The sequence below is a fragment of the Rhinoderma darwinii genome, chromosome 2 (genome assembly GCF_050947455.1).
Source record: "Rhinoderma darwinii isolate aRhiDar2 chromosome 2, aRhiDar2.hap1, whole genome shotgun sequence".
Taxonomy (NCBI): domain Eukaryota; kingdom Metazoa; phylum Chordata; class Amphibia; order Anura; family Rhinodermatidae; genus Rhinoderma; species Rhinoderma darwinii.
The window spans coordinates 120,992,317-121,136,495 of record NC_134688.1 but is presented as its reverse complement, the minus strand read 5'-3'; the positions used below and the strand labels follow the sequence as shown (position 1 = coordinate 121,136,495).

At 43.7% G+C, this 144,179-nt stretch overlaps 2 protein-coding genes across 3 annotated transcripts in view; both read left to right on the top strand.

The window, feature by feature from the left end:
• Nucleotides 1-33,289: 33,289 nt before the first annotated feature.
• Nucleotides 33,290-90,432, top strand: ITM2B (integral membrane protein 2B). 2 transcript variants are annotated; one of them, XM_075852246.1, is made up of 7 exons: nucleotides 33,303-33,587; nucleotides 70,434-70,562; nucleotides 71,157-71,198; nucleotides 80,330-80,530; nucleotides 84,687-84,797; nucleotides 85,619-85,769; nucleotides 88,755-90,432. In XM_075852246.1, exons 1-7 carry the CDS (start codon nucleotides 33,495-33,497, stop codon nucleotides 88,841-88,843), a joined length of 816 nt encoding a protein of 271 aa, XP_075708361.1. In that variant the 5' UTR covers nucleotides 33,303-33,494; the 3' UTR covers nucleotides 88,844-90,432. The 2 variants fall into 2 exon arrangements, with proteins under 2 accessions (XP_075708360.1, XP_075708361.1); XM_075852245.1 differs by lacking the exon at nucleotides 71,157-71,198 and having other exon boundaries at nucleotides 33,290-33,587.
• A 31,325-nt stretch (nucleotides 90,433-121,757) lies between these two features.
• Nucleotides 121,758-144,179, top strand: part of RB1 (RB transcriptional corepressor 1) — a 292,199-nt gene continuing 269,777 nt past the window's right edge. Inside the window, exon 1 of the mRNA XM_075852244.1 lies at nucleotides 121,758-122,224. Coding sequence (XP_075708359.1) covers nucleotides 122,157-122,224 — 68 coding nt within the window. The 5' untranslated portion in view covers nucleotides 121,758-122,156. The remainder of the gene's footprint in view (nucleotides 122,225-144,179) is intronic.

Genomic DNA, 144,179 nt, shown 5'->3' with positions numbered 1-144,179 from the left:
CACACAGCCTCCCTGTATATGATGCCACACAGCCACCATGAATATGATGCCACACAGCCTCCATGTATATGATGCCACACATCCTCTCTGTATATGATACCACACAGCCTCCCTGTATATGATGCCACAAAGCCTCCATGTATATGCCACACAGCCTCCATGTATATGAAGCCACACAGCCTCCCTGTATATGATGCCACACAGCCTCCCTGTATATGATGCCACACATCCTCCCTGTATATGATTCCACACAGCCTGCATGTATATGCCACACAGCCTCCATGTATATGCCACACAGCCTCCCTGTATATGAAGCCACACAGCCTCCCTGTATATGATGCCACACAGCCTCCCTGTATATGATGTCACACAGCCTGCATATATATGATGCCACACAGCCTCCATGTATATGAAGCCTCCCCACGTACTGAACAAAAAGATACATTGCGGAACAGGGGAAGTAGGGACTCCTAGAATCATATATGTCTACGTTGCCTACAGCATCATGTGCATTAGTGCTGCCGCTACTAACAACCCCATCTCCGTATTACTACATGACATCGTTACTTACCGCCTTCCAGTTCGGATCTCCTCGTCTCGCTGGTCTCCTCGCCTCGCTGGTCTCCTCGCCTCGCTGCTCGCTGTACAACCTCCTACCACTGTGCAGTCGCTCAGAAAATGGCGGCACACAGTGTAGGACGTTTGAATACATTCAAACCCCTCCCTCTCCTGGCACTAGCCAGAAGAAGGGAGGGGGGATTGTGTGAGGACAATAGAGAGAGAGTGTCCTCCCCAACTTTGCAGCATAAATCAATGAGGTTGCTTTACCACATTGACCATGCTGCAATTTTGGGAACTGCTCTCTCTAGTGGCCATCACATGGAAATTTTATAAATTAGAATCAAATTTATAATATTTCTTGACTTGTGAAAAAATGTAAAAAATTAAAACAATGGGTATTCACTTAAATAATAATTGTTTAACTGAAAAAAAAAAAAAATAATCCAGCTAATTGGTTTAAGGGAATAGCTGGATGGCTGATGAGTATACTTCAAACTGTGTCCTAAATTATTTTGTTTTGCATACTTGGCTATATAGGCTTTCATTTGTTAATATGGCTAATGAACTGAAGAATAAGATTGTGTAAAAAGACTGTTTTGTTGTGTTTCTTTTATGTACCGTATCTATAAGGTTTAAAGAGGCTCTGTCACCACATTATAAGTGCCCTATCTCCTACTATAATGTAGGTGACAGCAGTGCTTTTTATTTAAAAAAACAATCTGTATTCACCACTTTATTAGCGATTTTAGATTTATGCTAATGAGTTGCTTAATGCCCAAGTGGGCGTATTTTAACTTTAGACCAAGTGGGCGTTGTACAGAGGAGTGTATGATGCTGACCAATCAGCATCATGCACTCCTCTTCATTCATTTAGGCAGTGTATAGGGATCATTTTAGATTGCTATGTGCTGTCTTATACTAATACATTAACAATACTGAAGTGTTTAGACAGTGAATAGACATTCCACGGGATGTCTACCCAGGAGAAACAACGCAGACGCACTTCTGGACTTTGTTTGTATTGCGGCATCGGAGGCCATATTGTGCGTCTGTGTCCCCAGAGGCCACAGAGACCCCATTGCCTAGGATTGTTTTTAGAGACAACCCTAGGTGGAACGGTACCTAATAGAGCATTCTGTTCCAAGCTGACTATTCCTGTGACCCTAGTATCCGGCATGAGGACGCATCAAGTTTCTGCCTATCTTGACTCTGGTTCTGCGGCAAACTTCATTCAAAAGGACCAAGTGGATCATCTTCAGTTGCCCACACTTCCCCTGGAGACATCTTTGGCTGTTGCCTTATGTAATGGACTGCCTCTGCCTGATCCCATTGTTTCTAAAACCAAGCCGTTGAAGCTCCAGGTGTAATGGCAGGGGGTAGGGAGACGGACAAGTGAGCCCTAATCTACCCGCCACTCTGTCCCTGCCTACTTGCAACGACCTGCCCTAGGCGACGGGGTACAACTGGGCGGCGGTCCCTGCGCTCAGTAAGTGCACGACAAACACGACAAACATACAAAGGAACACAAGCAAGGAAAAGGGGCCGTTGCCCACGGCAACACCGTGAGCAACCAGAGTGGTGAACGAGCTGAGTCAAGCCAGGAGTGTGCGAGGTACAAAACGAAAAGCAGAAGAGTAGTCGGTAAGCCAGGGTCTGTATGGAGCTGGATCAAAAATAGCAGGAGCTGTAGCTGGGCCAGGAATCCACAAGGAAAGAATCACAAGCACCGAGGGACAGGAAGTGCAGGCTTAAATAGACCGAGGGCGGGAGCTAGCTGAGTCTGGCCAGGTTACGATAGGCTCTCCCACTCCTAAGCCTGCCAGCCTGAATGGTGGAAGCAGGAGTCAGTCTCAGGGATGTATTCTCAGGTGCTGACTGATTAGTTCTGGAAGCTGTGCCTGGCAGATCCTTTACAGTACCCCCCCTTTTATGAGGGTCCACCGGACCCTTTCTAAATGGACCTGGCTTACTGGGGAAACGCAGGTGGAACCTCCTGACCAATACCCCAGCGTGAACATCCAGGGCGGGTACCCAAGTTCTCTCCTCGGGCCCGTATCCTCTCCAATGGACCAGGTACTGGAGGGAGCCTTGGACCATCTTGCTGTCCACAATCCTGGCCACCTCGAATTCCACCCCCTCCGGGGTGAGGATGGGAACAGGAGGTCTCCTCGAGGAAGCCAAGGACGGGGAGCAGCGTTTGAGGAGGGAGGCATGAAACACGTCGTGTATCCGAAAAGACGGGGGTAACTCCAGCCGGAAGGAGACAGCATTGAGGACCTCAATTACCCTATACGGCCCAATAAACCGGGGAGCAAACTTCTTGGACGGAACCTTGAGAAGCAAGTTCCTAGACGACAACCACACCAGATCCCCGACCATAAACAGGGGGTTAGCAGAACGTTTTTTATCAGCCTGAGTTTTTTGTACGCTCTGGGACACCTCTAGGTTTTTCTGAACCTGGGCCCAGACTGTGCACAGTTCCCGATGAACGACCTCTACCTCGGGATTGTTGGAACTACCAGGTGAAACGGAGGAGAACCGTGGATTAAACCCAAAATTACAAAAAAAAGGAGAGACCCCTGACGAGTTACTGACCCGGTTATTAAGGGAAAATTCGGCGAGGGGAATGAAAGAGACCCAATCAAATTGACAGTCAGAGACAAAACACCTTAAGTATTGTTCTAGAGATTGATTAGTCCTCTCCGTTTGGCCATTGGTTTCAGGATGGAAGGCAGAGGAGAAGGACAGATCAATCCCCAACTTCATACAGAAGGCTCTCCAAAACAATGAAACAAATTGTACCCCTCTGTCCGAAACAATATTGACCGGGACCCCATGGAGACGCAGGATGTGTTTGACAAACAAGGTAGCCAACGTTTTGGCGTTGGGTAGTTTCTTGAGGGGCACAAAGTGGCACATCTTACTGAAGCGGTCCACCACAACCCACACCACCGACTTGCCTTGGGATGGAGGCAAATCGATGATAAAATCCATGGAGATATGTGTCCAAGGTCTCTGGGGAATGGGCAACGAACACAGTAAGCCCGCTGGTCGGGACCTGGGAGTCTTGGACCTAGCACAAACCTCACAAGCGGCGACGTAGGCCTTAACGTCTTTAGGCAACCCAGGCCACCAATAATTTCTGGTAATGAGGTGTTTGGTACCCAGGATGCCTGGATGACCAGATAGTGCGGAGTCATGATTTTCCCTAAGTACCCTTAGCCGGAATTGCAGGGAAACAAACAGCTTGTTCTCAGGAAGGTTCCCGGGAGCTGCACCTTGATCAGCAGCAATATCAGAGACTAAATCAGAATCGATCGAGGAAATGATTATACCTGGAGGCAAAATACAAGCAGGATCTTCCTCCGAAGGAGTGCTGGCCATGAAGCTACGCGACAGTGCATCAGCCTTAATATTTTTAGACCCAGCCCTATAGGTAACCAAAAAATTTAATCTGGTAAAAAATAACGCCCATCGAGCTTGTCTCGGGTTTAGCCTCCGGGCAGATTCAAGGAAAACCAGATTCTTGTGGTCGGTAAGGACCGTTACCTGGTGCCTAGCCCCCTCCAGGAAGTGGCGCCACTCTTCAAATGCCCATTTAATGGCTAAGAGTTCGCGGTTGCCAATATCATAGTTACTTTCAGTTGGCGAAAACTTCCTGGAGAAGTAGGCACAGGGGCGGAGATGGGTGAGGGACCTGGTACCCTGGGACAAGACAGCCCCCACTCCCACCTCAGATGCGTCAACTTCCACGATAAATGGCTCCATTTGGTTGGGCTGAACCAGCACCGGGGCCGACACAAAGCACTTCTTAAGGACCTCAAAAGCCTGGACAGCCTCAAGAGGCCAGTGGAGGAGATCAGCACCTTTGCGAGTGAGGTCCGTAAGGGGCTTAGCGATGACCGAGAAGTTAGCAATAAATCTCCTGTAATAATTAGCGAACCCCAAAAAACACTGTAACGCCTTCAGGGAGGCAGGTTGGACCCATTCCACCACAGCCTGAACCTTGGCGGGGTCCATGCGGAATTCATGAGGAGTGAGGATTTGACCCAAAAATGGAATCTCCTGTACCCCAAACACACATTTTTCGGTTTTGGCAAACAGTTTATTTTCCCGAAGGACCTGGAGCACCTTCCTGACATGCTCAATGTGGGAGGACCAGTCCTTGGAAAACACCAGTATGTCATCAAGGTACACTACCAGAAAAATCCCCAGGTAATTTCTCAAAATCTCATTTATGAAATTCTGGAAGACCGCAGGGGCATTACACAACCCAAAGGGCATGACGAGGTATTCGAAATGGCCTTCGGGCGTGTTAAACGCAGTCTTCCACTCATCCCCCTCTTTGATGCGAATAAGGTTATACGCCCCCCGTAGATCCAATTTAGAAAACCATTGGGCCCCCTGAACCTGATTAAAGAGATCAGGAATCAAAGAAAGGGGATACTGGTTCCTTACCGTGACCTTATTCAGGCTACGGTAGTCAATGCATGGCCTAAGACCACCATCCTTCTTCCCCACGAAGAAGAAGCCAGCACCTACCGGAGAAGAAGAGGGACGAATGTAACCCTTGGCCAGGGATTCCTGGATATACACTCTCATAGCTTCACGTTCGGGACAAGAAAGATGAAATATCCTACCCTTAGGAAGCTTAGCTCCTGGTACCAATTCGATAGCGCAATCGTATTCTCTATGAGGAGGTAACACTTCGGAGGCCTCCCTAGAGAAAACATCAGCGAAGTCCTGAACAAACTCGGGTAGCGTATTCGCCTCCTTAGGGGGAGAAATAGAATTAACAGAAAAACATGACGTACAACATTCATTACCCCATTTGGTTAGCTCCCCAGTATTCCAGTCAAACGTAGGATTATGCAACTGCAACCAGGGAAGACCTAGAACCAAATCGTACGATAATCCCTGCATCAACAGTACAGAGCATTGCTCCAAATGCATGGAGCCAACAAGGAGTTCAAAAACAGGGGTATGCTGTGTAAAATAACCATTAGCAAGAGGAGTGGAGTCGATACCCACTACCGGGACAGGTTTAGGCAAATCAATCAGAGGCATAGCAAGGGACATAGCAAATTCCACAGACATGATATTAGTAGAGGACCCTGAATCCACGAAGGCACTGCCGGTAGCAGATCTACCACCAAAAGAGACCTGAAAGGGAAGCAAGATCTTAGTACGTTTCATATTTACGGGAAATACCTGTGCGCCCAAGTGACCTCCCCGATGATCACTTAGACGCGGAAGTTCTCTGGCAGCAATCTTACGCTTAGGACAGTTGTTCACTTGATGCTTGTCGTCCCCACAGTAGAAGCAGAGACCATTCTTCCTGCTGAATTCTCTACGTTGTTGGGGGGACACGGAGGCCCCGAGTTGCATAGGTATCTCTGAATCTTTCGGGGAGGAACGAAGCAACGGAGCTTCGGGAGGCATCATGGGGGAGTCGGAGGAGAAAACACATAAACGTTCACTTTGTCGTTCCCTGAGACGTCGGTCAAGTCGTACCGCTAAAGCCATAACCTGATCTAGGGAGTCAGAAGAGGGATAGCTAACTAGCAGGTCCTTCAGAGCATTCGACAGACCCAACCTAAACAGGCACCTTAAGGCAGGGTCATTCCACCGAGAAGCTACGCACCACTTCCGAAAGTCAGAGCAATACTCCTCAACAGGTCTCTTACCCTGACTTAAGGTCACCAGCTGACTCTCGGCAAAGGCAGTCCTGTCAGTCTCGTCATAAATAAGTCCGAGAGCAGAAAAGAAACAATCAACGGAGGAAAGTTCAGGGGTGTCAGGAGCCAAGGAGAAGGCCCACTCTTGGGGCCCTTCCTGGAGTCGGGACATAATTATACCCACCCGCTGGCTCTCAGAACCTGAGGAATGAGGCTTTAAACGAAGGTAAAGCCTACAACTCTCCCGAAAGGAGAGAAAAGCCCTCCGGTCCCCTGAGAACCGGTCGGGCAACTTGAGGTGGGGTTCAAGAGGTGCGGTGAGGGGAACTACCAGGGTAGCATCAGGCTGGTTGACCCTCTGAGCCAGGGCCTGGACCTGTAGGGAGAGATCCTGCATTTGCTGAGCCAGGGTCTCACGGGGATCCATAGTGGTGTCAGGGACCAGGGGTAGACTAGGTATGGGCTTGTGATTATGTAATGGCAGGGGTAGGGAGACGGACAAGTGAGCCCTAATCTACCCGCCACTCTGTCCCTGCCTACTTGCAACGACCCGCCCTAGGCGACGGGGTACAACTGGGCGGCGGTCCCTGCGCTCAGTAAGTACACGACAAACACGACAAACATACAAAGGAACACAAGCAAGGAAAAGGGGCCGTTGCCCACGGCAACACCGTGAGCAACCAGAGTGGTGAACGAGCCGAGTCAAGCCAGGAGTGTGCGAGGTACAAAACGAAAAGCAGAAGAGTAGTCGGTAAGCTAGGGTCTGTATGGAGCTGGATCAAAAATAGCAGGAGCTGTAGCTGGGCCAGGAATCCACAAGGAAAGAATCACAATCACCGAGGGACAGGAAGTGCAGGCTTAAATAGACCGAGGGCGGGAGCTAGCTGAGTCTGGCCAGGTTACGATAGGCTCTCCCACTCCTAAGCCTGCCAGCCTGAATGGTGGAAGCAGGAGTCAGTCTCAGGGATGTATTCTCAGGTGCTGACTGATTAGTTCTGGGAGTTAACCCCGAAGCTGTGCCTGGCAGATCCTTTACACCAGGTTGGAGTCCTTCATTTTGAACTGATTTCTTTCCTTGTTTTGCCCAAGGCCATCAATCCTGTTCTGCTGGGCCTGCCTTGGCTTCGACTACATGCCCCATTCCTGGACTGGAATTCTGGAGAGGTTCTCCAATGGGGCTCCAAGTACCTTGGTCGTTGTCTGTTGCAGATCCATCCTGTCAGGCCTCCTCAGTCATTGGCGGGACTGCCCCCCCAGTTTGCAGATGTTTTCAGCAAAAGGGAGGCTGAGACACTGCCTCCACATCGGACTTATGACTGCCCCATTGAACTGGTTCCTAATGCCTCTCTCCCCCGTGGCCAAGTATATCATCTCTCCTTGCCAGAGTCTATATCCCTGTCGGACTATATCAAGGAAAATCTGGAGAGGGGCTTCATACGAAAGTCTTCCTCCGCGGCCGGGGCTGGATTCTTCTTCGTTAAAAAGATTGACGGATCCTTTCGACCCTGCATTGACTACCGTGGTCTCAACCAGATCACGGTCAAGAACAAATACCTGTTGCCACTTATATCCGATCTGTTTGATCGCATTGCGAGGAGCCAACATTTTTTCTAAGCTAGACCTGCGGGGGGCTTATAATCTAGTCCGTATTCGCCGGGGTGATGAATGGAAGACGGCATTTAACACCCGGGACGGGCACTACGAATACCTAGTGATGCACTTTGGACTGTGTAACGCTCCCGCAGTGTTTCAGGAGTTCGTTAATGATATCTTCCGAGATCTCCTCTATGTCTGTGTTGTTGTTTATCTCGATGATATTTTGATTTTCTCCCCAAATCCGACGACTCATCGGAGGCATGTCCGTCAGATTCTACTACGATTAAGGGAGAATCATTTATACGCCAAGCTGGAGAAGTGCTTCTTTGAGAAGAGTTCTCTGCCCTTCCTGGGCTACATCATCTCGGATCAAGGTCTCAAGATTGATCCTGAGAAAGTGAAAGCTGTCCTGGAGTGGCCACGTCCTCAAGGCTTAAGGGCCATATAGCGGTTCCTGGGATTCGCCAATTTCTACCGGCAGTTTATTCCAAACTTCTCATCTCTGACGGCTCCCATCTCTACCCATACCAAGAAGGGTGTAAACGCCAAGGTGTGGACTCCAGAGGCAGAGTCCGCATTTATTAGCCTCAAGAGAGCCTTCACTTCAGCTTCGATCCTCCATCATCCTGACGTATCTCTGGAGTTCTCACTGGAAGTGGACGCTTCCTCTGTTGGTGCTGGTGCACTTCTGTTCCAGAGGAGCTCCAAAGGAAAGGAAGTAGTATGTGGCTACTATTCTAGATTTTTTTCTTCTACTGAGCGCAATTACTCTATTGGAGATCGGGAGCTACTGGCCATCAAATTGGCTCTGGAGTAGTGGAGACATCTGCTGGAGGGGGCAGCTCCCCCCATCCTGATCTTCACGGACCACAAGAACCTTACCTACCTTCAGTCTGCTCAATGACTGAATCCCCGTCAAGCCAGGTGGTCGCTGTTCTTCACCCGTTTCCAATTTGTGGTCCACTTCCGTCCCGCGGACAAGAATGTGATGGCCGATGCCCTGTCCAGATCGTATTGTCACTGCTAATCCTCTGCAGGTTAGAGACATCCCTCCAGGATGTTCGGTTGGCAGACAGAAGAAGAATTCTCCAGCCAGTTCTAAATTGGCTGGGCATGCTGGTGTCGGTAAAACTCGAGACCTGATTGCTCATCACTTATGGTGGCCCACGCTACCTAAAGATGTTCTGGACTTTGTCTCTTCTTGCACAGTGTGTGCTTCTAACAAGGTTACTCACTCCAAGCCTGCCGGCCTGCTTCAACCTCTGCCTGTACCCAATGCCCCCTGGCAGCACATTGTGATGGACTTTGTCACAGACCTTCCCCCCTCAGCAGGATGCAACACTGTCTGGGTGATGGTGGACCGGTTCTCTAAGATGGCACATTTTATCCCGCTGTCCGGCCTGCCTTCTGCTCCTCGACTGGCGAGTCTCTTCGTTCAACACATCTTTCGCTTGCATGGCTTGCCTCTTCACATTGTGTCCGACCAGGGGGTTCAGTTTACTTCAAAGTTCTGGAGAGCCCTCTGTAAACTCCTGGATGTGAGATTGGAATTTTCTTCAGCTTATCACCCCCAGTCCAATGGGCAAGTTGAAAGGATCAACCAGATCATGGAGAATTATCTCCGCCACTTCATCTCTTCACAGCACGATAACTGGGTTCAGCTTCTTCCATGGGCCGAGTACTCATACAACAACCACACAAGTGAGTCCACCACTTCCACTCCATTTCACATTGTGTACAGTCAACATTCTAGAGTCCCTCTTCCAGTGTCGACCAAATTTCAAGTACCCGCTGCTGACTCTGCATATGGGGACTTTCTGAAAATCTGGCAACAGACCCGGTCCTCTATTTTGCTGGCAGTCGATCGCATGAAGCAAAAAGCAGATACAAGGAGAAGAGAGCCGCCTCAGTATCTTCCGGGCACCAAAGTCTGGATATCCTCTCTGAACATTCGTTTGATGGTGCCTTCATACAAGCTTGCTCCCAGGTTCATTGGCCCTTTCGAAATTCTGAAACAAATAAACCCTGTCTCATATAAGCTGCGGCTGCCTCCTGCCCTCAGAATCCCCAACTCCTTTCATGTGCCCCTCCTGAAGCCTGTTGTCCTGACCCGCTACAGCAAGACTTCTAGTTTCACAGTTGCTCCCAGCAGTTCTTCTGATGTGTTCGAAGTGAGGGAGATCCTGGACTGAAAAAGGGTAGGAGGAAGGACTTTCTATTTGGTGGACTGGAGAGGGTTTGGTCCTGAGGAGAGGTCCTGGGAGCCAGAAGAGAACCTCAGTGCCCCTGCTCTTATAAAGAAATTCCTCTCTCACTCTGGCCTCAAGAAGAGGGGGCGTAAGAGGGGGATACTGTAGCGTCCATGGCCACGGGCGTCGGGTTTACTCACCTCCCCACTCCCGCAGCCATGGATCGGTGAGCGCTGGTCCCCATCTCCTTCCTAGGAGACGCCAGCGCTCACTTCCGCTCCGGTCTTCTGTGTCCAGAGCCTGGGAGGTGACAGGGCAAAATGTTATTAGTTATTCTAGGTATCATATGGGGGTCCAAGGTGTGTCAACTAAGGTATGGTATCCCTGGGAAATGGGGTCGGGGTTATGATTCCCTAAAGACTTAGTACATTTGTACTATCTATGTAAATACCCTAGGGAAAAGGAAATGTTCTTCATGGTCTTCGGCCAAATGGATCACAGCCCATAATGATTATGGATATTCCATAATGTCTGCCATTAATCCCTCTTTAAAAGAAAAGTTAATTATTATGAAAAAACTTACCTCTCCCTGTACAAGTTTCTCCAACTGTAACTAGTTATTTTTGACCTTTCCGAAATCCTAATAATAGGATAAGGGACTATATGCTATAGGAGCTGATGTTTCAGGTACTGACGCTATAGGGCATTTCCTTATTGATGTTAAGGAAAAGGATGCAACTGAAAGTCCTTTAGCCCCGAAGATAGACCTACCCTCTATAGTCTATCTGGCCAACTTTACTTATGAAGATAAATTGGCATTAGAAACAGGTTAAAGTGATAAAAATGAATTGTTAGCCTGGATAGGATACACTGCAATCCAAAATAATAGAACTAACTGTATCGCTTGTGCAAAAGCTAGGCCACATCTGACTACTATACCTTTCAGGCTATCAGATAAGGAGAACCCACAAGGTCTGCAATGCGTGTTATCTTTATATAATGCATCATATAATCCAGGTGATAAATTAGGCAGGACACTCTCTCCCTCCCTTGGTAGTTTCTTACTTAGGCAACTACACCTGCTTTCTGAGGAATAGGCAAGGTAAGAAAGTAGGGAACCTCACTGAAGAGTTTTGTGAAACCACCATAGATATTGGTACCGATAATGGTAATTACTCCTCTAATTGGTGTACCAACCAGACAAGGGCAAGGACTGATCTCTGATGGCTATGTGGAGACAGGAAGGCCAAGTGGCAGGGAATCTGTACTCTGGTTCAGCTTCTGATGCCATTCCACTTTTTTTCAGCCCCTGAGTTTTAGAGAATGAGAAAAAGCCCTGAAGACTATCTGAATCGCTATAAGCGGTCTATCCCTGGATGTTCCTTTGACCATAGAATATACATAGATGAAGTAGGAGTACCCCGAGGGGGGCCAAATGAGTTTAAGGCCCGAAATCAGATTGCATCAGGCTTCGAGTCTGTACTTTTCTGGTGGTCTACAATAAATGAGAATGTCGACTGGATTAATTATATTTATTACAATCAACATAGAGTTGTTAATTATACCAGAGATGCAATAAAGGGCATCGCAGATCAGTTGGGGCCTACATCTTTAATGACATGGCAAATTAGAATGGCCCTGGATATGTTACTAGCAGAAAGAGGGGGTGTCTGCAAAATGTTTGTATCTTCTGTTGTACTTTTACTCCCAATAATCCGGGTCCTGATGGTAGTATTACCAAGGCATTGGAAGATCTCAATTCCCTGTCCGAATAGCTTGCGGAAAACTCTGGAATAAATTACATCTTCACTAATTGGCTTGAAGGATGGTTTGGAAAATGGAGTAACCACATATCCAGTCTATTGATTTCCGTAGCAACAGTGGAAGCCATACTTGTAACTCGTGGGTGTTGCTGCATTTCTTGCATAAGAGGACTACTTCAGAGACTCATTGACACTTCAATTACTAAAACAATGTACCACGAGATTCAAAATGACGACTTAAAGGGAATGTGTTGCCAGCAAAACATGTATTTTTTTTTTTAGTTAAACATTTAGTGTGTAGGTGATTAAACATTGTTCACATTTTTTTCACGAGTCACGAAATATTATAAATTAGATTCTAATTTATAATATTTCCCAGTGCTGGTCACTAGATGGAGCTATTCACAAAATTGCAGCATTGCATGTGGTAAAGCAACCACATTGCTTTTTGCTGCAAAATTGGGAAAAAAGCACTCGCTCTAGTGAGCTCTGAGAATCCCCCCCTCCTTTATCCTGGCTAGTGCCGGGAGAAACGAGGGGTTTGAACGGTCTAACCTCCTACACTGTGTGTCGCCATTTTTTGAGCTAACACACATTGTATTAGGTTTACATACAGTAGTAAACACACACAAACACGAACATACATAGAAATCTCTTACCTGCTCCTGCCGCCGCGGCTCACTCCGGCCCGTCCGCTCCGTCTGCTGCCGCTGGTCCAAGTGCACAAGTCCGGAAGCCGCGACCGGAAGTAGTAATCTTACTGTCCGGCCGCGACTTCCGGCCCACAGGAAAATGGCGCCGGACGGCGCGCATTTCAAATTAGACTGTGTGGGAGCGGCGCATGCGCCGTTCCCACACAGACGGCGTACACAGAAGTGGATGGGACGGGCCCCGTTCGCAGTCCCTATGGGACTGTGGCTGCCGTATTCCATGTCTGTATGTGTCGTTAATCGACACATACAGAAATGGAAAAAAAAATGGCAGCCCCCATAGGGAAGAAAAAGTGAAAAAATAGAAAAAAGTAACACACAAACACACAAATAAATAAAAACGTTTTTAATAAAACACTAACATAAAACTGACATGAAAAAAAAAAACATTTTGGTGACACTGTTCCTTTAATACGAAGGCTTGGGAACACTTAATGACAAAATTCTGATGTATGAAAAAATTGGTGAAAACTTAAAAAAGAAAATCTGTTTTGGATGTGTCACAGAACATTCCCTGATACATTTACAACTGGGGGGAATGTTAGTAAAGTTTTAAATGTATGATTACTTTATCTAATGAAAACTAAAACCGTGTATCTGTAAAGCCTTGACTAACAAAATGTTGAATATGTTTTATTGTTAAGATAACTGATATGAGGGAGCAGCTAAATTCCTAAAAAGGGAGATTAGAATTTCCAGACAGAGGTTTAACTTCTTTTTCTTTTTTTTTTTTATAAATTCTTTTATTTTCGTTTTTAAAGCACAAAGAAAAACACACAGTATACTCAGTACAAACCAAGTCGGGATTGACATCGGCCACAGGCCAGTAACTTGCATAACAAAAGTGCATAAAATTACAATGGAAGGCAGTATACCGCTCAGAACAATAATGTAAGAAATGCAGATATGCACCCTGAACCCGCAGCGATGCATAATACTCCGTAGTCGAGCAGGGAAACAGTAAAGAGAAAGGAAGCAAAGCGGGGACAGTAAGGAGAGAAAGAGAGGGAGAGGAACTAACCTGACACAATTAGGCCTAGGTAAGGAGTCAAGAGGCCATGATGGCCTTGTATTCCACAGAGGATTGAAAACGGATCCATTCACGCCATGTTCTGAGGAAGGAGGCATGGGACACTTTCATAGATGCCGTGAGGTCCTCCATTCTCATAATCTCCTGGATCTTGCCACACCACATGCCCGCCGACGGGGGACAAGATTGTCTCCACAGCGCGGGAACACACTCTCTAGCCGCATTCACCAAGTGGGGAACAACTGAGCGCCTGTACGTAGACAGAGGCATCTCACACAGATGGAGCAGGAAAAGGCCCGGTGACCTCGGGAGGGGGAAATCCGTGAATTTCGAGGAAATGCGCCACACCTCAGACCAGAAATCAGTCAAGAGTGGGCAGTCCCAAAAAATATGGTCACCACATCTCCAGCACAATAGCGAAACCTCCGGAATCATTGCATGCTATCTGGAAGGCACCCTATACCAACGAGACAGAATCTTGAACTCTGCCTCCTGATATCTACTGGCCATTGAGGATTTATGCGTCATGGTAAACAGTCGCTCCTTTTGTTCGGGAGTGAATGTTAGACCCAAATCCCTTTCCCAACTAAGCAGGTAAGATGGGGTATGCAGATTGGAGGGCGAGATCAGCAGAGCATAAAGTTTGGACAACGAATGGCGCACCGTGCCCGTGCCTGTGCATAAAAGTTCAAATGGGGAGCCACCGCCGGATTAGCTAAGGACGCCAGGTAATGTTGTAGCTGGGTGACCTGCCATGCAGAAAAAGGGACAGGATCCGACAGAGACTGTAACTGCGCGCCAGACATCCACCTCTCCTCCTGCAAAAAGTGTACAGCACGTCCCTTACCTGCCCTCAACCAAAGCAGGAAAGGACCTCTTTCCCGCCCTGGTGGAAATGCAGGGTTACCCAAAATCAGGAACAGTGGGGAGGGAGACGGGGAGATCTCTGACCGAGGGAAGAGCCGTGCCGCAACTGCCAGGGTGGGCCCTATCGTCGGGTTTGTCCGCGCTGCCAAGGGAGTATGTCTACCCATCCATTGTAAGGTCTGTAGAGGGACTGACAGAAAAGCCTGTTCCATGGACACCTACTCCTTAATCTCGCTGTGTCTAAACCAGTCTAGAATTAGTGTCAAGTGGGAGGCATGGTGGTAGGAAACAAAGTCCGGAAGACCAACACCCCCCTCACACTTCGCACGAAAAAGCATGGAACGGGCAATACGCGCAGGTTTCCCCGCCCAGATAAACTTGTGTAGAAAAGGCAGCAGAGATTGACAGAACGGGCGTGGGACATGTATCGGGAGGGCCTGAAAGAGATACAGAATCCGCGGTAAAATATTCATTTTAAATATGGCGCACCTACCAAACCAGGTAAAGGTACCCGACGTCCAAGAGTCCAAGTCGCTCTTTACACATTGAAGAAGCAGAGGGAAATTCACCGCGTAAAGGCGAGACAGATCACTGGGAAGCCGGACCCCCAAATATTTAAGCGAGTCCCTCGCCCATTTAAAGGGAAAGGACTCAGACAGGTCAGCGACCAGGGTCTGTGGCAACGAGATGTTAAGTGCCTCAGACTTCTGGTATTTGATCTAGAAGTTGGAAAATTTTGAGTATCTACTCAACTCCACCATCAGGTTGGGCAAGGAAATCCTGGGAGCCGTGAGAAAAAAGAGAAGGTCATCCGCGTAGGCAGCGACCTTATGGGCCCTACCACCCAGGACTACGCCTGCAATGTCTGGATTGGAGCGAATATGGCACAAGAAGGGCTCCAAACATAGAATGAAAATCAATGGGGATAAGGGACAGCCTTGCCCCGTGCCATTAGTGATTGCAAAATGAGGGTGAGTAGTGCCCGTTGACATTAACCTGAGCTGATGGGGAGGAGTAGAGACCCGAGATCCAATTCATCATGTGAGCCCCAAAGCCCACATGCCGCAAGGTTGCCCGCATAAAATCCGAGTTGACCCTGTCGAAGGCCTTCTCTGCATCCGTCGACAGAAAACAAGTGGGAAGGGCCGAAACAGCCGCTTGGTACATCAAGTTGATCGCTCGTGTGGTAGAGGTTTAACTTCTAATAAGTTTAATTAGTTGTGAATTGTGATATATGAAGCAAAATGTAACAAGAACTAGTCCAGACATGTTATTCTCAGCAAATGTATAAAAACTCATTCAGGATAGAGGTAGACTTTTGCCATAACGTCTCCTTATCGATAAGGATAAAAGACGCACATTTCTATTCAGATGACACCTTGAATCTCCTTGATAAGAACATAAATTCTTCTATCAGAGGACCAGGTGGCGGCCTTACAGACTTCAAGTTCCGAAAGCCTGATGCCGCACCGCCCAGGAGGCCCGAACTGCCCTAGTAGAGTGAGCAGTGACACAGAATGGAGGTTCCCTACCCATAGCAGAGTAGGCCTTTTTAATGGCCAAACGGATCCAGTTAGCAATGGTGGCTTCTGAAGCTGGGCCTCCCTTACAAGGACCTTTAAGAAGAACAAAAATGGAGTCCGTCTTCCTGAAGGACTCTGTTGCTGCAATGTAGACCCGAAGGGCTGGAACAACACCCAGACAGTGTAAAGCACGTTCCCTTGGATGAGAAGGATTTGGACAAAACGAGGGATGGACAATGTCTTCATTAAGATGGAAGGTAGAAACCGACTTGGACAAGAAGGATGGCACCGGACGTAGCACCACATTGTCCTTATGAAAAAAACGTAAGAGAAGATTTGCAGAACAAGGCTGCCAGCTAAAGAAACACTACGAATAGAGCTGATCGCCATGAGAAAAACCACCTTCCAGGATAAGACCCTGAGAGAAACTTTATGCAAGGGCTAATTGGTGCAACTTGTAGAGCGTCAAGGACCAGATTTAGATCCCAAAGTTCCAGAGGAGACCAGTAAGGAGGAGCACAGTGTGCGACTCCCTGCAAGAAAGTCTTAATTGGAGCGCGGAAGGCCAATGTACACTGGAAAAGAATAGATAGGGCTGAGACTTGCCCCTTTAGGGTAGCCAACCTAAGTCCCTGATCCAAACTCACCTGGAGGAAAGCCAGAATATGCAGGATGGAAAAATAGAGTGGATGGGACTGATAGGATTCACGCAACATAAAATAAGCCAAGCAGGTACAATAGTATATCCTTTGGGATTGAGTCTTCCGGGCCTTAATCGTGATCTGAATGACCGAATCAGAGAAACTTCTGAACTTCAGAACCACGGTCCCAACAGCCAGGCCATCAAAGGCATCCGAGATAAAGCAGGGTGGAAGATCGGACCTTGGGAAAGGAGGTCGTGCCGCTGAGGAAGCAGCCACGGGGCGTCTGCCATCAGGAACATGATATCCGCATACCAAGCTCTGCGAGGCCTATCTGGCGCCACCAGAAAGGTTGGAATTCCTGCATGCTTGACTTTCTTCAGCACTCGAGGCAGGAGTGGAAGAGGTGCAAAAAGATAAATGAGTCTGTAGGACCAGGGTAAAACTAGAGCGTCGGGCCTGGGATCAGTGATTCTGGTGACGTAGTCCAGACACTTGTGGTTGAGGTCAGAGGAGAAGAGATCTACATCCGGGAAGCCCCACCGAAGGCAAATGCGGTGAAATATCTCTGGATGAAGAAACCATTTTCCGGGGTACAGACGTTCCCGCTCAGGTAATCCGCTTCCCAGTTGTCTACTCCTGGGATGCGTACTGCTGAGATTGCTGGGACGTTTTGTTCCACCCAGCAAAGGATCTTGGAGTCCTCCTTCCATACGGTCCTGCTTCTTGTGCCTCAGCTCCAAGATGTTCATCTGGAGCTGAGCTTCTGGGCCGGATGTCTTGCCAGTGGAGAGTTGTGAAGGTCTTTCCCTGAGAAATGTTGGGGTAAGTACATCCACCACAGCAGTTTTTCTTGACTGAAGGGGGGCAAACAGAAAATCAGGTCCAAGGAGTCTGGAGACTTGTCCCAACATGATAGGATTGCTAGCTGTGGAGATCAGGAGTGAAACTGAGCAAGTGGGACTGCCTCGAAGGTTGAGACTATCGTCCCCAGGACTTTTATGCAGAAGCGGATGGAACAAGGAGCATTCCTGTGGAATACTGTCACTCCCTGTCTGAAAGTTGTGATCTTGTCCTTGAGTAAGAATATCCTGGCTGCCTGTGTATCCAGGACCATCCCTAGAAACTCCATTCTCTGAGGAGTGAGAGAGGACTTGGTGCTGTTGATCAGCCATCCGAATCTGCGAAGACAATCCTGTGTAATGATAAGACTGTCCAAGTTGTCCTGTTTGGAAGGTGCCTTCACCAGAAGGCCGTCAAAGTATGGAATAACCACTATCCCCCTGGATCTGAGGAGAGCCATGGGCTCTGCCATGACCTTGGTGAAGACCCTTGGAGCCCGAAGGGGAGAGCCACAAACTGGAAATGCTCAGAACCCACGGCGAAGTGCAGGAAATGCTGATGTACTCGAGCAATGAGAAAGTGAAGATAGGTATCCTTGATGTGTATTGAAGACAGGAACTCAACCCCCTCCAAGGAAGCCACCACCGATTGTAGGGACTCCATGCGAAACCTCCAGATCTTCACATGTTGGTTGAGACGTTTTAGATCCAAAATGGGTCGAAGGGATCCGTCCTTCTTTGCAAGGTGAAAAGGTTTGAATAAAACCCCTTGAACAGTTCTGGAGTTGGTACTGGAAAAATGACTCCTTGTTGGAAGAGGCTTTGAATGGCTCAAGAAACAGCTTGGGTCCAGGAGGGACACCAAGGGGGTGTTGATAGGAAAAACGGCCCAAGAGGGCGAGAAGAAAACTCTATTTTGTAGCCTGTCGACACAACCTCCCACACCCTGGCATCTTTGATGTTTTCGAGCTAGGTCTCCTAGAAGGAGAGCAGCCATCCCCACACCTGAGGGAACAGCTCGGGTGAAGGCAAACCTTCAGGCTGTGGAAGCCCGCTGGGCCGGAACAGGTCTGGCGGATCTATTGCGAGGCTGCCAGGAGTTTCTAGACCAGAATGAGAACCTCTGCGTCCGGAAGGGGGGAACTGGGCGGCGCCATTGATGACGTTGTGGCAGTAAAGTGCTCCTTCCTCCTGTAGCCTCAGAAATTAGTTGGACTAGGTCAGGGCCGTAAAGGAGATCCTGGGCAAACGTAATGACGAAAACCTTCATCCTAGTGGGACTGTCAGTATCCCAGTTCCTAGTCCAAATGGGCCTGCGGACAGCCATCGCATTAGCTAAGGCCTTAGCCGACCGTTGGGCCGCTTGGACAGAGATCTCACAGACATATTTATACATCTGTAAAGGCTGTGCAGCTAGCAGGGAGGCATCCACTTGAGAGTCCACTGAATGAATTGCTTTCTGTAGTTGAGTAGCTAGTTCAATACTAGACAAGCTAACTTACTACGTGGCAAAACAGGGTCTGATGGAAGCCGCAGCCGTGCTGAAAGTGGCTTTTGACATAGACTCCACTTTGGCATCAACTGGATCCATTGAGGCAGAAGCATCTGCAACCAGTAAGGTGGTATTTTCATAAAGCCGGGCCATGGGAGCATCTACCTTGTGATGAACTGACCATTTGGCAATACACTCATGGAATGGAAACATGTAGTCCACACTCTTGGACGCATGCACAGGGTGGACAGGGTGTTTCCATGCATCAGAAAACAGCTTGCCAAATCTTTCTGATCTGGAAAGACCAGGGGGGCCGCCTGTGGCGATGCAATAATAACTCATCCTGAGGGGATTCGGCAGGATCATTCACAATCTTAAGGATCTCTCACAGCACCTGAATGAGACCCTTCCCTGCAGGAGGAGTGGATTCGTTTCTGTTACACTCAAACTTCGAATTGCAGAGACCTTCCCTGAAGAAGCTGGTTCAGACATATGTCTTGAATAAAAGGAATGAAGGACACCTGCAGCATTTTTGTCCATAGAGGTATCAGAGGAGGAATGATACCTCCTTGATTTCCTGGCCTGCTTGCAGGATGCACTAGGAGAACTAGAACGAGTGCGTTCACCCAGGCGTTTGATAATCTTCCCTGACTCTCTCAGGCCACGGCGGATGCTTTGCAACGACTTCCTCAGCAGATAGAATCTCAAGAGTCTGGCCCCTCTCAGGCCTCAAAGGCCATTCAAGCCCCCAGGCATTCTTCCCTTGATCGCGAGGGAAGTCGCCCATTGGTGTGTAACATGCTCACCAGCCCCAGGTGCTAGGGAATCCTGCAGTGATTTACGCGTGGAACACTGAAGACAGACTGGGTCAGCCTGCCCACATGGAAATTTTGTACACGCAAAGTGCATTACAATGGCAAGGGGGTTTTGGATCCTAGGAGCTTTGCTCTTTGAAGACATATTGTGAGACCTTAACAAAAAACTATAGACAGCGGCTATCCTACTAGACCCAATAGGTGCTGTGTTCCCCGTGAAGCAAAAACGTTCCCTGCGCTGTATGACTTCTGCACACCAGCTCAGTGTACTGTGGCAATTACTACCGTGATAGAGTGAAGATAGCGTCTGAGGAAAACCAAAACCCCTCCCCGGCCACGCTGCGATGGTTGGACAGGGCGGGCACGTGCCTCTGGGGAGGATAGCGGGCGGGAGTGCGAGGAGGCGTGGCCAGCGTGCGGCCCAGCAGATAATTGAAGCAGGGGTCTAAATTAATGGCGCCGCCGGCGGAACACTGCGGCGTGTGGAAATACTGTTAGATAATACCGGTACTGTGTCCCCTGCAACTGCCGGAACATACAGTAAGTGCTAAAAAGAAAACCCTTAGGAAAGACACAACACCTAGGAACCCTTCCATTTACTTTAATGCCATTAGGCCCACTGACATTGTCTGAAGCTCCTGCAGCATTGCTCCTTCCAGCATGTCACCCCCTCGGAAAACGCACAAACGTTGTTTGGCTTTTCGGCATCCTCGACCGCCGGTGCGGTAATAATAGGGGACTGGGTGACCAACGCGGGGAACATCCACCTCAGTAGTGGGCATCCACTGAGGCATCTACTGAAACAGTGGGAATCCATTACGCCCAGTGAAAAAAAACGAGGTACTCGCATCCTGCACCTGAAAAAGAAATAAAAATAAAAATCTAGCAGGACATGTCTACCTCCTACGGACACTAGGCTAAAACTGGGTAGTAACAAAATAGAGTGATTTAAATAGCTCACCCAGACCAACATCAAGGAATTGCGGAGACTGCCGGACATCAAATTGTATTGAAACATATTAAAAGTCAGAAGCGGGGGTTCCCAAGTCTTGCACATTTCGAACACTAAAACGCTCTTAGGCCTCATGCACACGGCCGTGCCCGTAATCACAGTCCGCGATTGCGGTCACGGCCGGCTGCCGTGTGCCGCAGCCCGCATTTTCGGTCTGTTCTCTCATACAAAGTATATTGTATGTCTTGAATGTTTTCGCTAGTGTATTAGAAATTACAAGGGCATAGAGCATTGTATACCCCCAAATCAGACCGACTAGTAAGGCCTCATTCACACGACAGGTTTTCCTGGCCGGGTGCCGGCCGTTCATAAATCGGCCGGCACCCGGCTGCATTAGGAATAATAGACCCCTAATGGGGCTATTCACACGACCGATTTTTTGACGGCCGGGAAAACCGGCCGTCAAAAAATAGCACATGCTCTATTTTCGGCCGGGTACCCGGCCGCCCGGCTCCCATAGAAGTCTATGGGGCCGGCTAATACACGGCCATCACCGGAATGTGTCCCGAGTGATGGCCGGGTTTTCCGTGGCTTGCGCTCTATCTCCTCCTCCTCACAGCGCAGAGTGCATGTGAGGAGGAGGAGTTGATGCCATTCGGACGAATGGCTGTGCGCTGTACACTGTGTGGCAGGGCCGGGGTGTACAGCAGGTGGAGGGAGCGCTGCGCTGGCTCCCTTCCCCTGCTTGTTTTAAAAGCGCCCTGGCCCGGCGACACCTTCCATGGCGCCGCTAGCAGCTGCTACTGCTGCGGCTGCTACTACTGTAGCGACGCCACTATAGCAGAGCAGGGAGGTATCTCCCCGCTCAGCTATGTGCTAGCCCCACTTTAGCTCCTTGAAGGAGCGGAATCCCTGTGTTTTCGGGGATTCCGCTCCTGGACAGAGCGCTTGATGTCTCTGTCCATATCTGGGCAGTGACATCAGGGGAAACTCCTGAAGCGGAATCCCCGAACACATGGGGATTCCCCTTCAGGAGTTTCCGCTGATGTCACTGTCCAGATCTGCCCGGCCCGGAACGGATGCAAAACTTTATGCAAACCGGCCGGGCAAAATGGCCGATTTTACCGGCCGATACTCGGGCTCGGGCGGGACCCGGTCGTGTCAATCCCGCCTAATAGGATTTCCCTTTACATATGGAACCAGTGGCGTAGCTGTAGGGGTCGCAGCAGTCGCAATTACGACCGGGCCCCGAAGCCAGGGGGGCACACGGCCCCCCGCACCACATCAATAAAAAGTTACTATAGTAACTCGGGCCGTGGGCCCCTGTTACTATAGTAACTGACTGTACTTACCTTCCTGGTTCCGGATCGCAGCGGAGGTCCTGACGTCACAGCGCTGTGCGCAGCGCATGACGTCACAACGCTATGCGCCGCGCACAACATCGAGAGGACAGAACTTCCACCGCGGCTGAAGAGGAAGGTAAGATTAGTATCCCTGACTGCTAAAGCTGATTGGCGGGGTCCTACTCCCGGGACCCGCCAATCAGCTGTTTTGAACGGGCCGCAGCACTCGTATGAGAGCTGCTTCCCCTTCATTCCGGTCACACTGTGAATCGGTGTCGGCGATTCACAGTGTGAGCGAGTAGTGAAATGAAGGGGAAGCAGCTCTCGTACGAGTGCTGCGGCCCCTTCAAAACAGCTGATTGGCGGGTCCCGGGAGACGGACCCCGACACATCAGCTATTGATGGCCGGATAGGCCATCAATGTTTAGGAACTGGACAACCCCTTTAAGCCTACGATGTAGCAGGCTTAGAGGGCCCACGAGACAGGATCACAGATTGTGTGATCCTGTCTGCTGGGCCCTGTACTTTATTATTTATTTATTATTATTACACATTTACTTCCATGCCCAATACACCACTCCCCTCAAGGTTAGTGGGAGTGGCTATCATTATTTAAACACACCTGGGCACTTCCCTTCAACAGCATTCTCTGACCTGGTCGCGTCCTGTTTGGAACGGGTTTTTTTACCCACCTCCTAATCTGTGAATATGGCCTTTTCTGTGGTTTTAATTACATTCTATGTCCCATTTTTTTGCATATCTTAGATTTTGGAACGAAAAGTTCTAGGTAGGGACTCGCAAGTGTGGGGATCCGTGACGTGGATTGCGAGCTTGCGTTTTTTTGGCCAAAACGACAACTAATACCCCATGTTTTTTCATGGTTACTTACATTGTACATACCTTTTTTTCAGGACGCGCCCGGGTCTTATGATGCTGGGATAGCCTGGTGTGCAGATGTTTGGCATTGCATGCAGGGCAGCCCGCTCTCTTACAGTATGGGCGTTCTAAATAGGCTGCTATTCGGCGATATATGCTGTGCCTCACTATCCAAACACTATGCCTCCATGTATTACACACTACACTCACGTTTTTGTTTCACTCACAGCCCTGATTTCTACACACTACACTAAGTCATGTCCCCTATACCTCACATGTTCACTATACACAGTACTTTATTATTTATTATTATTACACATTTACTTCCATGCCCAATACACCACTCCCCTCAAGGTTAGTGGGAGTCGCTATCATTATTTAAACACACCTGGGAACTTCCCTTCAACAGCATTCTCTGACCTGGTCGCGTCCTGTTTGGAACGTTTTTTTTTACCCACCTCCTAATCTGTGAATATGGCCTTTTCTGTGGTTTTAATTACATTCTATGTCCCATTTTTTTGCATACCCTGTATCTAAGCCAATCACATGGTAGGCTTAGATACATGGCCCATGTGTGATCCTGTCTGATGGGCCCTGTATTTAAGCCTACCACACGGTATGTTTAGATACAGGGCCCCAGCACACAGTAATCTTATACTGTATAAGATTACTGTCTGCTGGACCCTGTATCTAAGGCTATCTTGTGGCAGGCTTAGATACAGGGTCCCACAGACAGTATCACACATGCGCCCTGTATCTAAGCCTAACACATGTGTTACTAATCGTTTTTTTTGTATGTTTTCTTACAGGTTCGGTCGTTGGACTACGTCGGATACCAGGACTACTTTGATGACGGCTTTTTTTTATTATCAATAAAATGGTTAATGAGGATTGTTTTTTTTTTTATTTCAATAAAATATTTTTTCTGTGTCTTTGTGGTTTTTTTGAAACTATATTACTACCGCCTTAGTAATGGCCGCAGGCTGATTGACAGCATCCATTGCTAAGGCGGGGTTTAGTGTTAGCCGGTGCAGAGGCCAACACTAACTCCCTTTATTACCCCGGTACCCACAGCCACCAGCGGTGCTGGGAAGAGCCGGGTACCATCCAGTACTTGACCATCTGTAGTGATGGTCGGCCACTGGGGTGGCCGCAGGCTGGTATTATCAGGCAGGGACAGGCCAGAAACAGTGGCCCTTCCCACCCTGGTGATGCTAGGCTGCTGCTGCTTTATTGTATCTGGCTGGTTATGAAAAATGGGGGGGACCCCACGTCATTTTAAAAAAATTAAAAAAATAATAATTGGAAAGAACGATGTGGGGTCCCGCCCAATTTTCATAAACAGCCAGATACAACACAGCAGCAGCAGGCAGCATTACCAGGGTGGTAGGTGCCACTGTTTTTGGCCTTCCCAGCCTAATACTACCAGCCTGCGGGCGCCCCGGTGCCTGGCCGTCACTACAGATGGTCGGGTATTGGTTCGTACCCGGCTCTTCCCAGTACCCCTTGTGGCGGTGGGTACCGGGGTAATAATGGGGGTTAGTGTTAGCCTCTGCACCGGCTAACATTAAGCCCCGCCTTAGTAATGGAGGTTGTCAATCAGCCAGTGGCCATTACTAAGGCGGTGATAATATAGTTTAAAAAAATACAAGCACATAGAAAAAATATTTTATTGAAATAAAAAAACACAACCCCCATTAACCATTTTATTGAGAATAAAAAAACGCTGACATTGAAGTCCTCGTATACGAAGTAGTCCAACAACTGAACCTGTAAAAAAACACAAACACACAAAAATAATTAGTAACACATAAAGAAGCAAAACAATTATTATTCTTACCTTTCCTGGGTCCAGCGCTGGAGCCGCAATGTCAGCGAGCTGAGTCCCGTATCTAATCCGATGATGTGTGATACTGTCTGCTGGGCCCTATATCTAATCCAATGATGTGTGATACTGTCTGCTGATTCACTGTATCTAATCCTATCATGTGTGATACTGTCTTCTGAGCCACTGTATCTAATCCTATCATGTGTGATACTGTCTGCTGAGCCACTGTATCTAATCCTATCATGTGTGTGATACTGTCTGCTGAGCCACTGTATCCAATCCTATCATGTGTGATACTATCTGCTGGGCCCTATAGCTAATCCAATCATGTGTGATACTGTCTGCTGAGCCACTGTATCTAATCCTATCATGTGTGATACTGTCTGCTGAGCCACTGTATCTAATCCTATCATGTCTGATACTGTCTGCTGAGCCACTGTATCTAATCCTATCATGTGTGATACTGTCTGCTGAGCCACTGTATCTAATCCTATCCATATTTGATTGGGTCGTAGTGCTATAGATATGCTATGCTATCTCATATACACACATAATTTTTTTTTGGGTGGACGCATATGTATTGGGGCTATTTGCCCTGCCATTTTAAGTCCTTAGTGACGCCCCTGGCTGCTAGCGCTGCATTGTTTGGTCACTTAGGAGACCCAGCAATGCAGCTGAAAGCTGCGGACCGTCGGCCATGAGAAGTATGCGGGGGGGGGGGGATAAGAACTTCTGCATCGGGGCCCATGAGCCTTTAGCTACGCCCCTGTATGGAACATATCTATCTATCTATCTATCTATATATATATATATATATAGGTATATATATATATATATATATATATATATATATATATATATACACTACCGTTCAAAAGTTTAGGGTCACTTAGAAATTTCCTTATTTTTGCCAGAAAAGCACAGTTTTTTTCAATGAAGATAACATTCAATTAATCAGAAATACACTCTATACATTGTTCGTGTGCTAAATGACTATTCTAGCTGCAAACGTCTGGTTTTTAATGCAATATCTACATAGGTGTATAGAGGCCCATTTCCAGCAACCATCACTCCAGTGTTCTAATGGTACATTGTGTTTGCTAATTGTGTTAGACGGCTAATGGATGATTAGAACACACTTGAAAACCCTTGTGCAATTATGTTAGCACCGCTGTAAACAGTTTTGCTGTTTAGAGGAGCTATAAAACTGACCTTCCTTTGAGCTTGTGTAGAATCTGGAGCATTACATTTTTGGGTTCGATTAAACTCTGAAAATGGCTAGAAAAAGAGAGCTTTCATGTGAAACTCGACAGGCTATTCTTGTTTTTAGAAATGAAGGCTATTCCACGCGAGAAATTGCCAAGAAACTGAAGATTTCCCACAACGGTGTATACTACTCCCTTCAGAGGACAGCACACACAGGCTCTAACCAGAGTAGAAAGAGAAGTGGGAGGCCCCGCTGCACAACTGAGCAACAAGAAAAGTACATTAGAGTCTTTAGTTTGAGAAATAGACGCCTCACAGGTCCTCAACTGGCAGCTTCATTAAATAGTACCCGCAAAACGCCAGTGTCATCGTCTACAGTGAAGAGGCGACTCCGGGATGCTGGCCTTCAGGGCAGAGTGGCAAAGAAAAAGCCATATCTGAGACTGGCTAATAAAAGGAAAAGATTAATATGGGCAAAAGCACACAGACATTGGACAATGGAAGATTGGAAAAAAGTGTTATGGACAGACGAATCGAAGTTTGAGGTGTTTGGATCACACAGAAGTACATTTGTGAGACGCAGAACAACTGAAAAGATGCTGGAAGAGTGCCTGACGTCATCTGTCAAGCATGGTGGAGGTAATGTGATGGTCTGGGGTTGCTTTGGTGCTGGTAAAGTGGGAGATTTGTACAAGGTAAAAGGGATTTTGAATAAGGAAGGCTATCACACCATTTTGCAACACCATGCCATACCCTGTGGACAACACATGATTGGAGCCAATTTAATCCTACAACAGGACAATGACCCAAAGCACACCTCCAAATTATGCAAGAACTATTTAGGGAAGAAGCAGGCAGCTGGTATTCTATCTGTAATGGAGTGGCCAGCGCAGTCACCAGATCTCAACCCCATAGAGCTGTTGTGGGAGCAGCTTGACCATATGGTACGCAAGAAGTGCCCATCAAGCCAATCCAACTTTTGGGAGGGGCTTCTAGAAGCATGGGGTGAAATTTCTCCCGATTACCTCAGCAAATTAACAACTAGAATGCCAAAGGTCTGCAATGCTGTAATTGCTGCAAATGGAGCATTCTTTGACAAAAGCAAAGTTTGAAGGAGAAAATTATTATTTCAAATAAAAATCATTATTTCTAACCTTGTCAATGTCTTGACTATATTTTCTAGTCATTTTGCAACTCATTTGATAAATATAAGTGTGAGTTTTCATGGAAAACACAAAATTGTCTGGGTGACCCCAAACTTTTGAACGGTAGTGTATATATATGTATATATATATATATATATATATATGTAGGTATATATTTTCCATATGTAAAGGGAAATCCTATTACTTGTCGGTCTGATTTGGGGGTATACAATGATATATATACTCATCACAGGATAACACAGTTTGGCATAAAGCTGACTACAGTAAAACCCACCAGCTACTGGATTAGCATAAGCCTTGTATCTTCTGTGAATATGCTATGGATACAGTTATACTAATGTAATGAGACAGATAGCCAGTTTTAGAAATATTGCACTTCATTGTCAGTAATCATTCTCAAAAAAACCATCTGCAGGCAGTTGTAGTAAATGGCAAATAACCAGCTGCAGCAATGACAGACAGATATAGGAATTACTCAGGCATAACTGAAGACTAGATGTTGGCAAGTTTCCAGGCTTTAGGCGCTGCACATAATGCACAGTAACAACAGATTTTACTAAGTATTCATTTCAGACATACACCAGATTTCACTGAGAAATAGATAGAGGCATATTATAACACATGCAAAACGGGTGGAAGGGGCTTGGGTTGTGTCCCATTCAGGCTCTGTTTACATAATGTTTGGATTTGTTTGACCTATACAGACATATGCAACTAGTCTATCTACAGTTGTACACATCTCCCAAAGACCACCATATGTCCTGTTCTGCGGTGTCTGTCAAAAGGGTATGCCAACCTATACTAGCAGGGCGGATGTCAAAAAGATTTTGGCATCAGTTGGGCCCAAAGGGGTCTATGGACATATTCAGGTATGCGCTGGGACATAAAGACTGAATGCAGTGTGAACATAGCCTAAAGCTTTGGGTGTTTGATCTATGAGATTTATCTGATCACATATTTCAAGTTTGAGGGTATGTTCACACGCAGAGTCAAAAACGTCTCAAAATACAGAGCTGTTTTTTAGGGTATGTGCACACGTAGTGACCAAAAACGTCTGAAAATACGGAGCTGTTTTCAAGGGAAAACAGGCCCTGATTTTCAGACGTTTTTTGAGCAACTCGCGTTTTTTACGTCCGTTTTTGGAGCTGTTTTCATTGGAGTCTATGAGAAAACGGCTCCAAAAACGTCCAAAGAAGTGTCCTGCACTTCTTTTGCCGAGGCTGTATTTTTACGCGTCGTCGTTTGACAGCTGTCAAACGACGACGCGTAAATGACAGGTCGTCTGCACAGTACGTCGGCAAAGCCCTTTCAAATGAATGGGCAGATGTTTGCCGACGTATTGCAGCCGTATTTTCAGACGTAAAACGAGGCATAATACGCCTCGTTTACGTCTGAAAATAGGTCGTGTGAACCCAGCCTAAGGGAAAACAGCCCATGATTTTCAGACGTTTTTTGAGCAACTCGCGTATTTCGCGACGTATTTCGCAGCGTTTTTTACGTCCGTTTTTGGAGCTGTTTTCAATAGAGTCTATGAGAAAACGGCTCCAAAAACGTCCCAAGAAGTGTCCTGCACTTCTTTTGACGAGCCGTCATTTTACACGCCGTATTTTGACAGCGACGCGTAAAATGACAGCTCGTTTGCACAGAACATCATAAGACCCATTGCAAGCAATGGGCAGATGTTTGCCGACGTATTGGAGCCGTCTTTTCAGGCGTAAATCGTGGCGTAAAACGCCTCCATTACGTCTGAAAAGAGGTTGTGTGAACATACCCTAAGGGTAAAGTCACATATAGCGACCGTGCTGCTGCCATAAACATCAATAGCATGAGATTTTACTGAAAACTGGTTTGATTTTGCTGTACAAAAAGTGCAAGACAAACACAAGTTTTGCAAAAAAAACTACAGCGATTCACGGTAAAAACGTATGATGCTGCAGTTTTCAGTCCGAGCACAGCTGCTACGTGTATATCAGTGTTTACTACAAGCATCTTACGCTTCTAAAAACGCCAGAAAATAAGCCATGTGAATATGCTTTAAGATACACATTTACATCAGTACAACTGTCTTAGGGCTCATTCAGATGAGCGTGTATCACGTCCGTGTGATAGCCGTTAAAAGAACGGCCACCATACGGACTCATGTATTTCAATGGGGCCGTTCACACGGCCGTTGTTTCAACGGAGCGTGTAAAGGGTCGGTGAAAAAATAGGACATGTCCTATTCTACTGCGTGACACACATCCCTCCATAGACTCTAGTCTATGGGGGATTCGTGACAACGCGTCCCGCACGGGTGCACCTCGGACGTGAAAAACTTCAGTTTTTAACGTCCGAGGTTGCCGATGCTCGTCTGAATGTAGCCTTACTATTAGTACCGGTTACGAATGCAAATTCAATCATGCTATCAATGCAATTCTATAGGAGCATTTACATGTAACCACCTGCCAAACAGTCATCATACTTTTCCTGTATAGACGATCAATTTTTAACGATGGCAAACGCTATTAACGTTTTGTGCATTTAAACTGGGCAATTATTGTTTTGATGCCATGGATTGGCTTAAATTCGAATACTTGTTATGTGTAAACATGCATGTTAGGCAGTACCTGTACTTGGTAGACCAGGAGGCCATTGTCATTGCAACTGCCAGCACCCCGGCGATCGAATTGCATGAGTGACGATCAGCTACAAACCACTTAGATGCCGCGGTTGCTTTTGACCGCGGCATGTCAGGGGTCAATGTTGGGGATTGGTGCTAGATATGTTCGCCGCCGCTAGAGTAGGGTCGTCAGCTGTGACATACAGCTAAACACCCACGGCCGATGGCATGGGCTTAGCTTTTGAGCCTGTGCCATCTTTTTGCCATAAGTCTACAACATTTTGCAGGAAGAACTAACTTTCCATGACATACTTACGACAAATGCCAGGAAGGGGTTAAGAACTACACTATTGCCTAATATTGGTATCCCTGACATATTGGATAGAAACATAGGGAAAAAATGAAATGCTTTGGCTTAAGTTATGCCCATCAAACGTATCCACAGGCACTCAGTAATGTAACGAGGCTAAAATAGTGTCCTTTTATATTTGTCCTGGCTGGAATACGTTGGATACTTTTTTTTTCAAGTGTATGGAATAGCACAGTCTACAGTGTCATTTCATACAGAGAAACCCCGCAAAAAAAACCTGAACACTCCTCTTGTGGTATACTTTTATTTTTTTTACGAATTTCACTTCAACGTAGTTCAGTTTAAGACTGGTGTATGGTGAATAGGTGATAAATATTGATTATGGGAAAACCCCTTTAACTTTAACCCACAACACCTTTTTCTCAGAACAGTATGAATTAGGCTATTTTCACATTAGCGTCATGTCTTCCGTTCATAATGGAGCCATGACAGCTATACTAAATCCAATTTCAAATCGATGGCAATAAATCTGGAGGGACCACGTAAACTTTCAAGCACCAATACACGTGGTGCATCCTATATTATCAAGCATTATCGTTGCATTGAGAATGGGGGACCTAGCCGCCTCTCACGTACCTGTCCCGGAACATCCGCAGCCACCACTGCCTTGTATACTCCTCAGGCTAAATTAACCCCTTCCCCATGCTTGCATTCTGGGCCCTAATGACCAAGCCATTTTTTTAGTTTTTCCATCGTCACATTCGAAGAGCTATAACTATTTTATTGTTCTGCCGATGTAGTTGTATGAGGGCTTGTTTTTTGCAGGACGACTTGTAGTTTTTATTGGTACCATTTGAGAGTATATGCGACTTTTTGATCACTTTTTATCACACAAGTCAGGATTAACAGAAAACTGCAATTTTTCCATTGTTTATTATTTTATTTTTTACAGCGTTCACCGTGCGGGTTAAATAATATAACAGCTTTATAGTCGGGGTCGATACGGACGCGGTGATACCAAATATGTGTACATTTTTTGCTTTATTGTGTTTTTTTTAATAGTAAAGCATTTTGTAAGGGGAAAAAGTGGGTTTTTCATTTTTTTTTCACAGTTTATTTTTATTAACTTTATTCAACTTTTTTTTTTTACTTGTCCTACTAGGGGACTTTCATATGCGATCATGCGATCGCTTTTATAATACACTGCAATACTTTTGTATTGCAGTGCATTACTGCCTGTCAGTTTAAGGGTATGTGCACACACACTAATTACGTCCGTAATTGACGGACGTATTTCGGCCGCAAGTACCGGACCGAACACAGTGCAGGGAGCCGGGCTCCTAGCATCATAGTTATGTACGACGCTAGGAGTCCCTGCCTCGCTGCAGCACAACTGTCCCGTACTGTAATCATGTTTTCATGATGCTAGGAGCCCGGCTCCCTGCACTGTGTTCGGTCCGGTACTTGCGGCCGAAATACGTCCGTCAATTACGGACGTAATTAGTGTGTGCGCACATACACTAAAACGGACAGGCATCTGCTAGGTCATGCCTCTGGCATAGCCTAGCAGGTATTCATTATAGGCAGACCTGGGGGCCTTTATTAGGTCCCCGGCTGCCATCGTAGACACAGACACGGCTTTTGAAAGGCTGGGAGGAAAAAACAAAAATAAAAAAACAAAAAATGGCTGCAGTGGCAAGGGGTTAAAGAAAAAACCAAAAGACTTATGGAAAGTCAACATTTCTTCTAAGCTTTGACCCATTACTGTGTGTGACAGGTCCCTATCAATGTGCTGATTGCAGGGGTCCCGCGGCCAGGATCCCTGTGATCAGCTGTTATTTCAGGGCAAAACCGCCGGCGAGTGCTCCTTATGCCGCAGGGGAAATTAAACATTATATGGCGTCCATTTAAATCAATATGCAGGACAAGCCTAGTCCTCCAGAAGAAGAGCTGCTCTTTACCACTGGGGACCCCTCTATATTAAATTCATATGCCTAGAGGTTCTCTAAAGCCAACGAATTAACCCCTTAGCGAAATGTGCCATACATTTGCGGCACTGACGCTATGTAGTTAGTGCCAAGCAATGTAAATGTACGGTGTGGGCACAGGAGCTGTGCCTACAACATCCGCATCCTTCACTCTGCCTCAAGAGCCGGGATCGAAGATGACTCAGATTCCGGCCGTTTAACTCCTCGGATGCCACGGTTAATAGTGATTGTTGCATCTAAGTGGTTAGACAAAGGGCGTGGGGTGCTGAAGAATGGCAGCATGGCAGCCGAGGGCCGCTATCTGCCGGGAGCAGATGGCTGCGGTCACAGTAAAGCGGCCGTGCTGAAGTACTGCAGCTCTGCTATTATTCAAGTATATAGCAGCAAAGTTGAAGTACTATCTTAGGGAGATGATATAAAAAAATTCTATTGGAAACAAAAAAAACATTTACCACTTACAAAATGCTTTATTATCCGCAACTGTAACGACCCGTATCGTAAAATATATGCGTTATTTATTGTTGAAAAAATCCACCCTCCCCCCGAAAGAAAGGAATAAAAGTTAAAGGGGTTATCCGGGCACAGGGCGGTTTTTCATACTGATCCACAGGATGAGTTATCAGTATATGATGGGTGGGCTCCGACACCCGGACCCCGCATCGATCAGCTGTTTCGGAAGCCTCGGAGCACCGGATGTCAGTGCCGGGAGTAGATGGCACCGGTCACAGTAAAGCGGCCATGCTGCAGCTTTGCTATTATTCAAGTAAATAGGAGCAGAGTTGAAGTACTGGGTGTTGGACGCCTCCCGATCATATCCTGATGACCTAGTATGAAGAACAGCCCTATGTACCCCAAAATGGTATCAGTAAAAACTACAGCTTGTCCCGCAAAAAAAGAAAGCCCTCATAAATAAAGCTCCATCAATGGAAAAATAAAAAGGTTATAGCGCTCAGACCACGTGACGCAAAAGCTGATGATTGATTTTTTTTTAGCGTTTTTACTGTGCAAAAGTTGTAAAACATGAAAAGAAAACATAAATTTGTTATCACTATAACGGTATTGACCTGCATAATAAAGTTATCACGTGGCACGGTAAATACCGTAAAAACAAAACCCAAAAACAATTGTGGAATTGCTTTTTTTTTTTTTCAATTCAACATAATGTACTCCTTTATTTTGTGGGGGTAGTTTAACGTGCTTTCCATTTTCGGATATTGAACTACATATAAGAATGATACAGGGCAGGGTGAGGGCAGAGTGGTGGGTGAGGGCACAGTGTGGGTGAGGGCAGAGTGGTGGGTGAGGGCACAGTGTGGGGCAGGCACAGGTCTGCGAGCCGTGTACGTTATTATTGTTATGCTGCGTCACGCCTGGGCCCAGCCTCTCCCGCCGCTGCCTCCTCCTCCCTCACCTCCTCTCCGCGGAGACTCTCAGCGCTTATAACAAAGAGAAAGCGCCGGCCACCTCTCACATACCCGTCCCGGAACACCCGCAGCCGCCACTGCGGCCCTCAGAAAACATGGTGAAATTAGCCTTTAATTCGTCGCTGGCCCAGAAAGACGCTAAGAAGGAGGATGAGAACAGCGAGGTGCTGATTATACCGGAGAGCAAGGTGAGAGCAGCCTGAGCCCCGTGCCCTGACATGTACACAGGACGTGATTGGGGATGTGTAGTCTCGTCCTGCAGTATGATGGCCGGTTTTACCGGTGATCTATGAGGACAGGTAATGGTGGCAGCTCGCCGGCCATTATGGGGCCCGTGGTCCTCCGGCTTCTGTACGCAGGTGCAAGTTGCTGGAGATTTACGTGCTGTGCATTGGCACACCTGGACTTTACATGGATGACCAGCACCGTTCACTGTGACCATTGTATAAGACCACCTCACCCCCCCCTCGCTGGGTGTCCTCAGCACCTGAGCGCCACGTTTCATAGCCCCCCGGGGGTTGCTGCGCCACCTGCGTGCTCAGGTTACAGGATCGGGAAGTCGTCCCCTACAGTCGCCAGCTATAAGCCTCTTCCTGTCATACTGCTATATGTATAGGGTTGTCTTGTGGCAGCCAAGATTTAGCGAGAGAGAGAGAGAGTGTGGAATAAAATGGAGGCAGCTGCTTGTGACCATCAGACAGCAGTAGTGAGATAAGCTCTATAAAATGGCTGACAGGAGCAGCGCTGCACGTATGTTTCACTTGTCTTCATGCCTTATGTCTATTACCTGTATAACTCCACAAGCTGCTCTCGTCGGTGGTTGTCATTTCTCCTGTCAGTGTTTGCCCCAAGTTCAGCTCCTTTGACCGTGACTTTCTAGTTTGTACAGTGGACATATACTGTGGCATGTGTCAATATGGCTGCCTGTATGTATTGGCACTTTATGTCAACCTGTGCAATGTGCACCTCAGAATGTCACAGACTAGAAGTCGCATGCTATGAATAAATGAAGCCGTTGTGACCGGTCTAGTATGATGCACACGTTACATATGGCTTTCAGATTAACCCCTTTTTAACAACTCAAGAGAAATGTCTCCGCTTTCATGTGTCCCGGACTCTGAGGTAGATCTGTTCTAAGTGCCCAAATGGAGGTCCAGCGCCACCGATACCAACATAAATGTATTTTCTGTCAGTCGTACTCCGTGTTATAAAAAAAATTGTATACGTAAAATTGAAGGTGTTAAGAAAATACAACGCATTTAGGCACGTGTCTAAAAAAAAAAAAAAAATGATCTTTTGCGGACCCTTGCACCTGTGAGGTGTCACTAATTTTCTGTAGATTTGGTGCATGTATCAGGTGTTTGTTTTTTTTTCCCACGCTCACTGAAGCCTAAATGGAAATGTGACTTTTCTTGGGTACAGATAGTCCCAGCTGGTGAAGGATGGCCTATTGGATTTATTTTTTTTTTTTGTGCTCCAAAATGTGTGTTTTCTAGATTTGTAACACTACAAAAAGTTTGTGACCGTTATACACAAGACCCCTGGTGGTCTTCAGTAGAATGCACCAGATTTCCCAAATGGCATGCACCCACTGGAAGATATGGAGCACACGATGCTAAAAATGTCACAAAAACATAACTTTGCCCACCTGATGCCACATTGGGGCAAAGTTACCAATCCTGTCATCGCATGTGCTGCATTTATCAACATGGCACACACTGATTAAGGGCAGAGCACAGCTACTGAGTGAGGCCAGATAATAAGGCCTTATTCACACAAGCGTGTCCGTTTTGCGCGTGTAAAAAAACGCAGCGTTTTTCCTGCGTTGCAGTTCCGTGTGGCATACGTGTACGGTGCGTATCTGCGTCTTTTTTACGCGCGTACGTCACGCGTTTTGTACGTCGGCAAAAAAACTGAAGGAGGTGTTTTATTTTTTCCTCATCATTTCTTTAGCAACTGGTGCATGAAAAATATGGACGGCACACGGATGACAAGGCAATGGGTGCGTGATGCACAAGAATAGGACATGCAAAGTGAATTTTCTAAGAATGCCGTGGACCATTCAAACATCTGATCGGGCAGAGAGTGGGATCCCCAACCTATGTAGCGGATAGGCCATCAATTTTAAAATTCTGGATAACCCCTTTAAAGGAAATGTATACTGTGCATAGCTGTTAATCAGCGGCGGGGGTAAACGGCAGATCACGAATATCGAGGACACCTGAGCGCGCGCACATCATTGAGCAGACGCTTGGTTTGTGCTGCAGGAGATGACCAGGGAATCTATGAAATGGACACACCGCTATATAATCCAGGTCTTTGTCACTGCTTTTATTTTGTCATCAGGGCTGCATAAACCTGCTGACAGATTCTCTTTTAAATTATTAGATTATCTCCTATACACATGTCCATTGTATTTGTTGCAGGAATTCAATGGGGAGGTAAAAATCCTCAACAGATGTTGTGATTTTTGCGGCGGAAAAGCTGTGATTTCGCTGCAAAAAACGCAGCTCAAGAATAAAACCCAGAACCTCATACTTACCCAGAATTGTGTGCTTTTTCATCCAGGCCGGCCTCCTGGGATGATGTTTCATCCCCTGTGACCGTGTAGCAAATCACAGGCTGCAGCGGTCACATGGTATGAAACGTCATCCCAGGGGCCGTGCTGCAGGACGGAGGGACGTCCATGAAACGTCTTTTTTTTTTTTGTTTTTTTTTTATGTACAGTTTTTCGCAGTGTACACTCCGGAAAACTGCACCATAATTTGGTGGGTTTTTTTCAGGCCGGAATTGCCTGCGGCGCCGAGGGCGGATACGCTTTGTGCTTTTACGTAGCGTATCCGCCCTGTGTGAACAGCCGTACAGGACACGTGATTTACTTTCAAGCGCAGCAGAATGAAGTCCAAATCCTATGAGATTCTCTTCTTCTCTGGGAGATACCAACTGTGAGTGGGGAGGAGCGGAGTCTATACACTGTATAGTATACAGCATCTGAATGGCGAGTGGAGCCTTGTGTTAAGATCAGGCCGGGAATTGGGGTGAGGGAATCCATTTGCATGTTTCACAGTTTTGACGATTTGCTGATCGATAGAATACATTAGGAAAATTGATTCCCCTATTTTTCTCATAAATTCACCAAGACAAATCTCGAACCTAGTGAATAAATTCCCCAATGCCGTGTAATGGATAATTACAAATCGGGTGAAAAATTCCTCCCCTCCAGCAAGGAGCTTGAACTTAAGTTTATATAGAATATTGTTAATTATCCGCTATGTAAAGATTTTTCTGTCTACTCTACAGCCCAGCTAGAGGTGGAGACTGGTGCTATTAAATGGTTAATCTGCTAGAGCAGGACACACCTGCTTGTAAGGCTGTGTTCACACTGCATTTTTTTATTGCATTTTTAACATGCATTCTTTTGGTAGATGAACTTCCTTTGAGAGACCTACCAAAACAAAAAATACAATGAATGCACAGTGTGAACCCAGCCTATGGATTTGCAGGCACGTGAAGGAGATTTAACAAATGTTAACACTTTTTTTTTTTTATGTAGAAGGTGATGTCCACAAATAAAATCCAGATCCGTTGGGCATGTGGGGTGCCCTTAGGCCAAATGCTCGCGTTGCGTATTATGTGCGGACATGCCGCGTGTATTTTGGTGCGACAAATCCGCAGTGTAATACATTACCAGCAATGTAAATGAGATTTCAAGGAATACACGCTGGCGATTTTTATTTTTGGGACGTAAATTGACCTGCAGTGCATATTTTAAAATCTGCAGCATCTCACTTTATGTTGCGTTTTCCCTTGCGAATTGTAGCGGACTAGCTTTCTAAGAAAAACGCACCAAAATCAGCAGCATAAAACCACACCAATTTCTGCATCAAAATGTAAAAATAACGCATTAAAAAATGCACTATTGGGTGGGGATTTTCCATGCGTAATTGCCTGTGTTTACCTGCAGTTTTGATGTAGATTTTCTGCACCAAATTCCACAACGTGTCCATGTAGCCCTTAAAGGGGTTGTGTGGGGGCCAAAAAGTATTTTTAGTGCACTCACTGCAGTAGGTGAGAACACGCGCTAATTTTCTTATGAACTTGTGCGTGAATTTACATACGGCACACGGATGTGCTGTCCGTGATTTTCACGCACCCATTGACTTCAATGGGTGTGCGATGCGCAAAAAAATGCACAAGAATAGGACATGCAGTGAGTTTCACGCAACGGAAACATGCTGCGTGAAAAACACCATGTCTGAATAGCCCCATTGAATTGCATAGGTCTGTGTGACGGCCATTGTTTTAACGGCCTTCTCACGAACGTATTCAACGTTCATGTGAATAAGGCCTTAATTAATCTGAGTCTTTCCCACATACACACGGAATCAGCAGCAGTCGGGCCCCATGCACACGACCATAGCGGTTATCTGTAATTACGGATAAAATCTGGACCCAATCATATCTATATGCCACAGACGCCTTTCCGTATATTTACGGGTGTGTGTCCAGGCCATAGAAATGATCCGTAAAATACAGAACATGTCCTAATCCTGTCCACAATCCCTGCATGGACTCCCCCGTAGAAATGTGACAATTTACCGATTCTTGTAACCTGCTCTAGCTGCTCCATAAGATGCATATTCAGATGGTGCGGATAATTACCGCGATAACTGCAAAACCACAGCATTTTGTCTGAGATGGGAATAACTCTTTGAAGGCTGGAAGAACATTGGGGATCACCCAGCACGCTGATCTGAACCTCTGCTATTTTCACAAGCACTGTGCTACTGAATGTGGGAGAGAACCATAGCGGCTAGTGCCCAATCCTTATGGAGCTGAGCTCAGGAAAATTAGAGATGAAGCGTGCACAGAATTACTGTTCTTGATAAAGTACAAACTTTTCACTTTTTTTTTTTTTTTTTTTTTCTCGTGAAAGCACTGTACTTCTGGAAATACTAGTCCTTCTCAATTAACTGGAATATCATCAAAAAGTTAATTTATTTCGGTAATTCAATTTAAAAAGTGAAACTCCTATATTATATAGATTCATTACACAGAGTGATCGATTTCCAGCATTTTTTTCTTGTAATGTTGAGGATTATGGTAACCGTTAATGAAACCCCAAAATTTAGTCTCAGAAAATTTGAATATTATATAAGCCCAATTTCAAAAATTACTTAATACTGAAATGTTGGCCTACTGAAAAGTGTGTACAGTATATGCACTCAATACTTGGTCGGGGCTCCTTTTACATGAATTACTGCATCAATGCGGTGTGGCATGGAGGCGATCAGCCTGTGGCACTGCTGAGGGGTTATGGAAGCCCAGGTTGCTCTGATAGCGGCCTTCAGCTCGTCTGCATTGTTGGGTCTCGTGTCTCGTCTCTCTTGACAATCCCCCATAGATTCTCTATGGGGTTTAGGTCAGGCGAGTTTGCTGGCCAATCAAGCACAGTGATACTGTGGTTTTTAACTCCTTCCTGACCACCCACCGTCTTTTGACGTCAGGCAGTGACGGGTCCCCAGTCTAAAACAACGTTTTTTGGCGTCGCTGTAGATGAGGCTGATGAGAGTTCGTGAGCGCTCATGCTCTAAGCAGGAGCGGTAACGAACAGCTCCTGTTCTCAAAGCAGCCTCCTGAACATAGCCGGGGTCGGAAAACATTCGGAGCCCAGCTGTTAAACCCTTTGATCGCCGTGGTCCGTGGCATGATCAAAGGGAATTCCCCTCTTTGATCGCATCACTGGGATTCCGGAGATGCAATCAAACATCGGGGAATCCCTCTGCAGTCAACCCTGGGGACCTACAAAGGACCCCAGGACTGTCTGTTCCGTTTGCTTGCTGTTCGGGCACACTATGTGCTGCCCTAACAGCAGCCTGTGTCAAAGTGACACAGTGTAATGTATTAGCATACAAGTGTATGCTAATACATTATAAGTAAAAAATAATGTTCTAAATAAAGTTATCCCTTAGACCTCATGCACACGGACATATTTTTTTTCCTCCCATAAATACGGGTCCTTTGTCACACGTATTCGACTCGTGTCCGTAAACACGGGTCCGGTGTCACCAGTATTCCACTTGTATTTACGGACCCGTTTTCTCTGCACTTATCGGTAGCCCCTTCTCTCTATCAGTGCTGGAGAGCGAGGAGGGGCAGCCTTTTTGGGCAGGGTTTCCGCAGCAATTGAAAGTACACGATGTTCATAAGTACCGTTGTCTTGGCGAACGGGTCCCTCTTTTGACATCCAGTCCGACCTCCCTTGATGATGCCGCAGTCCATGTGACCGCTGCAGCCTGTGATTGGCTGCAGCGGTCACATGGGATGAAATGTCATCCCGGGAGGTTGGACTGGAAGAAGCAGGTAAGTTAACTTTTAATACTAATAACTCCAGCAGTAGTCACTGCCCCAGGTGCTGAAAGAGTTACTGCCGATCAGTTAACTTTTTCAGCACCCTGGACAGTGACTATCCCCTAACGTCGCCTAGCAACGCTCCCGTAATTACGGGTGCACACGTAGCCACCCGTAATTACGGGAGCCCCATAGATTTCTATGGGCCTTCCCGTGCCGTTATTACGGCCTGAAATAGGACATGTTCCATATTTTTCAACGGCACGGGCACCTTGCAAACGGGTCTATGGGCCCGTAATTACGGGCCGCAATTTCGGATCGTAATTACGGGTATTTTTACGTTCATGTGCATGAGGCCTAAATGAGATTAAAAAAAAAAAGTAATAAAAAAAGTCATTATTTTGCATAGAATATATTTTATTGCCCCCACATTACATAAAAACAAAAAACCTACACATATTGGGCATCTACACGACCGTAATAACCTGACTAATTTAACAAGTTATTTAGCGTGAAACGTGAATGGGATAAAAATAAACAAGAAAAACAATGCAGGGAATCACTTTTTCCTATATTCACGCCGTAAAAAAAATATTTTTTACCCCCAAACTGCGTGGGAAAAAAAAAATACAATTTCTCTCGCATAAAACAAGGCCTCATACAGCCACGTCAATGAAAAAATAAAAAAGCTATGGGTGCTGAAAGGCAGAGAGGCAAAAACCGAAACATTTAGCTGGTCATTAACCCCTTCCCGCTCCTGGACGTACTATTAGGTCATGGTAGCTGTATCGTTCGCTCTCCATGACCTAATAGTACGTCACGGGAGTAACGGCCGTTTCGGCCGTCTTCCCGACACATAGGGGAGCTGTGACAGCTGCTGTCTTCTTCAGCAGTTGCCGCAGCTCCTACAGCGGGGACCGATCGCTGTGTCCCCGCTGATTAACCCCTTAAAAGCCACGTTCAATAGGGATCGCAGCTTTTTAGGGGTCAAGCTAGAATCACCGGCGATGGTGACTATGTCAACCGGACACCAAACAATGGCGTCCGGCTATGCCATCGACGGAAGCTTAGTGGGTCCTGACAAAGTCAGGACCCACTATGCTTGCTGTCAGTGAGTAGCTGACAGCTCTAATACACTGCACTACGCACGTAGTGCAGTATATTAGAATAGCGATCAGGGCCTCCTGCCCTCAAGTCCCCTAGTGGGACAAAGTAATAAAGTAAAAATAAGGAAATAAAAGTGAAAATCCCCCTTTTTCCCTTATCAGTCATTTATTATTAATAAAAATAGATAGATAAACTATACATAATTGGTATCGCCGCGTCCGTAACGACCTGAACTACAAAATTATTTCGTTATTTATCCCACGCGTTGAACGCCGTAAAAGAAAATAATAAACCGTATCACAATTGTTTGGTCACTTCACCTCCCAAAAAATTGAATAAAGAGATCAAAAAGTCACATGTACCTAAAAATGGTACTGATCGAAACTACAGTTCGTTACGCAAAAAATAAGTCCTCGCACGGCTTTCTTGATGGAAAAATAAAAAAGTTATGGCTCTTTGCATATGGTAACACAAAAAGTTAATTTTTTTTACCAGTATTTTTATTGTGCAAACGCCAGAAGACTAAAAAAACCTATAAACATCTGGCATCGCTGTAATCGTATCGCCCCGCAGAATAAAGAGAATATGCCATTTATTGCGCACGGTGAACGCTGTAAAAAAGGAAATGGAATAAAAAAACAATAGTAGAATTGCTGTTTTTTAGTCACCACGCCTCTTAAAAATAGAATAAAAACTGATCAAAAAGTTGCATGTATCCCAAGAAAACTACAATGAATTCCTCAAGGGGTCTAGTTTCCAAAAAGGGGTCACTTTTGGGGGGTTTCCACTGTTTTGGCACCACAAGACCTCTTCAAACCGGACATGGTGCCTAATAAAAAGGAGGCCTCAAAATCCACTAGGTGCCCCTTTGCTTCGGAGGCCGGTGCTTCAGTCCATTACCGCACTAGTGCCACATGTGGGATATTTCTCAAAACTGCAGAATCTGGGCAATAAGTATTGAGTTGCGTTTCTCTGATAAATCCTTTTGTGTTATAGAAAAAAAAAGGATTTTCTGACAAAAATAAATAAATATGTAAATTTCACCTCTACTTTGCTCTAGATTCCTGTGAAACACCTAAAGGGTTCATAAACTTTCTATATGCTGTTGTGAATACTTTCAGGGGCCTAGTTTCTAAAATGGGTTGTTTCATAGGGGTTTCTAATATATGGGTCCCTCAAAGCAACTTCAGAACTGAACTGGAACCTAAAAAAAAAAAAAATGAGGCAATACTTCGCTTCTCCTAATGAGCAGTGCCCACCCCGAGATGACCCAAGTTTTGACCGTTTGTATAGACTGAGACCCCTATTAGACCGTTCCAGTGCCCGTATTTCCCAAGCATACACCCCTGAGAATTGTATTTCTATTGATGAGTCCTTGGTACATTTTAAAGGGAGGCTTCTATTCCGCCAGTACCTGCCGGGTAAGAGGGCAAGGTATGGTGTGAAGATGTATAAGCTGTGCGAGAGTGCATCAGGGTATACCTACAGATTTAGGATATATGAAGGGAAGGACACCAGTATTCAGCCCCCAGAATGCCCCCCCCCCCCTTACCGGGAGTTTAATGCAAAAATTGTGTGGGATTTGGTGCACCCACTGCTGGACCTGGGCTGCCACATCTACCTGGATAATTTTTATACCAGCGTCCCACTCTTCACGTGCCTCGCTTCCTGAAGTACTGCGGCATGCGGCACTGCTTGAAGAAATCTGAGAGAACTCCCTAAGACTCTGCTTGGGTGAACAAGAAGGGGTGAGAGCAGGGCACATTCTAGCAGCAACATATTGTGTGTGAAGGACAAGAGATGTCCTTGTATTGACAACAATACATGCCCACACCAGTACCCACGTACGAGGTACCAGTACAGAGACCCCCAAACCAGACTGCATCCTGGAGTACAATAGGTACATGGGAGGGGTGGACTTGTCAGATCAAGTCCTGAAGCCCTACAGCGCCATGCGGTGTGGTATAAGAAGCTGGCCGTGCACATCATACAGATGGCATTGTACAATGCGTACGTGCTACGTCTATGTGCAGGCCAGAGGGGAACTTTGCTGGAATTTCAAGAGGTGTTTATCAAGAAACACATTTTTAGGGACCAAGAAGGGGGGGGGGGGGCACCCAGTACTTCTGGAAGCGAGGCCACACATCGTACCAGGGCAACACTTTCAAGGAGAAGTTCCCCAAACTGGCAAGAAAGGAAAAGTCAAAAGAGGTACAAAAGGGGGATAAGGGAGGACACAATATATCAATGTGACACGTGTCCCGAAAAACTAAGGCTCCGTATGAAAAAGTGTTTTAAAATGTATCCTACATCCCTTGATTTTTAATCTACCCCAGTTTTACTTACCCTGATGCACTCCGCACAGTTTATCCCCCTCATCTTTCCCTTCTGAGCCCTGATAACCGCCTCATAGAGGGTATTGCCATACCCGTGAGAACCCACATTTCAGTTCATGGGGTGTATGTCTCCGGTCAAAATGCTCACTACACCTCTAGATGAATGCCTTAAGGGTGTCGTTTTTAAAACGGGGTAACTTTTTGGGGGTTTCAACTGTACTGGTACCTCAGGGGCTTCTGCATACATGACTTCGCACCAGAAAATCCCCAGTAGGCCAAATGGTGGTCGTTTCCTTCTGAGCCCTCCCATGGGCCCAAACGGCAGTTTATCACCACAAATGGGGTATTGCCGCACTAAGGACAAATTGGGCAACAAAATGAGGTATTTTATTTCTTGTGAAAATAAGAAATTTTCAGCAAAAACTACATATTAATGGAAAAAAATAATCTTTTTAATTCCCAGCCCAATTCAAACAAGTTCTGTGAAGAAACTATGGGGTCTAAATGGTCACATTACCCATAAATTAATTCCTTGAGGCGTGTAGTTTCCAAAATGGGGTCACTTCTGGTGGGTTTCCATTGCTTTGATACCTCTGGGGCTCTGCAAATGCGACATGGCACCCGAAAACCAATCCAGCAAAATCTGCACTCCAAAGAACACACAGCGCTCCTTCCCTTCTGAGGCCTCCCATGGGCCCAAAATGGGGTGTTTTGGTCTGTGTAAAAATAAGACATTTTGATGAAAAATTACATCTTATTGGAAAAAATTTCATTTTTTTTTTTTTTTAATTTCGCAGCCCAATTCAAATACGTGCTGTGTAAAAACTGTGCGGTTAAAATGGTAATAACAACCATAAATGAATTCCTTGAGGGGTGTAGTTTCCAAAATGGGGTCACTTTTGGGGGATTCCTACTGTTTTGGCACCTCAACACCTCTTCAAACCAGGCATGCTGCCTAAAATATATTCTAATAAAAAAGAGGCCTCAAAATGTACTAGGTCCTCCTTTGCTTCTGGGGCTTGTGTCTTAGTCCACGAGCACACTAGAGACACATGTGGGACATTTCTAAAAACTGCAGAATCTGGACAATACGTATTTAGTAGTGTTTCTCTGGTAAAACCTTCTGTTACAGAAAAAAATGTAATACAATTGAAATTCAGCAAGAAAAATTAAATTTGCAAATTTCACCTACATTGCTTTAATTGCTGTGAAATGCCTGAAGGGTTAAATAAACTTTGTAAATGCTGTTTTGAATACTTTGAGGGGTCTAGTTTTCAAAATAAGGTGTTTTATGGGGGTTTCTAATACATAGGCTCCTCAAAGCCACTTTGGAACCAAACAGGTACCTTTAAAAAAAAAAAAGGCTTTTGAAATTTTCTTAAAAATATGAGAAATTGCTGTTTATGTTCTAAGCCTTGTAACGTCCAAGAAAAATAAAAATGTTCAAAAAACGATACCAATCTAAAGTGGACATATGGGAAATGTGAACTAGTAACTATTTTGGGTGGTATAACCATCTGTTTTACAAGCAGATGCATTTAAAGTCTGAAATACAAGTTTTCTAAATTTTGCAATTTTTCACCAATAAACACTGAATATATCGTCCAAATTTTACCACTAACATAAAGCCCAATGTGTCACGAGAAAACCATCTCAGAATCGCTTGAATAGGTTTAAGCATTCCGACGTTATTACCACATAAATTGAAATATGTCAGATTTGAAAAATGGGCTCTGAGCCTTAAGGCCCAAACTAGGCTGCGCCCATAAGGGGTTAAGGTCTTTTCAGACCCGGTCAATAAGGGGTTAAACCAGGTATTGGTAGTTTTGGCAGCGTGGGCAGGTGCAATGTCCTGCTGGAAAATGAAATCAGCATCTCCATAAAGCTTGTCAGCCGAGGGAAGCATGAAGTGCTCTAAAATTTCCTGGTAGACTGCTGCTCTGGACTTGATATAACACCATGGACATTAATAGTAATTAACCCCATCACGTTCATCAGTTGTAATGGACATCATTGGGTTAATGTGTGAGGTACATGATGGGGTTAATTAGCATTAATTTGAGGCGCATGAAGGTTCAAAATTCATCACACCTCGTGCCTCACATTAATAAGTGAAAGAAAGCAGTTTTTCATTTTAGAACCGTGTAAACCTCATAAATGATGCTATAAATGTGTTATTACGGTCGCAACAATACCGAATGTGTCGCTTTTATGTATTGAGACATATTTTAATGTTTGTTGTAAAAATGTGTGTTTTTTTTTTAAATTTAACGTTCCTTTATTATTTTTTTAACTTTAATATACTGGCATGTATCTATATGCCAGTTCATTAGCCTGTGTACTGAGTATGCCCTAACAGGAAATATGGTCAGACAGCCCAGGCGTCCTTCAATGGACCCTGGGCTGTCTGCCCATATATGGTATATCCCTCGATTGCGTCACAGGGATTCCCTGTGACGCGATCCAGAGGGCACATCCCCCTTCTCATTTATCCCTTGAATGCTGCGGTCAGCTTTGATTGCAGCATTCAGGGGAATAGCGGTGGAGATGAGAGATTTCTCTGATCTCCGCTGTTACAGCGGGGCTGCGGCTGTGTAATACAACCATTGCCCCGCTCCGGAGTCCTGACCAGTGCGCCCGCGGTCAGCTTGATGTGATGCGACCGGCGCTGCACGAATTGCCGGCAATGAAGACAGAACATGGCGGGCACACTGCAAAACACCCCCATGCTCATTAGTGCAGCGCCGGCCGCATAACTTCAGACTGACCAGGCACGTGCACTTATTGTCAGGAGCGGGGAAATGGCTCTTCATTGCCGGCAATCATTAGTGCAGTGCCGGTCGCATCACATCAAGCTGACCGCGGGCACACTTGTCAGGACTGGGGAGCGTGGCAATGGTTGTATTACAGAGCCGCAGCCCCGCTCTAACAACATTCATCTATTACTGTTCTTAGCTGTGCGGCCGCACAACTTGGTATCGAAATACATGAAATAACGGTGTTGAACCGTTTTTCAGGTGCACGGTATCTAAACCGTCTCGAAGTTTCGATGCATCATGCAACCCTAATCTATATTCTTCATGTCTAATCATCTGTCCAGTGTCTTTCTTGTTAATGTCCTTCACTGTCTGGTTGTTGCACAGGACGTCATTCTCTATTGACATCTGAAACGCCACAATTTTATTGCATTGTAAAGCTAGGCATATGTTTGCCTTTAAGATATGTTCTTCTTGAAACTGTCCATGTGAAATAGTTCGTCATGCTGTATGTTTCAGTAAGCAGATAGTCGTAATGTACTTGCTGCTTTTCTACTGTGTTTTCTTGTATTAAAGGGAATGTGTCGCTAGAATTTTTTTTTTTTCATTTTTTTTAATCAATTAGTGATTACTCATTGTTTTAATTTTCACAAGTGAGGAAATATTATAAATTAGATTCTAATTTATAACCTTTCCATGTGCTGGGCACTAGAGGGGGCAGTTCCCAAAATTTCAGCATGGTCACTGTGGTAAAGCAATCTCATTGATTTATGCTGCAAATTTGGGGTGGACACACTCTCCTCTAGTGTCCTCACACAATCCCCCCTCCCCCCTTCTGGCGAGTGCCAGGAGAAGGAGGGGTTTGAAACTTCAAACCTCCTACACTGTGCCGCCATTTTCTGAGCGACTGCACATTGTAGGAGGATTAGATACAGGGCTCAGCAGACAGTATCACACGAACATAATACACACATCACATATACGAACATAAATTACCTGGCGCCTCTGCTGCTCTATGCTCCTCCTATTCCTTGTGCTTGAACATATGGCCGGAAGTCGTCATCTTACTGTCCGGCAGCGGCTTCCGGTCCACCTGAAAATGGCGCCGGATTTCGCTCTGCAAACAAGCTTCGTTTTGGTCTGTGTAAGAGTTCCCACACAGACGACGTACGCTTCTGAGAATGGAACGGCTCCCGTTCGCATTTTCTATGGGGATGTATGTGCCGTATTCCATCTCTGTATGTGTCGTTAATCGACACATACAGAGATGAGAAAAAAATATGGTAGCCCCAATACAGAAGTGAAAGTTTGAACACAGTAAAAATTAGAACGTGACAACACTAATAAATAAAATTTTTGTTTATTTTATTAAAAGCAATATGATGATAAAAAAAAAATCATGACATGGCATGCGCCGTTCCCACACAGACAGCGTACACTATAGTGAATGGAACGGCTCCCGTTTGCATTCTCTATGGGACTGTATGTGTCGTATTCCATCTCTGTATGTTTCGTTAATCGACACATACAGAGATGAAAAAAAAATGGCAGCCCCCATAGAGAAGTAAAAGTAAGAAAAAAAGTAAAGTACAACACAAGAACACAAATAATAAAATGTATTTTAAGAATACACTAAAAGCAATATTAAAAATTTCCGTGACACCTTCCCTTTAAGTTCTAGCGATTTTGTTTTGTAAGATAACGGTTTGCTTCCTGGCAGTACTTGTTTGTCTTCTTATTTTGCACTGAACACTTGGCTTCTTCTGCTACAGAGATATTTGGCATACCCCAGCAGAATTTTTGTAATTTTGCTTCTGTCACTTCATTCCATCTCCTACACTTTCCTTTAATATTAGTAACCGAATCTGTTGTGGATCAGGACTTGCATTAGTAAACGTTTATCAGAACAAGACTATGTTTAGACGTGTCCAACACATATTTACTGCAGGATCCGAGGCAGATTACCCTATTCAATGCAGCTTATCCCCGCGTGGAAATTGCTGCCACATCGGCACACAGATGCAGATAACGCAGTGAAATCGAGAACTCATTAACAGTGCCGAATTATACTTTTTTGTTTGCCCCATTTGTATGAGGGCCTGTTCAGGTGTGCATTGGAGGCTCTATCAGGAACCTCCGTCACAGATCCAGCCCAAAATACAGGATATAATAGCGCATCATGCTGCGCTATTGTTTTTTGTAAAATGACGGAAGCTGTGCTTCTGGTATTTTCATTGTTCTACTCCTCTGATGGAGCAGAGGAATGGAAACACGGATGCAGATGTGAACAGGTCCTTAACCGCCTAACGGTTTCTTCCAAACTATACATGGACTGCAGGGAAAGGTCCCTAAAATTTAGCCCAAGCACTGCTCAGGCAGTTAAACTGCAAAAGCAGCTCCTACTCGAATGATCCATTCAGACGATGAGGTATGGTTTAAATCGCATCTGAAAAGCAATCGCATTGAAAAACGCATCGAATCGTTATAACGTTTTCGGGGCGGTTTTGACCGCACCTCAACCACAACGTCTGATTGGACCCTGAAGGCTCTAGCCCGGTTTGAGTGGGGCTAGAGCAGATTGAATTGGGAGCTGCATTTACTGTACTTGCAGCTATCACTCAGCCTGTAGGATGTTTTGGCCACTGAGAGGGGTCTGTTATCCTTCTCCTGTTCCTGTATATCTTTAGATTACCCCAGGGGAAGGGGTAACATGCACTCTTATTCATGATATCACCCCTCCTTATTAATCAGAGGGTATACTTGCTATCTGATTGTTACAAATGGGGGGTCTTTTTTTACTCCAAGACCCAGTTGTTTAACCCCTCAGATGCTGCGTTCGATGCTGATTACAACATCAAAGTGATTTTACAGAATTCCTTAGGCGGGATTCACACGACCGGCTCGTTCCCGAGTCAGACTGTCGGCCGGTAAAATCGGCCATTTTGCCCGGCCGGTTTGCATTAAGTTTTGCATCCGTGCCGGGCCGGGCAGATCCGGACAGTGACATCAGCGGCAACTCCTGAAGGGGAATCGCCATGTGTTCGGGGATTCCGCTTCAGGAGTTTCCCCTGATGTCACTGCCCAGATATGGATAGAGACCTCAAGCGCTCTGTCCAGGAGCGGAATCCCCGAAAACACGGGGATTCCGCTCCTTCAAGGAGCTAAAGTGCGGCTAGCACATAGCAGAGCGGGGAGATACCTCCCCGCTCTGCTATAGTGGCGTCGCTACAGTAGTAGCAGCCGCAGCAGCTGCTAGCGGCGCCATCTAAGGTGTCGCCGGGCCAGGGTGCTTTTCAAGCAGGGGAAGGGAGCCAGCGCAGCGCTCCCTTCCACCTGCTGTACACCCCGGCCCTGCCACACAGTGTACAGCGATGCCATTTGTCCGAATGGCATTAACTCCTCCTCACATGCACTCTGCGCTGTGAGGAGGAGGAGATAGAGCGCAAGCGCCGGAAAACCCGGCCATCACTCGGGACACATCCCGGTGATGGCCGTGTAATACCCGGCCCCATAGACTTCCCGGCCGTCAAAAAATCGGTCGTGTGAATAGCCCCATTAGGGGTCTATTATTCCTAATGCAGCCGGGTGCCGGCCGATTTATGAACGGCCGGCACCCGGCCGGGAAACCCTGCCGTGTGAATGAGGCCTTACACAATGTTTTATTATTGAAAAAAGACAAAACTTCACATCGTAGTTGTTGCCGCATTCGTAACATCCCGTGCTATAAAATTAATGTTATTTAGACTAAGTTCATGTCGTTTTGTGCACACCTTTGTGATATACGATGACATATACGGTTTTAAAGTTACAAAAACATATGCATTTGTAACATGCGCTTTTGTTTTTTTTGTAGTCATGTACTTTTTTTTTTTTTTTAAATATATATACATTTGTGTCCATTCTTCTAAGAACATATACATTTTTTTGTTTTTGAGCTAAATCTATGTAGAAGTCAAGAATTCCCATATATGGTGACAAAAACATACGTTTTACGTATGCAAACGTAGGGTTTAAGATTACATACGTCGTACATTGACTTAAATACAAATAAAAACGTGTAGGTTTCGGAAAAGTACTAAAAAGCGTAGTAGACTACGCTTTTCAGGACATGGAAAAAAAGAATGTAAGCACACAAACTCCACCATAAGTCCCCATGCACGCGGCCGTGCCCGTAATCACGTTCCGCGATTGCGTGCACGGCCATCGACCGCTCGCATTTTTGGAAAATGCTAAAGAACGGACACGTTCCATCATTTTCAGAACATTTCTACAGCACGGACACCCATCCGTAGTGATTAGGGATGCATCGAAACTTCGATACGGTTTCGATGCCCTGCACCCTCAAACTGTTCGATACCGTTATTGTATTTAAATACCAAGCTGTTCGGTCGCACAGCTAAGTATAGTAATACATAAATGTTGTTAGAGCGGGGCTGCGGCTGTGTCATACAGCCATTGCCCCGCTCCGGAGTTCTGACAATTGTGCGCGCGGTCAGCATGATGTGATGCGGCCGGCACTGCACTAATGGGCGGCAGCACTGAAGACAGAACAATTCTTCGGGTGCATTACATCATGCTGACCGCGTGCACACTTATTGTTAGGAGCAATTGTTAGGGCAATGACACAGCTGCAGCCCCTCTTTAATGGCGGAGAAACCTCTCATCTCTGCCGCTATTCCCCCTGAATGCTACGATCAAAGCTGACCGCAGCATTCAGGGGAAAATGAGAAGGGGAGTTGCCCTTTGGATCGCGTCACAGGGAATTCCTGTGACGCGATCGAGGGCCATACCATATATGGGCAGACAGCCCAGGCTCCATTGAAGGACCCCAGGGCTGTCTGACCATATTTCCTGTTGTTAGGGCATACTTAGGTATGTCCTAACAACTGCCTGTGTACTATTAGTATATAGATATAAGCCAGTACATTGAAGTTTAAAAATACAATAAAGTAATGTTAAAAAAAAAAACACACTTCAATAAACATTAAAAGAAGTCTCGATACATAAAATATACCCATTCGGTATCGTCACGACAGTAATAACTCATTTATAGCGTCATTTATGTTTACGCTGTTATAAAATAAAAACTGCTTTCTTTCACTTATTAATGTGAGGCGCGAGGTATTATGAATTTTAAACCCCCATGTGCCTCACATTAATAGTAATTAACCCCATCATGTACCGCACACATTTACCCACTGTTGTCCATTATGACTGAGGAACATGATGGGGTTAATTACTATTAATGTGAGGCACATGGAGGTTCAAATTTCATCACACCTCGTGCCTCACATCAGAAAATGGAAGCACTTTTTTTAATTTTATTATTGTTGGCAAAAGTATCTTTTGGCGTATCCCAATACTACACTAAGTATCGGTATCGAAGTCCAAATTCTGGTGTCGTGACCTCCCCTAGTACCAATACCAAAAGGTGTCCGCGGCCAATAGAACTGAATAGGTCCGTAATTGCAAACCGTATTATGGTCCGCGATTACGGAGAGTTTTTACAGTCCTGTGCATGGGGCCTTAGGGCATCCGTCCTTACCATAGAAATCAATATACACGCTGTGGTACACGTTTTTGGAGCCATTTTTTCATGTCAATACGTGCACATCAGTCGTAGAGTAGAAACGGGATGTGAATTTAGTTTTTCTTTATGGCGTGCAGGATAAGGCTAAGGCCCCGTGTGTCTACGAGAGGGTGTCCGTGCCGTAGAAACCTGCCGAAAAAAATAGGGCATGTCCTATTTTTTATTTTGGGGACCGTGCTCCTATACTTTATAATGAAAGCACGGCCTGTAAAAAGGGCCAGCCGACGGTGCCCATAATTAAAGATACGATTTTTTATTTAATTTTTTTAAGCGCTAAGGTGACCAAAGAACTATTTAGATTTTTTTAAACGCATGCGCGTTAAATAATGGTATATTGTAATAGATCTGAGTTTTACAGACGCAGCGATACCACATGATTTTATTTTTTACGTTGTGTTTGGGGAAAAATGTGACAAGTTTATTATAATTTTTTTATTTATTTGATTTAGTTCCCTTAGGGGACTTGAACCAGCAGCTTCTTGGTTGCATGTGGAGTTACTGAAACAGCATAACTAGCTGAGCTAGACAGTTTCCCTAAATCCCATAGTAGTGAATGGCAGTTACGGAAGCAGCATAGCATGCGAGCTACGCTGTTTCCGTAACTACTATTCAATTCTATGGGATTTAGGGAAACTGTCTAGCTCAGCCAGTTATGCGGTTTCAGTAACTCCACATGCAACCAAGTGGCCGGGAGAGCACAGAAAGCTAGAACGGGGTTTAGGGGGCCCCGTTCTAGAGATGGGTGCGGGTCCCAGAGGTGTGACCTGCAACTATCTGACATTTATGACATATCCTGTGGATATGTCATAAATGTCCTTCATAGAAAAACCCCTATAAATGCCGCGGTCGCTATTGACCACGGTATTTAACTAGTTATAGGGGTTTGCCATAACACATGTATCCCCTATCCACAGGACCCCCGGCGATAAGAACAGGGGACCGAAAGTCACCCAAAGTGCTACATGAGAAGCCTGGACTTCTGGGTTCTGTGTCTGGCTTATCTGTTCCGCAGCTCCATAGAGATCAATGGAGTGCAGCTCGCGCATGCGCAGAAGAATCCCATTCAGCTTTATGGAGCTGCCGGACACAGAACGCGGAAGTTAAAGCTTCTCATGCAGGTCTCTTGGTGACTCTCTGTCCCTGTTCTCCTTATCGCTGGGGGATACATGTGTTTTACGGCACAAAACTTTTAAGCGGCCAGGAACAGCGAAATTGCTGTTCCTGGCAGTGCAGCGTGTCCGCTGTAAAACACAGCTGACACATGCAGTGTATGGAGCGGGCTCAGCGCGTGAGCCCATTTCACACATCATATCCCCCCGCCCCGCTCCATGATGTGCTGGCACGTCATGGGTTGGAAAGGGATTAAGTAATGAAGCGGTCAGGGGGCCCGGAAATTCCGGGTCCCTTGACTGCAGACTATAAGACGCAGGGACTTTTTAGCAAGATTTATTCTTGCTAAAAACTGCGTCTTATAGTCCGAAAAATACGGTACCTGATAATGTACTGGGAAACTCAAAAATAAATTCTCTGTGGAGAGGAATTGGGGAAAAAACTGATTCCTCCATTTTCTGTTGGGTTTTGTTTTTGTCTTTCACCGTGCAGTAAAAACGACAAATTAACTTTATTCTGCCGGTCAATACGATTACGGCGATACCAAATTTATATAGGTTTTTAATGATTTAGGCCCCATTCACACGACAGTATTTTTCATCAGAAATTACTGACAGTAATTACGGACCCATTAATTTCTATTGGCCACGGACACCTTTCAGTATTTTTACTGATGGGTGTCCATGCTGAAAAAATGATAGAACTTGTCCTATTCTTGTCAGTAATTACGGCAAGGACTCTCCTATAGAAGTCTATGGGAGCTTCCGTGAATACGGGCGGCTACTGATGTGCATCCGCAAACCGTCAATGTTTATGGAAGCATTGCTAGGCAACATGTTGATGACCTAATTTGCAACCTCCCTCTTTTTGTACAGATCTTTATATACGGATGCAATACGGACTGTATTTAGACACCCCTCCGTGTAAACTGCTGGAATACGGATACCTACTGATACGTATTTCGGGATAGATGAAAATACTGTGTATGGGGCCTTACTCCTTTTACAAAGAAAAAACTATTTATTAGAAAGAAAATGTTTTCCATATTCTGAGAGCCATAGGTTTTTGTTTTTTTTTGTTTGTTTTTCTGCTGATTGAGTGGTGTGAGGGCTTATGTTTTGCAACACGAGCTGTGGTTTTTCTTGTTACCAGTTTTTGGTACATATGACATTTGGAATTTTGTATTCTTTTTATAGTGTTCACAGTGCGCGTTAAATAATGCTATATTGTATTGTACAGGGTGGGCCATTTATATGGATACACCTAAATAAAATGGGAATGGTTGGTGATATTAACTTCCTGTTTGTGGCACATTAGTATATGGGAAGGGGGAAACTTTTCAAGCTGGGTGTTGACCATGGCGGTCATTTTGAAGTCTGCTATTTTGTATCCAACTTTAGTTTTTTTCAATGGGAAGAGGGTCATGTGACACATCAAACTTATCGAGAATTTCACAAGAAAAACAATGGTGTGCTTGGTTTTAACGTTACTTTATTCTTTCATGAGTTATTTACAAGTTATGGGTGTCCGGTCCGAGCATTCCTAGATGAACAGTTTCCTGGAAAGTGGATTGGTCATCGTGGGACAGTTGAATGACCCCCTAGCTCTCCCGATCTGACCCCCTTAGACTTTTATCTTTGGGGTCATCTGAAGGCAATTGTCTATGCTGTGAAGATACGAGATGTGCAGCAACTGAAACTACGGATACTGTAAGCCTGTGCTAGCATTTCTTCTGCGGTCTTGCTATCAGTGTGTGAAGCGTGGGAGAAGAGGGTTGCATTGACAATCCAACACAATGGGCAGCACTTTGAATACATTTTATAAGTGGTCAGAAACTTGTAAATAACTCATGAAAGAATAAAGTAACGTTAGAACCAAGCACACCATTGTTTTTCTTGTGAAATTCTCGATAAGTTTGTGTCACATGACCCTTTTCCATTGAAAAAACTAAAGTTGGATACAAAATGGCCGACTTAAAAATGGCCGCCATGGTCAACACCCAGCTTGAAAAGTTTCCCCCCCTCCCATATACTAATGTGCCACAAACAGGAAGCTAATATCACCAACAATTCCCATTTTATTTAGGTGTATCCATATAAATGGCCCACCCTGTATATTGAAAATGGGAAAAGGTTCACTTATGTTTATTTTTTTTTAGTAGTGGGGAAAAAAATGAAACTTTTATTTTTTTATTTTTTATTTTTTTTACACATTATATTAGTCCTCCTGGAGGACTCGAACCAGCAATCGTTAGATCCCGTATTGCAGTATATTTGTCATTTTTTACAGGCTTCTGTTAAGCCCTGCCAGAGGCAGAGAGGAGGCAAACCTGGGAGCATTCTTTTGGCGCATGGGCTGCCATGACTAACATCGGCACCCCGCGATCGTGTCGCGGGGGGACGGTGGGCAGCCCCCTCTTTCTAACAGCTTAGATGCTGTGGTTGCTATTGACAGCGGCGTCTAAGGGATTTAACGACCAGGGATAGAGCGATTTGCTGTTCTTGGCCATTAGTCCAGGGTATTACGTGGTGGTGCGCGAAGCAGTTCCTTTGGGAACCAGTAATAAAACAAGAAAGTGATCTTGTACATATTGGGTAAAGTTACTTTGTGTGTTTTTGCATGTTGAGACATTCTAGCGGAGACAGATCTTTATTTTGAATGGAGCGTGATAAAGTGTTTCCCTTTGCTTCGGCTAGTATAGCCATGTAGATTGAGTCATTGTGTATTGTTTCCTGTCAGATAAAGAGTTTTTTTTGTTTAATCTTTTCTTGTGGTTCCTGTTGAGTGATATGAGAAGTTAAAGGAGTTGTTCAGTTTCAACAAATGTTTTTTTGGTATTATACTCTGTATTATAGGTGTTTTCCCAACTTAGACATTTATGGCATGCATGGCCCCCTCTTCACTAGTCCCCCGCCTGAAATTCGTAGCCAGCATCCGCCTCACCAGATGAAATGGGGGTCCCCGTTCTAGATGGTTCTCTATAGGTGTGTGTTTCAGAGCTGGAACCCACGTCTATCAGACATTTATGGCTTATCCACATGACATGCCATAAATGTCTAAGTTGGTAATACCCCCCTTAATTCCTCAGGGCTTTCAAAATCTCTTCTTGCTGTTACTAAGTAGGAACATTCAGGCCTCATGCACACAACCGTAGTTTTTAATCTGCAATTACGCATAATCTGCGGACCCATTTATTCTTATAGGCCACTGTTAAAGGGGGTGGGGTAATAGCGGGATTCACTGGTTAGTGACACCCACTATTACTACCGCCTTTATAAACGGGGTCACTAGGGTTATGCCTAGTTCCCCTACCTTTTCCTTATACGAACGTCGATCTAATTGCTTTAGCGGCTACTCAAGGGAATAAGACTATAGTAAATAAAGGTAATATTTATTAACATACAGTAATCACACTCATATAAATACTGTAACTAATCACAGTACAGTATAAACACGGTATCACAATTCTAATTATACCGCCACCCACTTACCTAAACATACATATGAATACAGTTATGATACAATACACGTAAGTTACTTGTGATTCTCACACGCTCACTATCTCTATCCCACTTCCTCCTAATATAACTTTCCCTATACACTAAGGGTTAATACGTGATAAGGAGGAACAAGGGGAATGGGTTTCTGTGTACCTGGGGATGTGCAGGTCAAGGGTCACTGCAGGGTACTTAGGGCAGCAAGGGTGAACTTAGGGAACACAGGGTTACTCAGAGAATCAAGGGTTAACTCTGGGACAGTAGGGACAGTACTCAGGGAGAGCAAGGGTTAACTTACTCAGGGGGAGTAGGGACAGTACTCAGGGAGAGCAAGGGTTAACTCTGGGACAGTACTCAGGGAAGCAAGGGTTAACTTGGAGTAGGGACAGTCAAGGGGTTAACTCAGGGAAGCAAGGGTTACAGCAGGAGGAGACAGGGAGAGACAGGGTTAAGTGTAGCTATTGCTACACTTGATACTTAGGTGACTTTGGTGAGGCAGTAGCCCTGGTCTTTGGAGGAGAGAGAGGTGTTTGTGGTGGTGTGGGAGGCAGGCAGCTCTCAGCTGATCGTCTTCTGCTAGCTCCGGCTCCTGAGCGTACCGACGCAGGGCTATTTAACCCTGTCGGTACGCTCGCAGTGGGGGATGTGGTGCTTGCCCTCGGCTAGCATGCGTCGGCATGGTGATAATGTATCACCAGCCGACTCATGAGCGCCCGCACGAGAATGTCCGTGCGCGCGGGAGACTTGAAATGGAGACAGGGGATAACTATCTCCTGTCTCCATGGTTACCAAACAAAGCAGGGCAATGCTAATTGTCCTGCTTTGCTTCCAACCGCATTCATGACCAGGGCTGTTGTAGTTACAGCCCTGGCTCATGATACATTATATGTATTATATATGTATGTATGTATGTATGTGTATTTCCCTTTACAGCCACTTGACACCTTTCAGTATATTTATGGATGTGTGTCCGGGCCGTAGAAATGATCTGCAAAATATAGAACATGTCCAATTCCTGTCTGCAATTGCAGTACAGACTTGCAGATAGTCTATATGTGCATTCAAAATTGCGAATGGCTAGGGATGTGCATCCGTGGCCGTCCGTAATTGTGGAAGCGTTACTATGCAATGATGGGATTCCCCAAGAAAATGGCGTCTGAGCGATCAGGTAACCTTTTCAAGATGTTGGTGACCTCATTTGTTGCCACCACTTTTTTTTTTCAGATCCGTAAATACGGATGCATTGAGGAAAGCGTGCCACATATGCAGATGACTACGGATCCATATTTGCAGACCGTAATAAAACGGTTGTGTTCATGAGGCCTTATTGTAGAATTCCAGTGAATAAAATTCTGATCATGGTCATGTGATTATCACACAGGTGCTGGGAGCATTAGAAGACATATATGATACTGTGTGGCCGTCACATGACCATGTCTATGGCAAGACTTTTATCCACTGAAAGTACTTGCTGGTTTTTTATGTGTTTTTCATCGTGCGGCCTAAAGACGTCTAGAGAGTAAATGCACCCAAAGGCTCCATTGACGTAACCGGGTCCAAAAGAGTGTCCATTTGGCTTCTGTCAGGCTGGTATAAATCGGTATACTTTTTTTTTCTTTTAAAGGTATAGAATAGTGTAGTTCACTACGTTACTCTAGTATGCAAAAAAGGTATATTGTGCGGTGTACGGTTTTTCCAACATGGATGCTATGGATGACGTATTCCACTAGTTGGCATACGTCACAGGCATATGTTTAATGTATACATTATGGGATTTTTAACCCGTTAGTGACCGGCCCATAGTGTTTCTACGTCTGTCAGTAACGGGTCTTATTCCGATGCAATAGACTTTTTTACGTTGCTGCATCGGAAAGTAAGCAGAGCAGGGAGCTGTCAAATCTGCTTGGCCGGGTGAGATCGATATTGGTATCGATTTCACCCGTTTAACCCCTTAGATGCGATGCTCAATAGCGTGCATCGCATCTGAGTGGTTTTGGAGAGAGGGAGGGAGCTCCCTCTCATCCCACTGACACCCGGCGATAAGATCGCCGAGTGTCTGTGTCTCCGATGGCAGCCGGGGGCCTAATAAAGGCCCCCAGGTCTGCCTGTAATGAATGCCTGCTAGATCATGCCTCTGGCATGACCTAGCAGATGCCTGTCCGTTTTACACGGACAGGCAGTAATGCACAGCAATACAGAAGATAGGAAGCCATTGTTAGGCATCCTGTTGCCATAGTAGCAGTCGCCAGCCTTGCCATCACATGGCAAGGCTGCCGATTGCATACAAACCACTTTGATGCAGCGATTGCGTTGAATCACTGCATTGAAGGGGTTAATGGCAGGAATCTGAGCTGGCTCCGGTTCCTGCCGATAGATCGAGGTGTCCGCTGTAACATACAGCAGACACCCACTGCTGATGACGCCGGCTCAGCTTCTGAGCCGGAATTTGAGCCGGCGCCATCTTGCCGATGGTTCCGGAAGCCTCCTGGGCCCCGCCAACGACGGGGCATAGGAGGATTCCGTTACTGGCGGACCGGGAGGTAAGTATTAGCCCTCCGATCGCCTTTGCAGCCACCGGCACCCCAGCGATCACGTTGCTGGGGCGCCGGTGGCTATAAACTCCTCACATGCTGCGATCTCTTGAACGCAGCATGTGAGGGGTTAATCGGTCGGATCGGAGGCTAGCTCCGGTCCTGGCCGATACCTCAGGGTGCCAGCTGTAACATACAGCTGTCACCCGGCGGTGATGTCGCTGGCTCAGCTCCTGAGCCAGCTCCATCTCCTTCACGTACAGTTACGTGGAGATGCGGGAAAAGGCCATCTCCCATGACGTAACTGTACGTGAAATGGCGCGAAGGCGTTAAAAGATACGTCATGATCCTAGTTCATGACGCATCCATTTAATGTATTCAATTATAGTCTATGGTGATATATGGCACTGTTAGAGCATCCATCACAGCTTGCATTTAACGTATACCGAGAGCTTTTACCTGGCATATATGTGAAATGTAGTGTAATACACGTGATGTGAATGGGACTTTAAAGGGGTATTTGAGTTTTAGCAGACGAAGCCTATTCATTGTATAATTAAGTTAGGTCCAGTTCACACAGTTTTATTGGCGCTGATTTTGAAACGGAGACGGTGTCAGTATCCACAGCAAAAAACTTTCGAAATCGCCTCCCATTGATTTCAATGGGAGGCATTTTTTTTTTAGCTGCTCGCAGGAAAAAAAAAGCGTCATGTCGGGGTTCCGCCTCTGACCTCCCAGTTAAATCAATGGGAGGCAGAAAAAGCGTTTTTCGTTGCGTTTTCTTTGGCCTTAATGGCCACGGGCGAAACACTTGGCAAAAAAGTGCAAGCAGTGCCTGCAAAATCCTCCATGTGAACAGGGCCTTATGCAGTTTTCAACTCTATTTTGTGCATCAATTCCTCATTATTTCCCAAATTGTTTTGTATGAAGTCCTTCAATATTTACTTCTACAAGTTGAGAAGCCGTCCTAGTTGTGTGGTTCTCACACAGGTGCACGGCTCGTTACAGTCCAGTTATCGGAGCCATGAATCTGTATGAGCGGCTCCCATTCTAGCGGACTCGAGCGATCTATGTATTATATGGATCATCTGAATAGCGGCCATGTAATGCTACATTTGCCTGGCTGGCCACATCTTCCCCCGGCAAATTTAGCTGATTGCCAGACCTGTGGTGATTGATCGTCACTGTGGCTCCTTTGTGATTGGGGTTGACTCTACTGAGGGGCTAAAACCCCAAGTCAATCGATAGAACAAAGTGGTAGTGGCTGTAGGAAAGTAACATGCCCCTTCGGCTCATTCCAGTTTGGCTCTTTTCCTTTCACTACATTCACACAACAATGGGTAAAAAATGACCATTCTAAAGTGATCAACTGTCAGTTTTTTCATGGCCATTTTGCATCAGTGTGTCTCTAAATTTTCATCCATTTCCAGTCCGTCTGTCGGTTTTTAATGGCCGTTAGCAAAAATAAAAATAAAGGCTGGATTTCATTTGTCATTGTGTTTTTGTTTGGTTTTTTTTTTGTGTCCCAACCCCCTGAAAACACCACAGTGCCCTTGTAGATAGTACCAGTGACCACTATAGAGCACAGCATTTAGACAGCTTATTAACCCTAGGTATTTCACAGGAATTTAAAGCAAAGTAGAGGTGAAATTTACAAATTTCTTTTCTTTGTCAGAAATCCTTTTTATTACATTTTCTTCTGTAAAATAAGATTTTACCAGAGAAACGCAACTCACTGCTTATTGCCCAGATTGTGCAGCTTTTAGAAATATCCCACATGTGGCTCTAGTGTGGTAAAGAACTGAATCACAGGTCTCAGCAGGAAAGGAGCACCTAGTGGATTTTGAGGCCTCCTTTTTATTAGGCACCATGTCCGGTTTGAAGATCTTGTGGTGCCAAAACAGTGGAAACCCCCCTCCAAAATTGACCCTATTTGGCAAACTACACCCCTCAAGGAACTTATCGAGCGGTATAGTGGGCATTTAGACCCCACAGGTTTTTTTTTGGCTGCATTTCGGCTGTGCAATTGAAAATCAAATTTTTCCCATAAAAGGTACAAATTTTTAATCTTGACAAGGAATAAAGGAGAAACATTTGAAAATAAATTTCTCCCGATTATGTCAATACCGCATATGTGGTCATAAACTGCTGGTTGTACAAACGGCAGGGCTCAGAAAGGCAGAAGTGCTATTTGTCATGTAGAGCTGGGTTGGTTTCTGGGAGCCATGTCGCATTTGCAGAGCTTTTGAGGTACCAGTGCAGGGGAAACCCCTTAAGTGACCCCATTTTGGAGACTAGACCCCTTGAGGAATTCATTGTAGATTTCATGGGGTGCATGCGACATTTTGATCAGTTTTTATTCTAGTTTCTTTAAGAGGCGTGGTGACTAAAAAACCGCAATTCTGGTTATTTTTTATTTATTTTTTTTATTCTATTTTTTTTTTTTTTCAGCGTTCACTGCGTGCTATAAATGACATTCACTTTATTGGGGGGGCGATAGAATTACGGCGATACCATGTTTTTATATATTTATTTTTTATAGCTTATGTCGTTTGCACAATAAAATACTTTTTATAAAAAATAATTTACTTATTGTGTTGCCATATTCTAAGAGCCATAACTTTTTTTTTTTCCATCAAGAAAGCCGAGTGTGGACTTGTTTTTTTGCGTAACAAACTGTAGTTTCGATCAGTACCATTTTTAGTTACATGCGACTTTTTGCTCTCTTTATATTCCATTTTTTTGGGAGGTGAAGTGACCAAAAAATTGTGATTCTGCTGTGGTTTATTATTTTCCTTTTACGGCGTTCACCGCGCGGGGTAAATAACGAAATACTTTTGTAGTTCAGGCGTTATGGATGCGGCGGTACTGATTATGTATAGTTTGTTAATTTTTTAATAATAAAGGACTGATTATTACTTAAACTTTTTATTTTTTATTTTTTTTATGTTTACACAACTTTTTCTTAACTTTTTTTTTTTTACTTTATTACTTTGTCCCACTAGGGAACTTGAGGGCAGGAGGCCCTGATCGCTATTCTAATACACTGCACTACATGCGTAGTGCAGTGTATTAGAGCTGTCAACTACTCGCTGACAGCAAGCATAGTGGGTCCTGACTGTCAGGAGCCACTAGGCTTCCGTAGATGGCATAGCCAGAGACCATTGTTAGACCTCCGATTGCCATAGCAACCATCGCTGCCCGTTATGATGTAGCGGGCCGTCGATGATGTCGCTATTGAACACTGCTTCTAAGGGGTTAATCAGCGGGGACACCGCAATCGGTCCACGCTGAAGGAGCTGCGGCAACTGCTGTACGAGGCTCCTGTATGTGTCGGGAGGACGGTCGACATGACCGTTTCTCTTGGGGCGTACAATTCAGTCATGGAGCTCGAATGATTTACCATGATGGAATAGTACGCCCAGGAGCGGGAAGGGTTTGAAGTATCAGTGTACTGTGAAACAAACAAAAATTCTCTGTGGAGAGGAATTGAGAAAAACTGATTCCACCATATTTAATCACGCTTCGTTTTTACGTCTTTCACCGTGTGGTAAAAATGACAACTGTGCTCTGCTGGTTAATACTATTATGGTAATACCAAATTTATATAGTTTGTTTTGTTTTTTTTTTTTACTACTTTTACAAAAAACAAAATGTGTCGCTATATTCTGAAAGCCATAACTTTTTTTTTTTTTTCTCATGTCGCTTGCGCGGTGTTAGGGCTTAGTTTACGGGACGAGCTGTAGTTTTTATTGGTACATACGTTTTCATCACTTTTTATTCCATTTTTTTTATAGTGCTAAGGTGACCAAAAAACAGAATCTGGAGTTTTAAATGTATTTTTTTACGCCGTTTACAGTTTCTAGGGTATGTTCACACGGCCAAGTTTCAGACGTATACGAGGCGTATTATGCCTCGTTTTACGTCTGAAAATACGGCTCCAATACGTCGGCAAACATCTGCCCATTCATTTGAATGGGTTTGCCGACGTACTGTGCAGACGACCTGTTATTTACGCGTCGTCGTTTGACAGCTGTCAAACTACGACGCGTAAAAATACAGCCTCGTCAAAAGAAGTGCAGGACACTTCTTTGGACGTTTTTGGAGCTGTTTTCTCATAGACTCCAATGAAAACAGCTCCAAAAACTGACGTAAAAAACGGCGCGAAAAACGCCGCAAAAAATGCGAGTTGGTCAAAAAACATCTGAAAAGCAGGGTCTGTTTTCCCTTGAAAACAGCTCTGGATTTTCAGACGTTTTTGGTCACTACGTGTGCACATACCCTTAGATGCCATGGTCGCTATTGAATGCAGCATCTAAGTGGTTAAACGGCCAGGATCTGAGTGATCTCTGTTCCTGGCCGTTAGGGTGGATTTACATGAACGCGATATACGTCCATGCAACGCGCGTGATTTTCCTCGCACAAACCTATACTAGTCTATGGGGTCGTGCAGACAGTCCGTGATTTTTACGCAGCGTGAGTCCGCTGCGTAAAACTCACGACAGGTCCTATATTTCTGCCTTTTTCGTGTGTCACGCACCCATTGAAGTCAATGGGTGCGTGAAAATCACGCGCACCACACGGAAGCACTTCCGTGGGGCGCGCCTTATTCGTGCAACAGCAGTCAAAAGGATGATTGTAAACAGAAAAGCACCACGTGCTTTTCTGTTTTCAAACATCCAAACGGAGTGTCATAATGATGGCGGCTGCATGAAAATCACGCAGCCGCACATCCTATCTGTTGATACACGGAGCTGTAAAGTTCCTTTTGCGCACGCAAAACGCAGCGGTTTTTGCGTGCGCAAAGCGCACACGCTCGTGTAAATCCGCCCTTAGTGTGAGGTGTCAGCTGTAATACACATCTGACGCCTGCAGCATATGGAGCTGGCTCAACGTGTGGGCACGCTCCATACTTTAACCCCTTGATGCACCAGGACGTTTCCGGTACGTCATGGTGTGGAGGTTGAAGGGGGGTGTATTAAATAAGGTGTTGTCCCTATAAAAGAAGCCAACAGTGATCAACATAGTGCCCTGAGTCTAGATTTTGACCCACCCACCCCATCAGCTGTCATCTCTGAGGGAAGCCACACATTTCCCCTGGAGCGGCTGACGCAGGGGAACTGTAGCATTACATGTAGGTTTTCGGATGCGTTTTTGATCATATGCCCATGGCAAAAGTCCCGGGCAGAATGCATTCGATGCCCCACTTGTCTGAGTAGTTTGAAAATGTCTTCAAAATCGCGCCAAAGCATTTTTATGGACAGCAATTTATTACAGCCATGTTTTTTGTCGCAAGAAGTCCTTGATTTTGTTGTGGAAGAATAAACTTACAGAATCCTTCTTTGACACGTGGGGAAGTTTTAAGTTCTCCTTTCGTAACGAGGTCTGTCAATTCCATCTTAAATAGGAAAGCAAACTTATCCAACAATAACTTGAACGGCATAGCTTGCTTTTGTAAAATGGATTTAATTCCTTTTAAAAACCATACCAAAATGTGATAATGTTTTTCGGCTGCATTTTTCAATGCGGTTCTAACCGCTCCTCAACTGCAAAGGTTGGATGGACTATTAGGATCCATTCACACATTGCGGTTAAGATGTGGTTAGAACCGCATCAGAAAAACGCATCCGAAAACAGCATTTGTCTTTACAGCCATGTGGTGCGTTTTTCAGTGCAGTTTTTAACATGACATCGATTTAAGGCTATGTTCACACAGAGTTTTTTTGACGCGGAAACCGCGCCAAAAAAACCATCAAAAACGGACCGAAAATGCCTCCCATTGATTTCAATGGGAGGCGGAGGCGTCTTTTTCCAGCGAGTGGTAAAACCGGCTCGCGGGAAAAAGAAGCGACATGCCCTATCTTCGGACGTTTACGCCACTGATCTCCCATTGACTTGGGAGGCAGAGAAAGCGTATTTTGCAGCGTTTTATGCCCGCGGCGCTCAATGGCCGCGGGCCGAAAAATTCTGTGAAAATCTGCCTCAAACTCAAGAAATTCCGCCTGCAAAACTCTGTGAACATGGCCTAAAGGCACCATATCGTGGTCAATGTGCTCAATAAAACAAACGATACCTCTTCGATAACAATCAGACCATTTTGTATTAGTAATGCAGAAATCCAGGTTATTTGCATCCCAAGGTGCTTCCGATTTTACAATGAGGCTCACAGAAGTTTATTCACGTGGATTCCGTGGAAAAGATTATGGCTTGTTTCCACGTATGTGTATGACTAGTATTCAATGCAGTGCATCCAACGGAGATCACGATTTAGCAGACAGTTTTTTGTTTTTTTTTGTTTTTTTTTTAACCCATTTACGTATTTAATCTACATTCTCTTTTTTTATCTTTTTAGTTAGTTTATTTTACTCCCAGTCTTTACGCTTACCGAGCTTTCAGCTTGACATTTTATAATAAAAATATCCGCCTCATCGCCCAGTCATCCAAGCTTGAAGAGCGTTGTCTGAGGCTTCTCAAAAGGCTTTCTCTTTTCTTTTGTCTCCCGCTCTTCACAGTGCACCTTCAGTAACCTTCACAAACCATATTTATTTTTCCCTGTATTCATGTGTACTGAAATGACAAGTGGGTGTTTGGTTTATTAGATATTATATTATGTCTGGTGTATTTCTTATGAGGCTTTTGTGGTTATTTTTTGCTTTTAAGTAAATTTTTATTGATATATCATGAATAACATTCTTGACGATGTAAATAAAAAAAATAAAAAAAGCCTCAAACACAGAATCTAATTCTGAATAAACATAATGGAATTTGAAGGAGTTTTCCACTACCGTACAGCTGATGACCAATCCACCGGATAGGTCATCAGTTTATGATCAGTGGGAGTTCGACATCCGGACCCCGCGCCAATCAGCTGCTCCAGCTGCCTGCGTGTATTGGACGTCCATGCCGGAAGCAGATGGCTCCGGTCATGGAATAGGAGCAGAGCTGCAGTTCTGCACCACAGCTGCTATACAACGTACGGAGCCAACTGCTACCGGCTCCAACTACTGCATGCCGTTCAATGACATCTGGTGTCCGCCTGCAGCTAAACGGTGCGGGTGTCTAACACGCACAGATCATATACTGACTTATCCGGTAGTCAAAAATCGCTAAAATTTCATTTACCGATCACTTTTAAAATTGCTGTATCACAGTTTTTTTGACACTTCAACCCCCCAAAAAGATTTAATAAAAAGTGATGAAAATGCCAATCATTCCCCAAATTGGTATTAATAAACGACCTCTTTCCAAGTACAAAAAGACGCCGTACACAGAAATATAATAAAGTTACGGGAGTCACAATGTGGCGATGCAAAAATGTAATGTCAAATTTAGTTTTTCAAACTTTTACTTGTGTTTTAGTACCTTTAAAAAAAAAAATAGATAAATTTGGTATCGCCATCATCGTACTGACCCGCAGAATAAAGGTAATGTCACTTTCATTTTACATTGAACACTGTAAAAACAAAACCCATAAGAATATGGAGGAACTGCTGTTTTTTTCCAATTCCACCCTACTCTGATTTTTTTCCCAGCTTCCCAGTACATCACACATTAATAGTAATTCGTACAGTTAGAAAGTACAACTTGTCCCGTAAAAATTAAGGCCTCCTATATGGCTGTCGACGAAAAAGTAAGTTACGACCTTTTGAAGGTGGGGAGGAAATAACAAAAGCATAAAAACAATGGGGAGACACCTGACTGGCTCCGAGCCCGCGACCAACACAATTTCTGGCTGCAGCAGTCAATATAAATCTATAACTACTTTGCATTGGTAAATCTACCCGAATAACAAGTTCTCAAAAAAGTGCTTAGAGATTAAACGGTAAATAAAAAGTTTCTTCAAGTCATTCTTATTTTAAATAAAATCTTACGTGTTTCTGCTGGAAATCTTAACATCACTAATCATTTTCTACTTTGACACAGCAGGAAATTGCTGGTAGAAAGATACAGGAGGGCAGCCCAAGTTGTGTATGCGGTGTTCCTGACAACAATTGTGTGTTTTTTTTTTTTGTGTATAAACCTTAGCCAATACTATTTCACTTTGACTGGGCCCATACGACCTGTTGTTTCTTGACACTCCCTGGTTTAATGACATCCGTAGTTAGATTGTTCCACCCTATGTGTCATGTACTATTTTTTTAATTCTGCACCTTTTGCTCTGCATATAATCTGATTATTGCCATTTAATTCAGTACTTTATTCACTAAGAATAGTAGCGTGCATATGTTTACTTATTCATTGCCGAGGTGCAATGTTCATAAATAAATCAATCTTCTACACTTTGCACAGACTGAATAAAATATTTTTATATACGTTTTTCCAGCAATCTTTCAAGATCTGTTTACGGTCGCAAAGACATTCCAGTACTACTTTTTTACTTTTGTTACTCACTTTAAAATCATTTTTATTGTAGATTGAAATAAAGCAGAGCAACTTCATAATTATCTAGCTTTGTCTTTAACTAATATTGATTCACCACACAACAGAGCTGCAATCAGATTTTTGCTGGTTGCCACTTGAATCAGTCAGCAATCTTGTCGACAGATCACACCCGAAGAGCTTGGATGAGTGTAATGCAATGCAATCTACTACACTGCTTGCTGGATATGCAAAAACATCTGATCTGTTCTGTACAGATACTGAACTGGCAGGTTGGGCTGGGAGATGTGAGCTCTGAAAACAACATAATTTTGAATACAGATATTCATTATATCGTCCTATAATACAAAATATAACTCCTTTATAAATAAGTAAGGGAATGTTGTTTATCCAATAAAAATGGCTCGAAAGTGAAACGTATAATTGCAAAAATATTATAAAGGTTTGTTGAATTTAAAAGTTACAGTAAACTTCTCATTATGTTAAAAACTCAAAATAAACATAAGGCAGGTGTTATCAATTCTGTAAGCCCTTATTCACACGACTGGGTTTCCTGGCCGGTTGACGGCCGTTCATAAAACGGCCTTCACACGGCCGCAGTAGGAACAATAGACTCCTAATGGGGCTATTCACACGACCGTTTTTTTTTTTTTTTTTTTTCGTTCACCCGGCTCCCATAGAAGTCTATGGGGCCGGGTAATACAGGGCCATCACTGGAATGTGTCCCAAGTGACAGCCGTGTCTACCGTCGCTCGCTCTCCTCCTCACAGCACAGAGTGCATGTGAGGACAAGGAGTTTATGCCATTTGGATGAAGGGCTGCATGCTGGAGGTAAGTTTCTAAAATGTGGGGGTGCCCTTATACAGAGGTACTGTGTGGCAGGGCCAAGGTATACAGCAGGTGGAAGGGGGTGCTGCGCTGGCTCCCTTCCCCTGCTTGTTTTAGAGGCGCCCTGGCCCGGCGAATCAGCATCCGCCTTTCCGCCCGGGCGCTTCAGGCATTGCTACCGCTATAGCAGCCATAGTGGTGGCGACTGCCTATGGCGCCGCTAGCGGCTGCTACTGCTGTACCGACGCAACTATAGCAGAGCAGGGAGGTATCTGCTATGTGCTAGCTAGGGATGTCACGATACCAGAATTTGGACTTCGATACCGATACTTCGTTTAGTATTGCGATTTCGATACTTTGCCAACAGTAATAAAAAAAAAGTTCTTCCGTTTTCTGATGTGAGGCGCGACGTGTGATGAATTTTGAATGCGCCTCACATTAAGAGTAATCCCATCATGTTTCTCAGTCATAATGGGTTAATGTGTGAGGTACATGATGGGGTTAATTACTATTCATGTGAGGAACATGGAGGTTAAATTCATCGCACCACGCGCCTCACATTAATAAGTGAAAGAAAGCAGTGTTTATTTCATTTTTTTACAGCGTACACATCATAAATGATGCAAAAAAAATTGTGCGCGCCATTACTGAATGTGTGAATATTTTATGTATTGAGACTTCTTTTAATGTTTATTGTAAAAAAGGCGTATGTGTATTTTTTTTAAATTTAACAATACTTTGTTTTTACTTTATTTTTAAACTTTAATGTACTGACATATTTCAGATATATGCAAGTGCATTAGCCTGTGGACGGATAGCACACAGGCAGTTGTTAGGACATACGTCCGTATGCCCTAACTGGAAATATGGTAAGACATCCTTGGGGTCCGTCAATAGACCCTGAGCTGTCTGGCCATATATGGTATGGCCCTCGATCGCATCACAGGAATTCCCTGTGACGCGATCCATGGGCATCCCCCCTTCTCATTTTCTCCTGAATGCTGCAGTCTTTGCAGCTTTGGCAGCATTCAGGGGAATAACGGCAGGGATGAGAGGTTTCTCTGATCGCCGCCAGCGGGGCTGCGGCTGTGTAATAGTCATTGCCCCGCTTCTGACAGGAAGCGCTCACGCGGTCAGCATGAGGTGATGCGGCCGGCACTGCACTAATGAGCGGCGGTTCAGGCACTGACGACAGAACATGGGGGTGTTTTGCAGTGCGCCCACCATGTTCTGTCTTCAGTGCCGCAGATCATTAGTGCAGCACTGGTCTCATCACAACATGCTGACCCCGCGCACTTATCAGGACTCAAGAGCGGGGCACTGGCTGTATTACACAGCCGCAAGCCTCGCTCTCATACATTCATGTATTACTATACTGAGCTGTGCGGCTGCGCAGCCAAGTATCGAAATACAGGAAATAATGGTATCGAACCGTTTGGGGATGCGCAGTATCGAAACCGTATCGAAGTTTCGATGCAACGTGCATCCCTAGTGCTAGCCTCACTTTAGCTCCCTGAAGGAGCGGAATCCCCGTGTGTTCGGGGATTCCGCTCCTGGACAGAGCGCTTGATGTCTCTGTCCATATATGGACAGTGACATCATGGGCAACTCCTGAAGCAGAATCCCCGAACACTTTGTTACCGGGGATTCCACACCAGGAGAAGCCAGTAAAAATGGACACAGACCACAGGGGCTTTTCCTGAAGTGGAATCACTAGCCACATGGGGATTCCACTTCAAGAGTTGCCCCTGATGTCACTGTCCAGATATGCCCGGCCCGGAACGGAATCAAAACGGATACAAACCGGCCGGGAAAAACAGCCCAAAACGGCTGATTTTATCGGCTGACACTCGGACCCTGTCGTGTGAATAAGGCCTAAGTACCAAAATAAAGCAATACTTCTAGTAAATATCATAATGAAGATATTAGGCAATAGTAATGTCACATAGTTGTATGGAGCGGCAGGACTGCCACTTCATACAAACGCTTCTTCACCGCAGTAGTGCAGTTGTGGGAGACTCTGGTCCCCTGTTCTAGTGATTAGTGGGGATCCCAGGGGTTGGATACCTACCAATATAAATTTGATCACCTATCCAGTAGATCGGTGATGCATCTTTTTTGCTGAAATACCCCTCTAATGGCCATAGCTTACACTGCAAATTTTTGGCAGATGAAACAACGATGGATAAATTGTTGAGGCAACATTGGCAACTTGCATGATGGACAACTTGTGGTTTTTCCTGGGTTATCACAGTGGGGGGAAAAACACAAACTACATACTTATCCACCATCATTTCTCCTACAAAGTCTGTCTGATGGGATAATAAGGAAAGATTATTGGAAAAGGTCTCTTCAAAATCCCTTGTGTAGATGTCGTCCTGTCTCCTGTAGAACAGAAAAATCTGCTCCGCTCTGCTGCTCCCTGCCACAATATGTTAACATCTGGAAAGATTTTGATTGGTGCTGAACACCCCAAGTCATGAGGACGACTGTTTGGATGCTTTCCTAACCATTTAGTAGTCCCTTACAAATGTCTCTTTACATTGCAGGAGGTGGAAGAAGTTGTACCACTCGGACAGAGACGGGCCTGGTGCTGGTGCATGTGCTTTGGATTGGCCTTTATGCTGGCTGGCATCGTGTTGGGTGGAGCTTACCTTTACAGATATTTTGTTTCACAGGTAATAGTTTTTTGCACGTTTTATGGTAAATGAGATTAGCAGTAGTGCATCATTTCTAAAGCTGATAAACATTAAACTAAAGTAGATTTCAACGGAAAATGCTATGAAATGTGTTATGGGGCAGTCAAAAAAAAAAAGTTGTATTCCCATTTTTGGGAGAATTAGCTGTTCCTTGTGAGCTCTCCCCATCTCTCATGTGCCCATGTTAAACTGTAGTCTCTTCCTCAACTGAGATCAAACATTTCTGCAGTGAAAGCATTCTCAAGGCATGACATTATTTTACACACTATCCTAGAATGATGAACATTGTAATTGTTCTTTAATGCTGCCGATCTGCACTGAGTATAGGGTGCACTGTCGCCAACAACCAGGGAGCTAGCAGTAATGACCACCCCATTGTTTTCACCCATCTTAATCCATACAGCTTTGTCACATTAACCTTACTGTAAGTCAGAGACAGAACATCCCCCAGCGTAGAAAATATTATAAAAAAATAAGCATATCATTCATTAGTTCATAACTTAATATATTTCTGTACTTTATCAGTGGTGTCTGTGTTGTAAAATAACTTAGAATGTGTCCCCTTTCACACAGCACCTTACAGCAGCAGCACATCATCTGAACGAACTTGAAGAGGTATGTGCAGACTTAACTAGCCTGGTCTACAGGTGCCTCTGTGTAGAAGAAATCTTATGATAAGGGCTTGTCCACACGTAACGGAATTTCTGCAGAAAATTTCTGCGGCAATTCTGCAGAAACTAGCCGGATTTCCGCTGCGGAAAAACCACACCATTTCCTGCGTTTTTTACTGCAGAAAATGGTGTGGATTTTGCTGTGTTTTTCTCAATTTCGGGAGATGGCGATATCTCCTAAAAAACGCAGCACAGGTCAATTTCTTGGCGGAAATATTACGCAGCATGTTGATGAGATTTGTTAAATCTCACCCGCTTTGCTGCTACTGTATTCTGCTGCGTATTTTCCGTCCTCCATTCCGGTAGGAAAATACTCAGCAATTCCATTACCAAGCCCTTACTGTCCACTAACTGTATGATCGAGCGAAATACTATTTACTGACTTACTAAACTAACCTGCTTACATGTTTGATTCAAACTTTCAGTGAAAAGACTACAGTCTTGTGCACATGTACATCATACTTCAGGTTCTGGTAAAAATTCAATGCGCATATATCTATCGCCATTGGTTTTATTGCTTTTTCTAAATAAGATCTTAAGAATACAGAGTATCTAGCTGCATGACCAAGAAGAATGCAAATGAACAAGATCAGTGTACAAAGTAGATGATGTAGGAGCATTTTGTGGTGGCCTAAAACCAAACCGAATTGGCTAAACAGACAATTCTGGTATTCTAGAAACAAGTAAAAATGGAAATAGGCCATCTAGGTATAGTTAATGTTCTGCTTCACTTAAAAAAAAAAAAAAAAAAAGTCAAGGCTCGGTTATTTCCAGGCATGAGCTATGGTCTGTTTTGTCACCAGCACAGAGGCTGCCTTTATATCCTTATGGAGTACTGCATCCCAGGGGTTATTAAAAAGATTATGGGTAGTATTGATGAGATGATAGACCCATATTCACAACAAGCCTACTTTAGGACATGTCCACCAAGTATGGTAGATATCAAAACGACTGAATCAAGTTATTCTAACAATTCTTCACCCTGCCGAAGCTGGATTCATGCCTGGTAAATCTACTACCATAAATATTAAACGTGTGCAGACCGTTATTCAGCTGGGTAGAATGCGTAATTTGCTTTGGGCTGTTGCCTCATTAGATACTATGAAGGCATTCGACTCTGTTGAGTGGTCCTTACTTTTGGCCTGCCTTCACCGCTTTGACTTTGGTCCTAACTTTATATCTCCTGGATCCAACTTATCTATAAATCCCCTATGACTAATGTGGTGGTCAATGGCATCCCCTCTGATTCTTTTCCTCTTGCACAGGGTACGCGGCAGGGATGTCCCCTCTTGCCGGTTTTGTTTGCTCTTGTCATTGAAGCTATAGCTATTAGATTGAGATCCACCCCTATGGTAACTGGTGTGCAGTGGGAGGGAGGGACTGCTGTGGTAGGCCTGTACGCTGACTATATGGTCCTTTTCCTGCGCAACCCTCATGAGTCTTTTGGTCACGCTGTCCGCTTGCTAGATACTTTTTCACAATTTGCTGGGCTGAGGGTTAATTGGCAGAAATCTGCTATAATGTATATGACCCTTAACCCGACATTAGACCCCATGGTTTCACAATGTGGCTTGGCCGTGGTCACCAAATCTACATATTTAGGAGGAGTTATGGTTCTTAATCATACTGAAATGAAGGCCAATTTTATTGATCCACTTTTGACCTATGTAGAAACTAGATTGAAATTGTAGTCTAAACTGCCTCTGTCAGTGGCAGGATGCATTAACCTTATTAAGATGGTCATTCAGCCTAAATGTTTGTACATATTACAGCATATGTCAGTTTCAGTTCCCCAGTCTTATTTTCGCTCCCTGAATTCCTTAATTATTACGTTTTGTATGGGGCTCTTCCAGATCTAAACTTAAATTGGCTACCCTACAGCGTCCCAATGTAGAGGGTGGAATGGCTTTGTCAGATCTATACTTATACATACTTATACTACCTAGCGAGCCAGTTGCAGGGATTGGTTTCTAGATGTGTTTTCCTTGGACTCTACCCGCATGATGGCTTCCCTGGTGACTGATAATAGCCTAACTAGCTACCTAGAATACCCTCAATTTACTCAGTCGACTGAGGTTCTTCCTCTGCATAAGGTAGCATTAATGGTGTGGCGAGCTTCTAAGACTGTACTGCAGTTTAGAGATACTCTTACAGATTTACCTTTTGTGGCATAACCCTACTTTACCATCCTTCTTCACCATACCTGATCCTCAGTTTTGGCAGAGACCGAGAGTGACGACGGTAGGAGATGTGTTTAGGGAGGGGTCGTTTCTCACTTTGCTTCAGTTGCGGGAGCTACACTGTCTCCCTCATTTGCAATGGTACCACTACTTTCAGCTCCGCCACACTTTCCAATCTCAATTCCCACCTAATACTATCGCTAGATCTATATACCCCCTGATAGGCATATTAAAATCATAGGGTCCCAGAGGGCTCATATCTGCCTTACACATTTATTGTCGGCAAAGGTGTCCTCCACACCTTTGCCGGTATATGATAGGTGGTTACTACAAATCCCTGATCTTACTCCTGATAATATAACTGATGTCTTAAAGAGGCTCTGTCACCAGATTTTGCAACCCCTATCTGCTATTGCAGCAGATAGGCGCTGCAATGTAGATTACAGTAACGTTTTTATTTTTAAAAAACGAGCATTTTTGGCCAAGTTATGAGAATTTTTGTATTTATGCAAATGAGGCTTGCAAAAGTACAACTGGGCGTGTTGAAAAGTAAAAGTACAACTGGGCGTGTATTATGTGTGTACATCGGGGCGTGTTTACTACTTTTACTAGCTGGGCATTGTGTATAGAAGTGTCATCCACTTCTCTTCACAACGCCCAGCTTCTGGCAGTGCAGACACAGCGTGTTCTCCAGAGATCACGCTGTGTCGTCACTCACAGGTCCTGCATCGTGTCAGACGAGCGAGGACACCGGCACCAGAGGCTACAGATGATTCTGCAGCAGCATCGGCGTTTGCAGGTAAGTCGATGTAGCTACTTACCTGCAAATGCTGATGCTGCTGCAGAATCAACTGTAGCCTCTGGTGCCGACACGATGCAGGACTTGTGAGTGACGTCACAGATCTGCACTGCCAGAAGCTGGGCGTTCTGAAGAGAAGTGGATGATACTTCTCATCAGAAAGCCCAGCTAGTAAAAGAAGTAAACACGCCCCGATGTACGCACATAATACACGCCCAGTTGTACTTTTACTTTTCAACACGCCCAGTTGTACTTTTGCAAGCCTCATTTGCATAAATACGAAAATGGTCATAACTTGGCCAAAAATGCTCGTTTTTAAAAAATAAAAACGTTACTGTAATCTACATTGCAGCGCCTATCTGCTGCAATAGCAGATAGGGGTTGCAAAATCTGGTGACAGAGCCTCTTTAAGCTCTCATTTAACAGTATTTCCGGCGATTAATGATTGATTAAATTGTATATTATCCACCAGGCATACTTAACACCTGTCAAACTACAAAGACTAGGCAGAATGCCCACCTGGGCATGTCACAGATGTTATGGTTTAGAGGTGGATTTTTGGCACCTTATGTGGGATTGCCCTTACATTTCTACTTTTTGGTCACATGTCTTTAACTTTCTCATGTCCCTTTTACTAATTCCTTTACCTCTTTCTCCCAAAATTGCATTGCTGGGTATTTTAGATGATCAGTGGACACATTATACACGCATATTTTTGAGAGAATCTTTATTTTTAGCTATACATTGGATGGCGGACAGGCCGCCATCGCTTTCACAATGGAAGACGCTGATGAATACGGTTATACCCTATGAAAAACTAGTGTATCAACATAGGGGCTGTCCTGATAAGTTCCGGAAAATGTGGGGCTTCTGGTTGGACACTATTAACTCTATTGATATGGGAGACTCTTGACGAGTTCCTTGAGATCTCTTCTAATTTTTTTTCTTATCTGTTATGATGGCTATATACTGTTCTGTTTTTGAGCATGTACTGTAAGGTGGCACGGACAACGCGTTTTGTTACTGTTAATACTGGTTTATAACTGTAAACCTCTTTGGAAATGTTGCTATTGCACTTCAAATATTTCTGTCTATGCTCCTGTTATATCTTCTGGTTTGTGCATTGATAACCTATGTCGATATGTATATTTATCCTGTTTGCAACACTCTTAATAAAACTAATTTTAAAAAAGTATGGTAGATATGCAGGTGGACACTAGGTACCATCTGAGCAATACCTTCTAAGAAATCTCGAACAGAAGAGTGTTGATTCGAGCTGTGCTTTCCCAGATTTGGTTCCTCTGGTTCAGTCTGAGAACCCAAATTGGCTTCCTCCTCACTGCTATAGTTACATAGTTACATAGTTACATAGTTACATAGTTACATAGTTACATAGTTTGTACGGTTGAAAAAAGACACATGTCCATCAAGTTCAACCAAGGGATGGGAAAGGGGAAGTAAAAAATTTCTACACATAGCAGTTAATATTTTTTTGTTCTAGGAAATTATCTAAGCCTTTTTTAAAGCCATCTACTGTCCCTGCTGCGACCAGCTCCTGCGGTAGGCTATTCCATAGATTCACAGTAAAGAAGCCTTGTCGCCTCTGCAGGTTGAACCTTTTTTTCTCCAGACGGAGGGAGTGCCCCCTTGTTTTTTGAGGGGGTTTTACATGGAACAGGATTTCACCATATTTTTTGTATGCGCCATTAATATATTTATATAAGTTAATCATGTCCCCCCTTAGTCGTCTTTTCTCAAGGCTAAATAGGTTTAGTTCTTTTAATCTTTCCTCATAACTTAGATTCTCCATGCCCCTTATTAGCTTCGTTGCTCTTCTTTGTATTTTTTCCAACTCCAGGGCATCCTTTCTATGAACTGGAGCCCAGAACTGGACTGCATATTCTAGATGAGGCCTCACTAATGCTTTGTAAAGTGGTAATATTACATCCCTGTCCCGCGAGTCCATGCCTCTTTTTATACACGACAATATTTTGCTGGCCTTTGAAGCAGCTGATTGACACTGCATGCTGAAATTTAGTTTATGATTTACAAGTACACCCAGATCCTTCTCAACAATTGACTCCCCCAGTGTAGCTCCCCCTAGGACATATGATGCTTGCAGGTTTTTCGTACCCAGATGCATAACTTTACATTTATCTACATTAAACTTCATTTGCCAGTGAGGGAGGCTTTGGAAGCAGAGGAAAGATTGGTGCATAATGTTTGGACCTACATCTATATCAGAGTGTCTTAAGGGACAACGTTTTTAAGTAGGGCCAGTGGCAAAAAAGGCACCTGTGTAAAGTGGTAACCCAAATATAGTGGGAAGGGATGTTGATATTATCCTACAGGCTAAGGTCATCATAGGGTTTTACATAAGGACTAGATTTAGGAGACATCCAACATAGGGCGGACAGCATTGTTTGGTCGCACTGTGGTGCTTCCAATGAGAGCTACAGGGGGACTTCAGCAGCAAACTAATATTTGGTGAAATCTGGGAAGTCTAAGCCACCTCTAAACCGTTGCCTAAACAAAATGGGGCTATTAACTTTCTGTATAGTATTACATAGAAGTTTCAATATCATGTATTGTACTGTTCGCGAATAATGACCAGGGTCTGGGATTGGAAATACTCTAAAATAGTATGTTAACTTTGGAAGGAAGGTTTTGATTGCAGAGTTCTGGCTTTGGAGATATGGGACTTGCTCCGTTTCTCTAGTAGTTCCCGAAAATAAGTAAGAAGTAGAGGATAATTGGCCACATAGATTGTAGACACATCGCTCATAAGTTGGAACCCTAGGTATTCTGATGAGAATTCTGATACTAGGAAATGAAAGGCAGGTTTTAAAGCATCAACCATTTCACTTGGTAAAGTAAGATAGAAGGCTAAGATTTTGACTTCGTTAACATGGAGTCCGGGAGCAACGCAAAGCTGGAGGGTCCTTTTTAAAGAGGTTGGGGAGAGAGCTAGTAGGAGAAGCTGGCATGAAGAGTGTCGTCCACAAATAATTGTAGTTTTTGTTGGATAGAAACAATTCTACTATATTGAGGGAGTTGCTGTTGCTAGTGGTAATAAGGCAAAGTTAAACCGTGTAAATAAGGGAGATGGGGAATTTGGTGGACGTGTAGGACTTCAAACTGTAAAGTCGAAGGCCTTGTGTGTATTGGGGAAAAGAAACATGGCAGGAATTTTGTGAGTCTGAACAGGAACAGACCAGCGCCTAGTGCTATCTACAGCCTTTCTACAAGCCATAAAGCCAACCTGGTCCTTGCCCTGTCATTGATTCCAGATCCCGGGTAAGACAAATTTGCAAGTGTTTTGGCTTTTATTGTCCCCATGTATCAAAAGTTGCTTCATTTTTTTCCTAATGTGTAAGTTAAATCCAGGCAAGTTTATTGACTTATGTTTCAACAAATGTATTGTGTGTGTGTGTCTGTTTTGATCAATTTGTCACACTACATTAGTCATTTAACTTTCACACTGGCTAAAATGATGACACTTTTTCTACACCATGGTTTGTGTGGGGTAGACATGCCGGTTTACAGCATATCCTGAATGTCTAAATCCTGGCCGTGCACACTTTTTACTCCACTTTTACAAACTGACGTGCATGGTGCAAGTGGCACTTAATTCTTTCTAAATGTTTCATAAATATGTCGCGCAGCGGATTGGTGTGGGGCTATGATTATAAGAGAAATTAGTCTATAATTAGCCCATTGGATGCCATCTTTGGACAGGCTTTAGAATTAGAGCCAGAATTCAGGGTGTTACTTTTCTTATGTGACTCTGCTTGTCCGTAATCCAGAGCCCCACCATCTGCTGAGTTGTTCCATAGACATTAATCTTCGGTTCTTGAGCAAGTGTTTTGGAAGCCAGCGTTATTCCTAAGAGGCTTATTGGCTAAATGCCGAGACCTTGACCAAGGCTAAGAAGAGAGAGTGGCTGAATGTAATTGTTTGTTTCCTTGATATGGCCTACATACTACAAACCCTTGCAGTTTCTTTGTCAGGGTTCCGTTCTGACGGAAAGCTCCGATGGAACGCCAGAACGGAGCCCTGACGCGGATGTGAACAATGTCTAACCTCACTGCTGGTTGGATAGAAACATTGGGAAGCATTTAGGCTAGGGCTACACTTTTTATTGCTCTACTACAAAGAATTGCTTAGAAATAGCTGTCCGTAGGAATATTGACTGCCTAGTGTGATAACTATTGTTGGCAGATGGTGCTCTGCTTCTATGAAGCATACTTTTTTATTTTTTTTACTGAGTAATAACCTAGCCAAACCAACTTTTTAAAGATCTTTCAGGGTTTATTACACAACTGTAAAAGTTTGCGCAGAAGCAAAAGAGAAAATGTTTGCTTCTTTTTGGGAAAGTGTGTAATTAAATTGAAAAAAAAAAATGAAGAAAACCGCGTTACAGGAATGGTGCCTGTGAGAAGAATGAGCATTTCTAGGAAAGCCACTTTGCTTAATGTTTGCAACCATTACCTTTTTACACATATTACAGTGGTGCCGTCTCTGGTAAAAAATAATAATAATAAATGGGATACTCTAGGACTCCTTGAAAACTAACTGTGGTTCCCAGAAAATGTGGCTATGCTATAAATGCCCAAGATGGAAATTCCCAGTTTGTAAAGCATTTGATGCACATTTTATTAAAAAGAAAAAAAATCATCTAGAGTTTAAAGTAAGAGGAGCATAAAGCAAATCGTTCTGCATAATGTATTCACAATCCGTTTTGATTAGTATTCACACCAGGTTCTTCCTTCTGCCTTTCCGGCCCCCAGTAGTCATAAGTCCCTTTCTAACGGTCACAGCAGGGACACTTTCCCCCTCTGTTCGTGGAATTTGACCAGCAGTAGCTTCTGGGAATTAGCGGATGATCTGGCAACAGAATTTTTTACAGTGAAAAGGACAGAAGCATGTCATATTCAGCAGGGGAATTATTTATATATTTGGAGTTATAAAGATTTAAAGGGGGTTTCCAGAGACACACAAAATTTTTGACCTAACTTTCTATGTAACTATTTGATAAAGTTGCTAATATATAGTCTGTATTAAATTTTAAGACTTTCCTTCCTACTCTCCCTACCTCTGCCCTGCCGGAGTTCTGATTCTTGCCTCTTTTTTTTTTTCCTCTCTAGAAAAGCCCTGTGTTGATACCTCACTGACCTACGTAACGACACAGGGCTGTTCTTTACTAATTATTCCCCCCCCCCTCTGTGTTTGTTGGCCCCCCACTAGTTCTCCCTTCCCCAGTTTATCCTGCCCACCTGCTTTATCTGAGGTGCGGTCACAGAATCCTGCGACCGCACCTCAAATATCTAATGTGATCCCCATCATAATATGTACCCCATATATTATGATGTACATCCGGGTTTGAGGCATCCTATTGGTCCACGGCCTCTTCAATGTCCGCTCCGTTCATTCTTTGCTTGTACTTGAATAGCAGCACGCAAAGGAAATCGTGCTGCTATTGAAGTAGAAGCAAAGAATGAGCGGAACGGATATTGAGGAGGCCGTTGAGCAATAGGATGCCTCAAAACCTGGGACTTCTCACGTACACCCGGGTTTGAGGCATCCTATTGGTCCACGGTCTCCTCAACGCTGGCCCCATTTGCTCCTTATTAATAAAACTTCTCAATACTCGTGCGCTGCACGGCCTGAGGAAAAATGTCCCTGGAAAACCCCTTTAAGGTACGAAGAGCAGTACTATGATCTCATTTCCAGATGTGTTCTTTAGGCCCTGTGCACATCTGCATTGGAGGCTCCATCGCAGATTCCGCCAAAAATACCAGGAACGATAGCGCAGCATTCTGCACTATTGTTTCCGGTAAATCCACGGACACCCCAACGGAACCCATTAAAGTCAATGAGTCTCGTCGGGCGCCGTTGTTCAATAGAGCCTGCGCTTCCGGCATTTTCGTTCTGCTACTCTGACAGAGCAGAACGGAATGCTAAACGCAGATGTGAACAGGGCCTAAAAATGTAATCTATTGATTTCATGGATGCTAGAAGGCCTTTGTGGAACTAATGGCTATAACCTATTGTTTTCCTAGTAAATATCAGTTTCCTTCCATATTTTTCTTGTAGCGAGGTGTATATTTTTGTGGAATAAGGTACACCGAAGATGACATGTCACTCACTGAGCCTTATGCAGAATCTCGTGTCCGCTACCACTCATTTAAGGAGAGAATTCAGATCTTGGAAGAAGAAGATGTTGAAATGATCAATGTACCTGTCCCTGAATTTGCTGACAGTGATCCTGCTGACATTGTTCATGACTTTCACAGGGTAAGATATTATTGAGGGTTTGATACTTCTAAAAATTGCATTTTGGACTCCGGTTATTACAAGGTCAATCATGTACATTCTAGATCTCCTTTGAGCAATATTGTGTGTGTGCAAAAATAGTTATATCACACATGTCTTAAAACAGAAAAAAAAATATATATATTTTTTTAATTCCCTTTGTAGTGTAAAAATAGACCTACTTTACTATGTCCTAAAATGCGCCGTTTGCTAAGGCTTTGTTCGCTCCGTCAGAAGCCTCTGTCGCAGATTTCATCAAAACTGTCCACAGCATGTTGCACTATTTATTTTTTTGTTCCAGTAGAGTGACAGAGACCGGATGAACCCCATTGCAATCAATGGGGTCCGTCATGTGACGCATCCGTCACAGCATTAAATTAAGTTTTTATTTCTGACCGAACCGAAGAAAGAAAAGAAACTAGCGCAGGCGTGGACAGCCTAATTCTGTTGATTTATTCAGCTTTCATTGTGGTCAGAGTTGCTGTTTTTGTTTTTGTTTTTTTAGAGGAATTCCAGTTTTGTGTAAAAAGTCACTGTACAAAAGAAGTTATACAATATTATAAAATACTTTGTTTTAATTTCTCACCGTTTTCAAGATATTTGCTGTCATTTTAAACTTTCTTGTTTGCATTCCCAGGCTGCAAACCATACATACCTAGTACTGTTCTCTTCTGACAACTGGATACCATTGTATCTAGTTCAGGCAATTTTCTATTCACATCAGTGGCGGCACTCCTCTATGGTAGTTTGCTACAATGTGTCAGTCTAAAATCCAGAGTGAGTAGCTCACAGAAGGCTTCCTGGATTGAATAGTATTGTATCCACTTCTTTTCTGAGAGCAGAACTATCTATGTACAGTTTGCTGCCTCTCAGTGTAGAAAAAAAAATGTCCACATTCACTGACCGCAAAAAAAAAATCCCTTGAAAATGGAAACCGATTGAAACACAAAAGGGGGCAATTAAGACTCGTTACGTAGGCCAGTCTTAATCTAAAGAAAGTTGGAAATAGATGTGCCCAGTTTATTAAGAGGCACAAACCTTTTAATAAGTTAGGCGCATCTCCAGTTGTCTGTGCACCAGAAAATCAAATCTACTCCAGTTATGAGCTATAATTTAAGCCAGTTTTCTGGCGTAAATTTATCGGGCCATGGTGAGCCTTCTCGCTAAGCCCCAACCTCCTTTTGAGACATGGCAGAGGCGGCATAAAAATAGAAAAGCTGCAAAATTGTTAATTACAAGATTTTGCACAAATTGCAACTTTTTTATGTCAGAAAATTGGCATAGAGGGATTCTTGTTTCCCCCCCCTCCCTCTGTATGTTTGATTTTACACTTTCCCTGCCAGAAGTTCTTGGACATTTTGCACCTGTGGTATCCAGGATAATTTTCCCTCTTTAAAAATAAAAAAGAAGAAATTAACAAAAAAATATGCGTTCTAACTCTTGCACCGAAAACTCACATACAAGCAGAGGTGTACACATAAGAACAATGTAAAAATAAAAGACCAATGTGTACCAAGGGTATATATACCACATATGGCTACATCAACAAGAGCTTGTGCTCTCAAATACTGAAACAAAGACCATGCAGTATTTGCCCATCATCCACAAATCTGTTAAAAATGATATACTGCACACGACAACCTGCTACTACGCTGCCAAAATATTCACACAACATCAAACCGGAATTTTCATGCAATTTTTGCTTATAATCAAACTTCGTGGCTAAAATTCTTACTCAAGCTGATTCCTTATACAAACAAAATGAAAGAAATGAAAGAACTTCAAAGAACTTTAAGATGTGAGGAGTTCTACCACTCGCATTTGCGGCTGCAGGTTCGTGTGTTAAAGAAACGCTCGAAGTACGGGAATGCACCAACCAATTTTTATCCATTAACCAAATGCAAAGTGAATGAAAAGATGAGAAATCGAAATGAAATCAATATTTGTTGTGACCATCGTTTGCCTTCAAAACAGCATCAATTCTTCTAGGTACACTTGCACACGGTTTTTGAAGGAACTCTGCAACGAGGTTGTTCCAAACATCTTGGAGAACTAAGCACAGATCTTCTGTGGATGTAGGCTTCCTCAAATCCTTCTGTCTCTTCATGCAATCCCAGACAGACTCGATGATGAGATCAGGACTCTGGGGGGGGGGGGGGCCATATCATCACTTTCAGGGCTCCTTGTTCTTTACACTGAAGATAGTTCTTAATGACATTGGCTGTATGTTTGGGGTCGATGTCCTACTGCAGAATAAATTTGGAGCCAATCAGATGTCTCCCTGATGTTGCCTGTATTTGTCAGCGTTGAGGACTCCATTAATTCTGATCAAATCCCCCAACTCCATTTGCTGAAATGCAGCCCCAAACTTGCAAGGAACCTCCAACATGCTTCACTGTTGCCTGCAGACACATTATTGTACCGCTCTTCAGCAAACAAACTTTGGCTGCAATTCTTCCATGAAAACCACTTCTGGCCAGACTTCTCCAAAAGGTAGATGGGTGCACCTGGGTCCCACTGGTTTCTGCCAGTTCTGAGCTGATGGCACTGCAGGACATATTTCGAAGAGAGGTAAGCATGATGTGTCTTTGATCTGCTGGACTAAGTTTCCTTGGCTGACCACTGCGTCTATGGTCTTTATCGTTGCCTGTTTCTTTGTGCTTTTTTAAGAGCTTGAACAACACATGTTGAAACCTCAGTCTGCTTTGAAGTCTTTGTCTGGGAGAGATTTTGCTGATGCAGTATAACTACCTTGGGTCTTGTTGCTGTGCTCAATCTTGCCACAGTGGACCTGTGAACGGAAACTGTCTTCCACAATCTCACCTTTTGTAGCAGAGTTTGGCTGTTCCTCACACCGTTATAAGCCTGCTACACAGCTGTTTCTGTTACAGTTAATGATGGTGTTTCAACCTACACATGAAAATGATTATCATTATCACCGGTCTGTTATAATTGGTTAATTATACACCTGACTATAATCCTTCAAAATCCATGACTTTGTGCAAGTGTGCAGTATCTAGAAGAATTGATGCTGTTTTGAAGGCAAAGGGTGGTCACACCAAATATTTAGATTTATTTATTTTTTTAGATTTCTCTTCTGTTCATTCACTTTGCATTCTGTTAATTGAGTAAAAAAAAAAACTAACTTCTATTTTTGAAAGCATACTTACGTTGAAGCATTTTTCCACAACTGCCTAAAACTTTTGCATAGTCCTGTATATCATTTTCATCCATTTGGTATAAGTTAACTTTTCTGATGCTATCATGTCTTCAATAAGCATTCTGTTGTGCAATTTCAGCCCAATGAGCTTTAGTTAGTAGTTTTCAGAATCCAGGCATAACCATCCTCATATCCATTAGGAAGCTTCTGATTGCTTTATTTTTCACTAATCTTGGAGGATAGAAAGCAGAGCCATCTCGAGTGTCAGGTGAACTGTGTTGAAGAGAGAAGAGATGTCACTCCATAAGGACTGAATAAGTGGACAGCTCCACCAAATATGCCCAATCGTCCCTCTAGCTCCTAGGCACCTCCAACAAAGCTAGGGATCGGAGGGGAAGATTGAATGAAGCTAGGATGGGGTCTTTCACCACTCGAGAAGCGGTGGATATGGAAGTTTCTATTCAGGAACTTTGCAATATAACTTTGTAATTGAGGTTAGCGTTAAGCAGCCCGGGAAGTGACTTCCCTCTCAAACTCAGACAGTGGTTTGATCAAAGCCTCAGAGTATATTTGAAAGTTGTATAACGTTTTGTTTATACAATGGGTAATCTTTATTTACATAAAACTGAAAGACCCCCTTTAGGGCAATTCCCATTAATGCCACCCCATATACAGACTATATCCTTCAAAATGCCTGCTGTCTGCAGTAGTGTCACTTCAGTGTGCTTGTGTACGGTTAATGAACACAGATATTTTTATAAAGCCTTCTACCGAGATGCCAGTTTACAAACCGGTGCTATACACTTCCTTTTAAATGCTTTGTTTCTTTTTACCTTGTCGGTGACATAAGGTTTTGCATGACTATGCTGTATAATGCAATATCCCATCGGAACGTAAAATTTAGAAATTTTACTTCGTTTAACGTTTTGTTTTTTTTGTAAATGCCGGTTTCCCTAATAAAATGTTTTGTCTCTACAGAAACTCACTGCATACCTTGATCTCAGCCTGAACAAGTGCTATGTTATCCCACTGAACACATCAGTTGTTATGCCACCAAGGAATTTCTTGGAGCTTCTTATCAATATTAAGGTAGTAATAGATACAAATGAAAGGCAATTTTAACTGCAATATCTGCCATTTGTTCCTGTATTTACATGTATCTACTAACGAGAAAATGTATGTGTGTATATTTAGATACCATTTCAGCAATAACGTTAATATGTTCTCAACCTATGATGAAAATGTATTTCATGGGCGTACATTTTCGGCATGGGCACTGTCAGTGACATGAGGGGCAGTAATAATGCACAGCCCTTTTCCTGCTGCAACTGCTTGAATCTGAGCACACTCCGATACTGGAAGTTAACCCCCTTCAGTGCTGCGATCAAACATGATTGCAATACCGTACAAGGAAGGGGGTCCCCTCGTAATGGTAGTCGCCTCTCCAGGTGGTATAGTTTTATTATATATATATATATATATATATATTTTTTTTTTTAGCTGGGGCTGGTATAACTATAGGGACAGCCCAGGACTTGACTTAAAGGTCCCCATGGTGGTCTCATGTGTGCCTATTAGTGCATATGTCTATGCACAGGTACAACATTCTGACATGCTGAAGTATGCCAGTTTATTGTAAATAAAATAAATAAAAGATTTAGGCTGGCTCACAGAACGTCTGTGATCCCAGCTTCAGCCTAATAAGGAGCGACAATCGCAGCCGAAGATGCAGAACTCTTAGCTGAGCGTTTCTGCACTTTTGTTTCCGCATCCTATCTGTTTGACAGTCAATCTGGCATTAGATGGTAGATTCAATGAGCATTCAAATATTTTTTAATGGGACTGAAAACTATTGTTTTGTGGTTAGATGACTCATTCTTTTCATTTGATTGATTTATTTTCTTTTACAGGCAGGAACATACCTTCCTCAGTCTTATTTAATTCACGAGCAGATGGTAGTTACTGATCGCATCGACAATGTGGACCAACTGGGCGTCTTTATCCGCCGCCTTTGTCAGGATAAGGAGACCTACAAACTCCAACGCAGAAACACCATTCGAGGTACTGTTTATATTGAAATTACATTTTGCAAACTCTGCTACTTGGACGCTGAAAAAAGTTACTTCAATCCGAGTACACTGAAATATATAGATTGAGAGAGAAATATATCAAACCGTGCAGCTAAGCAGCATATCTCAGACCATTATCACTTGATTCATCTACAAATAGTGGGCAACCCCTAATGTTGGTTAAAGTTAATAGAAACACAAACTTAGGCTTCGTTCACCTCTGCGCTAGGACTCCGTTGAGGACTCCTGACAGACACAAACGCAATCCATAGGTTTTCATCACCATTGATTTCAATGGTGAAGGATCCGGTGCAAATGGTTTCCGTATGTGTCAGTTATGCAGGGGCTCTGTCGTTGCATAAATGACACAAACGAAAACCGTTTGCACCAGATCTGTTACCATTGAATTCAATGGTGATGGATGGAAACAAAAAAAAAACCTATGGTTTGTTTGTCTGTCAGGGCTCCGTTCTGTCGAACAGTGCCCTAGCGCAGATGTGAACGAAGGCTTACACTAGAAGTGTTTGGGAATTTTTTAATTTTGCAGTAGGGTATAAATTTTTTTTAACCTAACTCACACATTACAATTATGATCTGAAATCTTGCGTATCCCTAAGGGTTCGCTCACATCTGGGTTGTGGGTCCCGTTCTGACGTTATGTCGGAGCTTTCCGTCAGAACGGGACACTGAACAGACACAGTTGACTACGCTATTGCTTCCGGCAAAACTACGGCTCCGGTGCACAACAAGAGACAAACGGAAACCATGGGCACCCGATCCGTTACCATTGAAATCAATGGTGATGGAAACAGAGACCCCTGGTTTCTGTTTGTGTCTGTTCAGGGTCCCGTTCTGACGGAAAGCTCCGACAGAACGTCCGAACGGGACCCCAACACAGATGTGAACGGAGGCCAAGAGTGCTAATTTACCCCAACATTCTAATCCTCACCAAGACTGCCAAAGCCAATCCCAGACAGTCCACATATTTACCCCACCGCTCTTCAAATTTATTAGAAACACCCTTCTTTAAATACACCTTCCTTTCCAGTAAGATGGTTGAGTTTAAGGAGTTGATATCCACAATCCTAGGGTGATCTGCTAGAATCCAATAATTTTTCAAGCTTGGTAAAGTATTTTTGCAATGGCCAATTGTAACCTCTTCTCTCCCAACGGTTCCGCTACATAGCCCAATAGACGCATTTTTAGCTCTACAGGTATTAATCTCCCAAACACCTTATTTATCAGCTCCATCACATCTCTCCAAAATCCCTCTAGACTATTACAGTGCCAGGGAATGTGTTGCCAGAAAAACATGATTTTTTTTTTTTTTAATTAAACATTTAGTGTGTAGGTGATTAAACATTGTTCAAATTTTTTTTTATTTTTTTCACGAGTCAGGAAATATTATAAATTAGATTCTAATTTATAATATTTCCCACTGCTGGTCACTAGATGGAGCTATTCCCAAAATTGCAGCATTGCAAAATTGGGTAAAAAGCCCTCGCTCTAGTGAGCTCTCAGCATCCCCCCCTCCTTTATCCTGGCTAGTGCCGGGATAAACGAGGGGTTTGAACGGTCTATCCTCCTACACTGTGTGTCGCCATTTTTTGAGCTAACACACAGTGTAGTAGGTTTACATACACTAGTAAACGTACACAAACCCGAACATACATTGAAATCTCTTACCTGCTCCTGCCGCCGCGGCTCCCTCCGGTCCGTCCGCTCCGTCTGCTGCCGCTGGTCCAAGTGCACAAGTCCGGAAGCCGCGACCTGAAGTAGTAATCTTACTGTCCGGCCGCGACTTCCGGTCCACAGGAAAATGGCGCCAATTTCAAATTGGACTGTGTGGGAGCGGCGCATGCGCAGTTCGTACACAGAAGTGGATGGGATGGGAGCCGTTCGCAGTCCCTATGGGACTGTGGCTGCCGTATTCCATGTCTGTATGTGTCGTTAATCGACACATACAGAAATGGAACAAAAAATGGCAGCCCCCATAGGGAAGAAAGTGTAAAAATAAGAAAAAGTAAAACACAAACACACAAATAAATATAAACGTTTTTAATAAAGCACTAACATCTTTAACATATGAATTTTTTTTTTGTGATGACACTGTTCCTTTAAGATCCATAGATACGGCAGCACAACTGGGATCTGTAGCATCATTTCTCAATCCCATACTCCACATAAGCCAAGGAGTACTGCAGACTCTATCAGAAATAATTGCAATCGACGCAGCGTTCCATTAATGGACAGAAGCCCTGGCGAGGCTGCCACCTCTTCTCACACTTCCTTAGAAAGGAGACCCACATCCGTTTCACATTTCAGCCTACTAGGTTCCAGTAAATCCCTCAAATTGTCAGACTGTAGTCTATAAACCATAGAAATAAGTCCTTAAGTCGCAGCCATCCCAGCAATATATTCCAAGATTCTAGAAGTAATGCTCAAATCTGCTGCTCTCCTCTGCGGTTTGCAGCAGGTCTCACCAAGCAGATACCTGAAAAATACCTTTCTCCTTCCCCAACTCTATGGACATCAGGTCCTGCGTCTTTGCAGATACAATAGCAAGAGATATCTGGATGTATAATGTAATTTCATGATGCCTTTAGCAGGAGCTTGTGTCCTCACATCAGAAGGTAGACCACGCCTAACCCATTGACTTTAGTGGGTTCCGTAAGGGATTCTGTCATTTTGCCGGACAAAATAGCACTGCATGCTGAGCCATTTTGTCCAGCAAAAATGACAGAATCCGAGATGGGTCTGTATGGAGCCCCTGAATTAGATGTGAACAGGGCCTAAGCCTACATGGCTACTGTTAGGCCTTCTACAGCAGTGGCCTGCTAGCTGCTGGTAACTGTGTAAAGTAGCGCAGTAAGTTAAAGTTTGAGGAACACTTTCTCTGACAATTTTGAGGTTGCTGAATGTGTAAAATCCTCTAAATGCCTTTCTGTGATATTAACGGTTATTTATTTCTTAACAGGAAAGCAAAAACGTGAGGCTGAGAATTGTTTAAAGATCATTCACTTTGAGAATGTGTTTCCGATGGAGACCACCATTTGCCACTCTTAAAAGCAGTCTTGTGAAGACCTTGTCAGCCGTCTATTAACAGTATAACCCGGCCCTCTTGTGTGTGTAGTCATTATTTTAAGGAAGGGTTTTGTTCTTAGTGGCCAGACTTTTGCACAGCATATTTACTTTCATCTCATCTGATCTATTTTTAATTAACCTCATTTATTTTTGTTTTATTTCAATATTCCATCTGAGTGTGGTATTTTATATTTAAACGTAGAGAATAAGACATTGTAGACCAACTTTCAATCCTGCTGATTTAGTGGATTGCTTTCTAGAACTTTTACATGGAAATGTCACAGCGTTTATCCATCGCACTGCTACACTACTTAAAATAGCTGCACATACTGTATGCATTCATTTGCGTCTTGAAGCCTGTTTAATATTGCATGTTCATATACCTGATTTTATTCATTATAAAACATGTATACATGTTTTCAGAAGAGCTCATGATGAAATCTAGAAAGCCATGCTTAGTATAAATTGGATAAGGCATGTTTTTCTTAAAACCCAATGACACAACTGATTTGATAAACTGTAGTCCTCAGTTTATCAAATGTAGAGTCATAGGGTGCCGCCTTATGTTGTTTATGTACATTTTGACCTTTTTAGATTTCACTACAGTCAGTAGAACTGTGAATGATTTGTGGAGCTTTTTACATAATAATGGTATCCGCTATGCAGAAAACTAAAATGGAGTCTAAAACAAGATAGTAATAAGGCACTTTAGAAGAGATTGCAAATAGTGTAGTCTTTGAATTCTTTGTTGTGTACATAGGTCGGAAAGAACCCGTCCCCGCAATGTCAATCCTATTTGACCGGTTACTTGACAACTTTATTTTTTTTTCCCCCTGCTAAGCTGTGTATTTGTGAAAGAGTTTATATAAACTTTTAACAAGCTGTTTGACGCAGGGCAAATACTACTGACTCTAGCCCTGCCAAGTATATCTTTTTACATATAGTTGACTTTTTACGCTTTTGGTGTGCAGAAAATACACGTAAGAGGTTTTGTGGTGATCATCCTGCTTATCATAATGAAGTGAAGTAGTTATTCAGCATATTTCATTTATATTAAAAGAATTGGAAGTACTTAGTTCAAATAGGCTTCGTATATTGGGACGAAGTTGTTTGGATCCATAAAGCTGAGATGGCTTGTTTCTGGAAATGACATTGTATGTAAATATTTAGGGCTCGGTCTGTGCAGATGGGCACAATAAGTACTTATGGGAACATACATATTCTTACATCCATTAGGGAGTATGGTAGGGTCTTGGCATTTACTGAAAAGAAAAAAAAAATAACCGGCAATGGAGGAGCATCGTCATGCTGGTAAGTAACTTGACCTCCAGCTCTTTCTTTGGGGACCGATTTACAGCTGTGCATTTCCACCTACTACAAATTTTAATTTTGTGTTAATATTTTCTTTGTTTTTAAGCTTTTCTGAAATCTGTTTTTAACGCTAGTTAATGGTTTGGTATGCCCACTTACTATAAAAACAGGAGTGTCAATAAAAGAATTAGGTGGTAATGTGTTACTAATTTGTATATAATCGTACTTGTAAAAGAATAAAACTTACACCACCTGTTTAATTGTTGCCTGTGTTCTTTTCTTTCCTTCTGTTTGTTTTGGGGAAGGGGACAGAATCAGCAGTGTGGTATATCAAGCATTAGTCTATGTGCTTAATTATTTTTCAGACGGCTGCATTTTCGTCAGTTATATGTATCTGTGTTTTTAAGCCAGAATCGCGAGGGGATGCAAAACATGGAAGAGGTGTAAATATTTCTATTTATACCTTTTCTGGTTAGGTTCCACACCTGGTTTTGGATTACAAATACTGATGCAAAAAAACTGCTGTATAATAGTGGCCTAAGGCCTCATTCACACGACCGTAGCCATGTGCAAGGCCGTGATTTTGGGTCGGCCGGCCGCGGAGTGACACTTTCTGCAGTCCAGGCTCCTGTGCCATGCACGGACCGTGGAAACCATGGTTGTGTGCATGGGCCCATAGGAATGAATGGGGCCGCAATTCTCCCGTGGATTTTCAGGGGAATTGCGGCCACAAAACCACGTTCGTGTGCATGGGGCCTTAGGCCTCATTCAGACGGCAGTATTTTTTAGGTCCATATTAGTAAGCCAAAACCCAGGAGTGGAACCTACAAAGAGGAAAAATATAATGGATAGAGTTGTACCTCGTCTGTTGCTTTGGAGCCACTCCCTAGTTTTGGTTTTCGAATACTTAAGCAAAACACTAATTGAAATACTGCCATGTGAATGTGGCCTTAGCCCTCCTTCACACGTAGCGGAAGTGTTGCTGATTTGTCCTCTGTTTTTGCTGGAGGAAAATCCGCCACAGTGGACTGTTGCAGGCAAGTGGATGAGATTAAATAAGTCATCCTCATGCTTCTGGACGTTTTCCGCAGGGAAATCTGAGTATTCTGAGGAATTTCAAATCTGCAGCATCCTCATTATGTTCTGGATGTTCAATGCAGAATTTACCATTTCTGACGTAGAAGGGGTAAAATCTGCAGCAAAGTATGCACGTAACAAGTGCAATTTTTTTCTGCGAAAGCACTGGCTTACAAATAGGCTTTTGTAGATTTTCTGCAAAGTGGAAATACACAGAAAAAGTGCATCCACTTCTGGTTTGGTCTGTCTTTACTGCCTTATATTTTTACAATGTACTGAGATGTATGACTCCTTATGGTGTTGTGCAAGGATGACTTGGGGTTGGTTCACATGGCGAATTTTGCTTGGCAGGTCTCGATGCAGAATTATTTCTGCCGCCTTTTGACTTCAATGGGAGGTTCGGGCAGAATCAAACCGAAGATCGGGCAGGACGCTTTTTCCCGCTGGCTGAAAAAAATGAGCTAGCGGGAAAACTGTCTCCCATTTTAAATGAATGGGAGGTGGAATTTTACGCCGGGTTCCGCAGCAAAGATTCCTCCGTGTGAACAGGGCCTTACTGCTGGCACAGTTTCGTTCAGTTTAATAGTGAAAAACTCTCGAAGACCACCTGTTTGAGAAGACCACTCCTTTATCCAGACCTTCATTCTTGTGATAGATTGTTTCACCATATATTGTGCTCAGTGGCCATCTTAGAGAAGACCACCCCACAGAAGACCTTTATAGAGGTTTCACTGTTTAATGTTGGTCATAGAAAAGCTTAAAGGGGTATTGCCATCTTAGACATTTATGACATATCCACAAGATATGCCATAAATGTCTGATCGATACGGGTCCTAGCACTGGGACCTGCACCTATACCGAGAATGGTCTCGTGCAGTGGCCATTGGCTGCAGATTCCAGGCAGATACTGATAGGCTCCAAGCGGCTCTCTCCATTTTACTCTATGGGAGTTATGAAAGGCTGTGCAGTGTTAGTCCCTGCCTGGAATCCGCAAATGCAGTTTTTGATTGAGGATACACTTCTAAGTTCGGCCCAAAGAAAGAAAAGTATAAAGGAAAGGCTGATATGTCTCCTCTGTCTCGTTCGCCTCATTGGGTATATGCTGTTGCCACTAGGAGGCATGGCTCTAAGAATAAAAAAGTGTTCTGTTTTTTTTTTTCCAATCTATCCTACTTACAGGATGACGCTGTCCCTCCACTTTTCCCAACGTTAGTGGGTTTTTTGCATTGTTTTTCCCCTACAATGCTGAAGACAATAGGGACATGGACAGAAGCTCCTCTGTTGCCGACCAGCCAATGTGTTGTCCCCTTTACTCACCAGTATCTCCTCGTAGCTGGCACATGGGACTTCCCTGCTGGTTCTACATTTTGTTGATGAAGTGGACTTCAAGACAGGTGAGCAGTATAAACCACCGCCCTGCCATGGCCTCCTGCGAAGCTACCCCCCACAGCCTCGCCATGTGAGACACTTGCTCTCAATTTTTGCATTGTTTGCCAGGCGCATATTTGGCAAATGTATTTTCTGGTGCTGCGCCCAGCGGGCCATTGTTGCTTTTCTGGGGTTTTTTGTTTGTTTTTTGGTCACCTGAACTGCTGGCGGCCAATTGCAGCAAGGATAAGGGGCTGGTCATTCTCTGCTACTCAGACGAGCAAGGACACCGCATCACATTGCCTTTGCAGGTTTGCTGCTTTCGGCGCTGGGAAAGCATTCAATCTAGATCAACTCCCTTTGGCAACCTCTCCCTCGTTCCTAAACCCTTCAGACGCAACCAATAATTTAAAGTAGGGGAGCATATACCTATAACATTCTGGTACTGCTGCTAATCAACGATTGTTATATCTGTGTTTGGGCATTTCTGGGCAATGCCTTTTGGTCTGGATTTGGTCATCATTTAGTTTTGCCTTGTTGATTAGGGCGGAGTACCTTTCTTGGGCCTTTATATACACACTTCAGGCCTGGATTACTCAGGGGCAGGTTATACAGTTTCTGGCATGTGCTAACTTTTCAGATTCTTGTTTGTGACTTCATTCCTTGTCGGTCTATGTGCTTGCTCCTATTGTTGGTCCTCTGAGGGTTCTGTTTTTTGCATAGTGGTTTGATGTGTATCCTGGAATCCCTAGTTCCACCGGTTTGTTTGTGCCTTTCCTGTGCGTTTGGTCTGCTGCCAAGCTGTTTTACCCTGCTGTGGGATAGTATTCATATAGGGTCAGTGAGCACTGTAACACTTGTCCACTGTCTATTCATCTGTTAACTGCATGCTATTCATCTACTATCCACTCTTCGTGCATGGTCTACATCTTCTACCTACGGCTTTTGGTTCCGCTCATCCACTGGTGAGGTACTTGTGCCTTTTTTTTTTTTTTTTTTAGTTTTCGGTCGGTCTTGATGCGTGCTTCACCCATGTGACATATTACTGACTGGGATCCGTCTCCCCCAGCGGAGTCTTGCCACATCCTGATGATAAATTCTCCCAGACCTCTCGCTTGGGCCTCGTGTTTCATTACCAGAAGATGTTTCTTTTAAATGGGCTACGCCTACAGTGGTGGATCCTCTGACCTCACATTTGGCCAAGACCAGTACGCTCCCTGTGGCAGACTCCGGCTCGTTTTGCGATCCATTTGACTGCCACATTGACTCTCCAAAGCGTCCTTGAGGCAGCTTGCTCAGCCTTGTGGACTATTTTTGCTACTGCACGGGTCAACGGAGCATCTGAGTGACTTTGCCATCTCCATCATGGCCTTCTTTCAGGAGCGTCTACTGAAGGTCTAGTGAATCAGTCTCAAAAACAGGCTACCAACTATCTATGTGAAGCTTCTATGGATGTGGCTTGCCCATCTTCGCTAGTCATCGGACAGCAAGGCAGAAGTGCTGGTCTGCCGACACTGCTTCAGAGCGCTTCTTTACGGCTCTACCTTTTCTTGGCTTGCATCTCTTTGGAGCCTACCTGGATTAGATAATCTCAGAAACCACAGGCGGAAAGAGTACCCGCCTGCCTCAAACGAAGGCTTGCCGTGCTCCTAACCTATTTCAACCAGGACTTTGTTTGCTTTCCTTTCACAGATTCATTGTACCACCGGTCAGCAGTCCCACCATGACTCCAAGAGCAGGCCTTCCTTTAAGCCCTGTTACAAATGGTGCCCCCACTCTCCGGCCACTAAGCCTTCGGGGGGTGAAGAACACTTCTGTCTGATGTGCACACTACTCAGGTGGGGGGGGCAGAGTTTTACTCTTTAGCGATATGTGGCTTTCTCCCATTTCGGATGGCTGGGTGCGAGAAGTAGTCTCCTCAGAGTAAAAGATCAAGTTAGTACACCTTTGACCCGACAGGCTTTTCCTTTTTCAAGCACTAGAATCTCTTTTGGGGCAAGGAGTCATTGTTTCCGTTCCTCCAATCCCGTGGGTTCTACACAAATCTTTTTGTTGTCCTCAAAAAGGACGGTTCAGTCCTTCCTATCCTGGACTTGACAAGGCAGGACGCCGATGTCCAGATCTGCCATTTCCACATGTTGTCGTTCCGGTCAAGGATGGCCCCCATGGAACTGGGGGACTTCCTATCGTCCGATATTTGGGACGTATACCACACATTTTGATTTCAGTCTCTCCTGCGCTTTGCAGTTCCTCCTTACTGCTAGCAGTTTGTGGCACTAATGTTCGGCCTGTCAATGGCCCTCTGGGTCTTCACAAAGATTATCTTTGAATCTGGCTCTGCTTCAGAGTTTTTCGGTTGTACCGAATCATACTAGATACCCTGGCTCATTTTGGATGGATTGTCACCCAGGTCAAATCATGTCTGATTCCTGGTCGGAGACTAACCTTCCTGGAAAAGGTGTTTGACACCACGTTGGCTGAGGTGTCACACTGACAAATTGTCCACCCTGCAAAAGGGGGCTCTTGCCCTGCAGCGGGGCACTCCAACCTCTCTCCGCTTTTGTATGAAGGATCGGGGCACCATAATCTTTTCCCAGTTTCACACTCGTCCACTTCTAAGGGCAACCCACTCTCTGGATTCCATGGACCGACTCCTTCTTCCCTTTCAAGTCCACTGGTCTCTTCTCTTGTGACTCTCCTTCTCGGTGATCTATCAGGGTCGCTCCTCCCTCCCATTCCATTGGCAGGTGCTCTCAGCGGATGCCAGTCTTCGTGGTTTGGGTGAAGCCTTTTGGAATCCCATGGGTAAGTGCCTTAGTTCCACCAGTACGCCTGCCTTTCCATTAACATCTTAAAGTGAGAGTGATCTTCTGTCTGTCACAAAGTCTCTTCTGGCTGGCAGTCTGGTCCAAGTCCCTGCCAGTGCCTACCTTTTTATTACCACGGTGGGTCCTGGGGTTCGGCAGCAATGGCCGAAGCCTTCAAGATTCTGATGTGGGTGGACCTTCATGTTCTTGCTTTCTCGGCTGTTCACGTTCTCGTGGTGGACAACTGGATTGCGGATTCTCTTAGTCGCGAGCAAATCGACCCAGGAGAGTGGGCCCTACATTCCAAAGTGTTCGCACAAATCTATTATGGGGACATTTTCTAAGATGCCAGAAAGACCACATCCAATCTCCAGGTTTCCCTCTTTTTCACCAGGTCTCTGGATCCTGAGGTGTACGCACTATGGGCTCACTTCAGCCTGATTTCCATGTTTCCTCTATATAGTTTTCAATGATACAAAATGGGTAAAAACAATACAAAGTAAATGGCAATAAGGCTGTGTTCTCATCTGCAATGGAGGCTCTGTAGCAGATTCCATAAAAAATACCCAGCAGAAATAACTAGTAAAATTACGAAAACCTGACTGAGCTCGGCACATCCGTTATTTTAGTTTTTTCTGTTCCTATGACTCAATCGAAAAATGGAAATAATGGCATAGATGTAAACAGAGCTTTACAGTGCAGACCAAGTTGGACTACACAGTGGAGTGGGGATTTTCACCAATCTTGTAATATAACAAAGGTGTGTCCCACATTCACGTTAACTCAATCCTCCGTAGCAATTTAAAGTTTGAGACTCTTGGATGACCGTGGAGGGGGGTGGCTCCGTTCTGCCAGGAGATGTAGACAAATGAAGGGGGGGGGCGGCATTCTCCTCAAACATCTAATCAGACCTGAGAAGGCTTCACCTGTAGGGAGGAAGCAGGCTTGAAGGGGGCAGAGAAAGTACTGTGAAAGGATGTGATCAGCGCCATACAACAAAATGATTAGGACACTGCAAAGATCAGAATAAAAAAACAGCGCAGTGAGTTTTTCTATCAAGCTATAATACTGCAAAGGTAAAGAATTTTATTTTTGGCATAATCTTACATGCTTAGGAGACATTGATGTGATATCAAAAAAATACTGTAAATATGGATGTAGCCATCTTTAACTTGATTCTGATAACTTTCTGCAGAGTGATATCACAACAAAGGCCATTGAAAAAGTCAAGATAAGAGATCTAGCCATTGTTTCTTTAATGCGTTAAAAGTTAAGGTAAAGATGGCTACATCTGTAGGAACAACATTTTCATCAAACATTTGTTGCCATAGAGACTTATCGAAATCTGGATCGGTAGTGTCAGGGTGCTGAGACCCCCATCGTTGCTGAAACTAAGGTGAAGAAGTGTTCAGCTGAGCGCTTTGCTCCTTCGGCTGTGATCAGTGCTCATAGTCAGGCTGAATATGGATCAAATAGACCGTCTATGAGATCCGTTTTCAGCCTGACGATAAGTGCTGACAGCCAAAAGTGTAGGGTACTCAGCTGAGGGCTTCTGCACCTTTTGCTTAATCAAAGGTGGAGGTCTCCGTACCCAGACCCCCACTGATCCTAACGTTTGATATGTCTCTGACATATCAGAAGTTTGATGAAAGTATAGTTACCCTTTAACTGATGTGAATTCATCACTTTTTTTATAGATGCTTTTTAGCTTTATAGATGCTTTTTAAGTCTTGACGGGCCTCAAGAGAACATGAATGGATATTACTTATTCTTTTAGTGGGACAGCATAACACTGATTTATATATTTTAGTGTGTGTTTATACTATAAACAATGGCACAGATTTACGAAGATTGGTCTACCTGTATTCCATAATAATTTTTATATTAGTGGTCATAATATATCCCAACATGTGCACATCTGATGGAGAGTATAATTCACACACAATGTTGTACCTGGTGGTGTCCATGTCTGCCTTTTCTGTTCAAGCTGTGCCTACGTCAACACCATTTTAGAGATGCATAATTTTAACTTAAATTACTTAACTGTCAACCAAATGATCTTTTGTTATAGTTAGGTCCAGAATTATTTGGACAGTGACAAGTTTTGTCATTTTAGTGGTTTACCAAAACATTGAATATACAGTTATATAATCCATATGGGCTTAAAGTGCAGACTTTCTGCTTTTAATTTGAGGGTATTTGTATCCTAATTTGAGGAAGGGTTTAGGAATTACAGCTCTAAGGGTATGTTCACACGCTGAGAGGCAGTTACGTGTGAAAAGACAGACTGTTAACAGCTGCCTCGTTTCACACGTAAAAGCTCCTCGTAATTTACGAGGCGTCTGAGACGCTCGTAAACCTTGAGCCGTGCTTCATTGATTTCAATGAAGAACGGCTCAAATTACGTGGCAAAGAAGTGCCCTGCACTTCTTTGCCGAGGCAGTAAATTTACGGGTCGTCGTTTGACAGCTGTCAAACGACGACTCGTAAATAACAGGTCGTCTGCACAGTACGTCGGCAAACCCATTCAAATGAATGGGCAGATGTTTGCCGACGTATTGTAGCCATATTTTCAGACGTAAAACGAGGCATAATACGCCTCGTATACGTCTGAAATTTGGCCGTGTGAACATACCCTCATACGTAGCTGCCTCTTTTTCAAGGGACCAAAGCTAATTGGACAACTATCTCAAAAGCTATTTAATGGGCTATTCCTTAGTTAATCATCAATTAAGCGGGTAAAAGTCTGGAGTTGATTCCAGGTGTGGCATCTGCATTTGGAAGCTAACAAAAATAATGGTGGTTTCTCTTGGCTCAAATACCCACAATATCTCTCTGACCGGAGCAGGCACAACTAAATTGGGTATGATCCAACAAAAACCCTAAATTACATATATAAAGTACAGTTAAGTTTACTGCTCAGACGGCACTGGTAACAGTCCAATATCATTCAGTATGGACACTCTCCCAGAAAAATGCAGTGGACAATCCGCAATCCAATGAGGGTGTAGATGGTAATTCTTATCCTTGTAGTTCCACCGAGCTCCTTATCGTCTCTCTCCACATTCAAAGAACTCCGGGTAGGAAAAGGATTCTATGTCTCTAATAGATGGAAAAAGGAAGACCCAGTGCACATCCACACCCTCATTGGATTGTGGATTGTCCACTGCATTTTTCTGGGAGAGTGTGTCCATACTGAATGATATTGGACTGTTACCAGTGCCATTTGAGCGGTAAACTTAACTGCATTTGGAAGCTGTTGCTGTGAACCCACAACATGAGGTCAAAGGAGCTCTCAATGCAAGTGAAACAGACCATCGCTAGGCTGAAAAAAAATGAAGAAATCCATCAGAGAGCACAAATGTTGGGAGTGGCCAAATCAAGTTTGGTACATTCACACTGGTGATCTCGTGAACTCCAAAAGGCCCGTACGTGCACAGAAGACGACAGTCGTGGATGATCACTGAATCTTTTCTATGGTGAAGAAAAACCCCTTCACAATGTCTACCCAAGAGAAGAACACTCCTGGAAGTAGGTGTATCTGCATAAAGAGAAGACTTCACTAAGATCAACCTGTACCTGAATTATGGGAGGAAGAAAGTCTGGAGAAGGCTTGGAACGGCTCATGATCCAAAGCACACCACATCCTCTGTAAAACATGGTGGAGGCAGTGTGATGGCATGGGCATGCATGGCTGCCAAGGCACTGGATCACTAGTGTTTATTGATGTGACTGAAGACCGAAGCAGGCGGATGAATTCTGAAGTTCTATACTTTTTGCTCAGATTCAACCAAATGTAGCAAGGTTGATTGGACGTCGCTTCACAGTACAGATGGACAATGACCCAAAACATACTGTGAAAGCAACCCAGAGGTTTTTTTTAAGGCAAAGAAGTGGAATATTCTGCAATGGCCAAGTCAATCATCAGTTCTCAACCCGATCGAGCATGCATTTCACTTGCTTAAGACAAAACTGAAGACCGAAAGACACACAAACAAGCAACAACTGAAGACCGCTGCAGTAAAGGCCTGGCAAAGCATCACAAAGGAGGAAACCCAGCATTTGGTGAGGTCCATGGGTTTCAGACTTTAGGCAGTCATTGCCTGCAAAGGATTCTCTAAAACATTTTATTCATGGTAATGTTAATTTGTCCAAATACTTTTGAGCCCCTGAAATGAGGAGGCGGTATAGAAAAATGGTTGCAATTTTTCAAAACGTTTCACAGGATATTTTTGTTCAACACCTTTTAATTAAACCTCAAAGTCTACACTTCTTCAATTGCATTTCAGATATTTTCATTTCAAATCCAATGTGTCATGTTTGGTACGTGGACCCACTGGACCGTACCACCTTGATGGTATCGCAGCTGGCCAACAGGACACAGGTCACAGTCTAGTGCGTATAGTGTACCTGTGGTAGCTCAAACAGTAGCAAGACAGGCTCGGCTGGGACTAAGCAGCGGGCAGGCACCAGGCGTGGTATACAGCACAGCATGACTTCAGCTCAACACGGCACTTGACCAGGATAGCACGGGATGCAGGTAGCAGGAATGGGAAACACTGAGAACTGGAAATCACTTAGACCATTTGCATAGACGACAACACTCAGGCATTGCAGGAAGGGGCTGGGCCCTCCTTATAGTCCAGGGTGCTCATGGGCTAATTTAGTACTAATTTCAGGTGCACCCTATGGGGCCTGGCCGGGAGAAGTGGAAGTGAACGCTGGCGTCTCCTGAGAAGGAGATGGGGACCAGCGCTCACTGTTCCACGGCTGCGGGCGTCAGGCGGTGAGTGAGCCTGACCGCCCACAGCCATGGGCATGACAATGTGGTGGCATGCAGAGCCCAAATCATTAAAGGTCAGGTGTCACGAAAACATTTTTTTTATATAAATTTGGTTTTAGTGTGTTATTAAAATAAATGTTATTTGTATTTTTGTGTTTTTTACTTCAGTATGGGGGCTGCCATTTTTTTTTTTTTTTTTTCATCTCTTCACGATTAACGACACACAGAGATGGAATACGACACATACGTCCCCATAGAGAATGTGAACGGGAGTCGTTCCTTTCAATATAGTGTACGCCGTCTGTGTGGGAGCGACATCCGGCGCCATTTTCATGTGGACTGGAAGCCGCGGCCGGACAGTAAAATGACTACTTCCGGTCGCGGCTTCCGGACATATGTTCAGAAGCAAGGACTAGGAGGCGAGGGGGCGGCGGCAGGAGCAGGTAAGTTATGTTTGTGTATGTTCGTGTTTTACTGTGTGATTACCACTGTATGTAAGCCTACTACACTGCATCCGCTCAAAAAATGGTGGCACACAGTGTAGGAGGTTTGAACTAGCCAGGATAAAGGAGGGGGATTGTTGAGCACACTAGAGCGAGTGTGTTTTCTCCAATTTTGCAGCATAAAGCAATGAGGTTGGTTTACCACATGCCAATGCTGCAATTTTGGGAATTGCTCCCTCTAGTGACCAGCACATGGAAATGTTATAAATTCGAATCTAATTTATAATATTTCCTGACTTGTGAAAAATTTTTAAAAATTAGAACAATGTGTAATCATGTATATACTAACTGTTTAACTTAAAATATATATATATATATATATATATATATATAATTTCTAGCGACACATTCCCTTTTAAGATTGTGTCACTGTCCAAATAATTCTGCAGACATAAAATGGCGACAGCACCCTGCGACACTAATGCCACCTAAACCACTAAATATAAATAAATATGCACTAAAGCTAAATCTACTTACAAATAGGGAGGTTCTTAGTGCACATTTTGATCAAAAAGTGTTAGCCCACCTGCCACGACAAGGCAACCTCTGTAAGGTGGGAACCTACGCTGCACATACACCCAGAACTGGGACTAAGCCTACATATATACCTGGGGATGGTAGGATCCAGCATTGAACTGATTAAAATCACCCAGGGCAGAATAATTCTGGACACGACTGAAATCTCCCTGGACCACCATAAACATGGCTGTTTTGAGTCGGCGCATTATTACTATGGTATGTGTCCCACATCTGCTGCTGCTTATCTTTGGAGAAACCATTGTATCGGATGTATGTAAATTCAACCTGTCCAATCCCGCTTTTGCTTGCAACATCCGATGTTGGGAGACAGCCAGTCTGTGGCGATCTAATCTCAGACTGTAACAGTTTCCTCAACTACTTGTTGCCCAAACACATTTGGTTCTACTTTGAGACTTTTGTTACTGGAAATCTTTAATTCAACCTTCTAAGCAAAGCACCATTGATCGGAACGGCCCATTGCTTAGAATGTTGTCTATATATGAATAAGTACTGCAGAAGGAATTAAAGCATTTAATGGTCTTGGTGGTGATCCCAGACAGCAAACATCAATAAGTTTATCTCTTTAGGCTTTTAGATGGAATTCTTCTTTAATACTTTTTACCAATATTAACAACGCTCCATGATAAATATATTCGTCAAGGCATAAAACTGTCACCGTGTCTTAGTGCACGGTGACGGAGCTGTAATGACCGCGGTCACAGAGATCTGACCATCACCGCTAGCCGGCCCAATGAGAGCAGTCCCGGGTCGGCGATCGCTCTGATTGGTCCGTGAAAATTCACGGACCAATCAGAGCAATGTCCTATTTAAATGAGGCAGTGGGAGAACGAGGGCAGTAATACCCGCTGTCAGAGCCAGGATCAATAATCGCAGTCCCAGGTCGGCGATCGCTCTGATTGGTCCATGAATTTTCACAGACCAATCAGAACAATGTCTCTCTCCTGGACGTACTATTAGGTCGTGATGTTCGCGCTACATGACCGGATAGTACCTTGACTGGAGGAATGGCCATTCCAGCCCCCTCCCCCCGGCACATACAGGAGCTGTGACAACTGCTGTCTCGCACAGCAATTGCCACAGCTCCTTCAGCAGGGACCGATCGCGGTGGTCCCCGCTGATTAACCCCTTAGAAGTCACGTTCAACAGCGATCGCGGTTTCTTAGGGGTTAAAACACCATAGACGTTCCGAGACATGAGCGCGGGCGCCGATGGTTGCTATGGCAACCGGAGGCCTAATAATGGCCTCTGACTATGCTTCCTACAAAAGCCTAGTGGGTCCTGACATAGTCCGGACCCACTATGCTTGCTGTCAGTGTGTAGCTAACAGCTGTAATACACTGCATGTAGTGCAGTGTATTAGAATTGCGATCAGGGCCTCCTGCCTCCAAATCCCCTAGTGGGACAAAAGTAAAAAAAGTTGTATAAAAATAAGTTTTCTAAGTAATAAAAGTAAAAATTCCCCTTTTTTTTCCTTATCAGTCTTTATTATTAAAAAATAAACTACATAATTTGTATCGCCTGAACTACAAAAGTACTTGGTTATTTATCCTGTGCGGTGAACGCTGTAAAAGAAAATAAGCCACACCAGAATCAAATTGTTTTTTGGTCACTTCACCCACAAAAAAATGAATAAAATGAGATCCCGCAGAATAAAGTGAATTTCATTTATAGTGCACGGTGAATGCTGTAAAAAAAACATAAAAAAACTATTGTAGACTTACTGGGTTTTATTTTTAGTCGCCACGCCTCTTAAAATAGAATAAAAACTGATCAAAAAGTCGCATGCACCCCATGAAAACTCCAATGATTGATTTCTTCAAGGGGTCTGGTTTCCAAAATGGGGTCACTTTTAAGGGATTTCACCTATACTGGTACCTCAGCTCTGCAAATGCGACATGGCACCCAGAATCGAATCCAGCAAAATCTACATGCCAAATAGCGCTACTGCCTTTCTGAGCCCTACCGTAATTGGGAGAAATTGGTTTTCAAATGTTTGGGTGCTTTCTATTTTTATTCCTTGCACATCCTAATGCCACGAAATGCATCAAAAAATCTGTGGAGTCTAAATGCTCACTATACCACTCGATAAATTCCTTGAGGGGTGTAGTTTTCCAAATGGGTCACTTTTGGGGGGTTTCCGCTGTTTTGGCACCACAAAACCTCTTCAAACCTGACATGGTGCTTAAAATACATTCTAATAAAAAGGAGGCCTCAAAATTCACTAGGTGCCCCTTTGCTTCTGAGGCCAGTGTTTCAGTTCATTACCGCACTATGGCCACATGTATTTCTAAAAATTGCAGAATCTGGACAATAAAATATTGAGTTGTATTTCTCTGGTAAAACCTTCTGTTTTACAGGACAAAAATTGAATAAAAAGGATTTTCTGCATAAAAAATAAAATTTGTAAATGTCACCTAGTTTTTCTTTAAATTCCTGTAAAACGCCTAAATGGTTAGGAAACTTTCTAAATGTTTTGAATGCTTTTCTAGTTTTTAAAATGGGGTGATTTATGGGGGTTTCTAATATATAGGCCTCTCAAAGCCACTTCAGAACTGAATTGGTACCTAAAAATAAAAGGGCGTTTGAAATTTTACTTCAAAATATGAGAAATTTCTGCTTATGTTCTAAGCCTTGTAGCGTCCTGGAAAAATAAGTGTTCAAAAACCATGTCAACATATAGTAGACGTATGGGAAATGTGAACTTACTATGTCTCTTAAAAGCCGACCCATTTAAATCCAGAAAAATGCTATTTTTTTTTCTCTACATTTTGCTATTTTTCATGTATTTATATCAGACTGTAAAACAAATTTTACTTATGATTTTTTTTTATACAATTCTTGGACAATTAAATCCTGGACTTGATCACTCACAAACAAAAACATTTTTTTTATTAACGCCGATTATTGTGCATGAGCCCACATCTGTCTGTTCAGAACATGGACCCCCACAAGTGGTCTTGAAATAAAAAAATAAATCCAACACCTGCGGCCTATAACACCCCTGAATTAGTGGAAGTTGTGCATTTTAGCAATGATTACACGAATAAATTGAGGATGTATTTCCTTTTACTGACTATGTCCGTCCACATTCAGCTGTTACATTCCTAATTCTGTACCGTGATACGGGCATGATATTTTTTATTTTTTTGGAGGATCTCTAATAATCGAGCTGTTATCAATACACTATGGGCTTTGTTACAGTTGTTTGTTCGGGTTCTTACTGGACGTATTACACCCGACAATTCTTCTGGAAATACTGACATTATTTTGGGGATTCGTGATCATTTACTGTTCCTATAGATGGTTTTGGACGCTGCCCCTTTATATATACTTTAACCGATTGGTTGTTTTGTGCACATAGCGGTTCCTAGCTTGCCGGGCAGGAGCCTGTTATGGTGTACCGCGTCACTTGGCACATTTGTCCCTTATATAGGGAATGATGGAGCTAAATAGACATGGTACAACCAGTCACTTAAAGGAACAGTGTCACCACAATTATTTTTTTAATATGTTAAAGATGTTAGTGCTTTATTAAAAACGTTTGGATTAATTTGTGTGTTTGTGTGTTACTTTTTTTTATTTTTACACTTTTTCTTCCCTATGGGGGCTGCCATTTTTTTTTCCATTTCTGTATGTGTCGATTAACGACACATACAGACATGGAATACGGCAGCTCTAGTCACATAGGGACTGCGAACGGGGCACATTCTATCCACTATCATGTACGCCGCTGTGTGGGAACGGTGCATGCGCCGCTCCCACACAGTTCAATTTGAAATGCGTGCCGTCCGGCGCCATTTTCCTGTGGACCGGAAGTCGCGGCCGGACAGTAATATTACTACTTCCGGTCGCGGCTTCCGGACTTGTGCACATTGAGCAGCGGCAGCAGACGGAGCGGATGGACCGGAGGGAGCGGCGGCGACTGGAGCAGGTAAGGGATTTCTATGTATGTTTGTGTTTCAGTGTGTGTTTACTACTGTATGTAAACCTACTACACTGTGTGTTAGCTCAAAAAATGGCGACACACAGTGTAGGAGGTTAGACCGTTCAAACCCCTCGTTTCTCCCGGCACTAGCCAGGATAAAGGAGGGGGGGATTCTAAGAGCTCACTAGAGCGAGGGATTTTTACCCAATTTTGCAGCATAAAGCAATGTGGTTGCTTTACCACATGCAATACTGCAATTTTGGGAATGGCTCCATCTAGTGACCAGCAATGGAAAATATTTTAAATTAGAATCCAATTGAATCCAATTTATAATATTTTCTGACTGTGTATTTTCACCTACACACTAATTGTTTAACTAAAAAAAAAAAAACATGTTTTGCTGGCAACACATTCCCTTTAAGAAAAAAAAAAAAGAAGCTTGTCATGGCAGCCCTGCAGGTGTTCTTCTATCTTGTGAACAGACTCGAGTTTGCTACATAGTTGGATACATTTTCCTCCATTTTTTTTAAGATATTGCCCGTCACTCCAGTACAGTATATTTTTTCCTCTGACTGGTTTTATATTAGAACAGAATTCTGTCCACAATTACATCATAACGTCATAGATGAGGAGCAACGGCTTCTTTAGCAAAACCTAGTCATACGTACAGGCAAATGCATCTATAGCGAGGTGCATCTGTTATGACTTCAGAGGATATAAGCTCCAGACTAAGGCCTCATGCACACGAACATGTTTTTTGCGAAAATCTGTGGGTGAATTGCGGACCCATTCATTGCTATGGGCCCATGTGCACGACAATGGTTTCCACGGTCCAAGCACTGGCCGGGAGCCTGGACTGCAAAAAATATAGGACGTGTCTTATTACATGTCTAATCAATGTGTGCATGGTCAGTGATGACGCTCCACGCCCGTCCGTGCCGCAATCATGGGCCGTGCACACAGCTACGGTTGTGTGCATGAGGCCTAAGAGTGAATTCACACGGCAGATTTGATGCAGAAATTTCTGCAATTGAAAATCCACTCTATTCCCCTTAGGGTATGTTCACGCGATGAGAGGCATTTACGTGTGAAAAGACAGACTGTTAACAGCTGCCTCGTTTCACACGTAAATGCTCCTCGCATTTTGCGAGCCGTCTGAGACGCTCGTAAATCTTGAGCTGTGCTTCATTGAGTTCAATGAAGAACAGCTCAAATTACGTAGCAAAGAAGTGCCCTGCACTTCTTTGCCGAGGCAGTCCATTTACGCGTCGTCGTTTGACAGCTGCCAAACGACGACGCGTAAATTACAGGTCGTCTGCACAATACGTCGGCAAACCCATTCAAATGAATGGGCAGATGTTTGCCGACGTATTGTAGCCCTATTTTCAGGCGTAAAACGAGGCATAATACGCCTCGTTTACGCCTGAAAATAGGTCGTGTGAACCCAGCCTTAGGCTGTGTTCACATCAGCGTTGCTCTTCCGTTGAGGGGTTCCGTCTGAGGTTTTAAGTGGGGTTGTTTTGGCAGAAAGCACATGGTTTTCTGCAAGCCTCATCCAGATGAATGGGACAGTCGCAGACGTTTCTGCAACAAGTTTATTGTGCATGATTTCATTCTTCGGGTAAGGCCCCCCCCCTGCACCCCCGTGATTACGGTCACAGACAGCCACGGACTGTTCCGCAAAATCAAAAAATAGGACACTTCTACGGCCCGAACACTTACCCATAAATATAAGCGAAGGTGTCCGTGGACAATAGAAATTAATGGATCAGTATTTGGATCTGTAATTGCGGATCAAAATTACGGTTGTGTGCACGGGGCCTAAGGCCACTCGAAGCATAAATACTGCTGATCTTCTGCAATGGATTTCATTGCAGAAAATCTGTACCATATTACGAAAAATCGTTTATAAATTGACCTGCGGTGCGGTTTTTTAATCCGCAGCATGTCAATTTATGCTGTGGAATCCCTAATTTTCTGTTGCGGGTTTTCCCCATTGAATTCAATGGGGGGATGAAGCCCGAAACAAGTAGCAGATGCTGCGATTCCGCTGCAAAAATCACTACTAATAATAATAATTAAAAAAAAATAAAAAAGTCTCTACTTAGATCTCTGCTTCTGCGTCCAGCTCGGCCTCCAGGGATGATATTTCATCCCATGTGACTGCTGCAGCGGTCACATGGGATAAAACGTTGTTGTGGAAATCAATGGCTCAAAATATATTAGACTGAAATTTATACGAGTCCAAACAGACTCTCAGGCCAGGCCCCATTATTCAGTATCCCAATTAGGATATTTCACCGATTATATATCGAGAGGGGAGAAGAAAACACACAGACTCTGCTGATATGCTCAAAATACTCCTCTGAAAGTTTATTTCCAAGCTCAAACTATAATACTGAAATTCAGAAGGGGTGTAGGCTTGAGGTTAACCAATCAGAGACAATGTGACAATATTTGTTCAGTAAAAAGCATACAATAAAATACATCCCAGATACATCATTATAATTCTTCACACATTAGGTTTGCAGGTGGCCTTATCTCTCTTGGGCAGAATGTTCCCGTAAGATGGCTCTCCCACACGCATACTTGCCACCCTCCCTTCTCACTCCCTGTTCCTTCTCTACAAGCTTCGCATGGGAACCAAGGTCAAAGATAAAACATACGAAATCAACATTACTTGTATTAAAGGAACAATGACTTTACTATTCACTACAAAAGAACCAAGATGGGAACTCCAGACAAGATGGCTGCTGCACGAAACTAAATCATTTAAACATTATCATCACTTTCACATATTACATATCTTAGTAATTCGGCATCCTGCTTGATAATTCACAATGTAATTTCATACAGAGAATATAAGCAAATAAACCATCCTTCACAACGTCATCCCAGGAGGCCGGATTGCAGGACGTCAGAGGGATGCATTGCTGTGACTAAGGGGAAGTATGGGCTTTTCTTTCTTTTTTTAATCTGCTAATTTCCACAGCGGACATTCCGGACTAAAAACTGCACCACAATTTGGTGTGGTTTTTCGGCTGGAATTCTCTGCGTGGACCAGGACGGAAACGCTGTGTACTTTGTGAACATAGCCTTAGACTGGCGTATGAAATGCAAGTCTTAGCAATCGATTATGATTATTATTATTCCTTGAAGCAAGGAATTTTTTCATTTTGCCTTACTGAATAACGACAGCCATAACTATTTTTTTTTTTTTTTTTAGATTTTGTACCAATAGGGGACTTTTGCTTTTATGATTTTTTTTTTTCTTCTTTATTTTAAACAAATAATGCATTGGAATTCCAATGCTAATGCAGTGAAAAACTGACAGCCACCTATTAGGCCATGCCTAAAACATGGCCTAATAGGCATCTATATATGGCAACCAAGGGGCCCTTTCTAAGCATCCTGGCTGCAATATTTAACAGTCGTTCCCTGCGATCGTGTCCCCTCCATTTGTTTTTATCACCTGATGCCGCGTTCAGTAGTCCGCATTATCGCTGTGCTGTACATTTTTGATGCTGTTTCTAAACAGCTTGATTTCAGCTCCGTAAATGTACGGCGCATGGCGTGAAGAGGTGAAATGTATTCTGGTGAATGCCATATTGTAGTTTAGGAGGAAACTTATAACTAAGTTACTCATTGTCATATTGGAATAACATGGTAACATAAACATAAAGTTTTCAGGTTTGTGAATGTCTATTACCTTGTCTGCCCCTTTTATGTATAAGAAATCGTCATCTATTCAAGCGGTTACTATATATACATGCCTACTAAAGAGCTCAATTTGGCAGAATTATGACTGCCAACCTCCTGGATAATAACAGAGGAGAAGGCAAGACAAGACAAGCAATTACATAGCACTGATGACTTGGCAAGGAATTGTAGGCAGAAACACTTCACAAGATCTACGACGACATATCATTTATGATTCTTCAAGTGGAAAGGTCATGTGAACATGACCTAAGAATAGAAAAAGCTTTAAAACCTTTATTTTAATTGATTTTATTAGGTGTTAATTTTTTTTTATATAAAAATTCCAGAGCCACAAAGAAAGGATTCTTTATATTGCTTCCAGATCATGATGTATGTCCCTAGCATTTTTGATCCCGAGGCCTGACTTTTGATCCTGAGCACCTGGCTTTACAATATGACAATTAAAATTTGTGAAATGCATAGTTATACACATGATAGTTTTGTACTTTTCTACACATCCTGTGTGAAATAGTTCTTAATGGTTGAGAAACATACATTATAGTGAACTGCTCGAAAATTATATGTACGTTCGCAGCTATAGGTGATGTGTACCTGTTCTTTCTTTTCCTCAGTGCTTGCTGCTTTTTAGCTCCGCTGTGATCTGTGACTGCAGCTTAAAGTGCTTATCCGGGGACCAAAAATGTTATAGCAATATTATATTTATGTGATACTAAGTAACTTACTAATATACTTTAACCCGTAGGCGCACCACGATGCAACTGTACATCCTGGTGGCCAGTGTCTAAGCGCACAAGGACGTACAGTTACTGTGCGGTGTTGTCGGTTACCGTGTGCATCGGGAACCAGGAGACCAGCTGTCCCTGACAGCTGACACTCCACTGTTGCCGATTAGCGGCTCGATTGCAATCGCCACATTTTAGGGGTTTCTAGCACATCGGCAGACCCAACAATGAAATCGCGAGGTTTGCCGATGGCTAGCATGTACAGAAGTCTATCAGGACCAGCCTCTTGATAGGCTTCCTGTCAGAGTGACAGGAAGTCACTGTCATTCCCGATGCACACTGTCGGTGACAGGGGTGGATCTCAGCTGTGGCTCTTCCCGTTTTTCATCATGGGTATGTTAGACTTCCATTTCATGCTTCATTTACTTCTTTAACATATCTCTTCCACTTCCTCCTATGCATGTTTAATCATTCTGCATGCACAGTATATGTGTGGTGTCCAGCATTTAGTTTGTACTCTGTTCAAACACTACTCCTTGTTTGAATTTTCTGGTCATTATCTGTATTTATATCATGTTCATCTTGTGCCGTTGGGCCATGTCTACATATGTTCAAATTGTTCTAGTTGGCCATTGACATATATTTGATATTTATAAACTTCCATTCTAGTCAATTATGGTCACCTGCACTAGCTATACATACCATTTTCTTTGGGGGACCTACACATCTTACTAGTTATTTGTGTATATTTGGGTAATTCCCAGTTGAGTTTCTGTGTTTTAACTGTTGGTCTATGGATTTTTAATCATTACTGTACTATTTACCTTATGTCAATGTATTTTTGTATCTTTCACTACTTCTTCGTTTCTTAGCATTCATTCATTTTTCGGTTCTATATATTTAGTTGTGATGCTTTTTGGGTTTAACACCCTAGAATCAACCCATTGTACCTCATATGTACTTTACTTTATATTGGGGCATATTGATTCATGTTGCTTTTTCGGTTTGTATATGGGAAATGTTAACTAGTGACTATTTTGTGTGGTATTACTATCTGTTTTACAAGCAGATCCATTTACATTTAGAAAAATGCTAATTTTTGCGCATTTTCTCTAAATTTTGGTGTTTTTCACTAATAAATATTGAATTTATTGACCAAATTTTCCCACTAACATACAATATGTCATGAGAAAACAATCTCAGAATCACTTGCAAGTTATGACCACAAAGTGACACGTCCGATTTGAAAAAATCGGCTGTGCCACATGGCCAAAACAGGCTGCGTCATAAAGGGGTTAATTTCAAATTATGTACTAAATGGTGCAGTTCAATACTCGTTACTTGTTCCTGGAAGTGCTGGAGCTTTTCTAATAATGATGCTCCGACACGCCCCCACTTGACTGAGGGCTTGCTTCATGTGCTATTCGTGAACCTGACCGCAAGCGGCTGTCACATTGCCTATATTGCTTGAGTCCCGAGCAGAGCATCAGCTAGCGCTTTGCTCTGGACTCCAACACTGCTTCCGATGTCCATATTTGGTCAATTCAGTGGTCTCCTATCGCTGGAGTCCCCGAGTAGAGCATCAGCTGACGCTCTGCCTGGGGACTACAGCACTTCTGCCAACGTCACTGTCCATGTATGGACAATGATGTCTGCAGCAGTACTAGAGTCCCCAAGCAGGGCATCAGCTGATGCTCTGCTTGGGAACTCCAGTGATAGGAAACCCCTGAAGTCACTGACCATATATGAATAGTGACGTCGGGAGCAGGGCTGGAGTCCCCGGCAATCAGCTGATGCTCTGCTCGGGGACTCCAGTACTGCTGCCGACGTCATTGTCCATACATGGACAGTGACCGTGACATGGGCAGAAGTGCTGTAGTCCCCAGGCAGAGCATCAGCTGATGCTCTGCTCGGGAACTCAAGAGATCAGAAACCCCTGAATTGACCAAATATGGACGTACGCACTGCTAACATAAATTGCAAATCCAAACAAAGAAGTAATTTATAAAAGGATTTATTGGGTTTTGAATGATAGGCTACGCGTTTCGACGCTGGACCAGCGTATTCATCAGGCCATATACAGTGAAGGAAATAAGTATTTGATCCCTTGCTAATTTTGTAAGTTTGCCCACTGTCAAAGACATGAACTGTCTAGAATTTTTAGGCTAGGTTAATTTTACCAGTGAGAGATTACATAAAAAAAAATAAAACAGAAAATCACATTGTCACAATTATATATATTTATTTGCATTGTGCACAGAGAAATAAGTATTTGATCCCTTTGGCAAACAAGACTTAATACTTGGTGGCAAAACCCTTGTTGGCAAACACAGCAGTCAGACGTTTTTTGTAGTTGATGATGAGGTTTGCACACGTTAGATGGAATTTTGGCCCACTCCTCTTTGCAGATCATCTGTAAATCATTAAGATTTCGAGGCTGTCGCTTGGCAACTCAGATCTTCAGCTCCCTCCATAAGTTTTCGATGGGATTAAGGTCTGGAGACTGGCTAGGCCACTTCATGACCTTAATGTGCTTCTTTTTGAGCCACTCCTTTGTTGCCTTGGCTGTATGTTTCGGGTCATTGTCGTGCTGGAAAACCCAGCCACAAGCCATTTTTATGTTCTGGTGGAGGGAAGGAGGTTGTCACTCAGGATTTGACGGTACATGGCGCCATCCATTCTCCCATTGATGCGGTGAAGTAGTCCTGTGCCCTTAGCAGAGAAACACCCCCAAAACATAATGTTTCCACCTCCATGCTTGATAGTGGGGACGGTGCTCTTTGGGTCATAGGCAGCATTTCTCTTCCTCCAAACACGGCGAGTTGAGTTAATGCCAAAGAGCTCAATTTTAGTCTCATCTGACCACAGCACCTTCTCCCAATCACTCTCAGAATCATCCAGATGTTCATTTGCAAACTTCAGACGGGCCTGTACATGTGCCTTCTTGAGCAGGGGGACCTTGCGGGCACTGCAGGATTTTAATCCATTACGGCGTAATGTGTTACCAATGGTTTTCTTGGTGACTGTGGTCCCAGCTGCCTTGAGATCATTAACAAGTTCCCCCCGTGTAGTTTTCGGCTGAGCTCTCGCCTTCCTCAGGATCAAGGATACGCCACAAGGTGAGATTTTGCATAGAGCCCCAGATCGATGTCGATTGACAGTCATTTTGTATGTCTTCCATTTTCTTACTATTGCACCAACAGTTGTCTCCTTCTCACCCAGCGTCTTACTTATGGTTTTGTAGCCCATTCCAGCCTTGTGCAGGTCTATGATCTTGTCCCTGACATCCTTAGAAAGCTCTTTGGTCTTGCCCATGTTGTAGAGGTTAGAGTCAGACTGATTAATTGAGTCTGTGGACAGGAGTCTTTTATACAGGTGACCATTTAAGACAGCTGTCTTTAATGCAGGCACCAAGTTGATTTGGAGCGTGTAACTGGTCTGGAGGAGGCTGAACTCTTAATGGTTTGTAGGGGATCAAATACTTATTTCTCTGTGCACAATGCAAATATATAGAATTGTGATTGTAAAGGATCGGCCAGGCACAGCTTCTGTATCCACGCCCATAGGTAATCAGTCTGCACCTGCTTCTATGTCTGTGAGACTGACACCATCTTCCACCACTCAGGATGGCAGGCTTAGGAGTGGGAGAGCCTATCACAGCCTGGCCAGACGGAGCTAGCCCCCGCCCTCTGTCTATTTATACCTGCCTTTCCTGTTCCTCCTTGCTTGTGATTCTTCTCGTTTGGTTTCCTGGCCCTGCTGCAGCTTCTGAACTATTTGACCCTGCTTCATATTGACCCTGGCTTACTGACTACTCTCCTGCTCTGCGTTTGGTACCTCGTACACTCCTGGTTTGACTCGGCTCGTTCACCACTCTTGTTGCTCACGGTGTTGACGTGGGCAACTGCCCCATTTCCCTTAGCTTCTGTGTACCCTTGTCTGTTTGTCTGTCGTGCACTTATTGAGCGTAGGGACCGTCGCCCAGTTGTACCCCGTCGCCTAGGGCGGGTCGTTGCAAGTAGGCAGGGTCTGAGTGGCGGGTAGATTAGGGCTCACTTGTCTGTTTCCCTACCCCCATCATTACAGCGATTTTTTTTTTTTTTTTTTTTTTTTTTTTTTTTTTATATAATCTATCTCACTGGTAAAATTAACCTAGCCTAAAAATTCTAGACTGTTCATGTGTTTGACAGTGGGCAAACTTACAAAATCAGCAAGGGATCAAATACTTATTTCCTTCACTGTACATTTACATTGCAAAGAAGCAACTTTAAATAGTAAGGGAAAGAAAGGGAAAAAACAGCCAAAAAAGGCAGGTCAGGGATAACTTCTGACGTCACTCAGGGTCATGATGATGCAAAGGGTCAAATGAAACTGCATGAATGGTTATATAAGTAGCAAAAAGATTTATAGTGGCAATTAATTCATGAGTACATTGGCAGCAAAGAGAAGGGTATAATTCGGATGGAGCTAGGAATAATGAGTAGTTTTTAGTTTCCTTGACTCCAGGGACGCTCTTTGAGCGCCACCTGTATTTTTATCTCCGGACGAATCCCCAAGAGACATGCTATACAAAATCGTGAGCACCGATTAGCCCCCCGTTCCACTATATGTCCCAAACACCCCAGTTTAACCTGCCACATCGCTCCACTACCCACTCTAACTACGCATCCTACCAAAAGCATGTGCTTTTCTCTTCACACATCTGACATTTCCCGTTAGGTTCTTTTATTCATCTCCATCTATATTCATTTTTCTCAGCTCCATCAGAATTATCCCCTTCTCTTTGCTGCCAATATACCCATGGATTAATTGCCACTATAAAACTTTTTGCTACTTATATAACCATTCATGCACCATGTGGCGCCATGGTCTCCTCTTTTTTTTTTTTTTTTTTTTTGTTTTTTTTTCTTCTAAATATGGATGTCGGGAGCAGTACTGGAGTCCCGAGCAAAGCGCTAGCTGATGCTCTGCTCGGGACTCAAGCAATAGGCAATGTGACAGCCCCTTGCGGTCACATGCACTCGGTCACGTGGGGCCGTGTCGGAGTGTCATCATTATAAGAAAAGCTCCAGCACGTCCGACAACAATTCACAAGGTTTGAACTGCACCAGTTAGTACAGAATTTTAAATTAAAGTAATATTAGTAAGTTACTTAGTTTCACATAAATATATTATTGCAATGCAATTTTTAGTCCCCGGATAACCCATTTAACTACAGTGCCTACAGGGAGACTGGTAGTCTGAAATCCACCTCCTGTCTCATCACTGGTTCAGGTTCCTGTCTGTCCCTCCAATCCAGCGCTGCCTCTTTAGAGCTGATTTTCAATATAGAAAGTGTAGACTGAATAAAAAGGTGAAGATTACAAGGGTCCAATTGGCTCCGTTCTTGACGAAAGTTTTTAATTCAGTGTCTTCCTCGTGTCCCTTTGCACCCCAGTCCCTTGAGGCTCATATTACCCTTTTACCAAAACCGGGCAAAGATCCGACGGTGTGCGCAAACTTCCGACCAATATCATTGATAAATGTAGATGTTAAGATTTTTGCGAAGTTACTGGCCTCTCGACTCTCGCCTCTCTTACCAGATTTGGTCACAGATGACCAGGTGGGGTTTGTGCGCGGCAGAGAAGCACGGGACAACACTAACAAGACCCTCCTTTTAACATCATACTGCCAATCCCATAAGATACCGATGTGTTTACTCTCGGTCGATGCCGAAAAAGCATTCGACAGGGTACATTGGGTGTTTCTCCGCAGTGTCCTGACACAGGTTGGCTTTGGCGCCATTATGGTGGATAGGATTATGGCATTATATCAAGGGCCTACGGCCCGGGTTCGAGTTAATGGGTTGTTATCTGACTCTTTATCTATTTCTAATGGCATGAGACAGGGTTGCCCACTCTCACCTTTACTCTGTTTTGGTCATGGAACACCTGGCCGTGGCACTGCGGAACAACCCTAATGTGAATGGCGTCTGTGTTGGCGCAAAACACCACAAACTAGCATTATATGCCGATGATCTCCTCGTGTACATTACAACTCCCATGGTTTCCTTGCCATCTTTGACTGGGGAATTCGAGCGCTTTGGCCATGTGAGCAATTTCAAAGTCAACTATTCCAAATCGGAGGCATTGAATATATCTCTCGATTCTACCTTAGCCACCCATCTCGATCGGGTTTTCCCGTTCAAATGGCAATCTACATCTCTAAAATACCTGGGGGTGCAAATTCCCACACACCAGTCGGATCTGTTCACTTTGAACTACACACCCATTCTGCAGCGCACCTTGAAGGATTTAATGGCGTATGGTGGGAATCGCATATCGTGGTTTGGGCGCATTAATGCGGTAAAAATGGACATTTTACCCAAATTCCTTTAAATATTCCAAACTGTCCCTATCATGATTCCAACGAGCTTCTTCCAAGTTTTGCATAGGGCCATAACTAAATTTGTTTGGGGCTCCTCTAAGCCTCGTGTTCGTTTTGCTGTCCTTAGTTGGCCGAAAAAGGAGGGGGGAGCAGGTTTACCAGATTTTAAACGCTACCACCAAGCTGCGTTACTGATGCGATTAGTAGACTGGTTCCGTTCAGGTGCGGGTAAGCAATGAGTGCGCATTGAGAAGGCCATGTCTCCCCTAGCATTGTTGTCTCTGCCTTGGTTGTCCGCTCCTCAGCGACCTTCATCTTCTCTGCCTTACCTCACACGTCAGTTTCTTGTAGTATGGGAGAGGATCATTGCTACGATGGACATTGTTCACCGTCCAGGCCCTCTAACCCCTCTTTTTGATGATCCTTCCTTTCCTCCAGCGGTGGGTGTGGACACATTCCTCTGTTGGGAGAGACAGGACGGTAGTTTCTTGGCTAAGACTCTTACACCTGAGGGTACAATTTTGTCACAGGCTGTGGTCTCCGGGGCCTGCCCGGGGGGACGTCCGGTTTGGTGGTCCTATTTTCAGTTGCGCTCCTATCTTTGTTCAATGGGCGACCGTTTTGCTTTGCTGCAGGTTAAGACTCCTCTGGAACACTACTTGTTGTTGACTACTGCCCCCTCTCATGTGTTGTCTTTTTTACACGGGATCCTTCTCCCTAAATACGATTACTCTCAGTTGACATTCACAGCCGCATGGGATGAGGAATTGGGGATCCGACACTCTGCTGAGGAGTGGGGCACATCTTTCTTACTGGCGCATAAACTGCCGACTTCGTGCTTTGCCCAGGAAAAAAATTATAAGATTCTCACTAGATGGTATCGCTGTCCTTCTTTACTGCATAGGATATTCCCTGAGGTACCTGATGAATGCTGGAGGTGTGGGGAGGCTCCTGGAACCATGCTGCACATTTGGTGGGATTGTCCCAAACTTCGTCCCTTTTGGGAAAAGATTTTTGATCTCGGTAATAAACTCTTTCACACTGAGGTTCAGACTTCGGCCTCTATTGGTTTACTTTCCATGGTTCCGGGATCACTCTCACACCTCAAAAAGAGTGTCTTTCGGCATTTTTTGACAGCAGCAAGAACAGTGATTCCTCGTCATTGGAAGTCCAGCACTGTGCCTTTTCTGAAGGAATGGGTGACGGAGGTGAATGGAATTATGAGGATGGAGGAGTTGATGTCTGCTGATCAGGGTAAAGCTGAGCTCTTTGTCCGCACCTGGGCAGTGTGGGCTAGATTCCGGGGTGGTGATGATTTACCTCTCTGTCTGGATGGCCTCTTTTGAATATCTACATAAAGTCTACTTTTTGCGTGCTATATCCGTATGTGTGTCCCTTTGTTGTCTTGTGTTAGTGTTAGTTTGTCGTATAATGTGCACTTATATGCGATAATTGTTACCCACCTGTGGGGACTGGCTCCCCTAAATAATGCACTATCTTTGCTGCACTTATGGTACTGTTATTTTCATTACATTCTTATATAGTTTTTGTCTACTGATTAGGAGGCTACCTCCTACTGCTGCTCTGTGTCTTTGATACTTTATGTAATATTGAAGTGTTATAGTGCACTGTATGTGAATTTTGCAAATGTATGAAACTATGTATATGCTGTTTTGTTGTGTATATTTTCAAAATAAAATCTTTGATAAAGAAAAAAAAAGATTACTAGGGTCCATTCACACTCTGCAGTTGAGGTGTAGTTAAAACCGTTTCGAAACACTGCATCCTAAAACCCCATGCATTTTTACAGCAATTTAGTGCCTTTGCATGCGGTCAAAATAATGCACGCTTTCGGTGGCCAATCACAACGTCTGAATGGACACCAAGTGTACGGCCCTAGGTAGGGGCATCCACATGCTGCCAAATCTATGCCCCACGTACAGTGACAAATGGCTACACTATTTTGCCTGTAGTACCTAGCAAAATTGTGCGGCCATTAGCCACAGCAAATGAGCATTATTTTCAGGAGGCTTCCCTAATATCAGGAGCTGTAAGCTACAACTCTTGCTTAGAGGATGAACGTTCACAGGAGCGCTAATCAGCCACTTCTACAGCGACGCCAAAAGACTTTGCTGTAGACTGGGGACCTGCCGTCAAAAGATAGTGGGCGGTTGGGAAGTGGTTAAACAACTTTCAAGTTTACTTGAAAATATTTTAACTTTCTGCTATGCAGCTTCTATGTATCCTGCATACATAGAAGCTGCATTGTTTTCTCGTAGCCGATTCTATCAGTTCAGAACTGATGGCTCGGCTGAGAGCGGGTCCTGCGTGTCTCTGACTCAAAGGATCCAGCTAATAATCACATCTTAGCAGGATCTTGCTTATTTAACTACTTAGATGGCACGGTCAATAGCGACCACGGCATCTAAGCCTTTAGAAAGAGGGAACTGCCCCATTTGAAGTCCCATCACCCCCCTCCCCCACAACGTGATAGGGTGTTAGTGGTTGTTATGGCAGCCTGGGGGACTAATGAGGGCCCCCAGGTCAGCCATCTTTATGCTCCTGTAAACTCCTGAAAGAGGCAGGGCTTTTTAGGAGCCTGTAAAAAAATCACGATACACTACAATTCATTAGTATTGCATTATATGGTGCAGGAGATCCAATGATCAATGGTTCAAGTCCCCTAGGGGACTAATAAAAAAGTTAAATACCGTTAAAGTTTTTTTAAAATATATAAAAATTATTAAAGAGGCTCTGTCACCAGATTTTGCAACCCCTATCTGCTATTGCAGCAGATAGGCGCTGCAATGTAGATTACAGTAACGTTTTTATTTTTAAAAAACGAGCATTTTTGGCCAAGTTATGACCATTTTTGTAGTTATGCAAATGAGGCTTTCTAAAGTACAAGTGGGTGTGTTTAAAAGTAAAAGTCCAAGTGGGCGTGTATTATGTGCGTACATCGGGGCGTTTTTAATACTTTTACTAGCTGGGCGCTCTGAAGAGAAGTAACATCCTCTTCTCTTCAGAACGCCCAGCTTCTGACAGTGCAGATCTGTGACGTCACTCACAGGTCCTGCATCGTGACGGCCACATCGGCACCAGAGGCTACAGTTGATTCTGCAGCAGCATCAGCGTTTGCAGGTAAGATCGACTTACCTGCAAACGCTGATGCTGCTGCAGAATCAACTGTAGCCTCTGGTGCCGATGTGGCCGTCACGATGCAGGACCTGTGAGTGACGTCACAGATCTGCACTGTCAGAAGCTGGGTGTTCTGAAGAGAAGAGGATGGGCTGTGTAGACATCTGATAGCAGTAGTATAATGATCTTTAGGCCTGATTTACACGAGCGTGTGCGTTTTGCGCGCGCAAAAAACGCTGTGTTTTACACGCGCAAAAGGCATTTGACAGCTCCGTGTGTCATCCGTGTATGATGCACGGCTGCGTGATTTTCGCGCAGCCGCCATCATAGAGATGAGGCTAGTCGACGCCCGTCACTGTCCAAGGTGCTGAAAGAGCTAACTGATTGGCAGTAACTCTTTCAGCACCCTCGACAGTGAGTTCCGAGCACAATATACACCAACCTGTGAATCAAAAAAAGACGTTCATACTTACCATGAACTTCCTGCTTCCTCCAGTCCGGTCTCCCGGCCGTTGCCTTGGTGACGCGTCCCTCTCGTCATCCGGCCCCACCTCCCAGGATGACGCGGCAGTCCAAGTGACCGCTGCAGCCTGTGATTGGCTGCAGCCTGTGCTTGGCCTGTGATTGGCTGCAGCTGTCACTTGGACTGAATTGTCATCCCGGGAGGTCAGACTGGAGGAAGAACCCGGGAGTTATCGTTAAGTCAGAACTTCTGTTTTTTTTTACATGTATATTGTGATCGGAAGTCACTGTCCATGGTGCTGAACCAGTTTAACTCTTTCAGCACCGTGGACAGTGACTGTCTCCCGACGTCGCGTCCCGGAAAATTTTTTGCCGGGTTCGGTCAAAACGAGTTCGGACGAACCCGGTGAAGTTCGGTGCGCTCATCTCTAATTTGACACTCCGTTTGGATGTTTGTAAACAGAAAAGCACGTGGTGCTTTTCTGTTTACATTCATCCTTTTGACAGCTCTTGTGCGAATCACGCAGTTCGCACGGAAGTGCTTCCGTGCGGCATGCGTGGTTTTCACGCACCCATTGACTTCAATGGGTGCGTGATGCGCGAAAAACGCACGATTATAGAACGTGTCGTGAGTTTTACGCAACGCACTCACGCTGCGCAAAATGCACGCATCGTCTAAACTGCCCCATAGAGTAATATAGGTGCGTACGACACGCGTGAAAAGCACGCGCGTCGCACGCGTGTATATTACGCTCGTGTAAATGAGGACTTAAAGAGGCTCTGTCACCAGATTTTGCAGCCCCTATCTGCTATTGCAGCAGCTAGGCGCTGCAATGTAGATTACAGTAACGTTTTTATTTTTAAAAAACGAGCATTTTTGGCCAAGTTATGACCATTTTTGTAGTTATGCAAATGAGGCTTGCAAAAGTCCAAGTGGGTGTGTTTAAAAGTAAAAGTCCAAGTGGGCGTGTATTATGTGCGTACATCGGGGCGTTTTTAATACTTTTACTAGCTGGGCGCTCTGACGAGAAGTTACATCCTCTTCTCTTCAGAACACACATTCAATAGCAGATAGGGGCTGCAAAATCTGGTGACAGAGCCTCTTTAATCCAAGTGTGCTATATTGCATACACTGAATAAGTCAATATTGGCTGTTAGTTAATGGACACTGTATCAGTTTCTAAAGATTCTCTCCTGTGAACCGAATGTATCAATAAATGTTGTCAGTTAGTAAACATTGTATCAATTTCTTGAGATTCTCTTAAATGCACTGAGTGTGTCAGCATTTGTTATTAGTTAAGACATTGTATCCATTTAAGGTTTTCTATGTACTGAATACATCAGCATTAATTGTAAGTCAATAAACACTATTGCAGCGTCTTAAAATAGTTTGGTATAAATACCAGATATAGTAGGCAGGAGCACAATAGAATATTTTGGGACACTTTTTGTGGTGCCTGTTTACACAGGCTACCGCATCACAGCTCAGCAACTACAATTTAAATGCTCAAATTTTAGCACAATATTCTATTGGCCTAAGGCCGGCCTTGGGTGCATTTAGCAAGTGGCACCTGACCCGCTGGTAGTTACAACGGCGCGGGCATACACACCCGCTGGTGCCCCTCTTGCAGTGTGGCGGCAGGCGCCCTGTGCGACCGCATTGGTCGAACGTATTGAAGGCCGGCCATGCTTATAGGTATGCTATCTCCGATATATATGTAAAAAACGTATATTTTTTTGGGGGGGGGGGGGGAGAAATATGTCTCTGGCTTGTGCCGCTGATCTTATAAGACCCTAGCAACGCCCCTGTATACGGCACAGGATTGTTAAGGCCAGTGCTTGGCTGAAGCGATCACGTGGATACGGGCACATCATCGCTGCAGTTATGTCAGCGCTGGAACGATGGGGATCTGTGAGGTGAGTAATGGCTTTTTTATTTTTTTATTCATCCCTCCTAACTTGGCCAATTATTGAAATATAACTTGGAAAACCCTTTAACAATTTTATTTTTTTATGTTTTTCAATACATACATTACATGGTACATTAAATGGTGCCATTAAAATAAAATAAAAATACAACTTGTCCCACAAAAACAAGCCCCCACAGGCCACGTGGCTATGTTGAGGGGGGGGGGGGCAACGCTGTGGCTCTTGGAAGGCTCTCCTCATACCGATTCCTGTCAGCAGGCTCCTTATGTAGCTGATATATTTTCACCTACAATGTGAAAGTCTTCCTCTGTAGGGAATCCCTAGGTTTCGTTTCTAGCACTACGAGACATAGCGTTATAGATAGGTGCCCGACTCAAATATGGCCACAGCAGTCGCAGCGGTCCCTATGTTTCCGCCCACAGTAGACGAGTCGCCGAGGTTGCATGGTAACATCAGCCGGAAGTGATTTTTTTTTTTTATTAATTTTCCCGCGGTTACAGTGTAAACCGTGTCTGTGAAGAGGAAGCCGGCTGCGGTGGAGCGCAGAGTTACAGCGCCGTTTAAACAGTGGACTTCATTAGTCGCCGCTCACACTTCCAAGACACAGGACCGGTCTCTCGCATTCACTCCTCCTCACAGCTGACATGCCGCCCAAGAGCCCGCGGAGAGGAGCGCCCAGCCGCCCCCAAGAGGAGCAACTAAGCTGTGGCGGGTGAGTGCCGGTCACTGTCCCATGTAAACCCTGACAGTACAAGTGGTCCTGTGGCTGTTAATGGTCCTTACATGAGACATGTCCGAGTGTCATAGACTTGCATGATGTCACATAGTTGACTCCCGATGCTGTTATGCTGTTGTATGACATTTCCATTCACTTATATGGACTGTGCTGCACAGTTACTAAAGCTGGCTCGATGTTGACACATGACTCCACCATAAAGATGCTAGGATCAGCTGCTGAGTGCGCTGTTTATAGCCAAAGGGAGATAAGCTGGTGCCAAGTACATTTTATGCCACTTATCTCACAGGGATTGGAGTCAACATTGCTGTTGGGGATGCCGCTGCGCTGCCTCCATACACACTATATTGTCGGTGGATTCTGTGTTTTGTAATGTCAGTGGCCAGGTTTTTATTCATTTGCGCGCCTTCAGGCGTATTTTACGTCCGTGTTATGAATGTTAAAACAATGTCCGCGTCACGGGCCTATGTAATTCAATGGGGCTATTCAGACATGCGTTGTAATTCACGCAGCGTGCGTCCGCTGCGTGAAACTGCAGGTCCTATTTTTGAGCGTTTTTCGAACCACGCAGCCCATGGAAGTCAATGGGTGCGTGAAAACAAGGGACAGCACACGGACGTCATTCATGTCCTGTCCGTGTTTTTCACGCACCAGTTGCTAAGCAAAATGATGAAAAAAAAGCACATTCTGTTTTTTTTTTGCGGACTTAATGACATACGCGCGTGTTTTGCCAACTGCTACAGAAGTTGGGTTCATATACATTTTAAAGAGACTCCCACTTCTATAACAATTTAATTATAGTTTATTAAATTCAATATTAAGCAATGATATTCTCTGGTGAAATAATGTCCTACGTTTGTAAAGATATACAAAGGATAAAGGCTACTTACAGGTTATCCACCGGGAAGCCCCTCCAATGCTGATCAGAGAACTCAAGCGGGAAATTACACCTCATAGAGGGGTCCCTCAGAGTTACAGGTACAAGAGCTTCTAATCCGCATTGAGAAAGTCCCCAATTTATGCCTTTGGCACATTATGCAACATGGCAATAGCCAGAGCATGCGCACTTTATTTCAGCATACGTATTGTTTATTTGATCCCCCAATAACCTGCAGTGGCCATTCCCAGACCTTGAGGGAATCAGAATCCCAAGACTAGTCCAGACAACGCTCAACTTGTCAAACAAATGATATCAAAGATATACTAGTAGCATTATATAACATTGAACGTTTATAGCTGAACAATAATCCAGTCACTGCAGCGTTATTTATAGAACATTGACATTTGAACATATGTGGCCACCTGAATACAACATGGAGTCTAATCAATCAACCAACCAATCACATTTCCAATATATTCCACCCTTGATTGCTTAGAGTATCCAGCATAACTTAATGGAATAATTTTAGGTGTCTTCGTTTTACATATTTTATACGTAGGTCAACAAATCCGAAGCGTTAATAAAATACATATAATTTAGTACTGTAAGGCGAAATTCACACGAGCGTGTGCGTGCAAAGAACGCAGCGTTTGTTGCGCATTGCAGTTCCGTGTGTCATCAGTGTTTGGTGTGTGGCTGCGTGATTTCCACGCATATGCCGTCCTTATGACACGCGGTTTTGAAGTTTAGAAAAAGAAATGAAGGAGGTGGTTTTATTTTTCCCTTCATTTCTTGATCTACTGTTGCGTAAAAATCACGCGCAGCACACGGAAGTGCGTCCGTGTGCTGCGCGTGATTTTTACGCACCCATTGACTTCAATGGGTGCGGGATGCGCAAAAAACGCTCAAGTATAGGACATGTTCTGAGTTTCGCGCAGCGGACACTCGCTGCGTGAAAAACACGGAATGTCTGAATGTCCCCATTGCCTTACATAGGTCCGTGCGACGCGCGTGATTTTCACGGACGTGAATTACGCTCGTGTAAATAAGGCCTAAGCATAGGATGTAACTAATGAAGGCCCCCAGGTCCGCTATCTTTGTGCTCCTGTTAAGCCTTGCCTCCGGCAGGGCTTAATAGATTGCTTGCACTATATACTGCAATACTAATGTATTGCAGTATATCGTGATTCTGACAGGCTTCTAACGATCGCTGGTTGCAGTCCCCTAGGGGGACTAATATTTTTTTTTTTTAAATTGGTAAAATAAAGTTGTTTTTCTAATGTAAATAAAATTTAAAAAAATTTAAAGTTAAAAAAAAAAAGAACACTTTTCCCATTTTCCCCCTAGAGCATAGTAAAAATAAATAAATAAATAAACATAATTGGTATCGCCGCATCCGTAAAAGTCTGAACTATTACAATATATCATTATTTAACCCGCACGGTGAACGCCGTAAAAATATAAAAATTGTGAACGCCAGAATCTCTGTTTTTTGGTCCTCATCTTCCACAAAAAATTAAATAAAAAGTGATCAAAACTTTGCATGTACCAAAATGGTATCATTAAAATCTACAGCTTATCCCGCAAAAAATAAGCCCTCATACCACTTAATCGACAAATCGAAAAATAAAGAAGTTACGGCTCTCGGAATTTGGCGACACAAAATAAATTTTCTTTTTTACACTTAGGTTTTTACTTGTAAAACTAGTAAAATATAGAAAAAACTATATATATTTGGTATCGCCGTAATTGTATTGACCCGCAGAATAAAGTTAACATGTTGTTTTAATTGCACAGTGAATTCCGTAAAAACGAAGCGCAAAAAACAATGGAGGAATCGCTGTTTTTTTCATTTTCTACCCCACAAATAATTTTTTGCCCGTTTCCTAGTACATTATATGGCACAATAAATGGTTCTACGAAAATCTACAACTCGTCCCGCAAAAATCATGCCCTCATATGACTATATCGACGGAAAAATAAAAATGTTATGGCTTTTGGAATATAGGGAGGAAAAAAAACGAAAATAAAAATCAGAAAATAGCTACGGCGGGAAGGGGTTAAAGTTCTATTGCGAATTTGCAGATGCTTTTTCATATGTTCTGTATTTCGCATAAGAACCAATAAAAGTTCTAATGAAATGGACATTTTTTTCCATAGGCAAAATGTCCGGATGCCAATAAAATGTAGCTCTTTTTTTGTTTTTTTTTCCTCATCGGGTAAGGCCTCATGCACACGACCGTATTTTTTCCCACCCGTAAATACGGGTCCGGTGTCACACGTATTCGACCCGTTTTGCACCAGTATTTACGGACCCGTGCCCGTAAATATGGGTCCAGTGTCGCCCGTATTCCACCCGTATTTACGGGCAAGTTTTTGGCGGCAAAATAGCACTGCACTAATCGGCGGCCCCTTCTCTCTATCAGTGCAGGATAGAGAGAAGGGACAGCCCTTTCTGTAATAAAAGTTAAAGAAATTCATACTTACCCGGCCGTTGTCTTGGTGACGCGTCCCTCTCTTCACATCCAGCCCGACATCCCTGGATGACGCGGCAGTCCATGTGACCGCTGCAGCCTGTGATTGACCTGTGATTGGCTGCAGCGGTCACATGGGCTGAAACGTCATCCAGGGACGGCCAGGACGTCGGGCCGGATGTCGAGAGGGACGCGTCACCAAGGCAACGGCCGGGAGACCGGACTGGAGGAAGCAGGAAGTTCTCGGTAAGTATGAACATCTTTTATTTTTATTTTTTACAGGTTGCTCTTTATTCTGATTGGTAGTCACTGTCCAGGGTGCTGAAAGAGTTACTGCCGATCAGTTAACTCTTTCAGCTCCCTGGACAGTGACTATTTACTGACGTCGCTTAGCAACGCTGCCGTAATGACGGGTGCACACATGTAGCCACCCGTCATTACGAGAGCTCCATAGACTTCTATGGACTGTCTGTGCCGTTATTACGGCCTGAAATAGGACATGTTCTATCTTTTTCAACGGCACGGGCACCTTCCCGTAAGAAAACGGGAAGGTACCCGTGGCCAATAGAAGTCTATGAGCCCGTTATTACGGGTCGTAATTACGACCCGTAATAACGGGAGTTTTTACGGTCGTGTGCATGAGGCCTAAAAAGGTATAACTTTGATTATTCCATATTAGAAAACTAAAGTTTTGAAGCCATCCCGCAAAAGGTACTGTCAGATTATAACTAATGTTTTACTGTCATCAGTTACTATACATACAAATTGTGGTCGTATTTCTACAAACATTTTAACATCATGAGCCGTCACATCTGCTATCACGCTTCTCTGGTTCAATTTACACGAATAAGTGTCCTGTATCCTGCGCTTCGTGGAATTAATCCAGGACCAACTTCCTTTATTAGAAATGGATTGTAGACGGCTTCCCACCGTAATGGGCTCGAACAAATGGGCCTTAAGTAGGCATACCGTGCTTAGCATTGTCCAGATTGGAGCATTCTGGAAAGAGAAACACGTCATCCCTGTAAATAACATCTTTCTGCGGGAATGTATTCCCGTTTTTCTTGTTCTGGTTTCATCACCAGGACTGTGTTATCATTGTCTCAAGCAATAACTTCTGCATCTTCAGGAAGAGCCCCTCCTTTGGGAGAATGTTTCCACACTTTTGCTCCACTATTTTAAGGATCTGTTGCTCCAAATCCTTTGTCACTTCGTACTCTGATCAATTGAGGAGCTTGACCTTTGACTATTGTCACTTTAGTACTTGACCGTATTAAAGGTGCTCTGTCACCACATTATAAGTGGTCTATATTGTACATAATGTGATCGGCGCTGTAATGTAGATTACAGCAGTGTTTTTTGTTTTGAAAAACGATCATTTTTGACCTATATGAGCTTTATGCTAATGAGTTTCTCAAAGGACAACTCGTGTTTTACTTTTTGGCCAAGTGGGCGTTGTACAGAGGAGTGTATGACGCTGACCAATCAGTGGCCAATCAGCGTCATACACTTCTCCCCATTCATTTAGTCTGCACATAGCGATATATCTATATCCCTATGTGCAGTCACATACACAAACACTAACATTACTGCAGTGTCCTGACAATGAATATACATAACTACCAGCCAGGACGTGATGTTTATTCAGAATCCTGACACTCCGCTAATACAATCCCAACACTACAGCACAGCAAGCGTAATCTCGCGAGATTATGCTGTAAACTGTCATTTCAAACGAGATTACGCGTCATACACTCCTCTGTACAACGCTCACTTGGCCAAAAAGTAAAACACGCCCAGTTGTCCTTTGAGAAACTCATTAGCATAAAGCTAATATAGGTCAAAAATGATCGTTTTTCTAAATAAAAAACACTGCTGTAATTGACATAATGTACAATATAGGGCACTTATAATGTGGTGACAGAGCCTCTTTAACAACTGAGCTACCCAATCTCCTTTTTGGACTAGGAGATCCTGAATTTAACAAAATTACCTTAATCCTTGATAATCTTGATCTATTATCCCTCCCATAATTTGTATGCCTTTTACCGCCAACCCTGATCGAGGAGCTATTAATCCAAAATGTCCAGGTGGAATTATTAATCTTAGTCCAGTAGAAATAATCGGAATATCTTGTATTTTTACTCTATCTTGTTAATTTGCATATAAATCCAATCCAGCTGCATCAGGAGCGGCTCTATACGGAGCCAGGGCTCCATTTCCTGGGACAGTTTCCCAGTACATGACACTATCTCCTGAGGCTGAGGCCTTCGCTGGCATTATCTGCAAATTAGGAGTCCTCCTCATCAAAGGAGTTTCTTGCTCTCCTATTGGGCGATCATTAAGAATATTGAGTACCTCATTTAAATTAGTCTTCCATTTTTTGTAAAATCCATCTCCTAATTTACTTAATTGTTCTTTCGTGCTTGAGGATAATAGGGAATGTGAAAGATCCATTCAATATTATTTTGAGCACAAAAGTCTGCAAACTTATTATTCTTAAAATGTGACCCATTGTCACTTTGAATTTGTAAAGGAACACCATAATATAAAGTAATAATCTGTAGGGTACGTAAGGTACTTTTTAGCATTTGCAAATTTACTAGAACAAGCAATGAGGTACCCACTATATGTATCCACTATAGTACAGATATAGGCACATCCGGCATCCATGGATGAAGGTCCCACAAAATCTATTTGCCATATCCGTACTGGCAACTTGCCTCGAGCAATGTGTCCTCTTACAGTATGTGGTAAACATCTTTTGTTAAAATTACTTTTACCCATTCTAACCTGATGGGCACCCCTTGTCTTTTTGCCCATTGATAAGAGGCTTTTTCTCAGAGATGGGTACATTTTTGCTGCTCCCACTTAGCCTAACCCAAATGACTTTCACTTCCAGGGTCAACGGCATCCGCAGCCAAAATCTTCGCTTGTTGTTCGGCAATTGAATTATACATTCGATCCAGGGTATCAGAAGCACAATGAGCATCAACATGAAAAACCGTTACAGTTACTGCGTTGTACAGTAGCCCAAATATCTTGCCATAGTTCATTTTTACTGGCCACACTGGGTTATTCCACTCTGTAATGGTAGGTATCAACACTCCAGCATCCAATAGATCCTGAATAGTATCTCCTGTTTCTTTGTCGTCTTAGTCGTCCCCAGGGAATTTGGAGTTTCATGCTAATTACTTTGGTGGAGAGGGGAATGTCTACCGGTGGCATTTTAACCTTTACTACTACTACTGGTCTAGCTGTAATTTAGGGTTTTACTCCAAATTGATATTTGCCATCTGGTAGTTGTAAAGTCATTCCCTTGAGTATATCCCAATTGTATATTCAGGAATGGGAACTATCATTACATTGTACTCTTGTGTAAGTACATTTCCCACTTTTCATTTTATCTTGGCTTGCATGGCCTCAATTTGTTTTCCTCCCAATCCCGTGATAATTACTCTCTGCCCCTTATATTGTTTTGGGTTTCCATAAAATAACCCCTTCCCGCACCTTGGCGTAAATGCACGTCCAGGTGAGCAGTAACTTCGCGCACCTGGGCGTGCAGTTAAGTCTGCGCTTTAACAGTTAACCGCCGCGCGGTGCTACACCGCAGCGGCGGTTAACTGTGCAGGGCGTCTGCCCTGCTCTCCCTGTTGCCGTTCAGCGGCCTGTCGCCGCTGAAATCGGCAATTAACCCCTTCGATGGGGTGGTCGATTGCGATCACCACATCGAAGAGGTTTACAGTGGATCGGCAGCCCCCCACATGCATTTGCGGGGGCTGGCGATCCTTATCATGGCAACCAGAGGCCAGACAATGACCTCCGGATTGCCATATACGGAAGCCTCGGAGGAGCAGCCTCTGGCCGGTCCTCCGATGCTTCCTGTCAGTGTGACAGTTACGTCACAATGACAGTTGGAATGCATTACACCAGGTGTGTAGTGTAATGTGTTCCAGCAGCGATCAGAGCTGCCAGTCTAAGTGTCCCCTAGTGGGACAAGTAAAAAAAGTAAAAAAAAGATAATAAAAATGTTTTTAAAAAGTGTAAAAATAAAAGTTAGAAGTGACATAAACAAAGAATGCTTTTTTTCCTATAATAAGTCTTTTATTATAGGAAAAAAATTAACACGTTAAAAAAAGTACACATATTTGCTATCGCCGCGTTCGTAACGACCCCATCTATAAAACTGTAATATTATTTTTCCTGCACGGTGAACACTGCGAAAAACATAAACGAAAAACTGTGCCCGAATCACCATTTTTTGGTTACCAACCCTCCCAAAATATACAATAAAAAGTGATCAAAAAGTCGCATGTACGCCAAAATGGTACCAATACAAACTACATCCCGTCCCGCAAAAAACAAGCCTTTACACCGCTTTTTTGACTGAAAAATAAAAAAGTTATGGCTATCAGAATATGGTGACACAAAAAATTTATTTTATAAATAAGTGATTTTATTGCACAAACGCTGCAAAACATAAAAAAATTATATACATATGGTATCGCCGTAATCGTATCGACCCGCAGAATAAAGTAAAATGGTAATTTATAGCCCAGGGTGAAGGCAATAAAAAAACCGAATAAAAAACATTGTCAGAATTGATGGTTTTTGGTCACCTTGCTTGCCAAAAAATGGAATAAAACGTGAACAAAAAAATTTCTTGTACCAATGAAAACCTACAGATTGTCCCGCAACGAATAAACCCTCACACAGCTCCGGTGGTGAAAGAATAAAAAAGTTCTGGCTCTCAGAATATGGCGATGCAAAATGTGCAGAGTGTCCAAAAGCGGATAAGATCGGGCGCCATTTATCAGTGCGACATCGGCCACATATCTGCGGATTATTATTTATTTACTGCATTATTATACCCTCTTATCATGTACCCCGCACAGATAACATATGCCCCCACATTATAAACTGAAACACCAGTAAAACCCCAAACAGAACAACTACCAAGCAAAATCTGCGCCCCAAAAGCCAAATGGCGCTCCCTCCCTTCTGAGCCCTACAGCGTGCTTAAACACCAGTTTACGTCCACAGATATGGCATCGCCATACCCGGGAGAACCCGGTTAATATTTTATGAGGTATTTGTCTTCAGTGGCACAAACTGGGCATAACATATAGTGCACTAAAATGGCATATGAGTGGGAAATTGTAACTTTCACTCCGCACCATGTGCTGCGCATTAACCCCTTTGCGCACCACGACATAGCATGTTTTAGTGTGGGGGGTGATTTATGGAGCGTCTCACGTGAAAAATAAAGAATTTAAAACGGCAAAATCGCTGTTTTTTTGGTCACCTTGGCTCTACCTAAAAATTTAATAAAAAGTGCTCAAAAAGTTGTATGTACCAAAAAATGGTACCAATAAAAACGAACGCTCGTCCCTCAATAAATAAGCCCTCACACCGCTCTATTGACTGAAAAATAATAAAGTTGTGGCTCTTGGAACGCGGGGAGGAAAAAACTAAAAAGGAAAAGAAAAAAATGGATCAGTCCAGAAAGGGTTAATTACTTTCTCATGAAAAAACATTTATGACCACACGTGGGGCATAGCCGTACTCGGGAGAAATTGCTTTACAAATGTTGGGCAGCTTTTTCCCCCTTTATCCTTTGTGAAATTGAAAAAATGCAACATTTTAGTGGAAGAAATGTTGATATTCATTTTCACGGCCTAATTCTAATAAATCCTGCAAAAGACTTGTGGGGTCTAAATGCCCACTATATCCCTAGATAGATTCTTTAAGTGGTGTAATTTCCACTTTTGGGGGGTTTCCACTGTTTTGGCCTCTCAGGGGCTTTGCAAATGCGACATGGCACTCAAAAACCATTTCAGCTAAATTTGAGCTCCAAAAGCCAAATAGCGCTCCTTCCCTTCTAAGCCTTTCTGTGGGTCCAAACAGCAGTTTATTACCACATATGGCATATTTCCCTAATCGGGAGAAATTGTTTTACAAATGTTGGGGTGCTTTTTCTCCTTTATTCCTTGTAAAAATTAAAAATGGCTACCTTTTTTCAGAAAAAAAGTCGATTTTTACCTTTCCAGAATAATTCCAATGAATTCAGCAAAACAACCTTGGGGTCAAAATGCTAACTTTACCCCTAGAAAATTTCCTTGATGAGTGTAGTTTCCAAAATGGGGTCACTTTCCGGGGGTTTCCACTATTTTGTTCCCTCCAGTGCATTTCAAACGAAAACTATTCCAGCAAAATCAGAATTTCAAAATCCAAATGGTGCTCCTTCCCTTCTGAGTCCTGCTGTGGGTCCAAACAGCAGTTTATTACCACATATGGGGTATTGCTATAATCAGGAGAAATTGCTTTACATATGTTGGGGTGTTTTTTCTCTTATATTCCTTGAAATAATTACAAATTTCTACGTTTTTTCAGAAAAAAAGTAGATTTTCATCTTCACAAACTAATTCAAATAAATTTAGCAAAAAAACGGTGGATTCAAAATTCTAACTATACCCCTAGATAAATTCCCTGAGGGGTGTAGTTTCCAAAATGAGGTCACTTTTGGGGGTCTTTATTGTTTTGGCCCCACAAGACCTCTTCAAACCTGACATGCTACCTAAAATATATGCTAAAAAAAAAAAGGTGCTCCTTTGCTTCTGAGGCCTGTATTTCAGTAAATTAGCGCACTAGGGCCACATGTGGGGTATTTCTAAAAACTGCAGAATCTGGGCAATAAATAATAAGTTACATTTCTCGGGTAAAACCGTCTGTGGTATAGAAAAAATGTATTACAAATGAATTTTGTAAAAAAAAAAAATTAAATTTGTAACTTTGACCTCTACATTGCTTTAATTCCTTTGAAACGCCTAAAGGGTTAAAACACTTTCTGAATGCTGTTTCGAATACTTTGAGGGGTGTAGTTTTCAAAATGGGGTGATTTATGGGGACTTTCTAATATATAAGGCCCTCAAAGCCACTTCAGAACTGAACTGGTCCTTGTAAAATTCGCCTTTTGAAATTTTCTTGAAAATATGAGAAATCGCTGCTAAAGTTCTAAGTCTTGTAACGTCCTAGAAAAATAAAAGAATGTTCAAAAAACTATGCCAAACTAAAGTAGACATATGGGGGATGTTAACTAGTAACTATTTTGTGTGGTATTACGATCTGTTTTACAAGCCGATACATGTAAATTTAGAAAAATGCTAATTTTTGCAAATTTTCTCCAAATCTTGGTGTTTTTTACAAATAAATATTGAATTTATCAACAAAATTTTTTCACTAACATAAAGTACAATATGTCACGAGAAAACAATCTCAGAATCTCTTGGATAGGTAAAAGCATTCCGCAGTTATTACCACATAAAGTGACACATGTCAGATTTGAAAAATCGGCTTCGTCCTGAAGGCCAAAACAGGCTCAGTCCTGAAGGGGTTAATGAAGCCTCTTTTCCTGTATCTACCAAAGCCTGCACGGTTTGTGTTTGTTTCTTTTTCTAATGAATTGTCAAATTTACATGTGGGCGGAGATCTCTTTTTCTTAGAGCTTGGCTTTGAAGTCAATCCTACTTCTCCCCTTTGTCATCAGAACAGTTTTGTTTATAATCAAGCATAACTGTTTGACCTCCCGATACAGATCCTCATACTCCGGAGAATAGGCAGGCAACACCCCCGTGGTGGGCCCTCCACCGGAGCTTGTCCCCCCTCCTCCTCTTTTGGAGCACTGGGTTGCGTCTGGGAGTTCAATTTTCTGGTGTATGATTGATTACCTGAAGACTGTTTTCCCTTATTATTCAACAATCTTTTCATATATATTTGCCACATTTCAGCGGTTCCTATACCATCTATTTTCTCTCTATGAAACCCATCTTTGAGTAAGGTGACAAACATATCCTTCCTGCTCACCCTCTTGGATATATTTTTGTTTACATCATCTCCTAATTTGGGTTAGGCTCTTCCCGCTGGACAGGACCCCACTCTCCCAAATCTCCCAATTGTCTAACTTGATCCTCTACTTCTGCAACGGTTTACCCTACAAGATTTACTAGTAGGATCATTATGACAGACTTGTATGCAGGCGGAGCACAGCGTATGATCCTGTTACGTACACTCAAGCTGAAAGCATTTTGCATCATTTCAGCAGCATGTCCCACATATATAGCTGTTTTCTCTGCCACAGTTTGATACGCATCACACTTATTAGCCAACAGTTTGTTCTGGCATTGTAACATTGTATATGCATTGTCAGCAGCCCACATTTTCTTTTCCATCTCATTCACACCGGTCAAAAGACTTTTATACTGTTCATATAACTTTCGGTATGCACACAACAAAACCCAGCCTCTACAGCCAACAGCCGATGATTCTTTCCCTTTTTCCACAATGACCTTCTGCATGCAATTGACAATGTCTATGGGATCCACCCCTTGTAGTATGGAGGACCAATTTTCACACAATCCTGCACAATAAGACCACTCAGTGGCCACAATTTTATCGGGAGCTTTCTCCGATCCTGGTATATTAGCTGATACAGTAGCAGAAACATTACTTTTCTTGAATAGAGACATTATTTAACCAGTTTACACCTTTTTCCGGATTACTGGACTTACTCCTTTAAATTCTGGCTTTTCTGAATTTTTGCTGTTTATCTCTCTGGGCTGTCCTGCCGACTCCGCCAAATTATGTTTTGCCAACTATTACAGAAGTTGGGTTCATATACCCTTTATGGAGAGACTCACACTTATAATAAATTAATTATAGTTTATTAAAGTGGCTCTGTCACCACATTATAAGTGCCCTATCTTCTACATAATGTGATCGGCGCTGTAATGTAGATTACAGCAGTTTTTTTATTTAGAAAAACAATACATTTTGACCAAGTTATGACCTATTTTAGATTTATGCTAATGACTTTCTAAATGCCCAACTGGGCGTGTTTTATCTTTTGACCAAGTGTGCATTGTAAAGAGACGTGTATGACGCTGATCAATCGGTGTCCTACACTTCTCTCCATTCATGTACTCAGCACATAGTGATCTTGCGAGATCACGATGTGATGTCACTTACTCACACATTAACGTTACTGAAGTGTCTTGAGAGTGAATAGATATTGCTTCCAGCCAGGACGCGATATCTATTCACCATCCCGACACTTCGGTAACGTTTGTGTGGGACTTAATGACAGCAAGTAATCTTGCGACTGCAGCTGGTTTTAAAGAACCTGCACCTCTGATAATGTGTGACTGCAGCTGTTAAGATAGATCCTTTACATGTTATACATGTCTGTATTGGGAGTGCCAGAAGATTTAACCCATTTCAGACATCCGCTTTACATATACGGCTCTGTCGGGAAGGAGTTCCCGCAAACTTCAGTACTATAACGTCGAAGCTAAGCCCGCACCATCAATGCTTTATATTACAGCTGAAACCCTGCTGTAACGGCCAGGACCGGAGCTAGTCTTCGATCCAGCCGATTCACGTCTCAGATGCTGCGCTCAATAGAGATCGCAGCATCGAAGGAGTTTTTAGTCACCGGCACCCCAGCGACGCAATCGCTGGGATGCCGATCGCAACTGGAGGCCTCTGGCGGGTCCTCATAGGCTTGCTGTCAGTGTATAAATGACAGCTCTAAAACCTTGCACTATGAATGTAGTACAGTGTATTAGAATAGCGATCAATATTACAGGCCTTCATGTCCCTTAGTAGGACAAAAAAAAAAAAAAAAAATATGTTTCAAGTTAAAAAACCCAAAATTGCCTTTTTTCTGATTTAAAGAGGCTCTGTCACCACATTATAAGTGTCCTATCTCCTACATAAGGAGATGGGCTCTGTAATTTAGGTGACAGTAATGCTTTTTATTTAAAAAAACCGATCTTTTTTCACAACGTTAGGAGCGATTTTGGTTTATGCTAATGAGCTTTCTTAATGCCCAAGTGGGCGTACTTTTACTTTCGACCAAGTGGGCGTTGTACAGAGGAGTGCATGACGCTGACCAATCAGCATCATGCACTCCTCTCCATTCATTTACACTGCACTAGCGATATAGTTATATCACTATGTGCAGCTACATACACAAACCCTAACATTACTACAGTGTCCTGATAATGAATACACATGACCATCCAGCCTGGACGTCATGTGTACTCAGAATCCTGACACTTCTGAATCTTTTTTTTGTGAGATTCCGGCAAGTGAAACCAAATCTCGCGAGATTACGGAGCTAAACGAGATTTGGTTTCACTTGCCGGAATCTCACAAAAAAGAGTCAGAAGTGTCAGGATTCTGAGTACACATGACGTCCAGGCTGGATGGTCATGTGTATTCATTATCAGGACACTGTAGTAATGTTAGGGTTTGTGTATGTAGCTGCACATAGTGATATAACTATATCGCTAGTGCAGTGTGCCCTTAAAGCCACTTCACAACTGAACTGTAACATAAAATATGTTTTGGAAATTTTCTTGATATTGTGAGAAATTGCTGCTAAAGCTGTAAGCCTTGTAATATCCTAGAAAAATAAATGGACTTTCAAAAAATGATGCCAACGTAAAGTAGACATACAGGAAATGTAAACTAGTAACTATTTTGTATGGTATTGCTATCTGTTTTACAAGCAGATGCATTTAAATTAAGAAAAATGCTAATTTTTGCAAATTTTCTATAAAGTTTGGTGTTTTCGCAAATAATTACTAAATTTATTGATCAAATTTTTCCTCCAGCATAAACTACAATATGTCACAAGAAAACAATCTCAGAATCGCTTGGATAGGTAAAAGCATTCCCAAGTTATTACCACATAAATTGACACGTCAGATTTGAAAAAAGGCCAAAACAGACTCAGTCCTGAAGGGGTTAATGAGCAAGCCAGATATTAAAATCTGTTATGGCTGACTTTATCAGACAATAAGGGCGGATTCAGACTAACGTGTTTTGCGTCCGTGCCGGCCGCGTGGTTTTCACGCGGCTCGCGTGGACCTATACAAGTTTATGGGGCTGTGCAGACAGTCCGTGAGTTTTGCACAGCGTTAGTCCACTGCGTAAAACTTGCGACCTGTTCTATGTTTCGGCGTTTTTCGCGCTTCACGCACCCATTGAAGTCCATGGGTGCGTGAAAATCACGCATGCCCCACGGAAGCGCTTCCGTGGGACAAACGTTATTTGCGCAATAACAGTAAAAGAATGAATGTAAACAGAAAAGCACCAGGTGCTTTTCTGTTTACAAACATCCAAACGGAGTGTCATAAAGATGGCGGCTGCCCGAAAAGCACGCAGCCGCACATCCATATGAACAGGGCACACGGTGCTGTCAAGTGCCTTTTGCGCAGGCAAAACGCTGCGGTTTTTGCTTGCGCAAAACGAAACACACACGCTTGTCTGAATCTGGCCTTACTTTGCAATAGTTTTACATATCCAAGTAATTCTGACATTTTTTCGTCACTTGTACTTTTATTTAGGTGGTAAAAGTTGACGGATGCGATTTGAGTAAAATAATTAAAAAGTACAAAAAGTGATTAAACTTTTTGAACTGCAATTTGTCATATGTACATACATACTGTATACGGTTTTTTTATTAAATATATTTTCCCATCTTAACTTTATTTTCGCAGCACTTTTGAAAAAAAACAAAAAACCTTTTTGAACAATTTGGAAGACTTACAAATGTAATAATTTATACGTTTTGAAGTACACTTTGTTTTCCTGCACCAAGCCGAGTTTTCAGAGGTTCATAGGTTGTCAAAATGATAGAAACCCCCATAAATGACCATATTTTGAAAACTACACCGCTTTGGTATTTATTAAGGGGTGCTGTAAGTATTTTGGCCCATACGTTTTTTTTTTTTTTTGTAAGAATTCATGCAACGCAGTGGTAAAAAATATAATTTAAATTTTTTCACAAATGTATAATTTCAAAGACAGATTTCCTTGTAAATTCAACATAAGAATGAAACACACCCCAAAATCTATCATCCTGTTTCTCCTGTGTTCAAAAATACCCCCATTGTGGCCCTATTGTGCTACCTGGACACACGGCAGGGCCCAAAAGGAAGGGAGCACCCGGTGGCTTTCAGGACGCATATTTAGCTTGAAAAATGTTTTAGGCCCCAACTGCCCCTTTGAACAGGCTTTGAGCTGCCGGAACGATAGAAACTCCCCATAAATGACCCCATTTAGAAAACTAGACCCCTTAAGGTATTTATCTAGGGGTGTAGTGAGTTATTTGACCCCACCGTTTTTTGCTAAATTTAATGCAAAGCAGGTGAAAAAAAATAAAAGTACACTTTTATCATAAAAGTATAATTTTAAAGATCGATTTCTTTGTAAAGCAAACATGAGAATGAACGTGTGGCTGGGCAAAAAAAGAGAGGGAGCACCTTTTGGCTTTCAGGGCACAATTTAATAAATTCTAGGCCCCATATCATGCATTTAGAGGCATTGATATAAACAAAAAACAAAAAACAACAACCAGAAATGACCCCATTTTAAAAACTAGACCCCCTAAAGGTATTCATTTAGTGGTGTATTGAGCATGCTGACCAAATTTGTTTTAACCCCTTCACGCACCAGGACGTACCGGTACGTCCTGGTGCAGGGGGAGATGTATGGAGCGCACTCACGTGCTGAGCGCGCTCCATATGGTTCTATACACTAGAGAAAAGAAGAGCATGAAAGCCACAAGTAAAAATAAATAGCTTTATTAAACACATAATTACATACATAGAAAACGTTAAAAAGGTAGAAAACAAGACAAGAGGACACTGTAAAAATTCCAGTGTGAACACGACTTAAAGACTCCCTGTGATATGCAAATGATGGTATAGGGTGATAAAGGAAATGGATATGAAGTATGGGTGGTGGATGTATACAGCACTAAGAACCATACCATGGTATACATACAGACAATGCATATAGATATATAAACATGAGTAAAGTGCTAATAGTAAGCAGGCAATGAGTCTGAGACCTAATGTAAAGGTATGAGTCAGATGCTAACAGTGAACATATTACAGGTCTAAGCCCTAAATGAGCCACTCCTCACTTCCATTCCTAGAAAAGACTTACCCATGTAAAAATATTTAGGGGAGTCAGACTGGCGTGAAGAAGAACCCCTACGCACGTTTCGCGGTATGCTTCCTCAAGGGGTGTATCGTGTCTAGGGAGGTGACCGCTTTAAATAGGGGGAGCCACAGGTGGATTGTGTGTTTCCTGATACGCAGAGATCACGGCGCACGTCTCATGCCGAGACCGGAAGTGAGGCATGCCCCACTTCCAGCGCCGGAGCGCACATCAAGGATCCCCGACGCGTACAGGGATCCCAGACATGCGCAGTGCGCTATAGGGGGCGGGAGCGGGGCCGGCCACACACCGGGATCACGCAGAAGAGGCGCGCACCTCATTGGATAGGAAACACAAGGGGAGGAAACGGGTACGCATCAATGTACCAGCATTGCGCTATATAGTGTGGTAAATGCCAATTGCCAGGACTAGCCCCATAGTTCAAAAGGGATATAAAGATGCAGTAAGCATATTGTGATGCATGGTGAATCATGTTTAAACGACCGTTACGTTAATAAGAAAAGAGTGTAGGTACTCGAACAGTGACTTATTAACCCCTAGGCGCACCAGGACGCAATTGTACGTCCCTGCTGCCAGTGTCTTAGCGCACAAGGATGTACAGTTGCTGAGTGGGTCCCGGTGCACACTGTCGGTGGCAGTGTGCACCAGGAACGGCAGGGACAGCTGTCCCCAACAGCTGACACTCCCCAGTCACCGGCATTGGACCCGTAAAAGCGGTCCAATGTCGGCGATCGATGTAATCGGTGGATCTGTACAGATCCACCGATTACATCATTTCTGCACATAAAGTATAAAAAAACGTTCCGGGACATGTAATAAGTCCCGAAACGGTTACTATAGAGACTCACCCTCCCTACCCGATGCCTCATGTCACCGGCAATGGACCAATAGCAGTGGCCATTGCCGGCGATTGCATTGATAGGTGGGTCTGAACAGACCCACCTATCATAGTGCATTCTCAGCCAGGGGCGGGTAAAACCTGCTCCCCTGACAACTAACACTCCCTAGTTACCGGCATTGGACCCGTAAAAGCGGTCCAATGTCGGCGATCGATGTAATCGGTGGATCTGTACAGATCCACTGATTACATCATTTCTGCACATAAAGTTTTCAAAACGGTTTCTGGACTTGAAATTAGTCCAGAAACAGTTACTATGGGAACCTCCCCCCACTGTCCCATGCCCCATGTGACCCCCCCCTCCTGTCCCATGCCCCATGTGACCAGCAGGGAACCAATAGAAGAGGTGATTGGTGAGTCTGTTCAGACCCACCAATCACAGTGCATTTTTCACCCAGGGTGGGTGAAAAATAACAGACACAGGCTCTGATCTCTTAGTAGGTGAAGAGAAGTTGGAGAGATCAGAGCCTGTGTCGTCTTGTGTGCCCCACACAAAGTGAAAAAAAGAATCAACCCCTAATTTCCCTGTTCCTAGTGTGTGACCCCACTCACCTCCCAGTGTATAAGGGAGATATTCTTTTTTTCATCCAATTTGTTAGCGTCAATCTGTAGCGTCAGGTTGGCAGTTAGTGTCAATCCGTCACTGTTAGGCCTCATGCACACGACCGTAAAAACTCCCGTTATTACGGGTCGTAATCACGACCCGTAATAACGGGCTCATAGACTTCTATTGGCGACGGGTGCCTTCCCGTTTTCTCACGGGAAGGTGCCCGTGCCGTTGAAAAAGATAGAACATGTCCTATTTCAGGCCGTAATAACGGCACGGACAGTCCATAGAAGTCTATGGAGCTCTCGTAATAACGGGTGGCTACATGTGTGCACCCGTCATTACGGCAGCGTTGCTAAGCGACGTCAGTAAATAGTCACTGTCCAGGGAGCTGAAAGAGTTAACTGATCGGCAGTAACTGTTTCAGCACCCTGGACAGTGACTACCGATCAGTATAAACCTGTAAAAAATAAAAATAAAAGACGTTCATACTTACCGACAACTTCCTGCTTCCTCCAGTCCGGTCTCCCGCCCGTTGCCTTGGTGACGCGTCCCTCTCGACATCCGGCCCGACGTCCTGGATGACGTTTCAGGCCATGTGACCGCTGCAGCCAATCACAGGTCAATCACAGGCTGCAGCGGTCACATGGACTGCCGCGTCATCCAGGGATGTCGGGCTGGATGTGAAGAGAGGGACGCGTCACCAAGACAACGGCCGGGTAAGTATGAATTTCTTTAACTTTTATTACAGAAAAGGCTGTCCCTTCTCTCTATCCTGCACTGATAGAGAGAAGGGGCTGCCGATTAGTGCAGTGCTATTTTGCCGCCAAAAACGTGCTCGTAAATACGGGTGGAATACGTGTGACACCGGACCCATATTTACGAGCACGGGTTCGTAAATACTGGTGCAAAACGGGTGGAATACGTGTGACACCGGACCCGTATTTACGCCAGTATTTACGGGTGGGAAAAAATACGGTCGTGTGCATGAGGCCTTAGTCGCGTCACTTGTCAGCGTCAATCCGTCACTGTTAGTTGCGTCACTTGTCAGTTAGTGTCAATCCGTCACTGTCCGTCTCGTCACTTGTCAGTCAGCATTTGTGTCAAGTGTTATAAAAAAAACAAAACCCAAAAAAAAATTATTCGTGTTTAGTGTTTTCTGTGAAAACCCCAAAAATCTAAAAAAAAAAACGGTGTTTTAGTGTTTAGTGTGAAAAAACAAACAAAAAAAATCTTTGTTATATAACGTAATGTTGTTACAGCTACGTGTGGATAAACTACATATACACGCACACACAAATTAATAAAATGGCTGCGAAGCGTTACACCACTGAAGAGGCGTATGCCATGATCGCATCCGATACGGACTCAGCGAGTGGTGAGGAACCAGAGTTCTTTCTCTCGTCGTCCTCCTCCTCTAGTGACAACGAGGAACCTCCTCGTAGTCGCAGGAGGGTTAGTGCCCAAGTTCTGCCTGACCTTGAAACTGCCGTTCTGCCTGACCCTGGTACTGCCAGCAGTGATTGGTCACCCCCAACCAATTACACACCCCAAATCCCAGAATTTACTGTTGCAGCAGGAATTAATGTGCAGACGGAAGGGCTGCCTGTAATTGAATATTTCAAATTGTTCTTTACCGACAATTTGATAGAACTTATGGTGGACCAAACAAACCTCTACGCCCACCAATTTATAGCCGAACACCCAAACTCATTTTATGCCCAGCCCAATCGTTGGGAACCAACTAAATGTGCAGAAATGCAAAAATATTGGGGGTTAGTTCTCAGCATGGGTCTCACTAAAAAGCCCAAAGTGAGATCTTACTGGTCTACGGACATTTTATATCATTGTCCATTGTACCGCAATACAATGACCAGACCCCGCTTTGAGGCCCTCCAAAAATTTCTGCACGTCAGTGACAACTCCCCATGCCCCCCCCAGGATGACCCCAATTCCGACAGACTTTTTAAAATTAGGCCCCTCCTAAACTTTTTTTCCCAAAAGTTTTTCTGAAATCTACACCCCCGACAAAGAGATTTCAGTTGATGAATCCCTGGTGCACTTTAAGGGTAGGCTGAAGTTTCGCCAATATTTGCCCAATAAGCGCGCCAGGTACGGGATCAAGATCTACAAGCTGTGTGAGTCTGAGACCGGATACACATATGCTTTCCGGATCTATGAGGGGAAGGACAGGACAATACAGCCCCCAAATTGTCCCCCCGTCCTGTCCACAACAGGGAAGGTAGTGTGGGACCTCCTACACCCACTGTTAGATCAGGGGTACAACTTGTACTTAGACAACTGGTACACAAGTGTACCCCTGTTCAAATGTCTAAAAGACAAAAAAACAGTGGCATGTGGGACGGTCCGAAAAAACCAGTGGCACCTTCCCAAGACCCTCATCAACCAATCCCTTCAAATTGGAGAAAGCAGGGCATTGCTGCAGGATGGGATCCTGTGTTTGAAATACCGGGATAAAAAAGATGTATGCATGCTGACATCTATGCATGATGCCAGGTGCACCCCTGTCCCCACACGTGGATTCACAACCTCCACAATGAAGCCTGTGTGCATTCAGGCATATAATAAATTCATGGGGGGTGTTGACCTGAATGACCAGGTGTTAAAACCGTACAGTGGCATGCGGAAAAGCAAAATTTGGTACAAAAAATTGTCTGTGTACCTTGTACAGATGGCACTGTACAATTTATTTCTAATTTTCCGGAAAGCTGGCCACCCGGGTACCTACTTGGAGTACCAAGAAAAAATTATTACATTTCTGCTGCTTCAAGTAGTTCTTGCCGTATCGTTCCTGGGCAGCACTTTCCAAGTGAAGTGCCTGCAACTCCAAAAAAACGGCGGGCACAAAAAAGGTGCCGTGTCTGTGCAAAATCCACTAGGTGCTCATTTGCTTCTGAGGCCGGTGCTTCAGTCTGTTAGCACACTAGGGCCACATGTGGGATATTTCTAAAAACTGCAGAATATGGGCAATAAATATTGAGATGCGTTTCTCTGGTAAAACCTTCTGTTTTACAGAAAAAAATGTATTACAAATGAATTTCAGCCCAAAAAAATGAAATTCTAAAATTTCACCTCTACATTGATTTAATTCCTGTGAAACGCCTAAAGGGTTAAGAGACTTTGAGAATGCTGTTTTGAATACTTTGAGGGGTACAGTTTTTAAAATGGGGGGATTTATGGTGACTTTCTAATATATAAGGCCCTCAAAGCCACTTCAGAACTGAACTGGTCCCTGAAAAAATAGCCTTTTGTAATTTTCTTGAAAATGTGAGAAATTGCTGCTAAAGTTCTAATCGTTGTAACGTCCTAAAAAATTAAAAGTATGTTCAAAAAATGATGCAAACATAAAGTAGACATATGGGTGATGTTAACTAGTAACTATTTTGTGTGGTATTACTGTCTGTTTTACAAGCAGATACACTTAAATTTAAAAAATGCTATTTTTTGCAAATTTTCTCCGAATTTTGGTGTTTTTCACAAATAAATATTAAATGTGTCGACCAAATTTTTTCACTATCATAAAGTACAATATGTCACGAGAAAACAATCTCAGAATCTCTTGGATAGGTAAAAGCATTCCCGAGTTATTACCACATAAAGTGACACATGTCAGATTTGAAAAAATGGGCCGTGCCACAAGGCCAAAACATGCTGCGTCCTAAAGGGGTTAAAAGAAGTAGTATAAACTACAGTGTGTATAAAGAATGATAAAGTAATATCCCAGAACAGGATTATATACGAGGGGGAAAGAATTCTCCCATAAAAAGGTTATAATAACGAGTGTGGGAAAAAAAGTGCACTGATATTGAAACCATATAGTGAGAATATATAGAAAATCTGATTTAAATAATAATATATACTTCCTATCGAAAAGGGACGGAGAAGCCCACAGACTCTAGTAAAAAGTAATAACAGAATTACTGACAAAACTAGCAGAAGGATATCAATACAAATAATTGATCCATATGGGTACATAGTATAGGTGAATCCACAGATAACGCATGCATCCACTCCGTCCGTTCTCCAAGGAGGGTCCAGCTCAAGGTATCAGGATCATATCAAAAAGTTGTCAGTAAGGA

What these genes read in the sequence shown, in the direction of transcription:
- ITM2B (XM_075852246.1), top strand. Translation starts at nt 33,495, where the DNA reads ATGGTGAAATTAGCCTTTAATTCGTCGCTGGCCCAGAAAGACGCTAAG. An exon ending in ACAGATATTTTGTTTCACAG is followed by an intron (nt 70,563 to 71,156) that starts GTAATAGTTTTT and finishes CCTTTCACACAG; the next exon opens with CACCTTACAGCAGCAGCACA. An exon ending in ACGCAGAAACACCATTCGAG is followed by an intron (nt 85,770 to 88,754) that starts GTACTGTTTATA and finishes ATTTCTTAACAG; the next exon opens with GAAAGCAAAAACGTGAGGCT.